Genomic DNA, 144,179 nt, shown 5'->3' on the forward strand with positions numbered 1-144,179 from the left:
CGTAGTCAGGGTAGAGTTTAAAAGTAAAGGAAATACCCTTAGACTTTAATTGCTTTTTCAAGGCCTGCATGTGTATGTGTGTGTAACACTGCAGGGAAGAAACATCTGTGTACTGAGTCAATGATCTAATTACTTTTGGCCATCTTTCCGTTGTGTGAAAAGTAACAATTAGGTTCTATATGAAATGATTTGTGGCATTGGTGGTTTGTCTTAAAAGTAAAAAGTTTAAGGAAAACATGTTTATTTCCAGTTGGATGGTGATAAAGAAACAGTATACCATGCACTGTTATGGCTTGCTAATCCAGATTGTATCAAATGATGTATCTAACCCAAAAATAGAAAGAAAGAGTAAATGAAAATCTCTGAGTAGTCTACAACATATTCCCTACTTGACTAAGTCCTTCTTGGCGGACATTAAAAGCATGATTGGATGGAATATTTGAGGTTCAAAGCAATTTCCCTTGTAAATAACAAGTTCACCATGTGGGAACCACAGATGTTTGCAAATGGAGCAGGGAGTCAGGACAGTTCATTTATTATCCATATATCTACAGAGTATTTTTAAATGAGTACATCTGAGGTATGCCCCCTTTTCAAGTTAGTCAACCTAATCTTAGGAAATGTGTTTACTAGAGGAGATATGGTGAGTAAAATGGCGGAATGTCTTCCAAAACATTGGTCTAATTTCAGAGAACAGAAAGTGATGTTAATACAGTTTCCTTTTCAGGGATGAAGCTAAATGATTCCTCGAGTTTTATACTATTGACATTGAGACATGTTAGCAAGTTCCCAGCTATACTAAGTGCTTTTGTAAGTATACAGTGCAGATGGATACCAATGATTATAGTCATTAGTGGTTCATTGAGTATGTAAAAGGTATTGTATTCCCATCCTTTTTATTTAGGAAAGTCCTTTCCTTTATAAAACATAACTTCGATATGCCTTTCAGTTCTCTGTGATAGGAATCTTAAATCAGTAGAAAACGTAGATGTGCTTAGCCAAGATGAAAAGAAATGCAATGTTCCTGCCAATCACTTGACCATAATCGTGTCCCCTCGACCAAAGCAAAACCGTTTGGTCACATGATACAACTATTAATATTCTCCACACACACCATGAATTAAATATATTTTAGCAGATGAAGATCCTTTAGTCCAATGTTTCCCAAACTCGGTCCCGGGGACCCCAATTGGTGCACATTTTGGTTTTTGCCCTAAAACTACAGCGGATTCAAATGATCAAAGCTTGATGTTTAGTTGATTATTTGAATCAGCTGTGTAGTGCTAGGGAAAAAAACTAAACGTGCACCCCTTTGGGTCCCGAGGACCAAGTCTGAGAAACCCTGTAGTGCAATACCAGAATATACAACATCTGCAAAATATGTAAATGGCCTACTGTTATAAGAGGGAAAAAGAATCATCAAGCCAAATACTGTTTCATTTTATTTAATAAGCTCGTCATAAATTATCGCACATAAAATATTATTTTCAATAGTTACAAAGTGGACAGCAACTTCTGGTTAGCGGCTCAAAAAACAAGAGGGGGGGAAGTTCAGGGGTTTCAGTTTAATCTTGACAACACAGGGTTTGAACAGCAGGGGGAGGGGGCAGGGTCTTCAAACACTTGACTAGCATCCTGTTAAGCAAAGGGTAGCCAATCACCCGACTAGCAGCAGCAAACACAATGGTGAAAGATGCGGCTCCAAACCACACAGTGAAAACAAAGAGGGGATGCTGTACTCGTGTGTTTGAAAATAAGAGAAAACGGGACAAGGATGGGGAGGATGTATGATAAACTATGATACCACAACGTGCGGGGGCGTGTCGGAGAAGAGTCAACTTAATAAGATGAAGTAGCAGCCTCTCCTTGCTTTCCCTTGGGGAGAGATGCTACGTGGAGCTACGAAAGCGGCTGAGAGACGATAGGGGGAAGGGTTCAAGCCATCAAGATAGTTGAAGCAGCAGCCTGTTCAGAGCGCACAACTTGCTCCGTGAGTCCAAAACGGCAATTCCTTCACTTCAACTCCGGAAGTCATCTTCACTTTGGTCCTTCCACCAGCCTCCCCCTCTCATAGGCCGTGGTTTACCAGAGAGCTAGGGGTTCAGTGGGGTGGTGGCGTTGTCCATCGGTGGTCCTACTACCTCACTACAGTCAGTCTGAGGGAGATTTCGGTTTGTCATGTGCCACATTTAAGGGGCCTTCTGCTCAATGTGTTCTACTTGGACATCTGTTGCTGGATGTGGAGCAGGAACTCGTAGTAGGAGAGGGCCGACTCCGACCGGTCCTCTACCAAGTGCTGGAAAAAGCTGGTCTTCGCTGTAGCATCGTCCCTATAGGGAGAAGTAATGAAATGGATGAGCATGTGAAATAGGAATGAGAGCATAGTCTGAATAAATGTAGTCTATTGAAATTCCTTTGATGCTCTAAAAGCTTCTTTGAATTTGTAAGACTTCCTTTCGTGAACAAAACAATTCTCAAAACGGCCTCTTTGCGTTCATAAGACTTCCTTTTGGTGTGAAGAACTGTCCTATGGTACTTAGACATGGGTAGGAAACAGATCCTCACAGCAGCCTGTCATAGTGCAACAACACACCGGCATGACATTAGAATGAACTAAAACAACGCTCACTATAGAGGGCCTCCATCTTAGCCGTCCATCAACGACCCTCACAGTGGCTGCACGTTCACATTGAACATACAGGACCTTTTTTACCACATGAGAAAACTGATGGTTTGCTACATAACATGGACCAAGGCGCTTCATTTGCAACGCACACACCGATTAATCAGACCAGGGGCACTTGACTTACTTCACGACGTGAAGAGTTGAGCTGAAGGTTCTCGAGTCCTGTAGCCAGGCGAGGAGTGCACGCAGTCGTTCAGACAGAGGGGTTTCCAGCTCAGGAATTTGGGTCTGGTATTCATAAAAGAGAAGCGGGAAAAAAAAGAGCCACATCATTGTTTTTACTACTGCTGCACCCTCAAGAAAGACAGACTCCAGAGACCTAGTGGTTGGTTTCAATGCCAGATCTTCACGTCTCGTGTGTGTGTGTGTGTGTGTGTGTGGGGTTTAGTGAAATAGGTACGTGTGGTTTGGAATGTGAAGTTTGTACGTGGTTGGTTGTTGCAACACCCCTGTTGTGTGATGACACATTATTTGAGGTAGCCACGGCCATTCGTCAAAAAGTAGAACCAAACATAAACAAATGATTGAATAGTTAATGACTCCTTAGCTGAACTAACTGAGTACAGTACTCACTCGTTGTGAAGCACCAGCTGGAGATAAAACACTGAGTTATACACAGCGGTAGATGTGTCACATTGTGTCTAATAAAGGTCTGTGCCTCACTAACCATGTTAGGGGGTATAGAAGCATGGTTTGGGCATCCCAACACGTCCCGAATGAACATATCATTACAGCATTTCCCAATCCACAAGTAAAAGACCTGGAGAAGAGAACAAAGGCAGCCAAAGTAGTGCACATTAGAACAGTAACAAGGATCTTTCTTCACAAATACAAGATTCTTTCCTCCAGTCCCTTCTCTTACGTAATCACTGATCTATGCATGATTGGATATGTGAAAGTGGAGTTACTACCAGTACTGCCTTCACCTATCCAACCTCGTCAGATCTGTTATTATCATGGAAGAACGGATGGAGGAGTGCATTGCTAAAGTCTTCAAACAGAGACGAGGTACATTTTACAGGGACTTTGGTCATATGAGTGAGAGCACAGCAGGACTTACGCTGCCACAGTCCATGAGGAACGCTCCTTCTCTGGTCAGCTTCTCAGCCGTGAGGTGCAGCAGATGAGGCTGGGGCACTATGCAGTCGTTCAGATGGAGCGCCCCCTGTGGACAGAAAGGGTAATGCATTATCCGTAATTCGTATACTGGTGACCATCCCAGCTAAACAAAACCAATGTTTCCAGCTGTGAACCAGTCTAAGGCTGCAAATACATAACAAATCAGTATCAGTCCACCATTATAGAATCACTGTATCTAAGAACTGAACCAATAACTGTTTTCACTCATTTGCTATATGCAGGATGGGAAATGAACACCTGCCACCCGCGGGTCAATTTTGGCACTGGCAGGTAAGAATGACTATTTCACCAGCCACGTTGGCCAGAACATTTGAGAAAAGTATTTTTTCAATGCAAAGCCCAAATGTAGAAGTTGGTCGAATTGACCTGAAAAGGCTAATGAAGTGTGACTTTGTCCTTGTGCTTCTTGGCTAGTTACATAGATTTGTTCAGACGCTAGTTTGCTTTTCAATATTAGTTTGAGTTTGCTGCAACTGTCTGCTGCTAGCGGAGAGCAGAGATTCTCCTCTCTGACATACACGGAGTGTCTCCTTACCATGTTAACGGCCCGCCCCTTAGAGGTAACTGAAAAAAAAAGTACACCTAATGACTAAAATATTTGCGGGTACATAGTGCTTGTTTGAGCATGAAACGCTCCAACAAAAACTTTTATTAATGAACTTAGTCGTTTCTTATCATTAAAACACCTATCAAAAAGGGGACCATCGCCCTCTCCCAGAAGTTTGGTTGCTTGTAAAACTTGTACATTTAGATAAGCAAAAGTGTGATTGCTCCGCACTCCAAAAGACGTCGCATAAGGCTTACTTCAAATGTTTTCTTCATTATTTTCACTGCAGCAGGTATAGTTTACGCAGACGTTTTGGCTTGGCAGCCTTCTTCAGTGTGTAGGTCTTGTGCTCAGTGTGCTCCTAAATTTCAACTTATGTGCTCCTTGTAAAAAAAATGTCAGCGTAGAGGCCTGAACTCTAATAATAAATTAGCCGTATCACAGCATTTTTGTGGCAGGTTAGGCACTTTGTTGATTCTTGATGTTCAGTTGTAAAACTGTTCATACAATTGTATCTAAATTATTACACCACATTAACAACATCCCTACCACATTACTTCTAATTAGTAATACATTTCTTGTTTTAGAAACATTACAAAGCACGCACATCCATTATTTGTGATTTTTCGTGTAATAGTGGCGTAAAATAAACTACCGGTCAAAAGTTTTAGAACACCTACTCATTCAAGGGTTTTTCTTTAGTTTTACAATATTGTAGAATAATAGTAAAGACATCAAAACTATGAAATAACACATATGGATGGAATCATGTAGTAACCAAAAAAAAAGTGTTAAACAAATCAGAATATAGTTTATATTTGAGATTCAAATAGCAACCCTTTGCCTTGACAGCTTTTCACCCTCTTGGCATTCTCTCAACCAGCTTCACCTGGAATGCTTTTCCAACAGTCTTGAAGGAGTTCCTACATATGCTGAGCACTTGTTGGCTGCTTTTCCATCACTCTGCGGTCCGACTCATCCCAAACCATCTCAATTTGGTTGAGGTCAGGGGATTGTGGAGGCCAGGTCATCTGACGCAGCACTCCATCACTCTCCTTCTTGGTAAAATATCCCTTACACAGTGTGGACGTGTGTTAGGTCATTGTCCTGTTGAAAAACAAATGATAGTCCCACTAAGCCAAAACCAGATGGGATGGCGTATCGCTGCAGAATCCTGTGGTAGCCATGCTGGTTATGTATGCCTTGAATTCTAAATAAATCAGACAATGTCACCAGCAAAGTAACACCACCTCCTCCATGCTTTACGGTGGGAACCACACATGCGGAGATCATCCGTTCACCCACACCGCGTCTCACAAAGACACGGCGGTGGGAACCAAAAATCTCAGATTTGGACTCATCAGACCAAAAAGGACAAATTTCCACAGGTCTAATGTCCATTGCTCGTGATTCTTGGCCCAAGCAAGTTTCTTCTTATTATTATTATTATTATTGGTGTCCTTTAGTAGTGGTTTCTTTGCAGCAATTCGACCATGAAGGCCTAATTCACGCAGTCTTGAGATGTGTCTGTTACTTTAACTCATTAGCATTTATTTGGGCTGCAATTTCTGAGGCTAGTAACTAATGATCGTATCCTCTGCAGCAGAGGTAACTCTGGGTTTTCCTTTCCTGTGGTGGTCCTCATGACAGCCAGTTGCATCATAGCGCCTGATGGTTTTTGCGACTGGACATGAAGAAACTTTCAAAGTTCTTGAAATGTTCCGTATCGACGGACCTTCATGTCTTAAAGTAATGATAAGACTGTTGTTTCTCTTTGCTGATTTGAGCTGTTCTTGCTATAATATGGACTTGGGTATTTTACCAAATAGCCCTACACAACTGATTGGCTGAAACGCATTAAGGTAAGAAATTCCACAAATTAACAAGGCACACCTGTTAATTGAAATGCATTCCAGGTGACTACCTCATGAAGCTGGTTGAGAGAATGCCAAGAGTGTGCAGCTGTCATCAAGGCACAGGGTGGCTACTTTGAAGAATCTCAAACATAAAATATATTTTGATATGTTTAACACTTTTTTGGTTACTACATGATTCCATGTGTTATTTCATAGTTTTGATGTCTTCACTATTATTCTACAATGAAAATAGAAAATAGTCAAAATAAAGAAAAACCCTTGAATGAGTAAGTGTTCTAAAACTTTTAACCGGTAGTGTATTTTGGCTGGTAAAAAAAAAAAATCTGAGTGGCTGGTAGGTTTTTACCCAATCTACCTGCCAAAGTTGCTGGTGGACAAAAAAGTTAATTTCCCACCTGTGTAGATCATAACACCAGAGGTCAGTGGAGAGCTGATTTTGGATCAGTTGTTAAAAGCAGAGTGTCGGTGTGATCTCTCACCTGGTCTGACATGGTGTCCAGGCGGTAGAGGTCAGGGTGGACCGTGCGCATGATCTGCTGCAGCGGCTGGCTCTTGAACTCACACATGGCGAAGACACGCTCGTCTAGCTTGGTGCTGGTCCCTGTGCGCAGTGCTTTCTGTTCGGTGGAGAGGAAGAGGAAAGAGGAGGAGAAGAGGGAACAGACTCATGAGAAGGGGTGGCATTGACAGCTTCCTTCTAACTTAACTAGTGACTGAGATAAACAGTACATACAAAAGCTCCTCTGGCCAAAAGGGCTAGGTATGTGTAAAGGCCGGCTCAACCCAGAATCGTCCCAAAGCGCAATTTCAACTGTCCAAAACTGAAGATGAAGCATCCCAAATGAAATTAGGCCCACTTGTAAAAAAATAAAAATGCATTTTAAAAAAATGATACAAAATAAATGAATATTCCAACATGGTGCTACTCTAGGACCTAGGTCATTCACAGTGATTTGAAAGACTAATATGTGGACTACTGAAATAGATCAACTCAGCCACAAATTCGCATTCAAATACTAGCCTCTAAAAAAAAAAAGCTAACATTTGAATAATATTCAAATCTATTTTGCATACATTTACATAATAACATCAACTGGACTTTTTCCCCCAAAAAAATTGTGACAGCCTTATCCTAAAATTGATTAAATAGTTTTTTCCCCCTCATCAATTTAAACACAATAATGAGAAAGCAAAAAAACAGGTTTAGACATTTTTGCAAACGTATTACAAATAAAAAATGGAAATTACATTATAATAAGTATTCAGACCCTTTACTCAAAACTTTGTTGAAGCCCCTTTGGCAGCGAATACAGCCTCAAGTCTTCTTGGGTACGACGCAACAAGCTTGGCATACCTGTATTTGGGGCGTTTTACCTACTCTTCTCTGCAGATCCTCTCAAGATGTCAGGTTGGATGGGGAGCATCGCTGCACAGCTATTTTCAGGTCTCTATAGAGGTTGTTCGATCAGGTTCAAGTCCGAGCTCTGGCTGGGCCACTCAAGGACATTCAGAGACTTGTCCCAAACCACTCCTGCATTGTCTTGGCTGTGTGCTTAGGATCATTGTCTTGTTGGAAGGTGAACCTTCACCCCAGTGAGGTCCTGAGCGCTCTGGAGCAGGTATTCATCAAAGATCTCTCTGTACACTACTTTGCTCCGTTCATCTTTCCCCTCAATCCTGACTAGTCTCCCAGTCCCTTCCGCTGAAAAACATCTCCACAGCATGCCGCTGCCAGCACCATGCTTCACCGTAGGGATGGTGGCAGGTTTCCTCCAGAAGTGATGCTTGGCATTCAGGCCTAAGAGTTCAATCTTGGATTCATCAGACCAGAGAATCTTGTTTCTCATGATCTGAGAGTCTTTAGGTGCCTTTTGGCAAACTCCAAGAGGGCTGTCATGCATCTTCTACTGAGGAGTCGCTTCCATCTGCCCACTTTATCATAAAAGGCCGGATTGGGGGACTGCTGCAAAGATGGTTGTCTTTCTGGAAGGTTCTCCCATCTCCAGAGGAATTCTGGAGCTCTGTCAGAGTGACCATCGGGTTCGTGGTCACCTCCCTAACCAAGACCCTTCTCCCCCGATCGCTCAGTTTGGCCAGCTCTAGGAAGAGTCTTGGTTGTTCCAAACTTCTTCCATTTAAGAATGATGGAGGCCTCTGTGTTCTTGAGGACCTTCAATGCTGCAGAAATGTTTTGGTACCCTTCCCCAGACCTGTGCCTCGACACCATCCTGTCTCGGAGCTCTACGGACAATTCCTTCCACCTCATGGCTTAGTTTTTGCACTGACATGCACTGTCAACTGTGGGACCTTTATAGACAGGTGTGTGCCTTTCCAAATCATGTCCAATCAATTGAATTTACCACAGGCTGACTTCAATCCAGTTGTAGAAACATCAAGGATAATCAAAGGAAACAGGATGCACCTGAGCTCAATTTTGAGTCTCATAGCGAAGGGTCTGAATACTTATGTACATAAGGTATGTTTTTTATTTTTAATGAATTGTACTGTAAATATAGGCTAAAACGCCAGTCATGTTTGACAAATACAATGTAAGATAATTAACATTAATGGCTCAAGGCTTGACTGTCGACACGGTTCGTTCAGATCAAATGGTCAAAAGACATATCACCCACCTTGCAATCTGAGCGGAGGCAGTCCGCAATTTTTTAAACATTTAACCATACACTTAATAGTTTAAAATGTAATAACTTATTTTTTTCCCGAACTTATTTATTGAATAAATTATTTTAGGGTGTGACCAAATAATGGGCTGGTGCCACCAACTGAAAAAGTCAGTGGCACCAGGGGAGCCCTGTAATGTAAATAAACAATAGTTTACCAACATGTTAAGCTAAACGTTTTGATCTGTTGCATCAGCCTCATTGGTTAAATTATTTTTGGGGGTTTGTATGAATTTTGGATCTATCGTCCAGACAATTTTTTATTGTCCCCGGGACGACCTTAGATGCATGTGTTGGGGCATATGTACACAAACCCGAGACGTGTTTATGTGTACAGTCCTGTCTGCAGACTGTTTGTGTGTGTAGTGCACAGACTGACCTGTTTGAGTAGTGCCAGCACGTAGAGGGGGAAGAGACACAGGGCTGCAGGGGCGATGAGACCAGACTGCTGGATATTAGATACGGTGTTCTTGTATGCACTCAGAGAATCCACCACCGCATTCACCAGGGCATCCCGGGCATCCGACAGGCTTGACGATATCGACCGGTCAATGGCTGTTCATAGAAATTGAAAAATCAGGTCCCATGAACAAATACTGTGAGAGAGTGTGAGAGTGAGAGTGAGTGAGAGAGAGAGAGAGAGAGATAGATACACACACACACCCATGTTGGCTAGGAGGCAGGTGATGGCCTGAACATCAGCCCCGGCATATACATCACTAAGCTGGCTCACCACTGGCAGACACAGAGTATGGACCCGGATCCGCCTCTTCCCTAGGAGGACGTAGAGAGGGTCACAGAAATAATTAGAGAAGGGCGTACACTCAGTCTTTGTTAGATGATACTAAAATAACTGTTTAGAAACAAATTATTAATTTTGTTAAAAGTAAAAAAGTGGAATGACTTCCCCACGAGCATTTAAAATATTTGACTAAAATTATTTCCACAACGAATTAAAATGTGAGAAGGTTGAAGAGATTAAACTGTGTGCGCACGAATGTGTGTACCTTTGCTGGAGGTGTACAGCAGCGCAGACTGGAAGCAGGCCAGCGAGGTGTCGGCCAGGCTCTCCTCTATAGACATCTGCACGGCGAAGCCCGAGTCTGGGTTGATGTTGGCCAGGGACAGCAGGTCCGTCGAGCGCACAAAGAAGTTCCCGTGGAACGTGTGGATGGACAAGCCTGTCAACCAAGGAGAGAGGAGACCGACATACTTAGTAATGATAACCCCTAAATAGATATGGAAATGGTCAATAAATGTATACTGTTCATTTTGGCGAGTGACAACATTAACTTTCAGAAAGAAAATAAACCCGCTAAAAGACAATACACACATTTTTTTTTATTATCTAGAAGTAGTTTACTGTTGCAAAATCGTAACAACTACATACTTGTTTACATCTTTGAGACCTACCTTTGGTGCATCGTATCCTCATAACGGCCTCAAAGCCGATCTTCCTGGTGAGGTAGCGCTCCAGATCCTTCTGGAACTTGTCCAGCTGGGCCGGGTTGTGAACGTGGTGCAACGAGGGGTAGTAGAAGATACTGCCCGCTGAGAACTTAGACATACAGGCTGGACCGAGGAGAGGGACAGAGGATGCTGTGGTCAGCCTGATGTTTAATGTTTACTCTAAGGACGGCTATATTCTATTTTATCATGAGATTTTGTAGGGTTTTTTTCAGCTAAAGAATGAGCGGTCACGTCTTACCTAGTGAGGCCAGGTCAGAGTACTGGGAGCTGAGGAGGAACAGGTCCACTCCTATCTGTTGGCCAGAACAGTCCAGGGCCAGCTTCTTGTAGAAGTCTGTGGCTGGGCCCAGGTGTTGGACCCCCTGTCACAACATAACATGCACAATAGACTTCTTAGACAACTGGAACCTTACATCACAGAACCATACTCAGGCATTTGGCTGTAACAGCAGAGGGCGCACTCCCCTATCCACATCGACGGGACAGCAGTGGAAAAGGTAGAAAGCTTCAAGTTCCTCGACGTACACATCACGGACAAACTGAAATGATCCACCCACGCAGACAGCGTGGTGAAGAAGGCGCAACATCGCCTCCTCAACCTCAGGAGGCTGAAGAAATTTGGCTTGTCACCTAAAACCCTCAAACTTTACAGATGCACAATTGAGAGCATCCTGTCGGGCTGTATCACCGCCTGGTACGGCAAATGCACCTCCCTCAACCGCAAGTCTCTCCAGAGGCATCACCGGGGGCAACCTACCTACCCTCCAGGACACCTACAGCACCTGATATCACAGGAAGGCCAAAAAGATAATCTAGGACAACAACCACCTGAGCCACTGCCTGTTCACCCACTATCATCCAGAAGGCGAGGTCAGTACAGGTGCATCAAAGCTGGGACCGAGAGACTGAAAAACAGCTTCTATCCCAAGACCATCAGACTGTTAAACAGCCACCACTAACACAGAGAGGCTGCTGCCTACATACAGACTCGATTCATTGGACACTTTAATAAATGGATCACTAGTCACTAATAATATTTACAAATCTTACAGTATATACATTTGAGATGAGTAATGTATTTTATACCATCTATTGCATCTTGCCTATGCCGCTCGGTCATCCATATATTTATATGTACATATTCCTATTCCATCCCTTTAGATGTGTGTATTAGGTAGTTGTTGTGGAATTGTTAGATTACTTGTTAGATATTACTGCACGGTCGGAACTAGAAGCACAAGCATTTCATTACACTCGCATTAACATCTGCTAACCATGTGTATGTGACCAATAACATTTGATTTAATTTGATTTTGTTTGTACACTACCAGTCAAAAGTTTGCACACACCTACTGATTCAAGGGTTTTTCTTTATTTTTACTATTTTCTATATTGTAGAATAATAGTGACGACAATGAATAAAACATATGAAAAACAAATGATAGTGCCACTAAGCACAAACCAGATGGGATGGCGTATCGCTGCAGAATGCTGTGGTAGCCATGCTGTGGTAGCCATATTTCTTGAATTCTTAATAAATCACAGACAGTGTTACCAGCAAAGCACCCCCACACCATCACACCTCCTCTTCCATGCTTCACGGTGGGAACCAAACATGCGGAGATCATCTGTTCACCTACTCGGCGTCTCACAAAGACACGGCGGTTGGAACCAAAAATCTCCAATTTGGACTCATCAGACCAAGGACAGATTTCCACCAGTCTATTGTCCATTGCTCATGTTTCTTGGCCCAAGCAAGTCTCTTCCTCTTATTGATGTGCTTTAGAATTGGTTTCTTTGCAGCAATTCGACCATGAAGGCCTGATTGACGCAGTCTCCTCTTTACAGTTGATGTTGAGAGGAGTCTTACTTTAACTCAGTGAAGCATTTATTTGGGCTGCAATCTGAGGCTGATAACTCTAATGAACGTATCCTCTGAGGCAGAGGTCTTCCTTTCCTGTGGCAGTCCTCATGACAACCAGTTTCATCATAGCGCTAAATTCTTGGGATTGACTGACCTTCATGTCTTAAAGTATTGATGGACTGTCGTTTCTCTTTGCTTATTTGAGCGTCCTTCACATAATTTGGACTTGGTCTTTTACCGAATAGGGCTAAGAGAAACGACAGTCCATGATTACTTTAAGACATGAAGGTCAGTCAATCCGGAAAATGTCAAGAAAGTTTTCAAGTGCAGTCGCAAAAACCATCAAGCACTATGATGAAACTGGCTCATGAGGACCACCACAGGAAAGGAAAAACCACCGTCAGTGATTTATTTAGAATTTAAGGCACACTTAACCAGCATGGCTACCACAGCATTCTGCAGCGATACACCATCCAATCTGGTTTGCGCTTAGTGGAACTATAATTCGTTTTTCAACAGGACAATCACCCAACACACCAACAGGCTGTGTAAGGGCTATTTGACCAAGAAGGAGAGTGATGAGTGCTGCATCAGATGACCCGGTTTCCACAATCACCTGACCTCAAACCAATTGAGATGGTCTGGGATGAGTTGGACCACAGAGTGAAGGAAAAGCAGCCAACAAGTGCTCAGAATGTGGGAACTCCTTCAAGGCTGTTAGAAAAGCATTCCAGGTGAAGCTGGTTGAGGAATGCCAAGCGTGAGCAAACCTGTCATCAAGGCAAAGGGTGGCTACTTTGAAGATTCTCAAATATATTTTGATTTGTTGAATACTTTTTTGGTTACTACGTGATTCCATACATGTTATTTCATAGTTTTGATGTCTTCACTATTATTCTACAATGTAGAAAATAGTCAAAATAAAGAAAAACCCTTGAATGAGTAGTGTCCAAACTTTTGACTGGTACTGTGTTTGTGTGTGTCATGCCTGTGTGTGTGTGTGACTCATCACTCATACCTTGGTGCTGGACCTCTGGTTGGGGTCCTCCCGGGACTGCAACAGGCCGGCGCCCAGCGTGGGTAGCTGGGTTTGGAACACGGAGACGCGGCCCCCCGTGGGGGACATGAGTTTGTAGGCAGCCTGCAGCGCCGGTCCCAGGGCACTGTGGGTCTCCCTGGTCTGGCTAAACATGCTGTGTAGGGAGGTCAACAGTACCCTCACCAGCTGGGGGGGGGGGGGGGAGAAAGGAGAGAGAAAGAGAGCAGTCACATTTTTTAAAATAATCACACAAAAAAAGCCATACAATCAAAAAACACTACCACACATGGTCAAAAAACACACAAAGACTCTCACCCTCACATGCCAGTCAAGAAAACAAGCCTGTGATGACACTGGTAAACACAAATAGTTGCAGACATTCTCAGTCAAATAAAAACCTTTACCGCTCTGCTTTCCTTCAGGTTCACCAGCAGACTGTCGTGGGTTGGAATGAAGATATCTACAAAAACAGAACCAAGACGGAATCATTTAATGTATCACAGCTCCAATTCAATTTCTGGGATATTTAATTTGGAGAAATACCACAACAACAACAAAAAAGTTATTATTTCAACCATTAGTAAATAAGTGACAGGTCAGTTTGAGGGAGGGGGGATGCAGTCAGTCTGCAGTCGTCAACACTACACTGTTGCCTTGCCAAGAGTTGTTTAGCAAGATAACAACATGTTGGCTAGAGCACAAACCGATTGACATTTCTAGGGAGTGGACCTGAAGACGGATGAGGGGAGCTGACTGAAAGAACACACACACCGTCGATGTCGGAGACCACCAGCATCTGGGGCTGTGAGAGGCTCTCGTTGAGGTTGTAGAAGTGGATGGTGCTGTTGAAGGTGATGAAGCCAACTCGGGTGCGCGTGTCCCCGGGCATCCTGAAACACAGAACCCCCAGAGAGTCACCCTAGCCTCCAGCGTATAACAGAACTGGACAATGGAAATGGCAGAATCTCTCTTGGCTTTGACAATGCCAGTGTGTGTGTGTGTGTGTGTGTGTGTACTGGAATTCTGGTGAACTCATTTCCACGTCAAAAAGTGTGATTATGGATTTGGCATTATGGCGTTGACGTAACAGATCTTCCAGACATCGAAACCAGCAGGGAACAGTTGTCAGAGCTAGTTTTGTTAGGTTAAGACAAAGAACAATTGAATTTCCTGGGAAAAACTGTAATGACAGTCCTGCTCAAGTATTCCATGTCTCTTTTCCTGGCGAGAAAAACTATATATACACACAGTTGAAGTCGGATGTTTACATACACCTTAGCCAAATACATTTAAACTCAGTTTCACAATTCCTGACATTTAATCCTAGTAAAAATGTCCTGTCTTAGGTCAGTTAGGATCACCACTTTATTTTAAGAAAGTGAAATGTCAGAATAATAGTAGAGAGAATTATTTATTTCAGCTTTTATTTCGTTCATCGCATTCCCAGTGGGTCAGAAGTTTACATACACTCAATTAGTATTTGGTAGGACTGCCTTTAAATTGGGTCAAACGTGTTGGGTAGCCTTCCACAAGCTTCCCACAATAAGTTGGGCGAATTTTGACCCATTCCTCCTGACAGAGCTGGTGTAACTGAGTCAGGTTTGTAGGCCTCCTTGCACACACACGCTTTTTCAGTTCTGCCCACAAATTTTCTATAGGATTGAGGTCAGGGCTTTGTGATGGCCACTCCAATACCTTGACTTTGTTGTCCTTAAGCCATTTTGCCACAACTTTGGAAGAATGCTTGGGTTCATTGTCTATTTGGAAGACCCATTTGTGACCAAGCTTTAACTTCCTGACTGATGTCTTGAGATGTTGCTTCAATATATCCACATAATTTTATTTTATTTATTTTGCTCCTTTGCACCATATTATTTATATTTTAACTTTTAACTTTCTTCAAACTACAAATCTACCATTCCAGTGTTTTTTCTTGCCATACTTTATTTACTTTGCCACCATGGCATTTTTTTGCCTTTACCTCCATTATCTCACATCATTTGCTCACATTGTATATAGTCTTATTTTTTTCTACTGCATCATTGATTGTATGTTGTTTTACTCCATGTGTAACTCTGTGTTTTTGTATGTTGTCGAACTGCTTTGCTTTATCTTGGCCAGGTCGCAATTGTAAATGAGAACTTGTTCTCAACTTGCCTACCTGGTTAAATAAAGGTGAAATAAATAAAAATAAATAAATAAAAATAATTTTCCGACCTCATGATGCCATCTATTTTGTGAAGTGCACCAGTCCCTCCTGCAGCAAAGCACCCCCACAACATGATGCTGCCACCCCTGTGCTTTACGGTTGGGATGGTGTCCTTCGGCTTGCAAGCCTCCCCTTTTTCCTCCAAACATAACGATGGTCATTATGGCCTAACAGTTCTATTTTTGTTTCATCAGACCAGAGGACATTTCTCCAAAAAGTATGATCTTTGTCCCCATGTGCAGTTGCAAATCGTAGTCTGGCTTTTTTATGGTGGTTTTGGAGCAGTGGCTTCTTCCTTGCTGAGCGTCCTTTCAGGTTATGTTGATATAGGAGTCGTTTTACTGTGGATATAGATACTTTGTACCGGTTTCCTCCAGCATCTTTACAAGGTCCTTTGCTGTTGTTCTGGGATTGATTTGCACTTTACGCACCAAAGTACGTTAATCTCTAGGAGACAGAACGCGTCTCCTTCCTGAGCGGTATGACGGCTGCGTGGTCCCATGGTGTTTACACTTGCGTACTATTGTTTGTACAGATGAACGTGGTACCTTCAGGCTTTTGGAAATTGCTCCCAATGATGAACCAGACTTGTGAAGGTCTACAATGTTTTTTTTTTTCTGAGATCTTGGCTGATTTCTTTTGATTTTCCCATGACGTCAAGCAAAGAGGCACTGAGTTTGAAGGTAGGCCTTGAAAAACATCCACAGGTACACCTCCAACTGACTCAAATGATGTGAATTAGCCGATCAGAAGCTTCTAAAGCCATGACATCCTTTTTTCTGGAATTTTCCAAGCTGTTTAAAGGCACAGTCAACTTAGAATTAATACAACTTACTTACACTAAGTGAAATAATCTGTCTGTAAACAATTGTTGGAAAAATGACTTGTGACACAAAGTAGATGTCCTAACCGACTTGCCAAAACTATAGTTTAACAAGAAATTTATGGCGGTTAAAAAACGAGTTTTAATGACGCCAACCTAAGTGTATGTAAATTTCCGACTTCATGTATATGTCTTTCTTTACTTCATAGTTGAAGCGTATCAACTTCAAACAGGCTACTCCTTGTGGAACTGTTACAGATTATCCCTCTGGGTTGCCCAAATCCTATTGGTCCCCATATTTATTTTATTTTTAATTCACCTTCATTTAACCAGGTAGGCCAGTTGAGAACAAGTTCTCATTTACAACTGCGACCTGGCCAAGATAAAGCAAAGCAGTGCGACAAAAACAACAAGAATAACAAACAAACGTAGTCAATAATACAATAGAAAAAATTAAATACAATTTGAAAAATCTATGTATATTGTGTGCAAATGTTGAAGAGTAGGGAGGTAGGCAATAAATAGGCAAAATAATTACAGTTTAGCATTAACACTGGAGTGACAGATGTGCAAGTAGAGATACTGGGGTGCAAAAGAGCAACAGGGTAAGAAATAATATGGGGATGAGGTAGTTGGGTGTGCTATTTGCAGATTGGCTGTGTACAGGTACAGTGGTAGGTAAGCTGCTCTGACAGCTGATGCTTAAAATTAGAGAGGGAGATATAAGTCTCCAGCTTCAGTGATTTTTGAAATTCGTTCCAGTCATTGGCAGCAGAGAACTGGAAGGACAGGCGGCCAAAGAAAGTGTTGGCTTTGGGGGTGACCAGTGAAATATACCTGCTGGAGCGCATGCTACGGGTGGGAGTTGTTATGGTGACCAGTGAACTGAGATAAGGCGGGGCTTTACTTAGCAAAGACTTATAGATGACCTGGAGCCAGTGGGTTTGGCAACGAATATGTAGCAAGGGCCAGCCAACGAGAGCATACAGGTCGCAGTACATTGGGCTTTGGTGACAAAACGGATGGCACTGTGATAGACTACATCCAATTTGCTGAGAAGAGTGGAGGCTATTTTGTAAATGACATCGCCGAAGTCAAGGATCGGTAGGATAGTAAGTTTTACGAGGGTGTGTTTGGCAGCATGAGTGAAAGAGGCTTTGTTGCGAAATAGGAAGCCAATTCTAGATTTAATTTTGGATTGGAGATGCTTAATGTGAGTCGAAGGAGAGTTTACAGTCTAACCAGACACCTAGGCATTTGTAGTTGTCCATCAGAACCGTCCAGAGTAGTGATGCTAGTCGGGAGGGAGGGTGCGGGCAGCAATCGGTTGAAGAGCATGCACTTAGTTTTACTAGCATTTAAGAGCAGTTGGAGGCCACGGAAGGAGTGTTGTATGGTGTTGAAGCTCGTCTGGAGGTTTGTTAGCACAGTGTCCAAAGGTCCAGATGTATACAGAATGGTGTCATCTGCGTAGAGGTGGATCAGAAAACTACCAGCAGCAAGAGCGACATCATTGATATATACAGAGAAAAGAGTCAGCCCAAGAATTGAACCCTGTGGCACCGCCATAGAGACTGCCAGAGGTCCGGACAACAGGCCCTCCGATTTGACACCCTGAACTCTATCAGAGAAGTAGTTGGTGAACCAGGCGAGGCAGTCATTTGAGAAGGCAAGGCTATTGACTCTGCCGATAAGAATGCGGTGATTGACAGTCAAAAGCCTTGGCCAGGTCGATGAAGACGGCTGCACAGTACTGTCTTCTATCTATGGCGGTTATGATATCGTTTAGGACCTTGAGCGTGGCCGAGGTGCACCCAGATTGCATAGTGGAGAAGGTACGGTGGGATTCGAAATGGTTGGTGATCTGTTTGTTAACTTGGCTTTCGAAGATTTTAGAAAAGGCAGGGCAGGATGGATATAGGTCTATAACGGTTTGGGTCTAGAGTGTCTCCCCTTTGAAGAGGGGGATGACCGCGGCAGCTTTCCAATCTTTGGGGATCTCAGACGATACGAAAGAGGTTGAACAGGCTAGTAACAGGGGTTGTAACAATTTTGGCAGATACTTTTAGAAAGAGAGGGTCCAGATTGTCTAGCCCAGCTGATTTGTAGGGATCCAGATTTTGCAGCTCTTTCAGAACATCAGCTGTCTGGATTTGGATGAAGGAGAAGCGGGGGGGCTTGGGCAAGTTGCTGAAGGGGGTGCTGAGATGTTGGCCGGGGTAGGGGTAGCCAGGTGGAAAGCATGGCCAGCCATAGAAAAATGCTTATTGAAATGATCGATTATCGTAGATTATTGGTGGTGACATTGTTTCCTATCCTCAGTTCAATGGGCAACTGGGAGGAGGTGCTCTTATTCTCCATGGACTTTACAGTGTCCCAAAACCTTTTGGAATTAGTGCTACAGGAAGCAAATTTCTGTTTGAAAAAGCTAGCCTTGGCTTTCCTAACTGACTGTGTACATTTTTTGAATGCGGCATGCTTATTTAAGATGGTGAGGAAAGCACTTTTGAAGAGCAATTAGGCATCCTCTACTGACGGGATGATGTCAATATCCTTCCAGGATACCCGGGCCAGGTCGATTAGAAAGGCCTGCTCGCTGAAGTGTTTAAGGGAGCGTTTGACAGTGATGAGGGGTGGTCGTTTCACTGCGGACCCATTACGCAATGAGACAGTGATCGCTGAGATCCTGGTTGAAGACAGCAGAGGTGTATTAAGAGGGGAAGTTGGTCAGGATGATATCTAAGAGCATGCCCATGGTTACAGATTTAGGGTTGTACCTGGTAGGTTCCTTGATCATTTGTGTGAGATTGAGGGCATTTAGCTTAGATTGTAGGATGGCCGGGGTGTTAAGCATGTCCCAGTTTAGGTCACCTAACAGTACGAACTCTGAAGATAGATGGGGGGCAATCAATTCACATATGGTGTCCAGGGCACAGCTGGGGGCTGAAGGGGTATTTTATATGTATGCATGCTGATGGACTTAACTGCTAAAATAGAATGCACCAGAGAGATTCATTTCAATATTCCTCCAGTTCTTGCGCACTTGCAAGCAGGCCAATGCAAGCACGCCTTTGTCAGAGGGCGTGCCATATTTTACATTTCCCTTTTTTTTCTCTCCCCTCTCTCTTTGAAATGGAGCCTAAACTACAAAAAGAGAGACTTATTTTGAGAACTAAAAGGTTGCCAAATACTATGTATGGACTCTATGGCAAAGCGACTCACTTGTCCAGGTTTTCCAGTAGGGTGTGACAGAAGACGTTTAGGTAGCCTCCCTCCACCGCGTTGTGAGACACATCCAGCACAAACAGGTACACTGCAGGCTGAGGGGGACGCAGCTGGGGAGAACACATGCTTTACTTCAAACATTCAACCAGTTAACATCTGCAGTCTGACGTGTGTCTGATGGAGACCTGCATGCAGGTGGACTGAGGGCAAACTGCTTCTGGATGGATGAATACTAACCATGTAATCTGAAGAGGCTATGAACTCCACAGTGGAGTTCTGTACCTCTGGCCTCTTGTGGGGCTCTCCATATGAGCGGGTCACTGGGTTATACATGAACTCATCAGGAACTGAGGAGGACAATATTTACATTCAGTTGATTTAGCAGATGTTATTGAACATCAGCATTTGGACATTGCTGCCCTTGTACACATATTGAATAGAGGGATCCGTACCATCGTTGACCCTGTAACAGAGATTGCATTTCCATCTCCTCTGGTCCAGGAAGGAGACGAAGGGGTTAATGTAGGTGCGACAGGAGCGACATCTCACTATGGTGTTGGACGTGATCACTGGGAGTTGCTATGGATAGAGAGAGATTCTGTGATGAAGATGACTTTTTGTTCATCTGTGGTTTGTTACAAAGTTATATCTGAAAATGTGGTCTAAACTCTATATTTGATCTAACCTGCATCTGCAATTTGCATCTGTAAGAGTGGAATCCTTTCTGTAAACAACTCCTTATGTCAATACCGACTGGCTTTTTGTACTTTTACCACTTTGCACTTCGACTGAACCTAAAACAACGTATTTTTGCACCTCCTTGTCCTCCATCTCAACCTGCATTGCCTCCTGCTGTTCTGTTTCTGTACTCAGTTTAACTTAATATGACAGGGTTATATTTAGGGGGCATTGTATAGATCAACACTGAAAATCAGTCAATATAAAAAGCCACTGACAAGTTTTGTTCTAGGATATTCACTCAATTCCACAACATTTGTTCTGTGCTATGTTCCAATGTAGCAAATTGCCCTTCCAAGTTCATAGCTCCATGAAATGTCAGTTCCTTACACCTATCCAATCCTCTCAGATCTACACCAGGAGTTAGGGGCCAGGGGATGTTTGTGGGCAGGTCCCTGGTTGTGTTCAGGTTGGGTGTCTTACTGTGAGGTCTCTGAAGGGGTGCAGGAGCAGGCCTAGGGGAAGCCGGGCTTTATTCAGCAGGGCCTGGGTCTGGGGGATGTTGGTCAGGGTACACCTGAACGTGCTGTGGAGGCGAGAGAGAAGAGCGTTTAGCACTGCCTTGCCAGGCATGAGCTAATATGTTTCATTGAGTTAGCGGAGACTATGGATGAACAATGCAGTGTGGAGATGGAGAAGTACGTTTGAAATCAACAATGTTTCCAATATGTGTTTTGCTTGATCCTATCAATAAGCTTGGGAGACCTGTCATTTAAAGTGTTTCAGTTTATGCTGCATTTTGTCAGTGAGTTTTGTGCTCAGATAGCAGCATATTCTCAAACCCACAAACTCTCCCTCCCTCTTACTCCGGGCTGCAGTTGGCCTTCTTTAGGTCAGCGCTGAGGTTGGGTTCTGGGGCGTCCAGGGGCCGGTGGGGCAGCAAGTTCCTTTCCTGCAGCAGGTTGACCGGCCGCAGCGCCTCCACCTCCAGCTCTGGTACACCGCTCAGCCCCCCAAGGGCCGCAGACAGCTGGGACATGTTAGGGAAGGGCTGCACGGACAAATGGGATGCAGTTAGTCACACAGTAAAATGAGATAGGTAGATCATTACCACAAGGGTCAGGTTTGGAACAGAGATGAACATGATAGAAAGGAACAGATGAGAAATGTATTGACCAGTGGTGTAAAAAGTACTCAATTATCATACTTAAAGAAAAGTAAAGACACACGACTAGAAAATTACTCAAGTAAAAGTGACCCAGTAAAATACTACTTGAGTAAAAGTCTAAAAATATTTGGTCTTAAATATGAACCAGACGACACAAATTTCTTAAGATTATTTAAAAAATATATATATTTAGGAATGTAGTGAAGAAAAAGAAAAAGTTGGCTAAAATATAAATAGTAAAGTAAAGTACAGATACTCCAAAACACTACTTAAGTAGTACGTTAAAGCATTTTTACTTAAATAATTTACACCACTGGTATTGACTTAGTAGGCTAACTCCTTTTCATGTATTTCATGAGGGACCATATTAGAATGAGGAATATATCGTATTTTTATCATTTTAGTCATACACAACCAGGTGGGTTGCACCAGAACATCTTACCTGTGGCAAATGCTGATAGCCAGTTTGGTTGTACCTGCCGTGTGAGGGGGAGGAGTCTGTCCTGGAGACCGGCCTCTGCTGATAGACTGGCTGTTTGGGCATGTCGGCAGACGGAGGATTGGAGAACTCTGGAAATAAAGAGAGAAACTTTAAAGTTGCATGTACCAATGGATAGCTGCCCGTTGAGCGCATTTGGGACTGTGGTTGAGTGGAGATATGTGGTGGAAGAAATGTTCAATTGGATGACGGATCTACCATCAAGATGGGTTGGGTCAAATTTTTCAAATGCCTCCGCAATGCAGAGTACATGTAGCGTTGGATGTTAAGAGCTGAGTAAAGTATGTACCTGGGTAGCTGCCACCTTCCAGGGAGTCGTAGCTGTTGGGCACCGGCGACGCACTGCCGGTGGTGGTTGAAGAACTATCCCCGCCTGAGAAAGGAGGGAGGTGAAGAGCGAAACAGTTGTGAGAAGCTGTTGTCTTTCAACGGTTTAGTACAACTCTGCAGGGCCTTGGACATGCTGGCGGGAGAAGAATAACACATGAAAGCTGCTGAAATGGGAAAAATAGGTGAAGCCACAGACAGACAACCCAACTCAGTGGCCTTGTGGGTAGTGTGTCCACACTGAGATTAGGCTGGGGATCCAACTCCCAGTCATACCAAAAACTGTAAAAATGGGACTCAATGAGTCTTTGCATGGCACTTAGCATTAAGGAGATAGATTGTGGGTAAGGTCCTGTGATAGACTAGCCTCCTGTCAAGGGGTGTACTTGTACATGAAGTTTACTTACGCTTCAGAAACAGGAAATAGGCTCCTACTCCTATGAGCCATTCTGGCTCGTACAAGCCAAGGCTACTTACTTATAGAGAAACAGACAGCAGTTACCATCATCTCCCTAGGCCATGCACATAGAGCCTTTCCTTCCATCTCTTGAGTAATTGGGTAGAAAGGCTATGGGGCACTACGAGATGGTGCATTTAAGTCTCAGCCACACGCACATCGGAGTTGATTAATCAAATTGGGCCAAATGGAGGGCTGTGACAGTGAACCAAGATAGCACTGCCTGCACAGGCCAAGAGCTCATTGGATGAGCTCCAATTATCCCAGGCAGCTAAATCTGACTGCAACCCCACTGGATTAAGTGATCTGGATATTAGTGAAACTGGCTGGCTGGGGACACAAGGATGATATGACTGACATGCCCTTGTTCTCGTAAAAATTCATGTCATAATAACACAAAACAGCAAAAAGGTAGGCATAAACAAATGTTGGCCAAGCAACAGAGAGAGACAGAATGATAAGTGACCTGATCAAACAAGACAAACATCTGCGACTTGAAAATGACAATGAAAATGGTGGAATGATAGAGAGCGTTTTGAGTGTAAGATGGGGAGGAGGAGCACACCTTTAGCAGGAGGTGCTAGCGAAAGCTAGTGCTGACATGCCTAGGCCTCTACCCTTCTCCCGGCGGAGACCAGTGCCTGCTGGCCGGCAGCAACAAGGGACCTGCTATATTTAAAAAGCTGTTAACCTCTAGCCAATTACACAAAACCCAAGGGTGGGACCCACCAGCACCCCATGGACACTCATCAACACCTTCTCATTGAAACACTGCATGTACAGTGCATGCTGATAACCAAAATTGGAAATGTAGTATAATAACATCGTTATCAGCATAGCATAACTATGTTAGGTGCTAAGATTAGAGGTTCCAAACAAAGTGTAGGCTAGTGACTGGCCCAGATAGGGAGATACAGAAAAGTATGTTTTTTCCCTTATCTAAATGCAAAACCAATCATTCAAAATTAATAGTTTTTCAGGAGGATGCAATTCTGAAATTGCAATGGGAAGAAAAATGCGCTTCTTAATTCAGAAACCAGTTGGATCAGTGCCTGTAACTGAAATGCAATCGTTCTTAAATGGTTAGTGGGCGAGAGCTGAGAGGACATGATTGGACAGCACAAGAAGGAGTGCGTAGCCTGCATGTCAAGAAGACTAAACAGACCCTAAAACAACAAAGTTTCTCTGAAACACTACACCCTACTCACATGATTTAACTGATGAGTCGAATTAAGCTTAATCAAGGCTTATCCTAACTTGATCAAGAAGAGGTTAACTGATCAGCTTCACCTTTCTGACTGACATGCTTCACTGTGGTTTCAGTTAGTTACAATGAGCTCTCATCACTAACATCCAATATCTATTGGGAACACTGAGTGATAATGCTGGGAGAAGATGTGGCATAGCTGTTGAATGTGTGGAGGCCGTCAGGTGGGCAGTAGAGGGGGGCAGAGAAGCTGCTAGAGATGGGCGGAGGTGGCTTTGAGACATGAGTATGAATGCAAAGTGCTTGGGGTTGAAAGGAAAGTAAGTGCTGCATGGGTTGATGTGAGGGTCAGGTTAGTTGATGGTTATTGGAGTTGGGTTGGGAATAAAAGCTATAAGCAGACCTGCTTCCTCATCCTCATCATCATCCTCATCGGAGCTGGATGACGAGGGGGCAACGTTGGCGGCGGCATTGGCAGAGCTAGCGCCACTATTGGCTACATATCCGTAGTGCATGCCTGTGGGGGGGTGGGAGAGGGTACAAACAGAACAACCATCAACTATGTGGAGGTGAGGAGGGGGCGAGGACAGAACCAAAGGACTGAGTCCAGGAAATCTGTGTCTGTGTGGTGAGCACATTGGTGAGGATGGTTGCGATTCTCCTGCAAAAACGTCCCTACTCACTAGCTTCTACCACACAAACCAGGTTTTCATACAACCTTTTTATGCGAGTGAAGTACAAGTAAAAACAAGTGTCACGACAGGCCTGATGGAAACAGCAAATTTGGCAGTAAACTTTCCAAACGTCCACAAAACGGGATCTTTTTGTGTCAGTATAATTAATAATGCGAGAAATGGAAACGCTTATGAACAAATATTGATACAACCATCATATCAGATTTAAACCTTGAGTCATGTGGTAGTGGGAGGACAACACAACTCTGGAAAACATGTAGTTTAATAGGCTACAGATAAAAAAAAAAATGAACTTCACAGGGTGGTGAAAGTGCACCGTGACAGGCTTGATGTTCCTTTCCAATACATATCGAGGGTCTTATTCTGGTGACATAATGATCGATGCTTGGCTGCCGTTTGACAAATGGCTCTTTTGTCCAGAATAATCTCATCATGTAGGCTATACCAACACTATCTTCCAGCTGTTGGCTTGAGCACACAATACCAGAGTAGGCACGCTCACTATAGAATAAAAAACAACAACAATGATTTCAAAGTTGAACTATACACAAAGACAACTTTTAACAATTTCCACTGAACATTTTACCAAAACTAATTTAGTGGAATAATTGTGCAGAACTACTGTAAAATCTCCCTCAGGTTTTAATGCGACCATGTTTTCCAAAAACTCTGATAAATATCTGCTCCGAATTAAGATTCAAAACACATTTGCAGAAAGAATGGGGTGGTATTAAACTACAGTAACTGAAGAAGATTTACGCCCGGTAACGGAATTACAGTAACAAAATTCCATCATGGGTACCTGATCTGTACTATACAAAAATGTATAATTATGGATATGAATGTCATTCTCCTGAAGTTTCAGCACTGCGCAGCACGGTAGAGCACAGCAGAGTACAGTGTAGTACAATACAGCAAAGCAGAATACAGTACGATATAATGTACTGTACTTTTCTTTACTGTATGTATTGCACTATCCAAACATACAGTACCAGTCAAAAGTTTGGACACACCTACTGATTCAAGGCTTTTTATAAATTTTTACTATTTTCTACATTGTAGAAAAATACTGATGAAATAACACATTGGGAATCATGTAGTAACCAAAAGTGTTAAACAAATCAAACTATATTTGATATTCTTCAAAGTAGCCACCCTTTGCCTTGATGACAGCTTTGAACACTACTGGCATTCTCTCAACCAGCTTCATGAGGTAGTCAGTCACCTGGAATGCATTTCAATTAACAGGTGTGCCTTGTTAAAAGTTAATTTGTGGAATTTCTTTCCATCTTAATGCGTTTGAGCCAGTTGTGTTGTGACAAGGTAGGGGTGGAATACAGAAGATAGCCCTTTTTGGTAAAAGACCAAGTCCATAATATGGCAAGAACAGCTCAAATAAGCAAAGAGAAATGACAGTCCATCATTAATTTAAGATATGAAGGTCCGGCAATATGGAACATTTCAATAACTTTGAATGCTTCTTCAAGTGCAGTCGCAAAAACCATCAAGGGCTATGATGAAACTAGCTCTCATGAGGACCGCCACAGGAAAAAAGTCCCAGAGTTATCTCTGCTGTAGAGGATAAGTTAATTATTAGTTACCAGCCTCAGAAATTGCAGAACAGATAAATGCTTCACAGAGTTCAAGTAAGACACATCAACATCAACTGTTCAGCGGAGACTGCATGAATCAGGCCTTCATGGTCTAATTGCTGCAAAGAAACCACTACTTAAGGACGCCGATAAGAAGAGACTTGCTTGGGCCAAGAAAAAAGAGCAGCGGACATTAGACCGGTGGAAATCTGTTCTTTGGTCTGATGAGTCCAAATCTGAGATTTTTGGTTCCAACCTCTGTGTCTTTGTGAGACGTAGAGTTGGTGAACGGATGATCTCTGCATGTGTGGTTCCCACCGTGAAGCATGGAGGAGGTGTGATGGTGCTTTGCTGGTGACACTGTGATTTATTTAGAATTCAAGGCACACTTAACCAGCATGGCTACCACAGCATTCTGCAGCGATACGCCATCCCATCTGGTTTGTGCTAAGTGGCACTATCATTTGTTTTTCCAACAGGACAATGACCCAAAACAACTCCAGGCTGTGTAAGGGCTGAAGGAGAGTGATGGTACCCCATCAGATGACCTGGCCTCCACAATCACCCGACCTCAACTCACTTTGAGGACAATACAGTGCCACTGACACGGACCGCTACCAAAACATGCAGGCTCTCCTTCACCACGGCCAACGTGAGTAAAACATTTAAACGTGTTAACCCTCGCAAGACTGCCGGCACAGACAGCATATCTAGCCGCGTCCTCAGTGTTTATGGACATAATTCAATCAATCCCTTTCCCAGTCTGCTGTTCCCACATGCTTCAAGAGGGCCACCATTGTTCCTGTTCCCAAGAAAGCTAAGGTAACTGAGCTAAATGACTATTGCACTGTAGCACTCACTTCCGTCCACATGAAGTGCTTTGAGAGACTATTCAAGGATCATATCACCTCCACCCTACCTGACACCCTAGACCCACTCCAATTTGCTTACTGCCCCAATAGGTCCACAAACGATGCAAACGCAATCACACTGCCCTAACCCAAGAGGAATACCTATGTAAAAATGCTGTTCATCGATTACAGCTCAGCATTTAACACCATAGTACCCTCCAAACTCGTCATTAAGCTCAACCCTGCCCTGTGCAACTGGGTCCTGGACTTTCTGACGGGCCACCCCCAGGTGGTGAGGGTAGGAAACAACATCTCCACCCTGCTGATCCTCAACACTGGGGCCCCACAAGGGTGCGTTCTCAGCCCTCTCCTGTACTCCCTGTTCACCCATGACTGCGTGGCCATGCACGCCTCCAACTCAATCATCAAGTTTGCAGATGACACTAAAGTGTTAGGCTTGATTACCATCAATGACGAGACGGCCTACAGGGAGGAGGTGAGGGCCCTCGGAGTGTGGTGTCAGGAAAATAACCTCACACTCCACGTCAACAAAACAAAGGAGATGATCGTGGACTTCAGGAAACAGCAGAGGGAGCACCCCCCTATCCACATCGACGAGACAGTGGAGAAGGTGGAAAGTTAAGTTCCTCAGCGTACACATCACAGACAAACTGAAATGGTCACCCGTGGTGAAGAAGGCGCAACAGCACCTCTTCAACCTCAGGAGGCTGAAGAAATTTGGCTTGTCACCAAAAACTTTTACAGATGCACAATCGAGAACATCCTGTCGGGCTGTATCACCGCCTAGTATGGCAACTGCACCGCCCACAACCGTAAGGCTCTCCAGAAGGTAGTGAGGTCTGCACAACGCATCACCGGGGGCAAACTACCTGCCCTCCAGGACACCTACACCACCCGATGTCACAGGAAGGCCAAAAAGATCATCAAGGACAACAACCACCCGAGACACTGCCTGTTCACCCCACTATCATCCAGAAGGCGAGGTCAGTACAGGTGCATCAAAGCTGGGACCGAGAGACTGAAAAACAGCTTCTATCTCAAGGCCATCAGACTGTTAAACAGCCATCACTAATATTGAGTGGCTGCTGCCAACATACTGACTCAAATCTATAGCTACTTTAATAATTAAAAATTGGATGTAATAAATGCATCACTAGTCACTTTCAACAATGCCACTTTATATAATGTTTACATACCCTTCATTACTCATCTCATATGTATATACTAGAGGTCGACCGATTATGATTTTTCAACGCCGATACCGATTATTGGAGGACCAAAAAACCCCGATATCGATTAAATCGGACGATTCTTTTTAAAAGTTATTTGTGATAATGACAATTACAACAATACTGAATGAACACTTATTTTAACTTAATATAATACATAAATACTATCAATTTAGCCTCAAATAAATAATGAAACATGTTCAATTTGGTTTAAATAATGCAAAAACAAAGTGTTGGAGAAGAAAGTAAAAGTGCAATATGTGCCATGTAAAAAAGCTAACGTTTAAGTTCCTTGCTCAGAACATGAGAAGATATGAAAGCTGGTGGTTCCTTTTAACATGAGTCTTCAATATTCCCAGGTAAGATGTTTTAGGTTGTAGTTATTATAGGAATTATAGGACTATTTCTCTCTATATGATTTGAATTTCATATACCTTTGACTATTGGATGTTCTTATAGGCACTTTAGTATTGCCAGTGTAACAGTATAGCTTCCGTCCCTCTCCTCGCTCCTACCTGGGCTCGAACCAGGAACACATCGACAACAGCCACCCTCGAAGCAGCGTTACCCATGCAGAGCAAGGGGAACAACTACTCCAAGTCTCAGAGCGAGTGACGTTTGAAACTCTATTAGCGCGCACCCAGCTAACTAGCTAGCCATTTCACATCGGTTACACCAGCCTAATCTTGGGAGTTGATAGGCTTGAAGTCATAAACAGCGCAATGCTTGAAGAATTGGTAAGGGCTGCTGGCAAAACGCATGAAAGTGCTGTTTGAATGAATGCTTACGAGCCTGCTGGTGCCTACCACCGCTCAGTCAGACTGCTCTATCAAATATCAAATCATAGACTTAATTATAATATAATAAACACACAGAAATACAAGCCTTAGGTCATTAATATGGTCGAATCCAGAAACTATCATCTCGAAAACAAAACTTTTATTTTTTCAGTGAAATACGGAACCGTTCCGTATTTTATCTAAACGGGTGGCATCCCTAAGTCTAAATATTCCTGTTACATTGCACAACCTTCAAGGTTATGTCATAATTACGTAAAATTCTGGCAAATTAGTTCGCAACGAGCCAGGCGGCCCAAACTGTTGCATATACCCTGACTCTGCGTGCAATGAACGCAAGAGAACTGACACAATTTCACCTGGTTAATATTGCCTGCTAACCTGGATTTCTTTTAGCTAAATATGCAGGTTTAAAATTATTGATTATTTCTGGCTGGGTTCTCTCCTAACATAATCTAATGTTTTGCTTTTGCTGTAAAGCCTTTTTGAAAATCGGACAACGTGGTTCGATTCAGGAGAGGTGTATCTATAAAACGGTGTAAAATAGTCATATGTTTGAGAAATTGAAGTTATAGCATTTATGAGGTTTTGCATTTCGTGCGACGCGATTCCACTGGCTGTTGATTAGGGTGGGACGCAAGCGTCCCACTGGCCCAGACAGGTTAACTGACTTGCCTAGTTTAAAAATATTTTTACAAATAAATAAAAAAATCTGCAAATCGGTGGCCAAAAATACCGATTACCGATTGTTATGAAAACTTGAAATCGGCCCTAATTAATCGGCCATTCCGATTAATCGGTCGACCTCTAGTATATACTGTACTCTATACCATCTACTGCATCTTGCCTATGCTGTTCGGCCATCGCTCATCCATATATTGATATGTACATATTCTTATTTATTCCTTTACACTTGTGTGTATAAGATAGTTGTTGTGAAATTGTTAAGATTACTTGTTAGCTATTACTGCACGGTCGGAACTAGAAGCACAAGAATTTCGCTACACTCGCATTAACATCTGCTAACCATGTGTATGTGACCAATAAAATTGTATTTGATTTGACCCAATTGAGACGGTTTGGGATGAGTTGGACCTAGGGCTGTTGCTGTCACCATATTACCGCCACACCGGCGGTCACGAGTCATGAAGGCAGTCAAATTCCACATGACTGTTTCGTCACTAATTAGGCTTTTCCAAGCTCTGATGCTGCTGCTGGTCATTAGTAGCCTACCAAACTTGCTAACTGTCTGGCACTCAGCACTCTATTGTCACTAATCACTGACGTCAATGCAAATATATTCGAAAATCTAATCGAACACTTAATAAGAGCACATGAGCTCATGATGCGCAACATTTCTATAGGCTATGCAATTGCGGGAGAAAACAGTGTGATGGCCACTAATAAAAAGACAAGGATCGCATCAGCATTCTATAGGCTAGGTCTACTATATTAAATTCTCAACTTCCCTAATATTAAGCACATTGCTTATATTTACAACAGCAGTATAGCCAACCTGGTTGGCATGAAAATAAACCACGGGGAAAAGCGTCTTCCATTCGCTATTGCTAAGCGTCTTCCATTCGCTATTGCATAGATTAAAATGTATTTTTCCCGCTGCCCAGGTGCATGATAATTGACACAGGTGCATGATAATGGTCCAATCTAAATCAAATTTCACACATTATTTAGTATATGTAAAGATTAAAATCAAGAATAGTCTGATGGGTGACAATATTAGCCTATCACTTATCAGTTGTGAATGATGCCCGTCATAAGAAATGCCTTTTTTTTGCTACTTTTTCTAATCATAGTCGCACACCTCATGTAGCCTAGCCCATAAGCCTATATATTTTAATAAAGGTTTGGATCATAACTAAAGTGGCCAAATAACTTCTTTAAGTTAAATGCATTAATCCACTTTACAAGGGATGTAGAGCCTAACTGGCATAAAAAAATCAGCGTGTTGACTTTCAAGTTTGAGGAAGATATTTTTATGGGGGAAATTATACCTTTATAATAAATTGCATTTGCGGTTACTTTTGATAACTGTGTTTTCCACTATTGGAACATTCGCATTTATAGCCTACTTCTATTTGCACATTGCTGCACTTATAATGTGGAGAAATAGCCAAATAGTTTATCAACATTTTAAGCTAAACGTTCTGATCTGTTGCGTCAGCCATAATGCATAAAAAAAGTTTGGGGATGCTAGTGGATGTATTAGTTTGGGATCTATCGCATCCCATAACTGTCCCAGACTGTTTGGAATATTTATCTCTCGCACAGAATAGGTCGACTTTGTACTATGGGGGATAGTAGATTGACATAGGCTAGTGCTTTTGCTGTTCGTTAGGCCTACTCATCTTGTTGGCTGACGAAAAGTAAATGTGGACAGTTCTTCCAATATCTTCAATATGCACCTCGGAATTGGATAAGGACGTGCGATGTGTCTGTCTTCACTTGTAGCCTGTGAGAAAGACCTGATCACGTGACGGAGAGCCATGTGCGTGAGAGGCGCTTCGGATTGCACAGCACACTCAGGGAGAAGGGCACAACACAGCACTCCGGGCCGCAAAAGGCATGGATTGTTTTAGGGTGCATTACAGACACAAAGGGGATGCCGCTGTGAAATTCGAGGCATTATCAAGTGCTTGTCAAATTGTGAATGAGAGACTATTGGAGTGTGTACAGCCTGCGCAAAAAAACAAAAACAAATTGGAGCTCATGCCTTTCAAGCTATTTTTTTCACCATACAGCCTTACAACGTATTAAAATTCGAAACTTACAGCCCTGCTAAATGAATTAGTGTAGTGTACAGCCATTTGACATATCCATATCAGGACAACTGATGGTATGCTATTATTTTCTTCTGAAATTGACTACATTTTCTTCATATCATGCATCTTTAGACCGGTCTAAAATAAATAATGGATTTATTGTGAAGGTGTAGGCTATATTACATGGATTTATTAGACATTTTAAAATGGCTTGTAGGCTATGTGTGGAAGCCAGGAAATGCTAAACGTGTTTATGTTAATTAACGGTCTACTACCATGAGACCGACAGTTATTTGCTTAACAATCACCGGCTGACGAAATTTCGTGACCACCACAGCTCTAGTTGGACCGCAAAGTGAAGGAAAAGCAGCCAACAAGTGCTCAGCATTTGGGAACTCCTTCAAAAAGCATTCATCATGAAGCTGGTTGAGAGAATGCCAAGCGTGTGCACAGCTGTCATCAAGGCAAAGGGTGGCTACTTTGAAGAATCTCAAATATAAAAATATATTCTGATTTGTTTAACACTTTTTTTTTACTACATGATTCATAGTTTTGATGTCTTCACTATTATTCTATAATGTAGAAAATAGTAAAAATAAAAACCCTTGAATGAGTAGGTGTCCAAACTTTTGACTGGTACTGTACGTCTATGATAGGTTCAGATTTGGTCCAGTACTGTCCGTCCGTGGACGTTAACATCAAAGCCTGGGTGGACTGACCAAATTGCAACTACTTTTCGACGTCCAGTGTCGGTCAGTCGATGCTCAGTGGGTGAGGATGCTGGTTAAAGTAAATGGAAAAAGAGTGTTCTCATGGCTAGGTGTCAGTAAGAGCTGAGAGAGGTGACATTAACTGGAGAGCGAGAGATAGAGGGAGGGGTTGTCCAGACTCAGACTGTTTTAACACTCTTGCTTTGACCACCAGACAACATAAAGACAAAGAAAACAGTTATGAGCTGAACATAACAGTATGGCAGTGGAAGGGAGGCCAGTAGCAGGTGACCCAACTGTGGTTTGTGACTATTATGATTTCTCACTGTAGCCAATTCAATTGCAGTAATTCCGTTACTGATTTCTATGGTATCTTCGTTACCAATTTCGTAACAGAACTACGAGTTTTAATCACTTAATAATGCATAAACAATGGGTAAAATAACTAATTGGTAGGTCTAATATTACTTGTTACTTCTGTGACCTTTTATCATCATCCCTCCTTATGGGGGACAAAATTGAAAATATCTTAAAATTTGTGGGTTTTTGGTAATGGAATTTAGATGGCACAAGGCAATATTTCTTAAACTTACAGATGGCAAACAATTTCTCCAAAACGAAATATAATTGCTGATATTAGTTAGCAGGGGTGTTTACATCAACAGTATGTTTTGATGCATTTCTGATACCTTTTACATATTTTTATCCAGATATCAAAGCTTTTGCTTATGCCCAATTTTTAAGATGGAAAATGGTTGAAAAATGAATCTATGCCTTCACTTCCGCAAAACATACTCTTAACTTTCATTTGACACCCAATTTGTTATGCACCTATTAACTTAAGATGTTGGTGCTCATCGGTTATTTTCGATGGAAATGCCCCTCTTCAATTCACTTAGTTAGACTAGGCCTAGAAAAAAAGTTTGAAAGAGGAAAAACAGATCCCTTCATCAATCATTTAATCAAGGTGAGGACGGAGAACCACACAAATGTAACGATGCAGGATCCAATAAAACTTGCATTAAAATGGCCGACATGGGCCTGCCATTGATGACGTCAATGCTGATGACCTATACAGATACTATAGAAAGATCCAGGCTAATTCAATAGGTTAAAAGCCTCTCTTCTCTCTCCATTTACCTTGCTGATGCCTTGGGGAGGAATGAACTGAAGTGGAGGGGATTCCTAAAGGTGGTATATCGCTGTCAGCACCCCCGGTGTTGTGTGTGACTCCTCCTCCATAGTGGTCATGTGTCATGGGTGCCTGGTGACTTTGGTCATAGTGCTGGAGGACTGGGGCTTGGACTGGGGAGAAGAAACCAATTAAGGCAGAGGCAAATATATCAAATACACAAATTGACAAGAAAAGTGGATTGACAAGTGTCTCAAAACGTATTCTGTACGGACATTCTCAACAGTGCCGAGGAGTTGACTGTACCTGCATTACCCTGGCCGTTGACTGTGGCTGGTTGGCCGGGTGGAGCCATGCTATACCCAGGGGGAACTGCTGCAGTAGATGCTGGGTGACTGGTGTCATTTCCTGGGGCATACTGGTGGAGGGGAGCGCCCATCAGGTTGGGAACAGCTGCTGGGCCGGTGGGAGTCTGGGAGGAACGCAATGTACCGTACTGGCTGCTTCCTGGAACAGAGGGGTACGAGACAATGGGATACAGGGGAGCACCCGGGCTGGTGGGGGGTGCCAAAACCAAGTTTGGCTGCTGGGGGTGGCGTTGCGCTTGGGAGGTAGGGTACTGCTGCTGTCCATAGTAGGCCCCAAGCTGTGCGTAGGGGGCTGGTTGTTGGAATGAAGGTGCATGTTGGGGGTTTTGAGGGGCAGTGGAGGTGGGAAGGGTGGTGGGGGTGCCATAGGGTAGAGAGGGAGGGTGGGAGCCTTGGGCTGCTCCATATGCAGAGGGGGCTACAGTAGGTGCAGCAGTGGGCTGCAGCGGCTGCTGGTGGCAGTAAGCACTGTGATCATTGTTCGTGATGGGAGCTTTTGGGGGGGCAGGGGCACAGTGTCCTGGAATGGTAGGGTAGCCCTGCTGTTGAGGCCCGGCTCCATAGTACCCAGTCAAAGGATATGTGGATGGGTAAGTCTGTCCTCCTGGACCTGGAGAGAATGAGAGTTGGTGTTAGAACAATGGGGTTTGGCGTAAATTAAACATTGATGCAGATTATTGACAAGGAGGATAGATGATTATCATAAATAGTGTGATCAACTATTATCAAAAGTATTACCTAGATATATATACACTAGCTAACGTTACATAATAAATATTCTATAGAAATGATCAAACCTGTCAAAGTCATCTAAGCAGCAACCCAAGAGTAAAATACTTTAGATTTGACTGGCCAGCTGCCGGTGTAATGATGACGCTCTAACGTTACTAGCTAGTGACAGATTTAAAATGCCCAAGTAAGCTATCTAGCTACAGTAGCTAACTAGCCAAAGATTCCTCCCGCCATGGACCCCGTGATGGATCCTGGCTGCATTATTGAAATAAACAAAGAATACTAAATCAATTTGTGAACATAACAAATATTACCACAAATAAACTTGGTTGTTCAAGATAGCTGGTTAGTATGGCAAACTTGAATGGATACTGGCTAACGTTAGCTAGGTAGAAATTCTCGATTTCTCTTTTAACAAACTGAATTGTCGGTTTTAGTAATAACGTCATAATTTAAGCAACTGACGTTAGCTAGCTAAGCTAATTACCAAAGCAACAAATATCCTAGCAACAGCCTTTAACACAGTCACATTAGTTAGCTAGTTATTTCAACCACTGGCTAGTTGAACTAGCGGCCGTAATCTCCACGGCCTGTTTTACCATTCTGACAGGGTGGTGCTGCTCCACCATTCGGCGTTGAATTCAAGCTGTGACCGAGAGAGGTTTTCAGGCTCGTAAAACCCGGCGCAGACATCTCTTGGTTCCACTGTCCTTTATCAACAGAAAGGCACAGGGTGACAAAGACACATGAAAGGCTGTCACCAAGGGCAGTACTATTCCCATTAGCTAGGTGTTCGTCTGGCGTTTTTTATGAACCCCCTGCCGTAGCTACCCCCTACTCGGCTTGCTGTCTAGCTATGATGAGGTTCATCCCAATTGAGGCGATTTTGGGCGCGTTCGTAAATTGTCTCCAGTGTGTCAAAGAGTACGTAAATTCAGTGCGCTGTTAAATTGTCTGTTCGTATTTTCAGAGCGCACACTGGACGTTCTACGGAGAATTAGGATTGATCCGAGAGTTCTGACCTCACAACGGCAATAACGCACTCACGCTAGCTGGCTAAAGTTGTCTAGCTTGCTAGCTACTTACAGACACAAATGAGAGAACACCTCACTGACCATTTTAATCGCCCAAGCAGAGTTGGTTAAACTGTTTTCAAATCAAGGTTTTATTTGTCACATACACGTGTTTAGCAGATGTTATTGCGGGTGTAGCGAAATGCTTGTGTTTCTAGCTCTAACCGTGGAGTAATATCTAACACGTAATATCTAACAATTTCACATCAATACACACAAATATAAAGTAATGGAATTAAGAACATATAAATATTTAGATGAGCAATGTCAGAACGGCATAGACTAAGATACAGTAGAATAGGATAGAATACAGTATATACATATGAGATAAGTAATGCAAAATATGTAAACATTATTAAAGTGACTAGTGTTCCATTATTAAAGTGGCCAGTGATTTCCATTTTATGTATATAGGACAGCAGCCTCTAACGTGCTAGTGATGGCTATTTAACAGTCGGATGGCCTTGAGATGATAGATTTTTTTTCAGTCTCTGTCCCAGCTTTGCTGCTGACCTCACCTACTGGATGATAGCGGGGTGAACAGGCAGTGGCTCGGGTGGTTGTTGTCCTTGATTATCTTTTTGGTCCTGTGGCATGGAGTGCTGTAGGTGTCCTGGGGGACAGGTAGTTTGCCCCCGGTGATCAGTTGGGAAGGCCGCACCACCCTCTGGAGAGCCCTGCGATTGTGGGCGTTGGTACCAGGCGGTGATACCAGGCGGTGAAACAGCCTGACAGGATGCTCTCATTTGTGCATCTGTAAAAGTTTTAGGGTTTTAGGTGCCAAGCCACATTTCTTCAGCCTCCCGGGTTGAAGAGGCGGTGTTGCGCCTTCTTCACCACACGGTCTGTGCGGGTGGACCATTTGAGCTTGTCAGTGATGTGTATGCAGAGGAACTTGAAGCTTTCTACCTTCTCCACTGCGGTCCCGTCGATGTGGATAGGGGGGTGCTCCCTCTGCTGTTTCCTGAAGTCCACGATCATCGCCTTTGTTTTGTTGACTTTGAGAGGTTATTTTCCTGGCATCACACTCCCAGGTTATATAGAGCGTTAGTGACTGTAACTGTGCTGCTGGCAACAATTTTTGCCAACATTTACTGACACCGGCCATATTCAACAGGTGTTGCGCGTTCATAAATTCAGCAGTTATTCTGTGCTCTTGAACACTGAAATCAGAGTAGATAGCCAGAAGGAATTTACAAACGCACCGTGTGAAGCTGCTGTTTCTGTCACTAGCTACAGCTGGCATAACGGCGCCACCTTGTTAGTAGGCAGATGTGCAAGAGATATAGGGTGCTTTTGTAAATTCACTCTGGCTATCTACTCCTATTTCAGAGCGCTCTCGTCTGAGTGTACCAGAGCGCAGAATAACATGAATTTACGAACGCGCAACAGCCGTTGAATATGACGGGTGTCAATAAATCTTGGCAAAAAAACTTTATTAAATTGTTGCCAGCAGCACATTTACAGTCACCAACGCTCTAGATAACATGAAAACAGTCTAACCAGCTCTGCTAGTGCGAGTGAAATGGTCAGAGTGAGGTGTTCTCTCATTTGTCTGGAAGTAGCTAGCAAGCTAGCCAACATTGGCCTGTTAGCTTGGGTGCTTGACTTTCGGATTAACCCTACTCCCTGGCCTGAACATCCAGTGTACACTCTGAAAGCTCAGAGCGAAACCTCTGAATTTACAAACGCCCAGAGCGCACTCTGGTACTCCAGGTTGAATTTACAAACACACCCATAGATGAGATGGATCAGTGTTGAATAATCACGAGTATCTTTATAGCTAAATCAGTACCTATTTTTTATGTTCTAAATATTGAATATGTAATCTCTAAATATAGGTTTTTATTGAACAATATACAAGGTCATGATATTGGGGACATGCATGAAGCCTTTTATCATGTCACATGTAATATGTTAGTGCATTTTTTACCTCAGCCATTCAAGACCCATTCAAGGCAAGCTCATAAAATAACTGCGATGTTGAGGATTCCTTTAATTAAAATAGTCATTAGCCGTTTGTCACCACAACCACATTAGAGTCTGTTGAACCAGGATTGTCAAAACCATGAGGGTAAAGTTTCAGGTAAGGTCGCCGCTTAGCACTGTTGAACGTTTTAAAACATCACAAAGCATCCTGGGGGATCCTGGGCCACCCATCTGTGCACTCCTCTCTCTGTGTAGGTGTGGCAGAGGGCTCTTCTCCCTGGCCCTTGGTCTGGCAGGTGGGGCAGCAGGCGGTGTGGCCCCCCTGTCTGCAGGCAGAGCAGGAAAGGACTAGCTGGCAGCAGAAGTGGGTGGAGCACAGCTGGTACTGGTCCCATGGAGAGCCGCAGTATCTGCACTCTGCAGACAAAGAAGAGGAAGGGGAGAGGAATGTTGATGAATAGGTCTCTCGTTCTAACAGGAAGGAACTTTTTCTTTGGGTTGGCACATAAACTAGACTACTTCTTACATAAAAAAAGCACTGTGATAATCGGAAAGTGCTAAGGGCAATTCACAGTTTATACAGACCAGAGATGATGTCACTGTTGGAGGAGATGGCATAGCGCTCGTCAAACACAAACAGTTTGCCGCAATAGAAGCCCTCAGGGAATTGTTCCACGTACTTATGAACGCCACCTTTCAGTTGATAAACATCCTTACACACATCCTGGAAGTAGGAGAGAAACATACTTTTAAACATTTGTTTAGGTTGAGCTTTTGGGTTGGATGAAGCATGTTTGTCATGTTTCAATGAGACACTGTCACTGAAAGGTAAGCTTACTTTTGAGCGGAGATAGGCTGAGCCGTGCTCACAGCGAATGCCGCCGGTACAGTACATCAGGACCTTCTTGTCTCGAAAGAGGTCAAGGTCCTGGTCAACATTATCGGGGAAGTAACTGAATTTTCAGATGTTGGGGGCCAAACATTGGCTGAACTGCCCCTGAAAGCAAAAACAAATTTGGTACATTAAACTGCCATTATTATTACTCTATATGATAAATACAAATATACCTACAGAACACAGTGGACATATGCAGTCAAATCCAATACTTACAATTTTACTCTCATAGAAGTTCCGGCAGTTCAGCAGTATTGATCATTGCAAGAGTCACCTTTAGACAAAAGAGCTTCCACTTCTTTGTGGAATTCTTCAGGTTCCAGGTGAGCACCTAAGTGTAAAAAACAGAGGCTTAACTCAGGACCATATTCAACCATTACCAGTTACTGGTTCCATTACGTCAAATAACATATCCAACGCAGACATACGCGAGACACATGTTATAGGCCTACCTGCTAGTCTGTAGGAGAGGGCATCTGGGTCCACTCCCATTGGCACTATTTCTTTGTAGACTCCAACTCGAAGGTTAGAGAAACACTTTGCGCCCCCCATCACTGGTCTAAGGAGACATTGAAAACAATTGTGAATGGATCACAGAGAAACATTTGTAAACCTTACCCCAAGCCTTTTTCTGTTGTCAATGACTCCAGCCAAGCAGTACCGGAGCGCCAAGTCTGGGACCAAAAGGCTCTTGAACAGCTTCTACCCCCAAGGCATAAGACTGCGAAACAGTTAATCAAATGGCTACCCGGACTATTAGCATTGACCCGCTTATTTTTTATTTTTTTTGCACTGGCTCTATGCACACTCACTGGACTCTTCCCACACATACTACACTGACACTCCAACACACGCATATTGACGCCACACACACACTTTCACATATGCTGCTGCTACCCTGTTTATTATCCATCCTGATTGCAGAGTCACTTTTACCCCTACCTACTTATTACCTTGTACCGCTGCACATTGACTTAGCACCGGTACTCCTTGTATATAGCCTCGTTATTGTTATTGTATTACTATTTCCTTTTTTAAAAAATGTTCTTACTTTTTAACTCTGCATTGTTGGGAAAGGGCTCGCAAGTAAGCATTGCATGGTAAGGTCTACACGTTTTATTCAGCGCATGTGACAAATAGTTTTATTTGAAGTTGTTTTTACCTTAGTCTTCTTTTTCCATTATCTTGAAGATGGGATAGGAGCACATTGCCTTGATGTACAAGTCCGTCGCCACTTTTGTGCCTCCAACTGTTCCATTTATCCCGTTGCCACCCTCACCTGCAGAAATGGTATGATAACTAAATGGAGTACTGAATTATAAGGAAAGGAAAATCATCATATTTTTATATGCCAGGATTTTGTCATTCCATTACCTTGCCAGTTAACTGGAGTTTTTCACAAAGGGCCTTCTGCCAAGCACAGATGAGCGGTGGATCTGCCAGAGGACAGTAGCAGTAGAGCAGAATAACCTCACCTGGGCCACTTTACAGGTTACAAGAAATAGAGCATCAAAATGTATGTATTTCAGAGCATTATAAGATCCACTGTAATGATTCAACACTGAAAGAGCCCACGAGGAAGCCCTACTTGTGTAGTTGGTCACCGGTGATGTGACTGTCAGGTAGCCAGGAGAAGATGTCAACTAGCTCTTTCTCTGTTGATTGTTGTTGTGAAGCGGCTTCTTTTTCATTCTGGCTCAGTAAAATCTCAAATGTGGACTTGGTAAGCTTCTGAATGTCAGTGTCATGAGTCCTTGCCACATGTTTGTGGATAGAAGGAGGTTCCTTAAAGGTCTGGCCACAGCAATTCCAAACTGTTGTTGGAGATTCTGCCTCAGGACATGAAGCTATTTTGGATGCCACGAATGTACCAAATGTCTGCAAGATATGTTTTCATTATGGCATACTAAGAAAATAAACGGAATGGACATAGCTAGCTAATAAGATAGCTAACGTTACGTTTGTTACACTCACCCTCCTCTTACAGAATGAGTAATACCTTCGTAAAGTTGCAGAAAGTTGGGGTTTCTCTTGTTTAAAACCATGGGGTGCAATGGTGTCAACATCTATGTTAATTAACTATCGCAAGCCATAACATCATCAGTTGTCATGTCAAAGGTTTTCTAAAACAAGAACCTAACCAGCTAACGTTAGACTTCTTCTAGACTCAAGTCAAGACCGCATTTTTTCCCGGTTTACTAGGAAACGTTAGCCAGCCTACGTAGCTACACCAGTGGATAGCTAGCTACCCCATTTTACTTTAACTATGTCAGTAATTAAATCATTTAACAAAGCAAAACAAATGTCCATAGAAACACAGTTTACCAACAAAAATGTAGCTGAAAAGTAACAGTTGCTAGCTAGACCACACCGGCGATGAGAAACAAGTGACAAAACACAATAATGTCGGAAGACAAATGAAGTACACAACCAAGTACGTCCGGTCAACCTCCGTTCCGGATGGGCTTCACTTGAATCTGACCGCTATTGAAAAACTCAAAAGCTTGATAACTAATCTCATTATCTCGAAAAATACTGTTACCATAATCAATAAGAAGCAGCATACTAATCCAACGGTGTCAATAATAAAATGTCAAGAAGACGGCACAGTGACGGAGATGATGGTAAGTGGTCGTTAGCTAGCTAATTCGAGGCCAGAGTACGTTAGTTAGCTTAACGTTCGCTGAAGCCAGCGTGAGTTGATGCTGCTCGCTCTGCAGTCAATGTGCAGCATGCTACGTTAGCTAGCTACCTTGCGTACTAGTTAAATCACCATAGTCAGTTCAATTAACTAACGTGAGAAGTTATTTGACTATCGGTTCATACATCAATGTGAAACACCAAACCAAGTATTTTGCAAGTCACATTGGCAGTTTTCCAACACCCCATGATTAGCTAGCCTGATGGGTTAACATAGCCCTTGCTTTTAGCCGGTTAGCTAGAAATTGTCTAGCTAGTTAGCAACCTAACTACCCGTCGTCCACCATCGTATGCAGCCCTAGCCTACCAGCGGCAAGTAGTAGTCTAGCGGTTAAGCCAATAACCTAGAGGTCTCTGGTTCGAATCCCCGTGTTGATTAGGTGAAACATGTGCCCTTGAGCGACACACTTAAACCTAATTGTTTCAGGGTCGCCGTCAATAATGGTTGATCTCTGGCCGAGGCTGTCTCAGGGAGAGTGGAATATGCAAAAAAGACATTTCAATTTGAAATGGGACAAATGTTAGCACCCACCTAATTATTTATTATATATTTGTCCTTCAAATAATTGATATATTGACTTGTTAACCACTGTGATAAAGTGATAATCAGCTGTTGAATCAATAAGAGGTTTCCCAGCCCCTGTTTCAGAACAAAGCTGAGGGATGGGGCTGGAGAAAAGTAACCACTCTCAAATTCATAGATATAGCTATGGATACAAGGACCATCCATGATATCAGCATTTATTTGTTTTTCATCTAGTTTGTTTACAAACATTGGAGTAAAACAAACTTGTATTTTGGGTTTTGATGGGGTATGCAGTTGAACTAAGCTCATGAGGCATTTATAGGTTATATTAGTCAAGAATCAATGGGTACATATCATTAATTTATAAGTCCAAAAATTGATGTTGCAACTGCAGATGGCCCCTTCTAACTAAATGTTGTTTTTGGGGCACATTTCAGACCTTGGGTGTGCTTGCAACTAGTGATGTCAAAAAGTTGTCTTGCTATCAGGCTTGTGGCCTCTGCCATTTACCTCACAATGGATCTGCAAAATAATGATTTGTGAAATTAACTAGTAGCCAGTTACACTACTGTAAGATAATGGTTTTAAAGAGAAAATAATTTCACGTGTCAGTGAGTTAGCACAAAAGGTTCAATTGAAGGAAGGGTCCGTCTCAGACTACCTGTTCCATCTCACCGTCATCCATCATGTATGTGTGCATCTCATTCTAGGTGGCCAGTCTCACAAAAGAAGGAGAACTTCTGAGCCCGTTGAGATTGAGGATCGCCTGGAATCACTGATATGTCGAGTGGGAGAAAAGGTAATAGGGCTTTGCAGTAAGTGTGGGTATGTTTTCTGGATGATGTGTGCATTTTGTCACTCACTATACTGTTGTCTGATTTGACCCCTGAAATCACCAGATATGCTGTTTTCCAATTTCTTAATTCATTTGCAGAGTACCTCTTCCCTGGAAAGCAACTTGGAAGGTCTCGCAGGTGTATTGGAAGCGGATCTCCCCAATTACAAAAACAAAATCCTGCGCATCTTGTGTGCTGTGTAAGCTATTCCAAGTTATTGTAATACATTTGAAATACTTTTAGTGCAGTCATAGGTACAGTACAGAACGGTTCCACATTCTAATTGTGTGTCTTGTTTTGACAGGGCTCGACTTCTACCCGAGAAGCTGACCGTGTACACAACACTAGTGGGCCTTCTCAATGCCAGGAACTACAACTTTGGCGGGGAGTTTGTGGAGGCCATGATCAGACAACTTAAAGAGACCTTGAAGGCCAACCTGTACACCGACGCTCTTTACCTGGTAAGTGTTTGGTGCCATAAAATAATTGGTCCACAGATTCACCAGGCAAATTTAGCAAGGGTCTCTCAAAAACAATTACAGATGCATTTCAATAATGTTTGACACACTCTTCTCTCCAGGTGCGCTTCCTCTGTGACCTGGTGAACTGCCACGTGATCGCTGCCCCCTCCATGGTGGCCATGTTTGAGAACTTTGTTAGCGTCACTCAGGAGGAGGACGTTCCGCAGGTAACGTGTTATTGATACATTTTAAAGCCATGAATTGTATGCAAGTTCACTCAATGGCCAGTTTATTTGGTACGGTCATCTACTACTGGGTGGTACCCCCTTTTACCTCTACAACAGCCCGGGCATGTAAATGTTGCTCAGTTGGTATCAAGGGACCTAACGTGTGCCAGGAAAACATTCCCCACACCATTACACCACCGCCACCATCCTGTACCGTTGACACCAGGCAGGATGGGGCCATGAACTCCTGCTGCTTACGCCAAATCCTGACTCTGCCATCAGCATGACCCAACAGGAAGCGGGATTCGTCGCACCAGGCAATGTCTTTCCACTCCTCAATTGTCCAGTGTTGGTGATTGTGTGCCCACAAATTGTGCGTTCCGAGATGCCTTTCTGAACACCACAGTTTTACTGCACCTGTTAGCTTGCACGATACTTGCCATTCTTCTTTGACCTCATCAACAAGCTTTTTTTGCCCACAGGACTGCCGCTGACTAGATGTTTTTTGTTTGTCGCACCGTTGGAGATACTGGAACCGGTGCACCTGGTACTGACGAGTATTCAGACCCCTTGACTTTTTTCACATTTTGTTACGCTACAGCTTTATTTTAAAATTGATTAAATTGTTTTTTTCCCCCCCTCAATCTACACATAATACCCCATAATGACAAAGCAAAAACAAGTTTGTAGAAATTCTTGCTACTTAAGTAAATGTGATATAATTTTATTTTTTTAAGTATTCAGACCTTTTACTCAGTACTTTGTTGAAGCACCTTTGGCAGCGATTACAGCATCGAGTCTTCTTGGGTATAACGCTACAAGCTTGGCGTACCTGTATTTCTGCAGATTCTCTCAAGCTCTGTCAGGTTGGACAGGGAGCATTGCTGCACAGCTATTTTCAGGTCTTTCCAGAGATGTTAGATTGGGTTCAAGTCCGGGATCTGCCTGGGCCCTTCAAGGCCTTTCAGAGACTTGTTGCGAAGCCACTCCTGCGTTGTGTGCTTAGGTCCTGAGCGTTCTGGAGCAGGTTTTTATCAAGGATCTCTCTATACCTTGCTCTGTTCATCTTTTCCTCAATCCTGACTAGTCTCCCAGTCCCTGCCGCTGAAAAACATCCCCACTGCATGATGCTGCCACTACCATGCTTCACCGTAGGGATGGTGCCAGGTTTCCTTCAGACGTGACGCTTGGCATTCAGGCTGAAGAGTTCAATCTTTTATTTAACTAAGCAAGTCAGTTAAGAACACATTCTTATTTACAATGACGGCCAACCAAAAGGCCTCCTGCGGGGATGTGGGTTGGGATAAAAATAAAAAGAATCACAAGAGACAACACAATTTCTACATAAAGAGAGACCAAAGGCAGCAACACATGACAACACAGCATGGTAGCAACAGAACATGACAACTACATGGTAGCAACACAACATGGCAGCTGCAGGCTCAGAAAACAGCAGAAAGGGCAAGAAGATAGAGACAACAATACATCACGCAAAGCAGCCACAACTGTCAGTAAGAGTGTTCATGATTGAGTCTTTGAATGAAGAGAGATAACTGAGGTGTGTAACCTTTTATTTAACTAGGCAATTCAGTTAAGAACAAATTCTTATTTACAATGATGGCCTACCTAACAGTGAGTTAACTGCCTTGTTCAGAACAACAGATTTTTATTTTACCTTGTCAGCTAGGGGATTCGATCCAGCAACCTTTCGGTTACTGGCCCAACGCTCTAACCACTAGGCTACCTGCCGCACCAATAAAAAAACATATTGCTTTCATCAGACCAGAGAATCTTGTTTCTCATGGTCTGAGAGTCATTAGGTGCCTTTTGGCAAACTTCAAGCAGGCTGTCGTGTGCCTTTTACTGAGGAGTCGCTTCTGTCTGCCAAACTCTACCATAAAGACCTGATTGGTGGAGTGCTGCAGAGATGGCTGTCGTTCTGGAAGGTTCTCCCATTACAACAGAGGAACTCTAGAGCTCTGTCAGAGTGACCATTGGGTTCTTGGTCACCTCCCTGACCAAGGCCCTTCTCCCTAGATTGCTCAGTTTGGCTAGGCCGCCAGCTCTAGGAAGAGTCTTGGTTATGCCAAACTTATTCCATTTAAGAATGATGGAGGCCACTGTGTTCTTGGGGACCTTCAATGCTGCAAAAAATGTTTTGATACCCTTCCCCAGATCTGTGCTTCGACACAATCCTGTCTCAGAGCTCTACGGACAATTCCTTCGACCTCATGGCTTGGTCTTTGCTCTGACATGCACTGTCAGCTGTGGTACCTTATATAGACAGGTGTGTGCGCCTTTCCAAATCATGTCCAATCAATTGAATTTACCACAGGTGGACTCCAATCAAGTTGTAGAAACATCTCAAGGATGATCAATGGAAACAGGATGCACCTGAGATCAATTTCGAGTCTCATTACAAAGGGTCTGAATACTTATGTAAATAAGCTTTTTCAGTTTTTTATTTTTTAATAAATTATAAAAATAAATAAAAATGAACCTGTTTTCCCTTTGTCATTATAGGGTGTTGGTGCAGATTGATGAGGAAAACATGAATTTAATCAATTTTAAAATAAGGCTGTAACATAACAAAATGTGGAAAAAGTCAAGGGGTCTGTAGGACGCTCGTTATGCCCATTCTAACGTTCAATCGAACAGTAACTGGATGCCTGTCTGCTTTATATAGCAAGCCACAGCCACATGACTCGCTGTCTGTAGGAGCGAACCATTTCATGAACGTGTTGGTGTACCTAATAAACTGGCCACGGAGGGTGTGTGTATATATTCAGTTTAGTTTGACTATTGGTGCATTTTGACTGTTTTCTCTCTTCCCAGGTGCGTTCGGACTGGTTTGTCTATGCTGTTCTCTCCAGTCTCCCCTGGGTTGGGAAGGAGCTTGATGAGAAGAAGGACGTAGAGATGGACCGGCTCCTCAACCAGATTGACGGTTATCTCAAGTACACTTTCTTTCTGTCTTCCACTATAGTTTGGTATTTACATGTCTTTACATTTGAGTCATTTAGCAGATGCTCTTATCTAGAGAGACTTCCAGTAGTGTCTTTCTGGCTCTTTTGTTGAGAAACTGTGCATGACGTAATGCAATTTAAATTCATGAGTATTTTGAGGGTGATGCCTTTGTCAACTGCACTAAATAGTGATGAGACGATCGTGGTGACGCCTATCTACTGTTTTTCAGGAGACGACTGAAGACTCATGTCCCCATGCTTCAGGTTTGGACGGCAGAGAAGCCACACCCACAAGAGGAGGTAAGTTGTTTTTATTTATTGTGTTTTTATTTGTCTGGCCAAGTATTTATTCAGTGTTTTTTTTAAGATCCTATTCTGGATTTTCTGTTTCTTACTTTTGAACACTGCATTGTTGAGGAAGAGCTTCTAAGTAAGCATTTTGCTGTACCACTTACACCTGTTCTATCCTGTGCAAGCAGGCAAATACACTTTGATTTGAAGTAGGAGATACCAGTGTTGATAAGTGTTATATTCCATCACCACCTCTCTCTCCCTCAGTACCTGGACTGCCTGTACGCTCAGATCCAGAAGCTAAAGAAGGACCGCTGGCAGGAGCGCCACATCTTGCGGCCGTACATTGCCTTTGACAGCGTGCTGTGTGAGGCCCTGCAGCACAACCTGCCACCTTTCACCCCACCAGCCCACATGCCCGACTGCCAGTACCCCATGCCCCGCGTTATCTTTCGCATGTTCGACTACACCGATGCCCCCGAGGTACCCTGTACCATTCCCTCTCTCAGACCAGTCAGGAGTACAGAGAAAGAGGAACGTTTGGGAATGGGGTTGCCTTTTGGGTTGCTCTGAACTAGCCTTTCTTCCTCTCCCTGACCACAGGGCCCTGTCATGCCAGGCAGCCACTCTGTGGAGAGGTTTGTTATTGAGGATAACCTTCACAACATCATCAAGTCCCACTGGAAAGAGAGGAAGACCTGGTGAGCTGTTGTACATTCTAATGGACTTCTTAATGTGTCCTCTTGTTGTTCGAGTTAGTCATTTGTGATTGAGGAAATGTGAGAGAACATTTTTTTTATATATATATTTCTATTTTTTATTTTTTATTTATATATATGTATCAGTGCTGCGCAGTTGCTGAGCTATCCAGGGAAAAACAAGATCCCACTCAACTATCACATTGTGGAGGTAAGTCCATTACTGCTTCATACCAAGGAGTTTTATCAATTGGAGAACAGGAACTTAGTTCACTTCCATTCCTCTGTCTTCTGTCAGGTGATCTTTGGAGAGCTCTTCCAGCTGCCCTGTCCCCCCCACATCGACGTCATGTACACCACGCTGCTCATTGAGCTCTGCAAGCTGCAGCCAGGCTCCCTGCCCCAAGTTGTATCCTTCACCCCGCTAGTGGGACACAATATTTGGCTACTTCAGGAATGCATTTTTCTTCTCTGCCCAAAAATTGAGTACGGGGAAACTAAGGTACACAAAATACCACGGGGAAAATTCAGAAATACGTTTTTCAGAGATCCTACTTTTTTAAACCAATAATTCATAATTGTTTTTTGTCAGGCTTGGATACTTGTTTTACGTCACATAAATAGTGATAGTTAACCCCTTAACCGCCTCCTCCCAGTTGGCCCAAGCCACAGAGATGATGTACGTGAGGTTGGATACCATGAACACTATTTGCATAGACCGACTACTCAACTGGTTCTCCCACCATTTGAGCAACTTTCAGTTCCGATGGAGCTGGGACGACTGGTAAGATCAGCTGTCTTCCTCAACTGAATTATTTGATGTAGTTGGAATCACTCCTTATTATGGTTACGGCAATGCTCATCTGTTCACGTTCATCTCCAAAGGGTGGACTGTTTGGCCCTGGATGCAGACAAGCCCAAGCCCAAGTTTGTCAAGGAGGTTCTGGAGAAATGCATGAGGTATTTCATTCAGATCCACTACTGCTGTTGCACCCAGCTTGTTTTAGATCATACATAGGGATGGATATGTATAGAGATGGCTCTCCTTAGTCTGTCTCTAGAAAGTGACCAATGAGCTTCTGCTCTTCACCTCCAGGCTCTCCTATCATCAGCGGATAGTGGACATCGTCCCTCCCACTTTCTCAGGACTCATCCCAGCCGACCCCATCTTCTTTTACAAATACCAAGATGAGGCCAACAGTAAGTACACCGCCTCTCCAAAGGTTTAATTTCTGTAAGATGCTGTCTGTTGGTTTAGCATAGCCTGGGGACTAAGATGACTCTAATGTGCTTGTCTTTGTGAGCCTGGTTTATTGAAAAGTATTGCTCTGCCATTTGGTTTTCTGTTGTATTATAGATGTTGCCTTTTGAGTGTCAACCTCAAAGAAGCCACAGGGGTACCACTGCACATTTGTGTTGTTATCCCAGTGAACTAAATACGGTGTGCACTGTCTTCCTTTTCTGTTTAACTCTTTGACGCATGACTACACCTCTGCCTTTGTCCAGGTGCGCTGCCAGGCTATGCGGTGGCCATAGCGGTGGGCAACGCCATCAAGAACCGGGCCTCCAATGAGGAGATCCTCACCGTGCTCAAAGACGTGCCGAACCCCAACCAGGAAGATGACGACGGTCAGTTAGCCCCCAAACCCACTCATCTTCCATGTTCCTATTGGGATATGTTCTACTCATTCTCACTCACTCCTCCTTTGTCTGTTTCCAGATGAGGGTGAGGGCTTCAACCCCCTGAAGATAGAGGTGTTCCTGCAGACCCTCCTCCATCTGGCTGCCAAGTCCTTCAGCCACTCCTTCAGTGCCCTGGCCAAGTGAGTGTGCCTGTTATTCCAACCCACACTTTCCATTCCTGTGCCCTCCTCTGCTGTGTGCCACAGAAAAGGGTGGCATTGTTCAGTCTTGAGGCTTAGTGTAGCATTGCTATGCTACTAGGCAGTTGAATGAACACACGTGCTTTGTCTGTGTGTACAACACCTAAAGTGTCCTGTTTCTGTCACCCAGGTTCCATGAGATCCTGAAGGCCCTGACGGACTGTGACGAGGGCAAGCTGCATATCCTCCGGGTGGTCTACGAGGTCTGGAAGAACCACCCACAGGTTAGAACCGGCCCATTCACCTACACTAGAGCACTCATTTCCCCAGAGTTAGAAGAAATGTGTTTATTTTTTACAACCAAATCTCATTTTAAAAACAAAATGTAAATGGCATGTTATTGAAGAGTCCAGACACCTTATTTGTCATTTCACGTTTTAGAGAAACTTACCCCAAACAGCAAATCGCTTCCTCATCCTCGTTGTGTAGTATGTGGGCCATGAGAAAACCTGAACAAAGGCTCCAAAAACACATCAAATACATAATTTTAGAAACGGCAAAGCTCTCAGTATAGTGATGCGAGTCTTTAGATGTTGTACACATGAAATTATGTCCTTCTGAACTTTATCCGCAACGCTATATTCCATTTTGTTGCGGCTCGAGCAAACACCTCTCCGTCCATTTTACAGGTAACTGCCAAAATAAAGGAAACACTTGAGTAAATGAGGGATACAAAGTATATTGAAAGCATGGGGTGCTTCCACACAGGAAGTTCCAAACACGTGTAGAAGGAGCATTGAAGCTGTTCTGGTGGCTCGTGGTGGCCCAACACCCTATTTTTTTATTTCATCTTTATTTAACCAGGTAGGCCAGTTGAGAATAAGTTCTCATTTACAACTGCGACCTGACCAAGATAAAGAAAGCAGTGCAACAAAAACAACAACACAGAGTTACACATGGGATAAACAAACATACAGTCAATAACACAATAGAACAATCTGTGTACAGTGTGTGCAAATGAAGTAAGGAGGTAAGGCAATAAATAGGCCAATAGTGGTGAAGTAATTACAATTTAGCAATTTTCACTGGAGTTATATATGTGCAGATGAGGATGTGCAAGTAGAAATACTTGTGTGCAAAAGAGCAGAAAACAAATATGTGGATGAGGTAGGTAGTTGGTTGGATGGGCTGTGTACAGCTGCAGCGATCGGTAAGCTGCTCTGACAGCTGATGCTTAAAGTTAGTGAGGGAGATATAAGTCTCCAACTTCAGTGATTTTTGCAATTTGTTCCAGTCATAGGCAGCAGAGAACTGAAAGGAAAGGCGGCCAAAGGAGGTGTTGGCTAGTGAAATATACCTGCTGGAGCGCGTGCTAGGGGTGGGTGTTGCTATGGTGACCAGTGAGCTGAGATAAGGCGGAGCTTTACCTAGCAAAGACTTATAGATGACCTGGAGCCAGTCGGTTTGGCGACGAATATGTAGCGATATCCAGCCAACGAGAGCATACAGGTTGCAGTGATGGGTATTATATGGGGCTTTGGTGACAAAACGGATGGCACTGTGATAGACTACATCCAGTTTGCTGAGTAGAGTGTTGGAGGCTATTTTGTAAATGACATCGCCGAAGTCAAGGATCGGTAGGATGGTATGTTTGGCAGCATGATTGAAGGAGGTTTTGTTGCGAAGTAGGAAGCCGATTCTAGATTTAACTTTGGATTGGAGATGCTTAATGTGGGTCTGGAAGGAGAGTTTACAGTCTAGCCAGACACCTAGGTATTTATAGTTGTCCACATATTCTAAGTCAGAACCGTCCAGAGTGGTGATGCTAGTTGGGCGGGTGGGTGCGGGCAGTGAACGGTTGAAAAGCATGCATTTTTAGTTTTACTAGCATTTACGAGCAGTTGGAGGCCATGGAAGGAGAGTTGTATGGCATTGAAGCTTGTTTGGAGGTTTGTTAACAGTGTCCAAAGAAGGGCCAGATGTATACAGAAAGGTGTCATCTGCGTAGAGGTGGATCAAAGAATCACTCGCAGCAAGAGCAACGTCATTTATATATACAGAGAAAAGAGTCGGCCCGAGAATTGAACCCTTTGGCACCCCCATAGAGACTGCCAGAGGTCCGGACAACAGGCCCTCCGATTAAGACACCATGTTGGTGTTTCCTTTATTTTGGCAGTTACCTGTTGCAGCAGGCTCCACGGAAAATGGAACCGCTCAAGACGGCTCGAGGTGCGCAAAAGGGAATATAACATTTAGGATTAAGTTCAGAATGACACAATTTCATGTGTACAACATCTAAAGACCTGCATCACTATACTGAGAGCTTTGCCGTTTCTAAAATTGTGTTTTGGGGGAGGTTTAAGTGTTTTCAGGGCCCCCATACTAAACAACAAGGACGAGGGAGTGATTTGCTGTTTGGGGCAGTGGTGTAAATTACTTAAGTAAAAATACTTTTAAATACTACTTAAGTAGTGTTTTTGTGTATCTGTACTTTACTATTTATATTTGACAACTTTTACTTCACTACATGCCTAAAGAAAATTATGTACTTTTTACTCCATACATTTTCCCTGACACCTAAAAGTACTCGCTACATTTTGAATGCTTAGCAGGACAGAAAATTGTCCAATTTGCACACTTATCAAGAGAACATCCATGGTCATCCCGACTACCTCTGATCTGGCGGACTCACTAAACACAAATGCTTTGTTTTTAAATGACTTTGGAGTGTGACCCTGGCTATCTGTAAATAAATAAAAAACAATACATTTTTGCCTTCTAGTTTGCTTAAAAACGTCTTAAGGATTGGACCCTTTTTGTCAATTTTCGCCTAAAATGACATACCGTAATTTCCAGACTATTGAGCGCACCTGAATATAAGCCGCACCCACTGAATTTAAAAAAAAATATTATTTTGAACATAAATAAGCCGCACATGTCTATAAGCCGCAGGTGCCTACCGGTGCATTGAAACAAATGAACTTTACACGGGCTTTAACGAAACACGGCTTGTAACAAAAATTAATAGGCTTTAATGAAACACGGCTTGTAACAAAAATAAATAGGCTTTAACGAAACATGGCTTGCAACAAAAAATAAAAAATTAGCAGTAAGCTTTAGTTGTCTTTTTGCACTGAGTCAATTCCTCACGCTGCTGTTTCCAACGTCTTATCATTGAGTCATTAAGACCAAGCTCCCGTGCAGCAGCTCTATTTCCTTTTCCAACAGCCAGATCAATCGCCTTCAACTTGAAAGCTGCATCATATGCATTTCTCCGTGTCTTTGCCATGATGAGGGTGACAAAATGACTACCGTAATCAGAATGATGGGAAGTTTGAGAGCGCTCAATTTAATCTAAATAGTAAACAAAAAAGTTGTTTGACCTTAACCCATTCGGCAATTTCATTGGTCTAATGAAAGCTTCATGCCGCCAAAAAACTGAGCACGTCACAGAATGTGTTTTGTTTGGAGAAAAAAAAATTGAAAGCGGGAAAAATCCATATATTAGCCGCGTCATTGTTTAAGCCGCGAGGTTCAAAGCGTGGGAAAAAAGTTGCGGCTTATAGTCCGGAAATTACGGTACCCAAATCTAACTGCCTGTAGCTCAGGACCTGAAGCAAGGATATGCATGTTCTTGATACCATTTGAAAGGAAACACTTTGAAGTAAATGTGATATTAATGTAGGAGAATAACACATTAGATCTGGTAAAAGATAATGCAAAGAAAAAAACATGCGTTCTTTTTTTGTACCATCTCTGAAATGCAAGAGAAATGCCTTAATGTATTATTCCAGCCCAGGCACAAATTAGATTTAGCCACTAGATGGCAGCAGTGTATGTGCAAAGTTGTCTCAAGACTGCCCAAATGTGCCTAATTGGTTTATTAATACATTTCCAAGTTCATAATTGTGCACTCTCCTCAAACAATAGCATGGTATTATTTCACTGTAATGCAGTTAGATTAACAAGAATTTAAGTTTTCTACCGATATCAGATATGTTTATGTCCTGGGATTTTTTGTTTGTTACTTATAACCTCATGCTAATCACATTAGCTTACGTTAGCTCAACCGTCCCGAGGGGGGGGGGCTATATTAACTTTTGACATAAGTATATTTAAAACCAAATACTTTTACTCATAGTATTTTACTGGGTGACTTTTACTTGAGTCATTTGCTGGTTTGGGGTAAGCGTCTCAAACGTTAATGTCACAAAACATGCCATTTACATAACAAATTGAGATTTGGTTGTAAAAAAACAAGTTCTCCTTTAATATAATGTTGTGAATTGTGCCCTGACCATAGGTTGTATGGAGAAAGGTGAGAGTCTTTGGTGTAACTCAGTGTGGTTGACCTGTCTGTCTGTGCAGATGGTCTCTGTGCTGGTGGACAAGTTGATCCGTACACAGATTGTGGATTGTGCAGCCGTAGCCAACTGGCTCTTCTCCCCTAGCATGGCTCATGAGTTTACCAGGTGGGCCTTAAACCCTCTGCGTGTGCACACGCACACGTTTGCTGTGTCTTCCCTGGCTGTAAATTAAATAATGTGAATATCGATCAAGTAGTTTTCTCAGTTATACTAATACAGTTTAACTGTTTTGAAATTAATTAACTCATGGATAATCCATGCGTGGCCTTGTGTCGGGCAGGTTTTACGTGTGGGAGATTCTGCACTCCACCATCCGTAAGATGAACAAACACGTCCAGAAGATTCAGAAAGAGCTGGAGGAGGCCAAGGATAAGCTGGAGAGACAACAGCATAAGAAGGTAGGCAGCAGGTGGGTGTCCTAGCAACCACTGCTGTAAGCAGAGCTTCTTATAGACTCTTTAAAGCCAATAATTAACCAACAATATGGCTCTGAATAGTGTACTGATTATGCCAGTAATTTTTTATAAGGTTTGCACAAAGCAGAATGTTCCCTTCTTGATTATGTAGTGACCCTTTTTTAATGGTGCCCTAGTTTTGCTGTCTAAACCTGCGTCACACGTGATCTTATCAAACCAACTAAGTGAATTTGGCCTTGAATGGACACACTGTCCCTTTCAAACATTTTTATCAGTTTCCTGATAAGTCATCAGTACATGTCAGCATTATTACCATATTAAAGGAACTAGAGGAGCCTAACATACAAAAAACAAGCAAATAGGACTCTCGTGTCTCTCTCCATCTCTCAGCAGAAGGACAGTGGAGACGAGGAAGACATGGAGAAGAACAGTGAGGATGAGGACGGTCAGCTGGAGGAGCAGATCGAGCGTCTGCAGGAAAAGGTGGAGTCGGCCCAGAGTGAGCAGAAGAACCTCTTCCTGGTCATCTTCCAGGTATTGGTCTGGATGGACAATAAAGCTTTGTGAATTTGAATAGACTGTCAGCAACATGGTTGCCTGTATTGTTTTCAACTGTTCAGTCCTTTCAGTGATGACGTTCTGTATGATTACAGACCAATTTCAACCTTAAGTTCTACCATTATTTTTTCTCTCACTTCTATTTCCTCTCCTGTCCCCGTAGCGCTTCATCATGATGCTGACGGAGCACCTGGTGCGCTGCGAGACAGGCAGTGTGGACTTCAGCACACCCTGGTACAAGAATTGCATCGAGAGGCTGCAGCAAATCTTCCTCATGGTAGCTACTACTCCTCCTTCAGTCAATTATTTTCCATGTAATTCAAGTTCAACTGATGTTCATTAAGGTCTTTGTTTTCCCCTTCTGCAGCACCATGTGACAATCCAGCAGTACATGGGGACACTGGAGAACCTACTGTTCACCGCCGAGCTCGACCACCACATCCTAGCTGTGTACCAGCAGTTCTGTGCCCTGCAGCTCTGAGCCCGTACACACCATACTACACACATAGCCAGCTCTTGCATCAAGATTTCCTCGTTAGACCTTTTTTGTTATTTCGACTTTGTGTGGTGAGTGCCGTTCAAGGTATTAACTGTAAAATTACCATATTTTTTAAGTTCTTTCTTTTGGGTCCTTCTTTCGTTTTCTTTTTTTCCCCCTCCATTTTGTTGTTCATTTTTTTACCACATATTAGTCATAGTCTTATAGAGTACCACAGTATGAGTCATAATACCCATAAAACCTGTCTACTTTGATGCTAGTTAGCATTTTCAAATCTGAATGTAAATAGAGCCATATGTATTGATAAGTCACCTTGTCCGAGAGATGTACATGGTTATCAAAACGTCACAACAGGGTCAGCCTACATGAAACACAGCCTTTATTTTAAGTGTTTCTAAAATTCCCTATGGGAAAAATGAATGGTGGATAAACGTTTAGAACCATTTCCCTGTTTGACCGCTAGGTTTTATGGGTATTATGACACCTCCACTGTGGGGCTCTATTAAAGTGGATCTTTTAAAAACCTGAGGTTGCAAATGGGCAAAAAGCAGTAGGCGAGCCTGAATCCAGAGTGCTCTTTTTTTTATGTATTTAATGTGAATGGAAATTGGGAAACAGTTAAAACTGTACTCTTCTGTTGGCCACTGTGTAACGTTTACATTTCCTGCCCTTATCCCTTTCCTCTTAGCCACCTCTTCAAGGAAGGAAAACAATGACTGACATGGAATTCAATAAAGTGGTTGATATAATAACTTATTTTTTTTTTGTATATTTACAGTAGTTTAAAACGGCACTTAAAACACAATGTATAAAAGAGTGGAACAGACATGTGGCAATTTATGTATCTGGATTTTTTTAATGAACTAGTCTACCTTTTTGTTTACACCCCAAAATCATACATGTCCACCAACATCAGTTTAATTCCATTGAAATTCTAGTCAATTCAGGTTTTGGATTTCTTTTCCATGTGAAATATGTCCACTTTTACAGAGCAGAAATGACTTCAACTCTGCTCTGCCTCAGGACAAAGGTGCTATTTGGTGCATACCTGTATTAAAAAGGAAAGCCCAGTTCACCACCACCATAAAATGGAATCATTCACTTCAGATGATTGCTGTTACATTCTAAATGCCTTCCTTACCATTGCCTTACAATAGTAATCAGACATTTATAGGGTATTTCTACTAGTCTCGGAAACCCAGACCTAGGAGCAAGAGCACCAGGTGTTGTGCTTCCCATTTCCAATTTGTCCTCTGTCCCAGCTGACGCCAGAACTTCTTCAGACGTGTAAGCTGGAGCATTGATACATTGTGAGGCAACCCGCCTGTCTAGATACTATGTACTATAAAGTTAAATTATCTATATTATTTTATATAAAGGAATGTATTGGTAAGTCAATACTCTTAGCCTCCTGTGAGAGTTGGCGTGCTTCCGAAACGATGCCAGTGAGGTGGTCATCTCAACAGCAGTTCAGTTAACCACTGGCCTGTTCCTCCTTTTGGTCAGAGTCTTGTGTGTTGGAGTCTGGCGGGTTGTCAGAGTCTGGCTTGTTACGGTTTGGCATGCTGTCACAGGTTGTCAGAGTTGGCTTTTTCCCACTAGCCTGTGCCTCAGCGTCCAGTCTCCTGTACTCCGTGTGGAAGAAGATAACAAAGCAGCAGGTAAAGGCACTGCACAGACCTGCCATCACCAGCATGGGCACTGTGGAGAGAAACACACAAAGAGTCAATGATGCGCTAAGCCTATTGCCACCAGCAACTAATCACAGTGTGTGTGTTCTAGAGAGAATCACACCGCTAGAGCCACAGGAAAGCCCCATATCAATGACATCAAGGCCTGGGAGGATTTCATTATGCCATAAATAGAATTGAGAGCAGCAACGTAACATCCATCGTCACTGTGTTTTGGCCTTAATGTCTAAAAAGTGGATCTGCTTCCTTTACCAGAGGCATCATGCACGTCATTTCTTTTTGGGAGGGGAAGTAATAGCAACATTCTATGTCACAAACTAGCTTGTGGGGGCACCTGTCCCCTCAATTTCAAGGCATGATGCATCTGCTACTAACATTTTTAGCTGTGGCAAAGCATGTGTGGTTTAGAACACAGTTTCAGTTTCAGCCACAATTTTGGTCCACCATGTGTGTTATTTGCATACAAATGCAAAGTCTAAACTGCTAACAAAACAACTAATAGCTGTAATTACCTGCAGAATTTGAATGGTGGGCAACCAATTGTACCTCAATTAGCATAGAATGAATGTATCCCACTGATACACATGGCAGTTCTTGACTTACCCCTCCAACTCAAGGCCGCATCTCCTCCTGCAGAACAGGTAGAGAAGGGCGAGTCGGCCATTGGTTTGGTCAACCCCTGAAGAAGCAGTATATAGATAACTGACTGGATCTGTCTGGGGAAAAAAACAAGCACATGCTTATTATTAACATAAGCCTGTATTTACTGTCTTGATCTTTAGTGTGTGTTGTCCTTGTATGAACCAGTATCAGACAGTACCCTGATATGAAGATGAGGCCAGCTGAGGTGGCCTCTCCAACCGGGTAGGAGCACTCCACTGACAACTCCATGGCAACCGGGTAAATGGAGAAGCCGAAAAAGCCAAAGAGCGAACAAACAACGGCCAAGGCTATTCTCTGATTCCGCATCTGAGATACCTGGTAGGGGGAAATGCACAGGGATGAGACGGTGTTGTCTACACCATGCATACACAGAACTGCAAATATATCCTATTTTCTTCCACCTTAGAAGAGAACCGTTTCATCATCACAGCACTTCATGAAATACAAGACTGATAACCCTGACCTTTGACCTGTACTCACCACTGAAAAGGCAATGCAGGCCAGCGCTGAAAGGCTCATGTTAACCTTGGTGGCCTCTATAAACTTCTTGGTTTTGTCGACGTACAGTCCCAGGAAACCAGCCCCGATAATACCGAACACAATGAAGAGACCCCCGCACAGTCCTGCAAAGTCCTAACACAACACACATTGAGGTTATGTTTCACATTGTTTCATTCCTTATTTTGGTGAGATGGTGAAAATATTGTTCAGAAAACAGAATCATGGGCCATTATCTTTCATTCATTCTTTTGCAATGAAAAAACAAATTTTGTTGGTAATTTGGGATCATAAGTGGGTGCTTACATTAGGGTACCCTCGGACACACATGATCTGCTCCAACAGTGTAGAGAAGCAGGTGAATACAGCGATCCCCGAGCCAAAGCACAGCAGGAGAATCATGTAAGCCTTGTTCCTCAGCAACTACAAAGGAACAGGAAGCAAACGGGGGGTTTCAGATACTCCTTTCATACGATTGCAGTCATGGATCATTCAATGCAAGATGTAGGCCACTACCCCTCTTAGATGAAGTATGATTAAACTGAATCTATGTATAATGAGGAGTGAATGTTGAAATGTTGAGGGGTAACCAAAGATATTATCAAGTAGTACAGTATTGTCATTTTGTGTGCGTATGATTACTACTCACCAGCTTGATTCCCTCCAGGAAGGGCTCCGAGTTAGAGCTTTCTGCACTGGCTGAGGGGGGCGTTGGGGGGGCACTATCACGGATCCCAACTGTTGCTAGGAAACAGATGATGGCTGCTGGTACAGCATATATGAACAGCTGGGATATCAATGGATGAGGAAAAGGTTTGTAATAGATTATAGGCAATTTAAAGTCAAAGACAATTTATCTTTATAAGGTGCTAGCTAAACTTTGTCCTTTTTCTTAACTCACCAATGAAGGGATGTTGTTGGTTTTCCCCACAATCATAGGGGACAAGATGCTAGCAACAAGAATCCCAAGGGGATTTGCTGAAAGAAAATGAAAAAAAAGCCACCGAAGAATATATTAAAATAGGCTGGCATGGTATTGTCCTGTATTTGAAGCTAACACTACCAGACATCTGATATTCTCTTCCTACTTTCAGGAATCTTGGTTCCTGTAACTGAAAAATCTAAAAAATACTCAAGAGGAGCAACTGACAATACTAAACCAGCGGAGGCTGGTGGGATAAGCTATAGGAGGACCGGCTCATTGTAATGGCTGGAATGGAATTGAAGGAACAGAGTCATACATGTGGTTTCCATGTCTGATGTGTTTGATACCGTTCCATTTCAGTCTTTACACTGAGCCCATCCTCCTATAGCTCCTCCCACCAGCCTCCACTGTACTAAACATACATGGAAAGTGGTAACTCAACCAATAATGTTGACTTGACACGTGATTTTAACAGAGTAACTTGTACAGGACAGCAACCATAGCTCACTCACACATGAAGGCTATCATATTGGCAGTGGCCCGCTGGTGCTCTGGGAACCAGAGCGCTGCCAGCTTGGTGGGGGTGAAAATTACCAGGGGCTGAGCCAGGGCACACAGGGTCTGGCCCCCCATCACCACGGGGAATTTGGCCGCACTGACAAGGCTCCCCAGGACGCCCACGAAACGTAGCACAGCTCCCAACATGTTGAGCCACGAACCCAGCACCAACTACAGGGGAAAACAGTCATGGGAGGGAACAGAATGCATGATTTAAGTTCACGTTGACTTTGTATATGTTTTTCCTCAATTGGAAGAAAGGACAAAACACAAATAAACTATACACTTGTGTGGATGTTCGTTTACGTTATCTTATGATACATTTCTCTTAACATTTATTTTACCGTTTGTTCTCCTATCATGTTTTATCTCCTCTGTGCAGGTACAAACTTGTACAACCGCTTAAAATCTAAGTGCCATCTGCACATTGGCGGCTTCCTCGATCACTGACAGCACACATGCTTACTTTCTTACTATCTGAGATTTTTCAAACATTTACACTTCACTGAATTTCCCACGTACACCTCTTTCATGGAGATCTTGAATGCAACAATTTTTCATTTCAAGTACTGGATATAAACTTCTCACAGTAGACAGATTCTGTTTTCAGAAACAGACATGTGTACACAGGCTTGTAAACAAAGACAAAGGCAGGTTTAACGGTCTGTTTTATTTATTTGACCTTAAATTTATCCACAAAGTCCCATTGTGGTCAGGAGACCTCTTTTACAAGGGAGACTTGTATGGGGTCTACCTTGACCGACCTGTACATACTGTGATTCGGAGCCCTAAGGTGTCCAGCATCCAGGTGGTCCCAAAGCTGAGAGGTATTGCCACCACCATATAGATGATGGACAGCCAGTTGATCTGGTCCAGGGTGACACCCATGAACTGGGCTGACTGGTCCGCCACTGGAGCAAAGGTCAGCCATAACTGAGGATACAAGCACAGGCACAAACACATTTGATTATATACAATAAATGGGTTATTACATTATCTAACCTACATCTTTATTTAGTGCTACTTGTACACACATATCTGTTCTTCATTTCCTCAAATGTACTATCTGCCCAAAGTTACAAGTAAAGAGCATGCTGTCGTGCTGCACCACAGCCTGGTACAGCAATCCATCGCCGCTGACCGCAAGGCTCTAGAGGGTGGTGATGTCATGACTGTCCTGTGAGGATCCAAATAGGTCAGCTCGGCAATGGATAATTTCAACCAGACCCTCTCTCACTCACAGAGGGGGGAGGAGGGAGCTGGTGGGGGGGGGGGGGGGGGGGGTTTGACACCTCACGCCCTGTTGTAAATTAAAGGAGAGGAGATCCAGAGAACATCCCTCTCCAAATTCACACAGGAATGTTCCTATGTCTACACAGACAGTTTTCCCACCGAAACTAACACGCTCTAAAGCGAATACTGGAACAATTTCTAACATAGAATGTGGGGAATGGTCAGAGGCGATCTAAAGAATAATAATGCCCTATGGGTTGTTCTTTTGTGATGTCATTAAACATTTTATAAAGGAAATACTGTAACTTGCAAAGTATATACACTATATGTACTAAGTCTCCCCCCTTAATGCTGTGTATGAAATATGTGGATAAAGGATTGGTAAATAAATTAACATTCAGACCAGAGAGGCGTGTAGCTGCAGCTCACGTCCAAAGTGGTTTGTACTCTGAAATCTCAACACGAGGTAGAGACGAGAAGCTCACCTCCCAGACAATCACTGGTACGGCTGACCAGCTGTCCTAAGTAAACTATCTAGAAAAGCGAATTTAAGTGGGACCACACTACTACTCTTCTTAAATCACCGTAGCACGCTACTCTCATCCCCCAATGAGAACCATCAACATGGCAGGCTAGCCTATCGTCAAAGGAGCATCGTCGAGAGTGAACAACAGTAGAAGAGATGGGTCCAGACCCTTTTGGACAAATCAGAGCCATGAGCATGCCGCGGAAAGGCACAACCAAACCCTTTCCAAGAAGGCTTGGTTCTGACATAGATACACGGCAAACGGAGACATTTACACATTATTTCTTACTCCAAACGGGCAGCGGTTCGTGTGCAAAGCATATGAATACTGCGAGAGTAGTTCTAAATGTACCAAAGTATTATGTCTCTGTTCCTCTCTGTCTCGCCGAGCACCATTGGGTGTACACTGATGCGTTCGCCTGAGCGTACAACCCTCTGTAGAGCCTTGCGGTCAGCGGCGGTGGAGTTGTGGTGCAGCCTGACAGTATGCTCTCCACACTGTAACTTTGGGCAGATAGTACGTCACTGGGGCCAAGCTTCCTGCCATCCAGGACCGATATACTAGGCGGTGTCAGAGGAAGGCCCAAAAAATTGCCCAACTCTAGTCACCCAAGTCATAGACTGTTTTCTTGCTACCACACGGAAAGCGGTACCGGAGCACCAAGTCTAGGTCCAAAAGGCTCCTTTTACCCCCAAGCCAAAAGACTGCTGAACAATTAATCAAATGGCCACCCGGCCTATTTACATTGACACCCCCCCTTCATTGACATACCTTTCAATATCTCACCTTGAGGTATGTCAATAATTTTGACCCCTACCTATTGGAGAGAAAAAGTATTACTTGTTTAACAAAATCTCTTTCTCTGACCAATAGTATAAAATAATTTCCCCATTTTTGGAGCATACAATATAGCTCAGTATATTTAATTATTTATACAGTCATTTTTATCCATCTTTATCAAGGGTGTCAATGATTTTGGACCCCACTGTATGTGATCATGTGATTAAAAGATACATCACTGAGCAGGAAGTAAATCACAACCTTGCCTTGTGGAACGCCAAGTCACGTGAAAACAAGATATGACTCACAAGACATTAGCACATGACCCAGCTTATGCCGATCTAATCAAATCAGAGGCTACTATGAAGCGTTTACATAGGCCTATTTATATTGGCATTCACTGGTCAAAATGAACATAGAGAATTCCTATACTAAGAAGTGAGACCAACCATCCCAGCCGAATGAACAGTTAAAGGCCTATACAACCACAGCAGGTTAACCATACAGTTTCCTTCAAAGATGAACCTTTTTTACTTTAAAAAGGACCAAATAAAACTCTCCTGAATTTCAACTTTAATAACTGAGATTTTCTGGGGCAAACCAAAGCGTCCCATTGTGTGATTGTGTGACAGTACACAATACACAGTGCCTTGACAAGAGGCATAACCAATTGGATGGAAGTGAGCTGTTCGCAGACACTGCAACAACAAAGGGACTCCGTACAATTCGATTTTTTATTGACATTCAAGAAAATCTCATTTATACAGCCGAGATGAAGGAGTAGGTCAGCTGGCATGGGCACACAATGCCATCACTGTCTGCTGCATATGTGAGCACAGCATTCCACTGTAGGTTTCCACCTTTGTCGTTAAATAGAACCTCTATGAATGGATGTAGAATTCGAAGTGTCCTCAATGCAAATACTGTATACAGATGGTAGTACATACATGTATCGTGTAATTACAGTGTGAATATTACTTACAACGGTTAAAGGATTATTTTAGATTTTAACTTCCAATGAGGAACATGTTCTGTAATGATGTGTGGAAACAACTCTGTTGACATGACAGATAATAAGATGGAATGTTGATTTGGGGTGTATGGTGTGTATGGTTTTGGGGGGTATTTGCCCTAAGGCACACTTGCCCTAAGGCACACATCCCCTATTAAATCAATAGCCCCAGGGCTAAATCAATAGCCCCATTAGCTACATTCTCTGACATATTAGGGTGCACCAGACAGTATGTCAGATAGCTGTAGAAGTCTGAACCAAATGCATTTTGACTCAATGAGTGATATGCTGAAGGAGTTCTCATGTTGCATGAAATTTCATAGTGTTTACTGTATTTCATTGTGGCTATTGTATTTCATAGTGAAGGTGAACACACATTTTGGATGCGTGTGTCTGCAGCAGTATGTTTGGCACAAAAATGTGGCTACTCTTTCAGGGTTAACTAGGCATCACATATCAAAAGTGGCAGTAAGGCATCACATAATATACCATATTATATCAGGATCACAAACGATAGAAAGTAACCTGTAGGTTACAATACATGTCACTAGCCAAGTTTTTCTCAGGACATGTTCGCTGTCAACAGTTGAGAAACCCAACATGTCACGTGCTTTTCCAAGTGCTATAGAGATTGTTACATTGTTGGAACATTGTAGCAATCAGAGGCACAAACCTTGTTTCCAGCCAACCTTTTTATGCAAGTGAAGTACATGTCTGATAAAAAATAATGTCCCGACAGGCCTAATGGAAACAGCAAATTTGTGAGTCAACTTTCAAATGTCGACAAAACAAAATACCCTAGACAAAATGGGACCTTTTTGTGTCAGTAAAATTAATTATGCAACAAATGGCGGTGGAAACGCATGTATGCACAAATATTGATATAATAACCATCATATTAAAGTAAAATTGGAGTCACGCGATGTCATGTGCGGTCCTCCCACTACGACTTGGGAAAGCATGCAGTCTTATTAGGCTAAATAAGTTACGATGAACTTCACAGGGTGGTGGTGAAAGTGCACAATGATGAGTTTGATGCTCCTTGTCATAGCAACGTTGGCCAGCAAAGCTAATGCGTAGAAACACATAATTTGGTCTAATGCCTCAATCACAGCGTCATTGCATTTCGGTACACCAGACGTACATTCATTTGCCTTGCAGTTATTGGGCAAAATGTTATGCAGCATCATCTGGATATGTGTGCAACAAAAGTTCAGCATTTACCTTCTGCTACCATTTCTCTCAAGCCGTCTACACATAGTTTGACACAGTTTGATAAATCCAACGTATGCACCACACAGAACGCACTGCCGCAAGGTAAATGCAGTGTTCCATTGGAAATGAATGTTCTTCTGGTGTACAAAAATGCAATGACACTGTCGCTGTGGTTGAGGCGTAACTGTTGTCTCGCTCCAGCTGTTGACATTGACTCTGAACCGGTACCCAATGTATATAGCCCCGCTATTATTATTTACTGCTGCTCCTTAATTATTTGTTTTTCTTATCTCTTACTTTTTTGTAGGTATTTTCTTAAAACTGCATTGTTGGTTAAGGGCTTGTAAGTAAGCATTTCACTGCAAGGTATTCGAATACCTGTTGTATTCACCGCATGTGACAAATAAAATTTGATTTGATTTGATGTGCAGGCCGTCAAATCAAAGGCACTCCTTCAATATAAAGTTGTTTTTGACAAAAATTAAAACGTGTCAGTTTGTCACTTTCACAAGGTTGGAGTAATACCATGTTCAGCTACACAATATATTGTCTAGAACCTATGTTGTGCCTTTAGATTTCGAGAAAATTAACAACTAAGGAAGAACTGTTGACTTCTTTCATTAACTTTCCAAACCCCAAACCTCGGCCAGGTCTGTTTGGTCTGTTTCGAAAGCGTTCCCGGAAGTCTCTCGATGTTGCGCCTCTCGGTTTAGAAACTCTGTGGAGCAAAGTATTTCAATGAAACGTATTTCAACTAAAAGTTTTAATGCCAAAATAATATGTATTTAAGTATTTCTTTTTTATTGGGGAAAGTAACAAAGGTCGTTTTTAAAATAAATACTTTAAGGAAGATGTTTTAATATATTTTATTTTTATGTATAGCTCACATAATATAATTTAAAAGTATGTATTAATGTGACTATAATAGAATAAACGTGGCAAAATAAATGTAGACATTATTACATGTATTTCTATAGCTTTCAAAATATGTTTAACGATTGGGAGGGAGTGACAAGCTGGAGGCACGGTGGCTTCAAAACAGCGCTCCTGACAGTCAACTAGTGTATACATAAAGCATTGGTCTCACGGACTGCTTTTTATCAGCAACAAGTCAGTTTGGTGGCAACAACAATGGTGGGGAAATTTGCATATTTTCTTTATGCGGATTTGGGGAAATTTCCATATCTTCTTTATGCGGAATTGAGAATATTCGCATGAAAACCTGTTGCCAATTGGATGGAAACCTAGCTACAGAGATGTTACATTGCTACAAAAAGTTTTTTTTAAATCACATTATTCATTACTTGACAGATAACAGCCAACTTCATATGGGAGACAGCAAATGACCAGTAGGCTACTTACCATAGAGTTCGAGCAATTTAGCAAGCACAGCACGAACAAAATGAACCATCTCCTCTTGTATACTTTGAATACAATACGTTTTTCGAGTATTGGATTGGGTTTACTCGGAACGACAACACACACCCGGAATTCATCCGGGAGATTATCTTCATTTTCCATGAGTAGTATCCAGCCATGTACAATAGACTTAAAAAAAAATGTTAGAAATCTCAAACGATCATATTGTTAAAGGGTCATGTTAATTTAAAACATACAAACATACATTGTCTTGTCCTTCCGAGAAAGAAACCCAACCGGCCGGTCTGAGACAGTCAACAAATCCGCCCCATATTTCGGTGAGGACAATATAGAGACTGTGTAGTCAGTCAAGAATCTGCTCCCTTTTTCTCGCCCTATTGAGTCCTAGTGCTAGACGAGTTCAATGCTCATTCGGTTTAGGAGCGCTACGGGGATGTGCAAGTTTTTGTTCTAGCCCAGCACTAACACACCTAATTCTTCAATTATTATAAACTACACAATTCATGTTCATGCTGAATTTGAGGAGTTACCATCAGATAAAGGATATGAGATCACATATGGATTATTTATGTCAATGTCAGTGGAGGCTGCTGAGGGGAGGACGGTTCATTATAATGTCTGGAACAGAGCAAATGCAATGGCATCAAACATATAGAAACCATGTGTTTGATACTATTCCACTCCAGCCATTACCACAAGCCTGTCCTCCCCAATTAAGGTGCCACCAACCTCCTGTGGTCAATGTGTAGGGCAGGCCACTCGAAGTGGCTTGTCAGGGTTACACAATTGATTACTTGAGACTTTTCATGTTGGTGCTCGCTCACTCATGTGAAGGATGTGTGGAGGTCTACCTGTGAACTGTGCACCCAAAATTCAGTGATGCAACATTTTCTCCAGTCAAATATAATGAAAAAGCAAGTCTTGAGCCATTGATTAGGTTTGACCTGGAGTTTGACCTACAGGTGTAGGATCTTAATTCAACCAGTATTTTCGTAACAGAATCATGCTGCAGCGACATGATTTGAACGTTTAGTCCATAATGTTGCTTGATCTGTGGTTAGGCTATTAACTGGACAAAATTAGGCTACATGAAAAGTGAAATTATGTTATTATAAGAGTGTGTTACTACGTCTTATTGAGTGAATTTATGTGCTCTATATATACAAAAGCATGTGGATACCCTTTCAAATGAGTGGATTCGGAAAGTTCAGCCACACCTGTTGCTGACAGGTGTATCAAATCGAGCACACAGTCATGCAATCTCCATAGACAAACATTGGCAGTAGAATGGCCTTACTAAAGAGCTCAGTGACTTTCAACGTGGCACCGTCATAGAATGCCACCTTTCCAACAAGTCAATTCCTCACATTTTTGCCCTGCTAAGCTGCCCCAGTCAACTTTAAGTGCTGTTATTGTGAAGTGGAAACATCTAGGAGCAACAACGGCTCAGCCACAAAGTGGTAGGCCACACAAGCTCAAAGAATGGGACCGCAGAGTGTTGACCTAGCGTGTAGCACCTACAAATTAATCGGAGACAAAAATCTGGCAGTCCGACAGACGAATCTGGGTTTGGCGCATGGCAGGAGAATGCTACCTCCCCAATGCATAGTGCCAACTGTAATGTTTGGTGGAGGAGGAACAATGGTCTGGGGCTGTTTTTCATGGTTTGGGCTAGGCCCCTTAGTTCCAGTGAAGGGAAATCTTAACCCTACAGCATACAATTACATTCTAGATGATTCTGTACTTCCAACTTTGTAGCAGTTTGCGGAAGTTGATTTCAGTTTGGGGAAGTTGATTTCCTGTTTCAGCATGACAATGCCCCCATGCACAAAGCGAGGTCCATACAGAAATTGTTTGTTGAGATCGGTGTGGAAGAACTTGACTGGCCTGCACAGAGCCCTGACCTCAACTCCATCGAACACATTTGGGATGAATTGGAACGCCGACTGCGAGTCAGGCCTAATTGCCCAACATCAGTGCCCGACATCACTAATGCTCTTGTGGCTGAATGGAAGCAAGTCCCCTGCAGAAATGTTCCAACATCTAGTGGAAAGCATTGGAGGCTGTTATAGCAGCAAAGGGGAACCAACTCCACATTAATGACCATGATTTTGGAGTGAGATATTCGATGAGCAGGTGTCCACATACTTTTGGTCATGTAGTGTAAATCACGACATTCATCTGCATTTCCTGCTGCACAGGACAATTCTCAGCAACAACAGAGTGATCAAATGCTTTGTGAAATTCAATCCACTGAACACATCTCAAACATATTGGAAGTGTGATCTTGTAAGAAAGACCTCAGGGCGATTTATAAGCACCCTACTACACAGTAATAATAACAAATCCCAACGTCAAAAATATTGCTATTTTTGTCAGTATCATTCTACGTTAGTGTACATTTTAGCACATAAGCACTTTGACTTTTGAGATTCTACTGTAGCCTATAAGCAATGTGCTACATCTCAGGCATCAAATGTAGGTTGACTGTAATGGCATTACAGAAATCTAACATTAGGCCTACAGCAAAGAAACTTATTCTGACAAGATTCTCCTCATGTCTTGCCCAAAAACCAACATTTATTTCGTTGTGATTTTCATTGTGATTCCCCAATTTTCTAAACCATTATATCTGAGTATTTTTTTTAATGAGAGTTTCCCTCAGAATTTCGCGGAATTCTAAAACATATCAAAATGTATCACAATAATTGCTTATTCGAAATGAATTGGGAGCTCGATACAATGTTACCTATTCGTCTACTCTCATTCAACCCTCCTCCCCCTCGACTAACCCTCCTCCCCCTCGACTAATCAGCGCATGCTCAGCAAAGCTCCAAGAGGTGTTTCGGCCTGTTTCGGGATTGGCCGGACATTTTCGCCTCTTTGTTTTACTGATAGTGGATTTAAATCGGATTCAACCCAATGTCCAGCGGACTGTACTGTTCCTAAACAGGTTAGTTCTTTTGACCTGAAGGATTTTAGGCGTATTAATGCATTAATGCGTCTATTGGTGATTTATGACTACGATTTGTATTGTTCTTATTCATTTTTGTCTGTGTCTTTTCCGCTTGGTGGTATGGGCATGCTATACGTGTTGTTTTATGTGCCTATGTGGTAGTGTATGGCGGCGCCGGGCCCTGCAGTTAGACACCGGGATCCTTTTCAAGGAAAAGTGCATTAGAAGGGAGGGTGTGGATAGCAGTGAAGCACTCTTTTTGTTCAATACGACGGGAGCTCTCGTAGACGCTCACATGTCTCCCATAATATTTGTGTTGTTTGGAGCGACAAACCAATCTTTCCCATTGCCTGGAATGTTCTTGAAAAACCATGGTCCACCATTAACCCGTTCGGGGTTCGAAAGTTAGGTGTTAATGCACGAGGGTGTAGTTGTAGCCACCTGATTAAATCTAGACAAAAGAGAGTTAATGTTTTTTAGGGGCTATTTCGCCCCCATCTAACTGTATGGAACTGTGACATTGTGGGATTTTGGTGAATGGTCGAGCCAACAAGTCTCTCTCTCTTTTGGTAGCTAGATTGATGTTTTGTAATAACGGACAGCAATATGTCAATTGCTCTGAGGGACAAGCCACAATAGCCGTGTCTATAACAAGCTAAACTTAGGTGGGTTTTCCTAGCTTCAGCCTGTATAGGGATTCAATGTTTTTTTACTGTTGTATAATAACACAAGGTAGATCACAAAGGCAGGCAGGCACAAACATCCTCAACTTTCATTGTATAATTAACTACTTAGCATATTACTAGCCAATATTCTCTATGTTACTTAACCTGTAAATCATAAATCTATCTCAACATGAACAGCTTCTTCATTCCTGGTTGACATAGGTTATGCAAATGTGGTAATCAGGGAAGAATTGCAGAGAGCCATTCATTGGCTTCAGTGAGGGAAAAAAGTATTTGATCCCCTGCTGATTTTGTACGTTTGCCCACTGACAAAAGAATGATCAGTCTATAATTTTAATGGTAGGTTTATTTGAACAGTGAGAGACAGAATAACAACAAAAAAATCCAGAAAAACACATGTCAAAAATGTTATAAATTGATTTGCATTTTAATGAGGGAAATAAGTATTTGACCCCCTCTCAAGGTGTCTCCCAGGTGTCTTTTATACAGGTAACGAGCTGAGATTAGGAGCACACTCTTAAAGGGAGTGCTCCTAATCTCAGTTTGTTACCTGTATAAAAGACACCTGTCCACAGAAGCAATCAATCAATCAGATTCCAAACTCTCCACCATGGCCAAGACCAACGAGCTCTCCAAGGATGTCAGGGACAAGATTGTAGACCTACACCAGGCTGGAATGGGCTACAAGACCATCGCCAAGCAGCTTGGTGAGAAGGTGACAACAGTTGGTGCGATAATTCGCAAATGGAAGAAACACAAAAGAACTGTCAATCTCCCTCGGCCTGGGGCTCCATGCAAGATCTCACCTTGTGGAGTTGCAATGATCATGAGGTCGGTGAGGAAACAGCCCAGAACTACACGGGAGGATCTTGTCAATGATCTCAAGGCAGCTGGGACCATAGTCACCAAGAAAACAATTGGTAACACACTACGCCATGAAGGACTGAAATCCTGCAGTGCCCGCAAGGTCCCCCTGCTCAAGAAAGCACATATACATGCCCGTCTGAAGTTTGCCAATGAACATCTGAATGATTCAGAGGACAACTGGGTGAAAGTGTTGTGGTCAGATGAGACCAAAATGGAGCTCTTTGGCATCAACTCAACTCACCGTGTTTGGAGGAGGAGGAATGCTGCCTATGACCCCAAGAATACCATCCCCACCGTCAAACATGGAGGTGGAAACATTTTGCTTTGGGGGTGTTTTTCTGCTAAGGGGACAGGACAACTTCACCGCATCAAAGGGACGATGGACGGGGTCATGTACTGTCAAATCTTGGGTGAGAACCTCCTTCCCTCAGCCAGGGCATTGAAAATGGGTCGTGGATGGGTATTCCAGCATGACAATGACCCAAAACACACGGCCAAGGCAATAAAGGAGTGGCTCAAGAAGAAGCACATTAAGGTCTTGGAGTGGCCTAACCAGTCTCCAGACCTTAATCCCATAGAAAATATGTGGAGGGAGCTGAAGGTTCGAGTTGCCAAACATCAGCCTCGAAAACTTAATGACTTGAAGAAGATCTGCAAAAAGGAGTGGGACAAAATCCCTCCTGAGATGTGTGCAAACCTGTAGGCCAACTACAAGAAACGTCTGACCTCTGTGATTGCCAACAAGGGTTTTGCCACCAAGTACTAAGTCATGTTTTGCAGAGGGGTCAAATACTTATTTCCCTCATTAAAATGCAAATCATTTTATAACATTTTTGACATGCGTTTTTCTGGATTTTTTTGTTGTTATTCTGTCTCTCACTGTTCAAATTAACCTACCATTACAATTATAGACTGATCATTTCTTTGTCAGTGGGCAAACGTACAAAATCAGCAGGGGATCAAATACTTTTTTCCCTCACTGTATGTTGAGTGTTGTTGATCAGGATCTCTAGTCCACTCAATCAATGAGACAGTATCATTAGAGCAATAAAGAAAGCTGTATTTCCCTTCATAACAGCCTTTGTTATGATCAGGCTTTTCTAACAAATCCACTCACACTTTACAAAGAAACACAGTAGCCATACAAAAATTCCACATGAAGGTGTTGATTGCCCCTCGACGGTGGTGTAAATACTGGCCATTAGGCTACAGCTTTGTGTCGTTCTCTCTGTCCATGATGCTATGGCTAGTATGTCCAGCAGTGTATAGAATAGTCCATGTGTAAAGTTGCTCTTATACCCGTGTAACGCTGTAATTAGCCTACTATTACATCAACCTCGTTGTTACATTGTAGTTATTACATTGTAATGAGGTTGAGGGGTTTTGGTCATTATACAAGGGTCTACCACCTAAATACATTTTACGGAAATGCCAAATTCCAAATAATTTAGGGAATCCACCAACATTTTGGGATTAGGGTCCGTTCCATAAAGTTCCATTCCATACCACATTCTTTGTCAAGGTGTCTTAATTGTTAATGAGAATCCCAATCAATGACCAGCAGAGCAAAACAACAGATGAACCATAAACCAGACATCACCCCCTTGAACCATATCTCACTACATCCCTTCTTGAAATTATGTCAGCAAGAAAAAAGTAACACACAATGTTGTTATAGACCTGGTGAATGACAAGGCCTATTCATTTTGGGAATAAAACCAGACCTGTGTTGGCCTGTCACTTTTTTTTTCTACACTCGTGAGGGGATTAGGATTACACCCGTAGAGGGGATTAGGATTACACCCGTAGAGGGAAGTAGGTCCTAACTGTAACAGTTTACTTCCCTGACTGTTGCTGTTGTGTGTCAACATTAGGGCCGGGACGATACCAGTATCACGATACTTGTTAGTATCGTAGCAAGGAAACAAAACACAAAGCAGATTTAACTTCTTTATGAAAACAGCCCTAATGTTGGAAACAAACATCATTATGTTTTCAGCCAGAGTCACATTTATTTATTTTCCAAGTTAAAGCACACAATATTTTACATCCAGCAGGTTTTTAAAAGACTGAAGGGTTAGGTCTGCTTTGCGTTTTCATTTTGCAATGGAAAAAATATTGCGATACTGGTATTGTCACAGCCTAAGAAACATATAAAAAAACTAGTTCACACAACAGGTTATGTAAGTAAATTCAGTGGTTTGACACACACACGTGGTTTGACATACAGCGCCTTTGGAAAGTATTCAGACCCTTAGATTTTTTCCACATTTTGTTAGATTACAGCCTTATTCTAAAACTGGTTGAATTGTTTTTTTGCTCATCAATCTACACACAATACCCCATAATGACAAAGCAAAACATTTACATTTTAAATTTTTTTGCTAATTTATTGGGGAAAAAATGGAAATACCAGCATTCAGACCCTTTACTCAGTACTTTGTTGAAGCACCTTTGACAGCGATTACAGCCTCGAGTCTTGGATATGACACTACAGGCTTGGCACACCTGTATTTGTGGAGTTTCTCCCATTCTTCTCTGCAGATCCTCTCAAGCTCTGTCAGGTTGGATGGGGAGCGTTGCTGCACAGATATTTTCAGGTCTCTTCAGAGATGTTAGATTGGGTTCAAGTCTGGGCTCTGGCTGGGCCACTCAAGGACATTCAGAGACTTGTCACAAAACCACTCCTGCATTGTCTTGGCTGTGTGCTTAGGATCGTTGTCCTGTTGGAAGGTGAACCTTCTCCCCAGTCTGAAGTCCTGAGTGCTCTGGAGCAGGTTTTCATCAAGGATTTCTCAGTACTTTGCTCCGTTCATCTTTGCCTCAATCCTGACTAGTTTACCAGTCCCTGCTGCTGAAAAACATTCCCACTGCATGATGCTGCCACCAACATGCTTCACCGTAGGGATGGTGCCAGGTTTCCTCCAGAAGTGACGCTTGGCATTCAGGCCAAAGAGTTCAATCTTGGTTTCATCAGACCAGGGAATCTTGTTTCTCATGGTCTGAGAGTCTTTAGGTGCCTTTCGGAAAACTCCAAGGGGCTGTCATGTGCCTTTTACTGAGGAGTGGCTTCCGTCTGGCCACTCTACCAAACAGGCCTGATTGGTGGAGTGGTGTAGAGATGGTTGTCCTTCTGGAATGTTCTCCCATCTCCACAGAGAAACTCTGGAGCACTGTCAGAGTGACCATTGGGTTCTTGGTCACCTCCCTGACCAAGGCCCTTCTTCCCGACTGCTCAGTTTGGCCTGGCGGCCAGCTCTAGGAAGAGTCTTGGTGGTTCTAAACTTCTTCCATTTAAGAATGATGGCCACTGTGTTCTTGGGGACCTTCATTGCTGCATAAATGTTTTGGTACCCTTCCCCAAATCTGTGCCTCGACACAATCCTGTCTTGGAGCTCTACGGACAATTCCTTCGACCTCATGGCTTGGTCAAAGGAACAACTACTGATTTTAGATCCACTGGCTGTTACTAAGTTTGACAGAGGGGCCTATAGCCTGTTAGGCCATATTCCATGGCTTGGGGAAACACTATCATTCATAGATTTAGCTACATCTCTGAATTCTAGCTTACTGATGGGCACTGGACTGAATCCAGATACATTTGTCAATTCAGCCAATTTGAGATGGGTAATGTGAAGTCTGTGTGAAGCAATTAAAGTAACCCAATCCCAAATCAACCACTAGACCCTACGTCCTGTGGTCTTCTGGAATACATGTTCAGTGTGTCACTTTAACTTGTTACCACACTATTGCCATGTTATTCCCACTTTAGTCTGTGTTGCAATGTAAAGTTCTCCCTTAATTTCAGTAAAAGTAACAGACAAATACGATTTTTTTGAGAAACATCTGTGACAAACGTGTGGGGCAACTGCTAGTCTACCAAATACAGACTCTGTCACGTCCTGACCAGTATAAGGGGTTATTTGTTATTGTAGTTTGGTCAGGACGTGGCAGGGGTGTGTTTGTTTAGAGTGTTTCAGGGTTTGTTGGGCTATGTTCTTATTTAAGAGGGGTGTTTATTTAGAGTGTTTCGGGGTTTGTTGGGTTATGTTCCTGTTAGTCTATTTCTATGTTAGTTCTAGTATGTCTATTTCTATGTGGTGTTTGTTGGGTTGACCATCAATTGGAAGCAGCTGCTCCTAGTTGCTTCTAATTGAAGGTCCTATTTAAGAGGGGTGTTTTTTCTATGGGATTTTGTGGGTAGTTGTTTCGTGTATAGCTGTATGCCTTACAGGACTGTTTGTTGTCGTTGTTTTTTTTTGTATACGTGTGTTTTGTTTTGGTTTTCCTTCTTTCTGCCAAATAAAAAGATGAGTATACAGACTCCCGCTGCATTTTGGTCCACTTCATACGACGTTCGTGACAGACTCAATGACGATTCAACTGTGTGTTAGTTTTCAGACGGGCTAAAATGTTCAAATTGGATGTTTCGGCTGTGTTCATGAACCGAATAGGTTGGGACTTGCTTATATAGTGCCAGTTCCAATTTCTAATGGTGTAATGTCTGTATTGAAGGTTCCGTTTTAAGATGTGTTAGGACTGCACAAAGTCATTAGTGTTTACATACAACACATTTCTTTGTTTCCTGCTCTCGAGAAGGATATATAGAAACTTCAAATGGCTGCTTTCTACTCTCTTTCTCTCTCTCATTGTTCTAATTGCTTCAAACTCTTTATCCACAGTCAAGCACCCTGTGTCATCACACTGGTCCTTGCACTACTTCACCCATTTAGGGTGAAGTGACCTAAAGGGAACTCTCAGGTGCCAGACTCTATAGCAAGTTATTACTTTACTAGTGGGTCAGTGGTGTCATTCACCTGGGGGTCAGTAGAGAGGGCACTTGGACCTAAGGAGGCTGACTGACACTCTGACAGGTTGAATTCAGCGGGATCATGCCTGGCATGTACTTTACTAATTAAAACGAAGGCCATGGCAGCCCCAAACACAACTGTTTTATACTAGAAGTCACAAAAATAACTATTTTTGATCTACACACCTGGGATCTAACCCAGGTGTGTAGTGACGTCTTTAGAACTGCGATGCAGTGCCTTAGACCTCTGCGCCACTCGGGAGGCCCCCAAAGTTCTCTTAAACAAAGTTTTTAGCTGATGGTCTGTGCTACTGAGTTAATGAAAGAAAACAACATGGCTTGTTTGTTCCTTATCCCTTCCCCCGTCTCACTCCTGTTGCAGTAGTCTGATCAAATCAAATCAAATTGTATTGGTCACATACACATGGTTAGCAGATGTTAATGCATGTGTAGCGAAGTGCTTGTGCTTCTAGTTCTGACCATGCAGTAATATCTAACAAGTAATCTAACAATTTCACAACAACTACCTTATACACACAAGTGTAAAGGAATGAATAAGAATATATACATATAAATATATGGATGAGCGATGGCCGAACGGCATAGGCAAGATGCAGTAGATGGTATAGAGTACAGTATATACATATGCGATGAGTAATGTAGGGTATGTAAAAATTATATAAAGTGGCATTGTTTAAAGTGACTAGTGATACATTTATTACACCCAATTTTTAATTATTAAAGTGGCTAGAGATTTGAGTCAGTATGTTGGCAGCATCCACTCAAAGTTGGTGATGGCTGTTTAACAGTCTGATGGCCTTGAGATAGAAGCTATTTTTCAGTCTCTCGGTCCCAGCTTTGATGCACCTGTATTGACCTCGCCTTCTGGATGATAGCGGGGTGAACAGGCAGTGGCTCGGGTGGTTGTTGTCCTTGATGATCTTTTTGGCCTTCCTGTGACATTGGGTGGTGTAGGTGTCCTGGAGGGCAGGTAGTTTGCCCGCGGTGATGCGTTGTGCAGAGCTCACTACCCTCTGGAGAGCCTTCTGGGCGGAGCAGCTGCCGTACCAGGCGGTGATACAGCCCGACAGGATGCTCTTGATTCTGCATCTGTAAAAGTTTGTGAGTGTTTTTGGGGACAAGCCAAATTTCTTCAGTCTCCTGAGGTTGAAGAGGTGCTGTTGCGCCTTCTTCACCACGCTGTCTGTGTGGGTGGACCATTTCAGTTTGTCCATGATGTGTACGCCGAGGAACTTAAAACGTTCCACTTTCTCCACTACTGTCCTGTTGGATGTAGATAGGGGGGTGCTCCCTCTGCTGTTTCCTGAAGTCCACGATCATTTCCTTTGTTTTGTTGACGTTGAGTGTGATGTTATTTTCCTGACACCACACTCCGAGGGCCCTCACCTCCTCCCTGTAGGCCGTCTCGCCGTTGTTGGTAATCAAGCCTACCACTGTAGTGTCGTCTGCAAACTTGATGATTGAGTTGGAGGCGTGCATGGCCACGCAGTCATGGGTGAACAGGGAGTACAGGAGAGGGCTGAGAACGCACCCTTGTGGGGCAGTGGGGTGGAGATGTTGTTTCCTACCCTCACCACCTGGGGGCGGCCCGTCAGAAAGTCCAGGACCCAGTAGCACAGGGCGGTGTCAAGCCCCAGGGTCTTTAGCTTAATGACGAGTTTGGAGGGTACTATGGTGTTAAATGCTGAGCTGTAATCGATGAACAGCATTCTTACACAGGTATTCCTCTTGTCCAGATGGGTTAGGGCAGAGTGCAGTGTGATTGCGTCGTCTGTGGACCTATTGGGGTGGTAAGTAAATTGGAGTGGGTCTAGGGTGTCAGGTAGGGTGGAGGTGATATGATCATTGACTAGTCTCTCAAAGCACTTCATGATGACGGAAGTGAGTGCTACGTGGCGATAGTCGTTTAGCTCAGTTACCTTATCTTTCTTGGAACAGGAACAATGGTGGCCCTCTTGAAGCATGTGGGAACAGCAGACTGGGATAGGGATTTATTGAATATGTCCGTAAACACACCAGCCAGCTAGTCTGCGCATGCTCTGAGGACGCGGCTAGGGAAGCTGTCTGAGCTGGCAGCCTTGTGAGGGTTAACACGTTTAAATGTTTTACTCACTTCGGCTGCGGTGAAGGAGAGCCCGTAGGTTTTGGTAGCGGCCCGTGTCAGTGGCACTGTATTGTATTTAAAGTGAGCAAAGAAGTTGTTTTAGTTTGTCTGGGAGCAAGACATCAGTGTCCGCGACGGAGCTGGTTTTCTTTTTGTAATCCGTGATTGACTGTAGACCCTGCCACATACGTCTCGTGTCTGAGTTGTTGAATTGCGACTCTACTTTGTCTCCATACTGACGCTTAGCTTGTTTGATTGCCTTGCGGAGGGAATAGCTACACTTTGTATTCGATCATGTTTCCGGTCACCTTGCCATGATTAATAGCGGTGGTTTGCGCTTTCAGTTTTGCGCAAATGCTGCCATCAATCCCTTCCCTTCTTACCTGAGAGATGTTTGTTTCTGTTGGCGCGATGCGTGAAGTAACCGGGTGGCTGTACCGACTCTGATAACGTATCCCGAGTGAGCAATATTTCCATGAAACTGAGAATATTACGTTCTCTGATGTCTCTCTGGAAGGCAACCCTTGCTCGAATTTCGTCTACCTTGTTGTCAAGAGACTGGACATTGGCGAGTAGTATACTCGTGAGCGATGTGCCCGTCTACGGAGCTTGACCAGAAGACCGCTCCGTCTGCCCGTTTTGCGGCGCCGTTGTTTTTAGGTTGCCTCCTGGGATCCGATCCATTGTCCTGGGTGGTGGACCAAACAGAGGATCCGCTTCGGGAAAGTCGTATTCCTGGTCGTAATGTTGGTAAGTTGACGTTGCTCTTATATCCAATAGTTCCTCACGGCTGTATGTAATAAGACTTAAGATTTCCTGGGGTAACAGTGTAAGAAATAATACATAAAAAACAAAATACTGCATAGTTTCCTAAGAACGCGAAGCAAGGCGACCATCTCTGTCGGCGCCATCATCATGATGATGATGATGATAGGGTTTCTTCTCCTTGATAATGTCTGTGTTCTATGCGCTGCCCGAGATGGGGTCCATTTTTTCAAACTACAGCAATCACTGTCCATTGCCTTAACCCATACATAAACTGATCAGGGAATCAGCTAGGGCCTAAATGCACTACATAAAAGGCCTTCTGGCATCCCATCACATTAGTGCAGCTTGCTTCACTTTTGATCACTTGTATTGTCTGTCTGTCCCTACTGGCACCAACTCTCATTCACGAGTCAGTCAGGACTTTCAGAGTATTTAGAAGGGTAGAATAAACAGTGTGTGTGTGTGCGCGCGCGCTCGAATGCACGTGTGTGTGGTGTGTGTGTTTTTGAAGTGAATCCAATGCATCCTGGCTCCCTCCGTTGAAACAGGCCTCAGTGTCCGACTCTCAGGCTGGCACCCAGTCTACACTGGACCCAAACACTCCACTGCCCACAGGCTGCCAACAGGGGCTCTTTGTGATGCCAAAGTGTGTGCGTGTCTGTTTCTGTGTGTATGCCATCATCAGCATTGACACACAACCCATCAATGACTAGATGTGTGTGCACGTGTGTTTGTGTAGACCTATAGGCTTAGCCTTTATTTATTTCTGAGAAATACATCTCTAGTATTGTGTGTGTGTGTGTGTGTGTGTGTGTGTGTGTGTGTGTGTGTGTCATTCCGCATGAGCATGGTCTGCACCAGGCAAGACTTTATGGGGTTCCTATTAACTTAGATATGACACATGATCCACCCTGTCGGCTCTCCTCAGGGTCAAGTCAGGGCACTTTGATTGAACTCTTCAAGTTCTTGTGCCCTGAAATGAACTCTCTCTAGGCTAAATCCATTAGAATTCAATAACTTTTTGACAGCACCCCTTTTGATTTTAAATGAAACCTTCCATACATATTTGTCCATAGTAGAAGTGGTCAAAAAGAAATGTTTTGGACCCGAAAGAACAAAACATTCACGAGATAGAGGTGCTCAAAGTTGACCCGTTTTGCATACCCCACCCTATCATGAGACATCCATGTCTTCATCACTGGAAGAGATAAACAGTTGAGATTGGTATCATTTGAAAGATGACAAACAGAGTTGTCAAACTATTGTATCATTTCTGGGATTTAAAATAAAATACAATCCATACTTTTTTAAAACCTTTTAACATCAATTATTTAAAAACGGTAGGGATGACCAGGGATGTTCTTTGTGTGTGAATTAGACCATTTTATTCTCCTGTTAAGCATTCAAAATATAATGAGTACTTATTGGTGTCAGGGATAATGTATGGAGTAAAAAGTACATTTTCTTTAAGAATATAGTGATGTGTCAGGGAAAATGTATGGAGTAAAAAGTACTTAATTCTCTTTAGGAATGTAGTTAAGTAAAGTAAAAGTTTGTCAAAAATATAAATAGTAAAGTACAGATACCCCCAAAAACAACATAAGTAGTACTTTCAAGTATTTTTACTTAAGTACTTTACATCACTGCAGACATGACCATTTTCGATGGGGGGTGGACCGGCGGTCATCTTTGTGGTAGTAATTAGAAGGTAAAATTTCTATTAAATCTACATTTCAATGGTGTACCAGTCAAATTGCAGTGGTCTGAAGGGAAATGTCTATTCTATTCATTCTATTTCTATGATTGACATGACACCCACCTGTATTCAAGAACATGTTGTCTCTAAACTGATGGTTGGCACAACACAAAAACCTCAAATGATGTGAAATAGGGTCTAAGCTACAGCACAGTTTACGTGTTTTTAGATAATTGTCGTTAAAGATGTAAAATGGTCAATATTTATAATATTTTTTTTAAATGTGCAAGAAATAATACAATTGTTTGACCACACACTAAATGATATCAAACTCAACATTTATCTTTTCCAGTGATGACATGGATGTCTCATGGTAGGGTGGGGTATGCAAAACGGGTCAACTTGAGCACCTCTATCTCATGAATGTTTTGGCATTCAGGTCCAAAAAGTCACTTTCTGACCACTTCTTCCATGGGCAAACGTATATGAAAAGTTTAGTTTAAATTCAAAGTGATGCTGTCAAAAAGTTATTGATTTCAAATGGATTCCCCCCTCCATCCACAACTGCTAGCCTATTTCTGTTAGCAGGCAGTGTGGTCTAGTCCTCTAAGGCTAGGCTAACTCTATGTAAAACCGCTCACCCAGTTTCAAATTAGTTTTCTATTTGATTTATTTATTCTATCATTGTATCATATAGGCTATTCTAAGAGACAACATTTGACTTTAGCAACACACATTCATTGAATTTTCAGAGGATACAAAACAGCCTTTTGTTTGAAAATTCTATTGTAAATAGAAGGCTGATTCGAGCTACAAGTTGCGGTGTGCTGTGCAGTTATGGTTTTACTCAATACTGCAATATGTGGATGTTCTCATCTTATAGATCAGGAACATTTATGTGACTATAATGTCTATAATGTAGTAGGCCTATAATGTGTGCATTCTAAATGTCCAATAATGCTATACCTTTCCCTCACTATAACAGATCTGACATGCTGTAACTCGACTGATCCTAGTATTCCTATAAGTCAGCCGTCTTTCATGCTGCGGAACCTTTGAGGCTCTTTGACACCAGACACAGATCTACAAAAACAAAGATCCTCATGTTGTAGCCAAGCAAAACAAGATATAAATGCTCCTTTACACTCCTGTCTCAGAATAAAGTAGACTGCTGTGACTTTTATCACAGTCTGTGTAAAGTACAGTGGTGTTTTGTCATAAAATATTAATGTTCTCAGATTCATGATCTGGAGAGAAAAAACTAAAGAATCCATTATCTTACTATGACTATCTTGACGTTTTACTGTTATCCAACCAGAGATGGTTGGTCCTGTGTGGCTCAGTCATTAGAGCATGGCTCTTGCAACACCAAGCGTCATGGGTTCGATTCCCACTGCGGGCACCCATACGGAAAATGTATGCACACATGACAGTTGCTTTGGATAAAAGCATCTGCTAAATGACTATTATTAGATGGTATATAGTGTTGTAACAGACTTTGACGCAACCAGGAAATGCCCAAATTTAATCCATTGCAGATAAAGGACAAAAACACAAAGGAATCACTCAGGATGTTCACGCTGTGTTTTAAAGACGTGCGGTTTTGCCTCAAGATCCAATGACGTGACTTCCTGAGAGGAACCGCTTACAGAGTTTGTTTGTTTTATGCATTAGCACCTTAGATACAGCGTAAACATTCTGAATCAACCTGCAGTGTTTTCTTCTGAATCTGCAATTGAAAAGCTGTGGCGTGCTTGAAACACCATAGCACATCCGTCATGAGTCATCTCTACCACACTCGTTTCTGGATAAGGGATAAAGAGGACCCATTGAAGCATCAATTACATTGCCTGTGTATTGAGGACGGCATTAGTTATAGGCCCAGTTCACTCAGAGCAGTTTGGACAAGCATTCACTCTAGATTGGCTAGATTGACTTGTCAATGGTGGGTCAATGTGATGTTCTCTGACACCCAGTGTCGTGTTGAATGACTGTCCCTCCATCAGGAACCTGCAGGTGTTACGGTTCAACCAAACCTTCAGTAACTTCATTTATACATGGGAAGTTCATAGGATCATGTCAATTTGGGTGTCAAATAAAAGCTAAGAGTCTTTATTTTTGGAGAAATTAAGGCATATATACATTTTTCAGTCATTTTCCATCCATTAGGAAAAAGAAAAGGCTTTGATTTCTTGTCAAACAGATGGAAAAAGGAGTCTTAGAAAACGTCGACCAGAATAAGTCTTAAAATGTATCAGAAATGCATCAAAAGACAATAAAGACCCCTGTCAAATAATATCAACAAGAAAGATAAATTGTTTACCTTCTGTAAATTCAAGAATTGTTGCCTTGTAATTATGTTACAAGTAAAGGTAGACCTACCAATTAGTTTGTGTTTTTAAAGATATCAAGTTTGTTTATGAATTATTAAGTGCCACCTCTCCCAGCTCTTACTGACACCTACCACCTACCCTCTTTCCATTTACTGTAACCAGCAGCCTTACCCACTGAGCACCGACCGACAATGGACATCCGTGGATGTTGAAAAGTAGTTGAAATTTGGTCAGTCCGCCCAGGCCGGACCAATCATAGACGTCGATGTTTCACAAGTTTGGACAGTACAGGACACTACACTTACAGTAGATCACAATAGAGAACAGTACAGAACAGTAAAGGAAAGTAGAGTACATTATAGTACTGTACAGTATAGTTCAGTAGAGTACACTAGAGAAGAGTACAGTATAATGTACTGAACTCTACTGTGCTGTGTTGTCCAGTGCTGTACTGTGCTGTGCTCTACTTTGATGTCCAAACTTGTGAAACGTAGACATCTATGATTGGTTCAGATTGTTTCAAATGTGGTCTTTTTTGGGGGCGGAGTCCATTACAATAAATGCCAGTGTTTAGAATAATACCTAAATATGCAAAATAAGGATATTCCATATTACTACGTTTGTTTACCTATTCGGGATACATCACCATGAAGAGAATGACATTCATATCCAGAATTATGCATTTGTGTACAGTACAGATCAGGGACGTGATGTAATACCGTTACCGTAATTCCGTTACCGGGTGTAAATCCACTTCACCTACTGTAGATCAATAACCAAAATATTTTTTTTGTAAACTCAAGGTGTCATTCTTTCAGCAGATGTTTTTGAATCTTAATTGGGAGCAGATATTTAACAGAGTTTCTGGAAAACGTGGTCACATAAAAAACGGAGGGAGATTTTACAGTAATTCTGTTACAAAACTTTGCATTTTCACAGTTCTTCCTGTAAATGTGTTTTTGTGAAAGTCCTTGTGCATAGAATTGTATGGTTTGTTAAACTTTGTTTGGCGTACGTTTTAAAGTGAAAAGTCTGAGTCAAAGCGTAATTCCGGTACCGTGGAATTTCCCTTATCATCTTATTCATTGATGAAGCACTCTCGTTCGGTTGTCTCTGTAAGAGGCTTGGACCGGAGTCGAACAGGTCTTGAGAAAAATGTCATTGAAAGCAAGTAGTAAATACAACCCAGTAGTAAACAACACACAGGGTTACAACACTGGGTCATTTTGATACGGCAGGAGGTAAACACGTCCTGGGTCATTTTGATACGGCAGGAGGTAAACACGTCCTGGGTCATTTTGATACGGTAGGAGGTAAACACGTCCTGGGTCATTTTGATACGGCAGGAGGTAAACACGTTCTGGGTCATTTTGATACGGCAGGTGGTAAACACGTCCTGGGTCATTTTGATACGGCAGGAGGTAAACACGTCCTGGGTCATTTTGATACGGCAGGAGGTAAACACGTCCTGGGTCATTTTGATACGGCAGGAGGTAAACACGTCCTGGGTCATTTTGATACGGCAGGTGGTAAACACGTCCTGGGTCATTTTGATACGGCAGGAGGTAAACACGTCCTGGGTCATTTTGATACGGCAGGAGGTAAACACGTCCTGGGTCATTTTGATACTGCAGGTGGTAAACACGTCCTGGGTCATTTTGATACGGCAGGAGGTAAACACGTCCTGGGTCATTTTGATACGGCAGGAGGTAAACACGTCCTGGGTCATTTTGATACGGCAGGAGGTAAACACGTCCTGGGTCATTTTGATACGGCAGGTGGTAAACACGTCCTGGGTCATTTTGATACGGCAGGAGGTAAACGTGTCCTGGGTCATTTTGATACGGCAGGAGGTAAACACGTCCTGGGTCATTTTGATACTGCAGGTGGTAAACACGTCCTGGGTCATTTTGATACGGCAGGAGGTAAACACGTCCTGGGTCATTTTGATACGGCAGGAGGTAAACACGTCCTGGGTCATTTTGATACGGCAGGAGGTAAATACGTCCTGGGTCATTTTGATACGGCAGGAGGTAAATACGTCCTGGGTCATTTTGATACGGCAGGTGGTAAACACGTCCTGGGTCATTTTGATACGGCAGGTGGTAAATACGTCCTGGGTCATTTTGATACGGCAGGTGGTAAATACGTCCTGGGTCATTTTGATACGGCAGGTGGTAAATACGTCCTGGGTCATTTTGATACGGCAGGAGGTAAACACGTCCTGGGCTCATTTTGATACGGCAGGAGGTAAACACGTCCTGGGTCATTTTGATACGGCAGGAGGTAAACACGTCCTGGGTCATTTTGATACGGCAGGTGGTAAACACGTCCTGGGTCATTTTGATACGGCCGGAGGTAAACACGTCCTGGGTAATTTTGATACGGCAGGAGGTAAACACGTTCTGGGTCATTTTGATACGGCAGGTGGTAAACACGTCCTGGGTCATTTTGATACGGCAGGTGGTAAACACGTCCTGGGTCATTTTGATACGGCAGGAGGTAAACACGTCCTGGGTAATTTTGATACGGCAGGAGGGTAACACGTCCTGGGTCATTTTGATACGGCAGGTGGTAAACACGTCCTGGGTCATTTTGATACGGCAGGAGGTAAACACGTCCTGGGTCATTTTGATACGGCAGGAGGTAAACACGTCCTGGGTCATTTTGATACGGCAGGAGGGAAGCACGTCCTGGGTCATTTTGATACGGCAGGAGGTAAACACGTCGTGGGTCATTTTGATACGGCAGGAGGTAAACACGTCCTGTCAATGCACTTGCAATTGCTCTGCAACTGAATGCACTTGTTCAACCCTGACAGTCTGGCAACTGTTACAGCAACTGTGTTACATGGTTTGGTACGCAGCCCAGGTGATAGAGAACCCCTAATAGATGCTCAGCAGCCTTCCTTCACTCACCTCAATGGAGTAAGTGGACTAATGTCATGGTCTGGTGAGCAGACAAAAGCACACAGGCAGACTTGTATTGTCCCAGACTGAGTAAAAGAGAATTCACATTTAAGATCAATAGGCTAGAAAAAGCGGTGGGAGTCCATCTCATGCCAAGTCAAAGAGGTTTTTGGAGCTCACAACTCAAAGCGTTCTGGCTCAGAATGGGGAGTGAATCTCTAGGCCTTTGTCTAATAGAGTGGCGTTCTGGCTCAGAATGGATAGTGAATCTCTAGGCCTCTGTCTAATAGAGTGGCGTTCTGGCTCAGAATGGATAGTGAATCTCTAGGCCTCTGTCTAATAGAGTGGCGTTCTGGCTCAGAATGGGGAGTGAACCTCTAGGCCTTTGTCTAATAGAGTGGCGTTCTGGCTCAGAATGGGGAGTGAACCTCTAGGCCTTTGTCTAATAGAGTGGCGTTCTGGCTCAGAATGGGGAGTGAACCTCTAGGCCTCTGTCTAATAGAGTGGCGTTCTGGCTCAGAATGGGGAGTGAACCTCTAGGCCTCTGTCTAATAGAGTGGCGTTCTGGCTCAGAATGGGGAGTGAACCTCTAGGCCTCTGTCTAATAGAGTGGCGTTCTGGCTCAGAATGGGGAGTGAACCTCTAGGCCTTTGTCTAATAGAGTGGCGTTCTGGCTCAGAATGGGGAGTGAACCTCTAGGCCTCTGTCTAATAGAGTGGCGTTCTGGCTCAGAATGGGGAGTGAACCTCTAGGCCTCTGTCTAATAGAGTGGCGTTCTGGCTCAGAATGGGGAGTGAACCTCTAGGCCTTTGTCTAATAGAGTGGCGTTCTGGCTCAGAATGGGGAGTGAACCTCTAGGCCTCTGTCTAATAGAGTGGCGTTCTGGCTCAGAATGGGGAGTGAACCTCTAGGCCTTTGTCTAATAGAGTGGCGTTCTGGCTCAGAATGGGGAGTGAACCTCTAGGCCTCTGTCTAATAGAGTGGCGTTCTGGCTCAGAATGGGGAGTGAATCTCTAGGCCTCTGTCTAATAGAGTGGCGTTCTGGCTCAGAATGGGGAGTGAACCTCTAGGCCTCTGTCTAATAGAGTGGCGTTCTGGCTCAGAATGGGGAGTGAACCTCTAGGCCTCTGTCTAATAGAGTGGCGTTCTGGCTCAGAATGGGGAGTGAACCTCTAGGCCTCTGTCTAATAGAGTGGCGTTCTGGCTCAGAATGGGGAGTGAACCTCTAGGCCTCTGTCTAATAGAGTGGCGTTCTGGCTCAGAATGGGGAGTGAATCTCTAGGCCTCTGTCTAATAGAGTGGCGTTCTGGCTCAGAATGGGGAGTGAACCTCTAGGCCTCTGTCTAATAGAGTGGCGTTCTGGCTCAGAATGGGGAGTGAATCTCTAGGCCTCTGTCTAATAGAGTGGCGTTCTGGCTCAGAATGGGGAGTGAATCTCTAGGCCTCTGTCTAATAGAGTGGCGTTCTGGCTCAGAATGGGGAGTGAATCTCTACTAGGCCTCTGTCTAATAGAGTGGCGTTCTGGCTCAGAATGGGGAGTGAATCTCTAGGCCTCTGTCTAATAGAGTGACTAAGTACTGCTATACGTCAGTCCTCGTGTCATGTGGGGACACCACTTTTTCTCCTGGAAATATTAGGTCCAATATTTATTTTTAGGCTTTACTGGATCTGAAGTTACTTTAAATATGGTTCTTATTTTGTTAAATGAATTCAGGGACGTCTCCACTCCATACAATGGTCGCATTGTATAAATGTTGTTTCAATAGTCTGAGCACTTTCCCAGGTTCATTTCAGGTCTGTAGAGCAGTGTCCCAAGAAATGGTGGGTCATAGCCAACTCTTAAGTGGTTGCAGTTCAAGATAAGCCTGATATCAGGCAGATAAATTCTGTACTCCAATATTTGTCTGGTCTCAGTTTAGTTCATGATTGGGATAAGGCTAGAATGAGCCTCTCTAACTCCTGTCCTGGAGAGCTGCTGGGTGACTACATGCTTTTGTTCCAGTCGGTATTCCAACACTGCTCTCCAGGATAGGAGTTGGAGGACCCTGGGCTAGAAACACTGTTTTATCCCATGGTACAAGGGACTTTGGGGGAACCACCACTGCTGTAGAACACAAAGAATTCTAACCGTGTTGTTGTCTTTCTGTGTTCTCTCCTAGCCACATGAAAGGGCATCCATGATGCGGAGCTAACACCACCTCGTGTCTGCAGGAAGAGACGTGGCTGCCAAATCATCCCCAGTCAACACATGGCGGCATTAGGGGTAAGCCAAGACAATCACCCACCATGAATGGAGTTTCATGTCTCTGCCTCACTCTGCCGCTGTCTGTCTGACTGACTGCTTGTCTGCCTGTCTCTGTCTGTCTGTCTGTCTGTCTGTCTGTCTGTCTGTCTGTCTCTGTCTGTCTGTCTCGACAGTGCCTTCAGTAAGTGTTCACACCCCTTGACTTTTTCCATGTTTTGTTGTTACAGTCTGAATTTAAAATAGATTGAGATTTTCTGTCGCTGGCCTACAAACAATAACCCATAATATCAAAGTAGAATTATGTTTTTAGACATTTTTACAAATAAATAAAAAATGAAAAGCTGAAATGTCTTTAGTCAATAAGTATTCAACTCCTTTGTTATGGCAAGTCTAAATAAGTTCAGGAGTAAAAATTAGCTTAACAAGTCACATAATATTACATGGACTCACTCTGTGTGCAATAATAGTGTTTAACATGATTTTTTAATGACTACCTCATCTCTGTACCCCACACATACAGTTGTCTGTAAGGTCCCTCAGTCGAGCACTGAATTTCAAACCCACATTCAACCACAAAGGACAGGGACGATTTCCAGTGTCTCGCAAAGAAGGGCCCCTATTGGTAGATGGGTAAAAATGTAAAAAGCAGATATTGAATAATCATTTGAGCATGGTGAAGTTATTAATTACACTTTGGATGGTGTATCAATACACCCAGTTACAACAAAGATACAGCCGTACTTTCTAACTCAGTTTCCGGAGAGGAAGGAAACCGCTCAGGGATTTCACCATGAGTCCAATGTTGACCTTAAAACAGTTACAGAGTTTAATGGCTGTGATACAATGTTGTTGATCCAACCTCAGTTGTTACTCCACAATGCTAAGCTAAATGACAGAGTGAAAAGTTGGAAGCCTGTATAGAATTGAAATATTCCAAAACATGCATCCTGTTTGCAATAAGACAGATGTGCAAAAGCATGGTGGTGGCTGCATCATGTTATGGGTTTGCTTATCATCGGAAAGGACTAGGGAGTTTTTTTTGTATTAAACGAAAACCGAATAGAGCTAAGCTCAGGCAAAATCCTAGAGGAAAACCTGGTTAAGTCTGCTTTCCAACAGACACTAGGAGACAAATTCACCTTTCAACAGGACAATAACCTTAAACACAAGGCCAAATATACACTGGAGTTGCTTACCAAGACTACATTGATGTTCCTGAGTGGCCTAGTTCCAGTTTTGACTTAAATCGGCATGAAAGTCTATGGCAAGACTTGAAAATGGCTGTCTGGCAATGATTAACAACCATTCTGACAGAGCTTGAAGAATTAGAAAAAGAATAATGTGTAAATGTTGCACAATCCTGGTGTGGAAAGCTCTTAGAGACTTACCCAGAAAGACTCACAGCTGTAATCGTTGTCAAAGGTGATGTTATTGACTCACGGGTGTGAATACTTATGTAAATTAGATATTTCTGTATTTAGTTTTCAGTACATTTGCAAAGCTTTCTGAAAACATGTTTTCACTTTGTCATTATGGGGTATTGTGTGTAGATGGGTGTGAACACACAATTTAGTCTGTAACACCACAAAATGGGGATTAAGTCAAGGGGTATGAATACTTTCTGAAGGCACTGTGTACAAAGCAGTACTCTGCATGACCTTGAAACAAATGAGTTGGACAGTTGACAGGTCTTTATCTTTTAGTCTTTTGTCAAAACTGAATTGGGAGGTTACCCTTAGAATGTTCAAAATAAACAAAACAGAACAACTTGAGTTTGGACTCAGCATGTTTTTTTGTCCTTCTTCTCCCCAGAACCCTGAGACGCTAACCAGGAAGATCAAGTTGTGGGACATCAACGCCCACATCACTTGTCGCCTGTGTGAGGGGTACCTGATAGATGCCACTACTGTCACGGAGTGCTTACACACTTGTGAGTACCTGCCGATGGCACTCGAGCGTCAGCTAAATGACGTAAATGTCAATACACAGTCTTCAGATAGTAACACTGCTCTTGTATCTTTATGAGGGCTTCATGCATAAGGTTTCATACAAGAATATACATTTTCGTTGTTACAATAAAGTGTAATTATCACAACAATCAAGCAAACCTCCCCCACAAAGTAGTTGTAGTAATGATAGAGATGTATTTGCGTGAATGTCAGTGGCAACGCGAGTAATGTAGTAGGTCAGTCATGCCCTAGAGGGAGCCATTGTACCACACGTGGAAAGTCTTAATTTACCAAATGTCAATGTAGAGTGTACAGTGGATAGCTTTAATCATAATCCTCTGGTGAAAATGACTTTCTCCCCCCCCCCCCCCAGACATGAAGCAACGAGACTCACATTGCTCTCTCTCCAAAAAGCTTCACTTTTTTAGAACCTAAAAAGATAGGAGACACCCATAATGCTGATTATGGAAGAGCGTGTCTCTCTGCGTGTCTTCCAGTCTGCAGAAGCTGTCTAGTGAAGTACCTTGAGGAGAACAACACCTGTCCCACGTGCAGGATTGTCATTCACCAGAGCCATCCACTGCAGTACATCGGGTGAGTGAGCAGCCTGGACATTAAACCACCTTCCCCTTACCCGCTCAGTGTTGGGTTTCATCAGTGTGCGGCACAGAGACCCACCACTAGGGGGCAGCAGCACTGTCCAATGAACAATGTAGTGTCAAAGGAGAGGGGAGTGGAGGGGGAACACACAACAACAGAATACATGCATATTTACACACACACACACACACACACACACACACACACACACACACACACACACACACACACACACACACACTAAAGCGACTGTTGTCCAGTGTTGGGGCAGTAGGTTCTGATTAGTATTGTGGCCACTGGGATGTTCGCCAACTTACATGTCTACCTGCTATTTAGTCAGAAGGCATATGCCCCTATTTTAATGGAAAGGCCTATCTCGGAGTAGTTGTTTGTTTAAAATAAAAAGCTCATGAATGCCAAACATTTAAACAGGTGAAAGATACATCAGTGCATTATTTTTTTTTAACACAAATCATGGAACAGGTTCAAACTAGGTGTGAGAGGCAGAGATCAAAACAACTGCTACTATTACTGGTGCTGAGAGGATGAAAACACAAGCAATCTAACCATATTTCATGCAAATACTTTTGGGCTTATGATGAACTGATACATTTTACATTTACGTCATTTAGCAGACGCTCTTATCCAGAGCGACTTACAAATTGGTGCATTCACCTTATGATATCCAGTGGAACAACCACTTTACAATAGCACATCTTTAAAAAAAAGATGTGCTATTGGGGGGTAGAAGGATTGGGTTGGGGGGTAGAAGGATTACTTTATCCTATCCCAGGTATTCCTTAAAGAGGTGGGGTTTCAGGTGTCTCCGGAAGGTGGTGATTGACTCCGCTGTCCTGGCGTCGTGAGGGAGCTTGTTCCACCATTGGGGTGCCAGAGCAGCGAACTGTTTTGACTGGGCTGAGCGGGAACTGTGCTTCCGCAGAGGTAGGGGGGCAAGCAGGCCAGAGGTGGATGAACTCAGTGCCCTTGTTTGGGTGTAGGGACTGATCAGAGCCTGAAGGTACGGAGGTGCCGTTCCCCTCACAGCTCCGTAGGCAAGCACCATGGTCTTGTAGCAGATGCGAGCTTAAACTGGAAGCCAGTGGAGTGTGCGGAGGAGCGGGGTGACGTGAGAGAACTTGGGAAGGTTGAACACCAGATGGGCTGCGGCGTTCTGGATGAGTTGTAGGGGTTTAATGGCACAGGCAGGGAGCCCAGCCAACAGCGAGTTGCAGTAATCCAGACGGGAGATGACAAGTGCCTGGATTAGGACCTGCGCCGCTACCTGTGTAAGGCAGGGTCGTACTCTGCGAATGTTGTAGAGCATGAACCTACAGGATCGGGTCACCGCCTTGATGTTAGCGGAGAACGACAGGGTGTTGTCCAGGGTCACGCCAAGGCTCTTAGCACTCTGGGAGAAGGACACAATGGAGTTGTCAAGCGTGATGGCGAGATCATGGAACGGGCAGTCCTTCCCCGGGAGGAAGAGCAGCTCCGTCTTGCCAAGGTTCAGCTTGAGGTGGTGATCCGTCATCCACACTGATATGTCTGCCAGACATGCAGAGATGCGATTCGCCACCTGGTTATCAGAAGGGGGAAAGGAGAAGACTAATTGTGTGTCGTCTGCGTAGCAATGATAGGAGAGACCATGTGAGGATATGACAGAGCCAAGTGACTTGGTGTATAGTGAGAATAGGAGAGGGCCTAGAACTGAGCCCTGGAGGACACCAGTGGTGAGAGCACGTGGTGCGGAGACAGATTATCGCCACGCCACCTGGTAGGAGCGACCTGTCAGGTAGGACGCAATCCAAGAGTGAGCCGCGCCAGAGATGCCCAACTCGGAGAGGGTGGAGAGGAGGATCTGATGGTTTACAATATCAAACGCAGCAGATAGGTCTAGAAGGATGAGAGCAGAGGAGAGAGAGTTAGCTTTAGCAGTGCGGAGAGCCTCCGTGACACAGAGAAGAGCAGTCTCAGTTGAATGACCAGTCTTGAAACCTGACTGATTTGGATCAAGAAGGTCATTCTGAGAGAGATAGCAAGAGAGCTGGCTAAGGACGGCACGCTCAAGAGTTTTGGAGAGAAAAGAAAGAAGGGATACTGGTCTGTAGTTGTTGACATCAAGCGGGCATGTTGTTGGGCGGCCCGCCGTCACAAGTCGCAAGATTTCATCTGGAGAGAGAGGGGAGAAAGAGGTCAAAGCATAGGGTAGGGCAATGTGAGCAGGACCAGCGGTGTCGTTTGACTTAACAAACGAGGATTGGATGTCGTCAACCTTCTTTTCAAAATGGTTGACGAAGTCATCCGCAGAGAGGGAGAAGGGGGGGAGGGGGAGGAGGATGGCTTTAGCAGCAGAAACAGAGGAAGAAAATATAGAGAGGAGGGAGTGAAAAGATGCCAGGTCCGCAGGGAGGCTAGTTTTCCTCCATTTCCGCTCGGCTGCCCGGAGCCTTGATACAGTTGAACTACGCTAATATATATGTGTGTGTGTGTGTGTGTGTGTGTGTGTATGTATATGTATATGTATATATGTGTGTATGTGTGTGTATATATATATATATAAAAAAGTTTGGACACATATATATATATAAAGGTTTGGCACACCTGTTAATTGAAATGCATTCCAGGTGACTACCTCATGAAGCTGGTTGAGAGAATGCCAAGAGTGTGCAAAGCTGTCATCAAGGCGAAGGGTGGCTACTTTGAAGAATCTCAAATATAAAATATATTTTCATTTGTTTAACACTTTTTTGGTTACTACATGATTCCATATGTGTTATTTCATAGTTTAGATGTCTTCACTATTATTCTACAATGTAGAAAATAGTAAAAATAAGGAAAAACCCTTGAATGAGTAGGTGTGTCCAAACTTCTTTTTTTCGAACAGTCAAAAGTTTGGACACACCTACTCATTCAAGGGTTTTTCCTTATTTTTACTATTTTCTACATTGTAGAATAATGTATATAACGTTCCTGATAAGTCATATTCTCCCAAAAATGAGGGGTATGTGTCATCATCGAGCATTAGGAAATCTTGCTCATTGCATATTTAAGCGAACGCTAATTGAGGCTCCATCCACCCCCACGCCCCTGTGCATTCAAGGGCTCTGTCAAAAAGTTGTCGCACCTTGATGTGTTCGGGCGAGGCAAAGTTTGGCTACCGCCGTGGTAAGGGGTCGGCTCTCGCCGGCCCCGGGGAGAGAATCAGCTAGTTGTGGTCCTGAGCAGCAGATAGATGGAGTGACCTTCACTCCAGACGGCAGGAACACCACATATATTTCCAGGGTCCTCGTGACTTCACGACACACCCCACTGGGTCCTGCTAGTCACAATGCTTTTCAGCTGTTGAAATAGAGTATGGTCACTGCTGTGCTGGGCCGTGGTTGAGGCGCTGTGTTTAGCTGTCACTCTTGCTGTTTAATGGTAGAGGTTGTTTACACATCAAGCATGTGCTGCTGACATTTAGGAGGTGTGTATGATCAGCATTTATGTATATCATCTTTTTACAAATCGAATGATCTTATCTGTCTTGTCAACGTCAGTTACAGTATAGTGAAAGCTTCCCGAACAAGACAGAGTAAGCAGGGTATAACATATCTTAAACTGTCAGTATAAATTGTTAGATTTCTAATTTCTAGATTTCATATCTCTTTTCCTCTAGCCATGACCGAACAATGCAAGACATTGTCTACAAGTTGGTGCCGGGGTTACAAGAGGGTAATTATCTCATATTGGTTTATCTTCTTCCTATTCTCTGCCCATACACATCTCTCAACCCTGTTTCCTTACAATCTGTTTTTACAGTGAGATTGAGGCGGAGTTACTGAATAACTAACACCCCAAAGCACATAGCCCTGGAATATCTATCAAGGATTTGACATGTGCATTCATTGATGTATCTGAGGGACTGTAATGAGAAAAATACTGCTCCATATCAGACTTAAAGAATCCCTAGTGACAGGCACCTTCAGCCAAACCAAGGCCTTAATTCTCCCTTGTGTCTTTCTCTTTCATTCCTTACTCTCCCCTCCTGCAGCGGAGATAAAAAAACAAAGAGACTTCTATCAGAAGCTGGGAATGGAAGTGCCCGGGGACATCAAAGGAGAGCTGTGCAGCATGAAACATCTAGATCCTCAACGCAATGGTACGGCCCAGCTCGCCTTGCCGGAACCCAGGCACACACATCTCATCATATCCGCCCTCTATTTTCCTCCACTTAGTATCACCTTGTTCCTTGATTCAGCCCAACCCAATCAGTGTGAGAAAGTGGCGGTGGCTGTAATGCACGGCCGCATTCCATCCCAGCCCGACACTGAGGGTTTTTGTAAACGCGTGCCCAGAGGGTCGTCACAGAGCAGACCTAATCACTTGCTTAATAACCTTTCTGATTTCTTGTAATTAACGCTCAAATGGAAGTAGAACTGCTCTCGTGCTACCCCCCGCTGTCGCTGTAGGTTGGGCTGAGCCATGGCTAACACACTTACATTGACAGAATCCTGGCAGAAATGAAACCCTTGTCTGCACTCACTGCCCAGCAAAACAGAGATAGTGCGGAGCTCGTGGGCTAATGACAGGCGGCAGCTCCTGCTCCCAGATTTCCTGAGAGCCAAACCCCGAAGCGGGGAGTGACATGAGCGTGCTAATGGATGCATCTATAATGGCACCTTCACTTCAAGGGCTCAAAAAGGCTTTCACTGTCATATTTATGTTCTGTCTATTTCTCTCGCTGTTGTGTTCTCTTTCTCTTGCTTGCTATCTCTTGTTTCCTCTTTCTTTCTTTCTTTCTCTCTCTCTCGCTCTCTCGCTTTCTCTTTCTCTTTTACATGCCGACTCTTTAAAACAATATCCTCCGTGAAGACAAATGTGTTTTTTAGATGGTCAACAAGTTATGTAAAAGCTAATTCACTGAGAAAAATACATTCTCTGTGACATGTAGTACTCAGATTAGCCCACCAGTTTCTCTGTGACATGTAGTACTCAGATTAGCCCACTAGTTTCTCTGTGATTTGTAGTACTCAGATTAGCCCACCAGTTTCTCTGTGACATGTAGTACTCAGATTAGCCCACTAGTTTCTCTGTGATTTGTAGTACTCAGATTAGCCCACCAGTTTCTCTGTGACATGTAGTACTCAGATTAGCCCACCAGTTTCTCTGTGACATGTAGTACTCAGATTAGCCCACTAGTTTCTCTGTGATTTGTAGTACTCAGATTAGCCCAACAGTTTCTCTGTGACATGTAGTACTCAGATTAGCCCACCAGTTTCTCTGTGACATGTAGTACTCATATTAGCCCACCAGTTCCTCTGTCACATGTAGTACTCAGATTAACCCACCCGTTTCTCTGTGATATGTCGTACTCAGATTAGCCCACTAGTTTCTCTGTGACATGTAGTACTCAGATTAGCCCACAAGTTTCTCTGTGACATCTAGTACTCAGATTAGCCCACTAGTTTCTCTATGACTTGTAGTACTCAGATTAGCCCACCAGTTTCTCTGTGATTTGTAGTACTCAGATTAGCCCACCAGTTTCTCTGTGACATGTAGTACTCATATTAGCCCACCAGTTTCTCTGTCACATGTAGTACTCATGTTAGCCCGCTAGTTTCTTGTCTTTAAAACTCAATAATATCAGTGTTTACAATCAGAGCACTGTCCAATCGCCTTATTCCTAGAATTATTCCCAAAATGGAAACAATGTCCACCTTATACTTAGTGTCATTGAGTTATTTTCAGATTGGCTGAAGGTGAATCGTATCCAATTTTCCCTCACTTGAACGGCAATCACTCTGTTTACACTTGAGATTATCTCAAGCCTTACCGCCAATCCCCTTTGGGATGGGCTGTGAAGAGCAAAGGGAGAACAATAGAAGATGGTCCCCAGTCCCATCGCCAATCAGAGAGAGGGATAAATGGCTGTCCACAAACAAGGGGCTACCTAATCAACTGAGCTCAGATAACGTCCCTCGATTTGCCTTCACGGAATTGACTCAATTGACCCCGATTGGGAGATTGTCATGGCCCTTTTCTACCAAGATGTTTTCCATCACAGTGACCCAAATCGCTGGAGCCAACAATAATATGGTTTATTGAACAAGAGCTGGCCTCACCGCTCTAAGACTATGTTCCCCAGTTTAGCTACCCCGGTGTGTGGAGAAGGTTCTCTCCTCCTCTTGTCACGATTGTCGTAAGGATTGGACCAAGGCGCAGCGGGAAAATGTATACTCATCTTCTTTTTTTTATTTGAAGAAGGAAAAACAAAATAAACACGTATACAAAACAAACGACTCCAAACAGTCCCGTCAGGTGCAACAAACACTAAACCAGGAAATAACTACCCACAAACCCCCATAGAACAAACACCCTTATAAATAGGACCTTCAATCAGAGGCAACGAGAAGCAGCTGCCTCCAATTGAAGGTCAACCCAATAAACACCACATTGAAATAGACCAACTAGAAATAACATAGAAATACACTAACATAGAACATAATCCAAACAACCCCGAAACACCCTAAACAAACACCCCCTGCCACACCCTGACCAAACTACAAAAAAACAGCCCCTTTACTGGTCAGGACGTGACACCTCTTGCCAGTGACCATCATCCCTTACTCTCTAATAACCTTTCTCCAGCTCCAACTCTCCATCTCTTTCCATCTTTTTTTAGGAGAGGGTCAAATGGTTCCCTGAGGCCCATTTAAACCAAAGAAAGGTCTGATGTTAGCCCCCCTCCCCTGGCACAATGGCAAATTAGTGAATGAATGAATCGGTTTGCCTTGATTAATAGGTGTCCTGTATTGGAGGGATATGCTTCGACGGTGGACAAGTCAAGTACACTGCTTGACACTTTGGGCCACGTAATTGCCTAATAAATCTGCTTCTGCATGAACGGAGACTACAGTTGAATACAGGCCATTTAGTTAATTAGAAAGAAGCATGCCTTGTTTCCTGGCATCAAATGAGCATTGCTTGTGTTTAGCCAACAAAGAGAGCAGGCATGAAAGTCAATTATGTCCAGTCCACTAGATTAAAGGTTACACAGATTCTGAGTGTCGGTCACTCGTAATTGTCTGTGGTAATTCTATATAAAGCAATGGCTTTATGAATTTACATTTGTTAATTTGTTGAAACATCCAAATTACAAATTTAGTAGAAACCAAAGAACTTTGGCTTAATCTCTATGACCACTAACTGTAACTTACCTCATTGGTTGACAACAGGTGAGGTGAAAACAGAGGACACAGACAAAAAGGAAACGGCGGAGGAGAAACCGGAGGAGGATAACGATTATCACCGCAGCGACGAGCAGGTAGGTGCCCTTCCGCCACACGCCCCCTTCATTTCCTGCAGGACAGGAAGGAGTCATCTCCAAGCTCATCTTCCATTTCCTATGTCTGGGTGGCATGAAATTACGAGCCTCGTAACGTAAAGTGTAATCTAATCAACATTCCCCTGGGTAATAGGTTACCTCTTTTGTAATTATCAGTTCACAACATGCTAGGCCTATGGTTGTTTTGAGTTGTAAATCTACAAGTAGACAACCCAGCATGACACACATACAGCTAACCCATTCAAAATGGGGGACGGTTTTACATGAATTCCATCTTGATGTCATTTGTATTCAGGTAACTTCTCAGCCCTGTGGATGATATCAATAATGCAGAGAGAGCTTTTATTGTCGCTGCATGTCGCCGTCGTATCCACAAACAGTCATTTCAATAAAGGAGCCGCCGCACACTCATCACGACTGTATAGCTTTAGGAGATTGGCTGTTTACCATTTAGCCATTGTCCCTACAGAGAAAGGAGCAACATGTCAGTTTTTGAAAATATGCCCGTCCACACCCAGCCAAGCGGCACGTTGTCTACGCTTGGCTGGGAGATTGCACCAGGGGTCAAAGGTCCCACTCTTTTGGTATTCAGCAGAGGAATGGAGTGTGGAAAGAATAGCTAATAGGGCAGCTGTAGCTAGGCTCTGTGGATAGAATACAGGGAGGGGTGAACTGTTGTCAAGTGTCAGGTGAGACACAGGAGAGATGGAGAGGGTGACATGGAGACAGTTGAGGGGAGGATGTGAAAAAGAGATAAAAGAAAACAAATATTTGGAGGATAGATAGGTCTATAAGTCACCGTGGATGAGAGAGTCTGCTATGAAGTTGTGGAGGAGAGGAAAAAGACGGCGTGAGTGAAAAAGAGAGGATGGAAGGAAGGAGGTGAAGAGAGGAATGAGAGACAGGAGATTAGGTTAATGGAGAGTGAAAGAGAGGACAGAGAGGAGGGAGGTCATACAGAAAGGGTTGATAACAGAAAAGAGAACAGAAGGAAAGAGGATGGAGAGGACGATAGCTACATTTTCTTTTAAGTGAGGTTTTACAACAGCAACTCAACCCTAGTTGGTAGTAGTAATAACAGCAGGAGAGGGCCATGCATGGCTGGGTTTTGGACTTCTCCCGCCATGTCTGCTGGCTGACCTTCTAAAGGTTGACCTTGGGGTGCGAAGGGAAGCCAAGGCAGGCTAATGAGAGCAGCACAATACTGAAACTGAAAGGAAGAAGAACCACGAAAGAAAAATGAATCAGAGCAATGTCTGCTTACGGCCGAGGCACAAAAGATTGAATTTGCACATCCAGGATTTCCAGACAATAGAGAGAGTGTATTTGGTGTCAGTTCTTTTCAAGTGAAATGAGCTCCCAATAAAAAAATATACAAGGACTCTGATCGGTTATGTGATCAAAAAATTGTTTTTTAGAAAAGTCATAATGACTGACACCATTCTATCTAACTCCAGGATGGTGATTTTGGGATGCTGAATATGGACATAACTATTGACTGAAATGTAAAATATTTAACAATCTCTAGTCATTGGATCTATCAAGTCATTTCATGTTTTCTCCTTAAACATTTGATGTCTGCTGTTCATTACACAGCTCAAAAGAAGAGAGAAAAGGTGTGCTCTGCTGCTCCAAAGACCTTCCTTTACTCAATACGCTAGGCTATTGCATCAGTCATATCTGTGAATTTGCTGCGAGTCATACCAGCTTGGCAGTTCTCTAATGATTCCACTAATGTAATGGCCCCGAAGACTGCAGCTGAACGTCCATTAACTCTGTCTCTCACTCTCTCAATGCGAAGCCTTTATTTGGATTTGGATTATAACGTTTCCTTCATTGCTTGTTCCATTGAAAACCAGCCATTTACACTTTACAGCGATTTTGACACTTTGACACTTTACACACTGACACTTTACTTTGCAAGTTGAGATGATTTTCATGTTAAAGCATAACTCTGGAGAGCCTTGTTTTTTTCTGGATCTCTTGATGTTTAAGGAGGGAGAAAGATGGTGGCGTTAATACTCTGTTTCTATTACTCCATCCCTGGGTCCCAAGAAATCACCTGAAAATGGCACGAGAAAGCCACTTTACCAGGGCACTTTGTCTGTGCCTGTGTGGCAATCTGAGGAAGAGGCCTGTTGCTGGTAATGCAACATGACTCCTTCAGGTACAGCCTTGCCAAGCCACCTGCGGCTCATCTTTGTTTTGCCATGCTCCAAAAGTGTGCCACTCTCCATCTCCTGGCGTACTGAGACAATGACATGGCACAGAGTCACCATGAACAATACCTATTCCATTTTGATGGCAAGTCTCATGTGGAATGGTATTTTAAACGTAGGATGGAAAGTGGTTGATGCATTGTATTTTCAGCACAGGATAGTTCAGATAAGTCATCTGGTCTGCCTTCATGACTGTACTGTGAAGCCTGAAAGGAAAATTCAAGTTCCACCTCAGTCATTTTGTAGTTTGTCTTCCCTCCCGCAGGTCAGCATCTGTTTGGAGTGCAACAGCAGCAAGCTCCGCGACCTGAAGCGCAAGTGGATCCGCTGCTCGGCGCAAGCCACAGTCCTTCACCTCAAGAAATTCATCGCCAAAAAGCTTAACTTGACATCGTTTAATGAGGTACGTCTAACACACTTTAGAGCAAGGGGGGAGGGGATTGTTCCTGGTTTACCTGCTGATACTGATCTGGACTCTGTAACACCTGTTCAGTGATAAAGGACCTATTTTTAAGGAGGCCCCAAGATGTAGTTTTGACTCTTTAAGCCCTTCCCATGCACTTTACCTGAAAGGTGATCACTTTTAACAAGGCATTCTTTGTCTTCTGAAGGCAGTGAATCTGTATGCACCATCACATACACTATCAAAGCCTCTCTGCTGTCATTATTTTTCACAAAGCGTTTACCATCCACCATATGTTCTGGGGAAAATAAGCTCTTGTAATATAATTTGCTTTCTGTCATGTCGTTGTGAGTTGGCTGTCATAACTGTATGGGGGAGATCCTGGGTGTTCAATTAGCCTTTTCTCTCTGGTATCTGTCTGTCATGAAGATGTGTGTGAGTGTGTGTGGGTGGTCTTCACTGCATACGCTTCCATCACCAACGTCCGTAGCGCAATACAGCTGTCAGCTGCTCTATTGTTGTCTATTGAATATTAAGAGTCATTGTTCATACAAAATCTATTTTCAACGGCAAACACACAGCGGAAGTGTGCGTCAACAGCCCCCGCTGTGTCAAAGCACAGCGCATCACTTTCCCATGGGTTATATTGGTATAGCTGTAAGATAATTGTGGCATCCATCTTGATATTTCAGCAGCCCACATGAGCTGAATGCGTTGCGTCATTCACACCATGTGTCTTATAATTTTTGAACTTGTTGCCATGCCATGTCTCCCAGCCCCCAAACACATCTTTGGATATTGTGTCCATTCTTTCATATTATGATAATATCAATAATTGAATCACTACTCGAATACATGTTGTCTATTATTTCTGTATGTCTTGACGTGGCAAGACAGTTTTAAACTGGCACCAAGGCAAAAACAGCAAGGAAAAAACATTGTTTCTCTGTTAGAAGGAACATCCAGCACAATTGGCCCAGCGTCATCCGGGTTAGGGAGGGTTTGGCCGGCAGGGATGTCTTTGTCCCATCGCACACCAGCGACTCCTGTGGCGGGCTGGGCGCAGTGCACGCTGACATGGTTGCCAGGTGTACGGTGTTTCCTCCGACACATTGGTGTGGCTGGCTTCCAGGTTAAATGGGCATTGTGTCAAGAAGCAGTGCGGCTTGGTTTGGTTGTGTTTTGGAGGACGCATGGCTCTCGACCTTCGCCTCTCCCGAGTCCGTACGGGAGTTGCAGCGATGAGACAAGACTGTAACTACCAATTGGATACCTCGAAATTGGGGAGAAAAAGGGGGAAAAAACGGAAAAAAGAAGGAACAGCCAGCTACCAGTAGGTGCTGCTATGGCAGTGCTGCTTCACACTGGCTTCCTCTCCTCTCTCCCTTTCCCCTTAGCCCTCAGCGTCTGTGTTAGCGAGAGTATTGATTGGCCGAATGCAGATGCGGCCAGCCGCCTCACAGAATATCAATCTTTAATCCATGGAGGAGGAGTGGATTGGCGAGGCGGCGTTTGATTCGTGTTGTCTACAAATACGCTTTTTGTACTTTTCCAAAAGCCCTCCATGCGCAAGGTGCTACGGTCCCACCGTCAAATACACGGTGCCATCTTTCTTTCCTCTCCAAGAAACGGAGATGGTTTGACGCTGAGTGAAAGTGAGAGGAAAAAGGATAGCTGTGGTGTTTGGAGGGTTCGTTTTAGAATTCCACGGCAATGGGACACAAGCCTGATTCAGAAGGACAACATATGAAATGTTATCAAAGCAGAGCATGTTTCTGGTCGTGCGGTTGTTGTCACAGCATTAAACACCCCTAGCTAAAGAGGTATTTATTCTCTGCATTTCCTTCCAGTAAAATGGTAATAAATGTGGCATTCTTATATCTCCCATTCACAGCTGGACATTTTATGCAATGAGGAAATCTTGGGGAAGGACCACACTTTGAAATTTGTTGTCGTGACGAGATGGAGATTTAAGGTAATACTTTCTTATATAAGAGAATGGGGTAAAATAAGTCTCCTGACATTTTAATATTGCTTTTCAGGTTCTGTTGAATGTATGTACTCTGCATAGATCATCCACAGATATGCATGCTGAAAAGCTGTGCAGACAGGTAGTGATGGGACATTTGATACCGGAGCACCGGTGCTCCGATTCCGTTTTCAAAGCACTACTGATCCGACACAATGTACCGATGCCCGTTTCAAAGTAACATTATCACATGATCAATGGCATCCGAAGCTTCGTTTGATCACGTGGTTTTTCAAACCGTGTGTTGCAAAATGTCACAGATTTTGCCGTGGTTCCAGTGCTATCTTCGATTCCAAGTTGCTTTAAAACACAGACCTCTACTGGACACCGTACTTAGGCCTACAATGTAGTTAGGATATTCTTCTTGTCGTGTCACCTGAAAAGTAGCTCAGCATGTAGAGTCACCAGAACACTCACAGATGACAGGGAATGGGGTCGAACCCCAGCGAAGACATATTATTTAGATTTTTTTTTATGTGAGACCACACTTTTTGCACATTGTTGTTCAAACAATTTGTTTTATTTAGTGTAGAATAAGCTTCTGTCTATAGCATCCGAAATAATACCATAGATTCACAATTTTTGACAGCATAAAAAGGGATTCACAGCAAAAAAGGGACGCATGATGGGTGGTGCGAACCTGTAATGGTAGCTGATTGTACACTCTTTGAAAAAATTGTTGCAAAATGGTTCTTCAGCTGTCCCCATAGGATAACCCTTCTTGGTTTCCAGTAGAACCCCAAAAGGGTTCTCCTATGGGGACAGCAGAAGATCCATTTTAGTTTTTTTCTAAAAGTGTAGGGTATTAACACCCACGACTAACCGCTGCACCATGGAGATTTGATTGATATTGTGGAAAAGACTTCCATATGAACGTCACATGCTGCTTTTTATTGCTGACCAGGTGATGTCACTAATGTGCATCGTGTTAATAGCTCCGAGTCATTAACCGTTTTCCGGCACAATTTGGTGAAAGCCCCAAAGACAGAGAAAGCCTCGCTTTACCCATCACTATATACAGGGTCTCAGTTAAGAAAACCGTTTGTTCTCCAAAAACTATTTTGAGACCCTTTCTCTCACGATTTGCTATGATGACATAAAATCCCAAGATAAATGGAAATGTATGTTACGATCCAAGCTGGTCATTTTAAATCCAGATGACGTATAATAGAGGCTAAAGATAAGGATAGAAACAAAGTAGTAGCCTATCCATTTGTTTAGAAGTACATTTTGCCAGCTGCATGGTTTTCAGTCAGTCTTTATCTGTCATTTGTTTTGTTTGTATTCCAGAAATCCCCCCTCCTGCTGCATTACAGGCCCAAAATGGATTTGCTGTAGTCGGACAGAACGGTTGTTTTGGCCCAGTGGCCCAGGACTGTGCTACGTACTATTTATGCAGAGACGATCAACCCCAACACCAACACACCAGAGCAAAAGTACACACAAGCCAGCAAACAAAGAACCCCAGCACAGATACTGCACCACTGGCGGTTTGGATCAAAAACAACCTTTTTTTGTCCACTATACGTCCTAGATATGTGAAAAATTAGAGAGAAAAGCATATATTTATACTTTTGTACAGGTGAGAGACATGGAACCAAGACACTACTGGTGCTCTGTTTACACATGACCAAGATGTCGGGTGATCGTTCTACCGTCTTTTTTGTTTTCTACAGACTTCACTCCTCGGACCCTCATTAACTGATAAAAAGGGGAGGACGAGGATTTTTAACCATTCGTTTTCTTTTTCAGGTTAAAGTCAGATGAGTCTTGGGAGCACAGAAAGTATATAAAGTTACACGATAAGACTGTTTCTAAGCTGTTTATTGAGTTGTTGAATTGTCCTCTGATTTTTTTTATTTGATTTTTAATTTGCTTCGGGGTTTGCTGAACGTTGATTGTGAATAGGCAAAAACAAGTGTGTAGTAATTTATGTTCTATATAACAATATTGTACATAAAATGTCATTATGAGAGAGATTGAAAGGAGTAGGAGAGAGACTTTAGACTGTTAGGAAGACTTCCAGAAGTGCTATATTGTTGGGCTACTTGAATGTAGCATTGGAGGATACGTTAGAGTTTTAATGCAGAGAAGACTTCTTGTCAGTATATAGAAGGGCATCCGATAGTTGTCTGAGAGAGAAACAAAACAAATATATCAAATCTTCTGCCGTGTAAAAAAAGAAAAGGGTCTGAAATGACGTTGCATTGCCGTATGAGCAATATATGAATTTGAGACGTCTACAAAAGCAGCCAGCTTCTGATAGCATTTGCGTCCTACTCCTTAGTAGAATGTATTCCACTGGGTGATCTTTATGTACAGTGCAGTAACGCATCACTTCTTCTATCCTTATCTCATCGCTACCTTTAGTGCCAAAGGCTTGGAAAACCCCTTGACTTCCCCTTGTATTTCCACGTGGTGAGCTATATGAAAGTCGCTGAGATATCATCTATTTCACAGCAGTATGTGACCTGAGATAGAGAGCTGTTTGGAACAGATATTCAAATATAAAATTGAGATGTTATTAATATCACAAGAGCTTCAAGTTTCTTCATTATGTTAAAGAAGCACACTCAGATATTGAAGAGTAATACTCTTTTGAGCATATGAAATAAATTAGTTTTTTTGATATGATATTATCAAAATCTACTTTTTGACCTTTGGGAGGTGGCTCTAATTTTAGTGCTTATTTGAGTGTATCTAATGAGAGTTGGGGGAGAAAGTACTGCAGAGCTTAATGGCTTAACTGTGTATTATGGGAACCAAGGCACGGAGGGACCGGAACAGTCTTAATTCATAGTCATGGCCACCTTTTTTGTCAGTGCAACTGAAATATCCTTTCCTTGAACTGGACCCTAAAATAACATTTCAGACCTCACATAGCATTACCTCACTGCACTGTCAATAATTGTTCGTTTCCCTCCTTGTATTTATGCAAGGAAAGCTGTCGGTCTTGTACACAGTCCAAATAAGTTTCTACAGGTGCATACTATATAAAAAATACTTTCATACAGGTCTCTACGAAAACCAGCTTAACCAAAATGTATTTGTATTTGGTTAACAGTCCCCCCATCAGTAAATGCATAAATATATTGATATAAGTATGTTTTTTTATCATTTCCATACTTTGACTATACACAGGTCACCTTGGTATTTGTTGTGATGTCTTATAGTGTGAAATATTTTTGGTATGCATATGGCAACACAATATGCATAAGTTCTGTTTGACTCATTTCTTGTTGTTTTTATCACTACCTTCTGCCTTTGACCTTAGCTTACCCCATCCAAGAGCCAAATCATGTATTAATCATGTATTATTTGTCATTATTGACCCCTTGTCTCTAGTGTGAATGTCAAATGAATTTTGTGTTACAGGCCCCATACATGTACATTAGCTTTGTTTGAACAGCATATAAGCCAGTACGCCCTCAAAATAGCCATGGAATCATTACGTATTGCAAAAAAAGCTATCAGAGAAAAATTATGTAGTAACTATTTCGCAGCAGTACCTATGGCTTCTTAAAGGAACATTCCACCCCAATATTGTCGTTTGGTATTTGTTTCATTAGTCCATTGTTGATATAGTCCCAAAAATGTTTTGCTTGTCGGCACTCAAGTTTTCAAGATAAGTAACTTAAAAATGACATAAATCATCCCCGTTTGCCGCATTTTGCATAGTTTTTGGGTTGAGTTTTCCTTTTAAGAACTGGTATAATTGGAACAAAGGCATGTTACATGGTGTTGTTATGAGACTCAGATCTTCTTTTCTCAACTTGTTTTGTATGCATGTGAGTACTGTTCAGGAACCCTGTGATATGATCTCTGGGACAGAATGGGGGCGGTGAGGGGGTCTTGTTTTGGGGGCTTTGCCACGGTGAAGACTGGTGCTTGCGTTTCTTTTCTCTCTTCTTGGAGCTGAGTATGGTGCTAACGTCTTTTCTCTAACTCAATCTTGTGCAGATCAGCTTCAGAGGGTTAAAAGGAGTGCTGTGGATTCCGAGTGCTGATAGTAGTTCAGTCACTCACTAGTCGGGCTTCGTGACGACCTGCCTACGTGCCGGAGCCCCGTCTTTTCTTGTCACAACTGTCTCTCTCGCTCTCTCTGTGCAGAGGAAAAAGGTGCTGGCTTTTTCTTGTTGATTTGCTTGTTTGCTTTTCCCCACGGTCCAGGCTTGCTCTGGAAACGGACCAGAGAGAATGGTCAATAAAGTTGTGGACCGTGAAGGAGTGTTATTGAAAATAAAGAAAAGCTGGGGTAGCTATAAAACCAAATGATTCAGCTTCAGAGAGAGAGAGAGAGTGTATTTATTTTGGGGTATTTTCATGCGAGCCACAGTAACCTCAGTTAAAAGCATGGGGATCCCAGTCCTAGCTGTAGTCGTTCATTCTGCTCTATGTAATTGGTACAGAAAGCTCATTCCACAGTTGGTTTTCTTTATCACTCACTACACTTTTATGACTTCTAGCAGTTTTTAGGCATTGGTCGGGTGCATTCAGTGCCAAGAAAGTCGGCAGAGGAATTGTTGTTTGAATGTTTCCAAAGTTAACTCATACCCAGGAGACCTTAATAGTATGCCTGAGAGGTGTGTGGAGTAGCGTGGGGGCAGGTTCCACCTCCGAAGCAGTGGATTGGATCGATCTTCACGCTTTTATCAGCCCAACATTGAGACATCAGTGCTGCTTCACTTGACAGCCAGGCTAAGAGGCTTACAGGCTTCCCCACAGTGTTCACTGCAGACCGGGGTTTGCATCCAGACTGAACCGTTGCCAGTGTGGAAACCACGGCCTCAACTCATAAACTCCTGTTTTCTAATTTGACCTCTTGTTATCTCCGAGTTATCCACACTGCGGTAGGGGCGAGCTATAAGCAACTGATAAATAGTCTAAAGGCCTTAACTTGACTACCAGCGAATTGAGTTGTCATAATGCCACTTATGAAGACCAGAACTAGACATGCTACTTGAGGAGGCTTTTAACCTAGGTTTTTTAAAGAGCAATTAAGTCTTAACAGAAGATGTATTTTTATTTTTAAGTGGCAGTCATTTTAGACCGGATACCCTGGATAGACGTCAAAGTATTCCAGGTGGTCTCAAAATGGCCGTGTTTGTTCCAGTAATAACAGTCTTCACTCTGAGTGTGATGGCTCTTTTTTACTCTGGCCCCCTGAGCTCTCCTGTAAAGCTCTGTAATCACCCAGGCGACCCGTACGTGTGACCGGGGTCACTCAGACGGCTAGTCTGGATGAAACACTCAAAAAATACAGATTGTCTGGCCAGGGTGGCACCGCACCACTGCACTAACTCAGAAAGGCAGCTTGGCTCTTGACGGTGCTATGCCTAAGTGGAGTGAATCACAGTCTCACGGGTGGTGCCAATTGAGGGGCAACTGTCTGGAATGGGCTTTCACTTCAACATGAGATTTCCATTTCAATTGTCCATTTCAAAGGTGTCAAATTATCACCTGCAACTAGGACCCTAGACTGAGAAAGAGGAACGGGATGTGGTCTGGATGTCAAAGTGAGTTAATTAGCCAGATAAATGTTGGTTCAATATAGACTAACTAGTTACAGTCATATTTTCCCTCAACGCGTAGGGAAGCTAGCCCACAGTTACCAACCTTCACCGTGGCAGGCCCTCATGAGCCATAAATGTGGTCGTCATTGATATAAATCTGTCCGAATTTTGTATTATTATTATTATTTATTTGTACTGTAAAGTTATGACTCTTACAGTAGCTTATTTGTTTTTGAAAAATGTCAAGAGATTTGATATCCTTCCCCGTGTTCATGATTTACCTTTTTGTTTGTTTAAAACATACAAGACTCATGCATAATATTGTACGGCTTAAATGATGAATTTGTAACTGTCCTCCCTCTTTTGTATTATTCTAAGTGATCACCTCTGTGCAATGCTCTCTGTAAACGACCAACACAAGCTGTGCTCCTTTTTGGGTCAAGGTCCGGTAAAAGAAAAACAAATGTAAATCTGGCAATGTGGTTATATACGCAATATACGTTTCTCAGATGGTTCCAGGCTTCAGTGTAAAAACCCAATTTAACTTTGTTTTGTTTTGCTTTCCAGTCAATTCCTCAGGTCACAAAAATGCCTTCCTGGTCTTGGGGGTGACCAGGAATCTCAGACTACACTAATGCACCCGGATATGAAATGGCTGGATTTAGTTTTGGTCTTGTTTCTCTTGTTTTGCCATTGTCTCTGTGACAGAAATTTCCACAGTTGTTTTTCTGGGTTAAACACAGGCACTTATTCAGGTGTCTTTTTTGCTTGTCCTCTTTTTTGAATTATGATTCTTTATTGCACATGTAATAAACTGGTTTCCATTGCTACATTAAAGGAGTTTTGGGTAGAGAACTGGGCTGGAATTTCTTACACACAATATTAAGGACGCTTTTTGTTGAAAACTAGTGTGTATTTCATCAATAAATGCCTTTAAAAGTGTCTGTAACGCCGTGGTGTCTTTGCTCTGTCTGATCTCTAAGAGATTGCTCACAGGGATGTCCATCCATCCAAATACCAATACTACGGTTTTAGAGATCTGTACTAAATGCTGACACCAATATCACTCACACCCAAGACTTGGAAATCCTAAAGTCTGCAGACATGTCTTTCCAGTGTGGACTTGGTTAATGATCCAATAACATTGTTAAGCCCCGTCTCATTTCACATCTGCCCATTTTATCTGAACATACTGGAACCGCTGGGATCTAATGAACCGTTGAAGAAAACAAAGCACTTCATTGCAAATGGAAGTGTTAGTATTCTAAGGATGGCTTATGTGTTTCCCCATTGGTAAGGGATGCTTTGGGGAGTTTTTCCTTACTTGACTGCTAATGACTACTTTAAAATAATTAAACGGAACAGAACAAATGTATACGAATATCTTACACAATATCCATTTCACCGTTATTATGTGAAGGAGATGCTGTCTTGCCTCATGCGCAATCATGTTAGAATGCTATCGTAAACACAGTATCTGTGTGCAGTTAGTATTCTCACATCTCTGTATGGCCCTGTCATATGGTCATGCAATTGTTCACCACCAACAGTAACTGGTTGCCATAAGCAACTTCCTCAATCAGCCTATCCTCATACCCTTCTTCACAACTTATGGAATGTATTGTGTATGACTCAATGTATAATATATACACTTATGTCCAAACCCAATATAAAAAATAGCACATCGGTAAAGGAAGCTTTCAGTTCTATATGGTGGTGACAGAAGAGATGTGCAAAACAATGTGCTGGATGTAAATCTGTGTTCAGTGTCAGTCCTGGTGAACTCTGGGTAAAAACACCAAGGGGAGTTGTGGATCATCTTCAGTGCCCCGGGCGTACGTCTCCCTGCGGGAATGGCTGTCAACACTCACACCAACCGGCAGCAACACTTCATACACCTCTGGACTGGCGGGAAGAAACACAGTTTATCAGAGTCTCATACACCTCTCATACATTTCAGTAAACATATCTACTATTCCCTCCGAGACCATCTCGTGCTGCAGGTTATCCCTGTATTTCTGTGTTTCTTACCTGAGGCTACGGCGATGGGTTCTGGTCTCCACTCTCACAGATTGCCAATACAATCGAATTCCAAGCTGTCAGTAGGTGTTTCTTTTGACATTCAGAGGTTGACTGTAACTTGGGTTACATGTTTAACATGCTGTTCTCTGCAATTACTGTATCAAAATCAAATCAAATATTATTTGTCACATGCGCTGAATACAACAACGGGTGTAGACCTTACCGTGAAATGCTTACTTATAAGCCCTTAACCAACAATGCCGTTTTAAGAAAATAGAGTTAAGAAAATATTCACAAAATAAACTGAACTTTAAAATAAAAAAATATTTAAAAAACAATAATGAGGCTATTTACAGAGGGTACAGGTGCCGACTCAATGTGTGGGGGTACAGGCTAGTCGAGGTAATTTGTACATGTAGGTAGGGGTGAAGTGACTATGCATAGATAATAAACAGCGAGTAGCAGCAGTGGAAGAACAAAGGGGGGGGGGGGGTCAATGCAAATAGGGTGGTCATTTGATTAATTGTTCAGCAGACTTATTGCTTGGGGGTAGAAGCTGTTAAAGAGCATTTTGGACCTAGACTTGGTGCTCCGGTACCGCCATGCGGTAGCAGAGAGAACAGTCTATGACTTGGGTAACTGAAGTCTTTGACAATTTTTTGGGCCTTCCTATGTCACCGCCTAGTATATAGATCCTGGATGGCAGGAAGCTTCTCTTCCCATTGGTGTGATTGCTACCTCTGAGGGTTCAAAGCTTGAGGTAGTCACCTCATACAAGTACTTAGGAGTATGGCTAGACGGTGCACTGTCCTTCTCTCAGCACATATCAAAGCTGCAGGCTAAAGTTCAATCTAGACTTGGTTTCCTCTATCGTAATCGCGCCTCTTTCACCCCAGTTGCCAAACTAACCCTGATTCAGATGACCATCCTACCCATGCTAGATTACGGAGACATATTCTATAGATCGGCAGGTAAGGGTGCTCTCAAGCGGCAAGATGTTCTTTACCATTCGGCCATCAGATTTGCCACCAATGCTCCTTATAGGACACATCACTGCACTCTATAATCCTCTGTAAACTGGTCATCTCTGTATACCCATCACAAGACCCACTGGTTGATGCTTATTTTTAAAACCCTCTTAGGCCTCACTCCCCCCTATCTACTGCAGCCCTCATCCTCCACATACAACATCCGTTCTGCCAGTCACATTGTGTTAAAGGTCCCCAAAGCACACACATCCCTGGGTCGCTCCTCTTTTCAGTTCGCTGCAGCTAGCGATTGGAACGAGCTGCAACAAACACTCAAACTGGACAGTTTTATCTCAATCTTTTCATTCAAAGACTCAATCATGGACACTCTTACTGACAGTTGTGGCTGCTTTGTGTGATGTATTGTTGTCTCTACCTTCTTACCCTTTGTGCTGTTGTCTGTGCCCAATAATGTTTGTACCATGTTTTGTGCTGCTACCATGTTGTGTTGCTACCATGCTGTGTCATGTGTTGCTGCCTTAATATGTTGTTGTCTTCGGGCTCTCTTTATGTAGATTTGTGTTGTCTCTCTTGCTGTGATGTGTGTTTTATCCTATATTTATATTGTATTTATTTTGTATTTTTAATCCCAGGCGCCCTTCCCCGCAGGAGGCCTTTTGCCTTTTGGTAGGCCGTCATTGTATATAAGAATTTGTTCTTAACTGACTTGCCTAGTTAAATAAAGGTTAAATAAAATTTAAATATAAAAGCTTGGCCACAGTAATGTACTCCGCAGTAATGTACTGGGCCGTACGCACTACCCTCTGTAGTTCCTTACGGTTGGATGCTTAGCAGCTGGCATACCAGGCGCTGATGCAACCGGTCAGGATGCTCTCGATGGTGCAGCTCTAGATCTGGGGACCCATGCCAAAACTTTTCAGTCTCCTGAGGGGGAAAAGGCATTGCCGTGCCCTCTTCACAACTTTCTTGGTGTGTTTGGATGATGATAGTTTGTTGGTGATATGAACACCAAGGAACTTGAAACTCTCAATCCGCTCCACTACAGCCCCGTCGATGTGAATGGGGGTGTTTGGCCCTCCTTTTCCTGTAGTCCACGATCACCTTCTTTGCACCACACTGCCAGGTCTCTGACCTCCTCCCTATATGCTGTCTCATCATTGTCAGTGATCAGATCTACCACCATTGTGTTGTCAGCAAACTTAATGATGGTGTTGGAGTTGAGCTTGGCCACGCAGTCGTGGGTGAACAGGGAGTGCAGGAGGGGACTAAGCACGCAACGCTGAGGGGATCCCATGTTGAGGATCAGAGTGGCAGAAGTGTTGTTGCCCACCCTTACCACCTGGGGGTGGCCCGTCAGGAAGTATAGGATCCAGTTGCAGAGGGAGGTGTTTAGTCCCTGGGTCCTTAGCTTAGTGATGAGCTTTGTGGACACTATGGTGTTGAATGCTGAGCTGTAGTCAATGAACAGCATTCTCACGTAGGTGTTCCTTTTGTCCAGGTGGGAAAGGGCAGTTTGAAGTGCGATTGAGCTTCCGTCATCTGTGGATCTGCTGGGTCATTATGCGAATTGGAGGGGGTCTAAGATTTCCGGGATGATGGTGTTGATGTGAGCCATGACCAGCTTATCAAAGCACGTCATGGTTACCAACGTGAGTGCTACAGGACGGTAGTCATTTAGGCAGGTTACCTTCGCTCTCTTGGGCACAGGGACTATGGTGGTCTGATTGAAACATGTAGGTATTACAGACTCGGTCAGGGAGAGGTTGAAAATGTCCATGCATGCTCTGAGTACACGTCCTGGTAATCCATCTAGCCCCACGACTTTGTGAATGTTGACCTGTTTAAAGGCCAATAGAACGGATGTTAGAAGTGTGTTACCCACTCGCCGACTAATTCTCACAAGGCACCCTCATCTGCGCCCCCTGTATTTTCTTATTTTCTTCATGCGAATGATGGGATTTGGGCCTTGTCCGGGAGCAAACTTATATCCTTCACGTCAGAATCATTAAAGACAAAATCTTTGTCCAGTTCGAGGTGAGTAATCGCTGTTCGTTCATAAGAGAGTATAATGTACAAAATAAGTTAGAAACAATGTGAAAAAACACACAAAGTAGCACAATTGGTTAGGAGCCCGTAAAACGTCAGCGATCCCCTCCTGCACAATTCTCTACTGTAATTACTGTTAAAAGCACATACAGTGCATTTGGAAAGTATTCAGATGCCTTGAATTTCTCCACATTGTTACATTACTGCCTTATTATAAAATGTATTAAATACATTTTTTCCTCATCAATCTAAACACACTACCCAGAATGACAAAGTGAAAACAGGTTTTTAGAAATTTGTGCAAATTTATATATAAAAAAATTATAAAAATACATATTTACATAAGTATTTAGACCCGACTCGAAATTGAGCTTGGGTGCATCCTGTTTCCATTGATCATCCTTGAGATGTTTCTACAACTTGGATTGGAGTCCACCTGTGGTAAATTCAATTGATGATTGGACATGATTTGGCAAGGCACACACCTGTCTATATAAGGTCCCAAAGCTGACACTTGCATGTCAGAGCAAAAACCAAGCCATGAGGTCAAAGGAATTGTCCATTGAGCTCGGAGACAGGGTTGTGTTGAGGCACAGATTTGGAGAAGGTTCCCAAAACATTTCTGCAGCATTGAAGGTCCCCAAGAACACAGTGGCCTCCATCCTTCTTCAATGGAAGAAGTTTGGAACCACCAAGACTCTTCCTAGAGCTGGCCACCCGGCCAAACTAAGCAATAGGGGGAGAAGGGCCTTGGTCAGGGAGGTGACCAAGAACCCGATGGTCACTCTGACAGAGCTCCAGAGTTCCTCTGTGGAGATGGGAGAACTTTCAGAAGAACAGCCATCTCTGCAGCACTCCCCCAATCAGGCTGTCACGGGTGTCGTAGGGTGTAGACCAAAATGCAGCGGGAAAATGTATACTCATCTTATTTGTGAAGAAGGAAAAACACAAACAACGTATACAAAAACAAAACGAACTAGACAGTTTCGTCAGGCATACAGCAAAAACAAGAAACAATCTCCCACAATTCCCAAAACAAACACACTCCTAAATATAGGACCTTCAATCAGAGGCAACGATAGACAGCTGCCTCCAATTGAAGGCCCCAATCCCCATACCTAAACATAGAAATACAATACCCTAGCACAGACATAGAACTAACAACATAGAACTAACCAAAAAACCCCGGACGAATAAATCAAATACCCCTCTACATGAACACATACTCAAACACACCCTGAACCACATAAAACAAATACCCCCTGCCACGTCCTGACCAAACTAATAAGAACAAATAACCCCTTTACTGGTCAGGACGTGACACAGGCCTTTATGGTAGAGTAGCCAGACGGAAGCCACTCCCCAGGAAAAGGCACATGACAGCCCGCTTGGAGTTTTCCAAAAGGCACCTAAAGACTCTCAGACCATAAGAAACAAGATTCTCTGGTCTGATGAATCCAAGATTGAACTCTTTGGCTGAATGCCTAGCGTCACGTCTGGAGGAAACCTGGCACCATCCCTACGGTGAAGCATGGTGGTGGCAGCGTCATACCGTGGGGATATTTTTCAGAGGCAGGAACTGGGAAACTGGTCAGGGTCGAGGGATATATGAATGGAGCAAAGTACAGCGAGATCCTTGATGAAAACCTGCTCCAGAGCGCTCAAGACCTCAGACTGGGGCTAAGGTTCACCTTCCAACAGGACAACGACCCTAAGCACACAGCCAAGACAACACAGGAGTGGCTTCGTGACAAGTCTCTGAAAGCCCTTGAGTGGCCCAGCCAGAGCCTGGACTTGAACCTGATCGAACATCTCTGGAGAGACCTGAAAATAGCTGTGCAGCAATGCTCCCCATCCAACCTGACAGCTTCAGAGGATCTGCAGAGAAGAATGCGAAAAACTCCCCAAATACAGGTGTGCCAAGCTTGTAGCGTCATACCCAATAAGACTCGTGACTGTGATCTCTGTCAAAGGTGCTTCAACAAAGTGCTGAGTGAAGGGTCTGAATACTTATGTAAATGTGATATTTCAGTTATTTTTACTTTATAAATGTCCTAATATTTCTAAAAAACAGTTTTTTGCTTTGTCTATATGGGGTATTGTGTGTAGATTGATGAGGATTTTCTTTTTTTTTTATAACAAAATGTGGAAAAAGTCTAGAGGTCTGAATACTTTCTGAATGTACTGTAACTATAGCTTATATACTGAACAACAATATGTGGACACCAACTCGTCGATCATCTCATTCAAAAATCATGGGCATTAATATGGAGTTGGTCCCCACTTTGCTGCTATAACAGCCTCCACTCTTCTAGGAAGGCTTTCCGCTAGATGTTGGAATATTGCTGCAGGGACTTGCATCCATTCAGCCACAAGAGCATTAGTGAGGTCAGGCAATGATGTTGGGCAATTAGGCCTGGCTCGCATCGGCATTCTAATTCATCCCAAAGGTGTTCAATGGAGTTAAGGTCAGGGCTCTGTGCAGGCCAGTCAAGTTCTTCTGCACCGATCTCGAAAAAACATTTATGTATGGACCTCGCTTTGTGCAAGGGGCATTGTCATGCTGAAACAGAAAAGGTCCTTCCCCAAACTGTTGCCACAAAGTTGGAAACACAGAATTGTCTAGAATATATTTGTATGCTGTAGTGTTAAGATTTCCCTTCACTAGAACTAGGGGGCCTAGCCCAAACTAGAGTTATCCGTCGGATTGCCAGATGGTGAAGCGTGATTGATCACTCCAGATAACGCGTTTCCACTGCTGCAGAGTCCAATGGCGGCGAGCTTTACACCACTCCAGCCGATGCTGGTCATTGCGCATGGTGATCTTAGGTTCGTGTGTGGCTGCTAAGCCGTGGAAACCCATTTAATGAAGCTCCCGATGAATAGTCATTGTGCTGACGTTGCTTCCAGAGGCAGTTTGGAACTTTGTAGTGTGTGTTGCAACCGAGGACAGACAATTGTTATGCTCTTCAGCACTCATCGGTCACTTTCTGTGAGCTTGTGTGGCCTACCACGCGTTTCCACTTCACAATAACAGGACTTACAGTTGACCGGAGCAGCTCTAGCAGATGAGTATAGGATGCATGCTTTCATGCCATTATAGATAGTCACATAACTATTCAGATAACTTCCACACAGGCACTAAATAGCATCATACTATAATGTGGACCAACATCTGCATTATAATTATTTAGTTCTAGTGTTTTGAAGTTACGATGGGCTGTATATGATAAATGAGCAACCACTGGGCATGCCTGAATCCACGAGCTTCATTTTCCTAAGGGAGGAGAACCATTCCATCTCACACCAACAACGTCGGCCATTTCCTTTGAACTCCATAATTTCCTCAGAGCTAGCCCTTTTTGGGTGTCAAGACATCAATGCAATGAATCAGCTTTTTTGTTTCTTCTATTGATTCTGTGACCTTAACAACTCTTTATCGATCCACCTGTCAGTGACCCTATCTTCTGACCTGTACTTCCACACTTTGGTTTTAAAGCAATTTAACACTGTTGCACCATTCTAGAAGACTGTGGCTACTTCTGCTGCCTGCAACAGTAGAGACGATGGCTCCAAAGCAATTTATTTGACAGCCCAGGACCGAATTGCACGAGAAGCCAAAGCTGCCAACCCAGACAATAAAATGCTCAATTTTGTCTACTGCGATAAGGATTTAGTGTACTTTATATAGTGATGTCAAAGAGCATCAACCATGATGGAGGCTATTTATATGACATCAGACAACATCAAATCCTCGGACTGTAGAGTTTTGATCAGAGAGTTGCCAACATCTCTTTGATCTAAAGAATGGAAAAGGATAGTAATAGGAGTGTAAATGTTGCAGAACTATGTATTTGGATCTATGTCTTTTGGTGTTGATGACGATGTAATGTTTGTTGTAATGTTGATGATCTGCCAGAGGTGTCTCCCGGTATGGAGATAGATTAGATGGTAATGTTGACAGATATCACAGATGACAGTCATTCTTCTGCATCTGTAATCACATCCGTCAATGTAAATTCGATCCAAGCTGACATGTGTCTGATTGTCCCTGTGACTGAATATCAAACCCTACCATCATTTTGGGCTCTAGCCAGTTTTATTGTTAGACTACATGTCTATTTAAGATGGAGGTGATCTCTATGATCCAGAACTGCAACACCACCTATATTTAACTTCAATGTGCTACATGTCAGTCCCCCTTATATCTTCAGCCATCCCTTCATTTCATTTCCAACTTTTTGGCTGCACTCCAATGAGACTTTGGCACTCGCCGATCTCTAATGCAGACAGAGCAAAAAGGCCGGACATAGTCCTTAAATTGTCTATCTGTTTTGATAGAGAAAACGATAATGCGGAAAAAAATCCTTGAGAATTATCTCAGGTGGTACTTTCAGCTGACCCATTTTTCTTTTCTGTTTAGAGCTTTGTGGCTGGTGGCATATCGATTTAAGATTTTGATCAAAAGGTTTTCTTGGAAAGCAATCAAGGCTATTTTCTCCTCCATTGTACGGGGGCAAGCAGTAGTAACAACCCAAGATGGACTTGTGTGGAAAACCAAAAAAACATGTACCTACCTCTATGGGGGTAATCTTTGTCTTGCTGTGATATCATACTGAATGCCTTGCTTTCTTAAATAAACAAGAGACTATAACGAGAAGCATTGATTTGCTTTCAAAGAAGTTAGCATCAACAACACATTAAAATAACCGAAGGCTCGATTGTAATAGAATTTATCCAACCAGGTGTGTAACAAAATGAGGCAGCCATCCATGGGAATTCCCAAAAGGATGAGGCTCAACGCCTCAGATTATTGCATGTACGTGCTGTGTCAATGGAGACATGTCTAGTATACCTTTCACTGGAAATGGACCACTCATGGTATCACTAATCAACATGGCTAATGTTCCTCTAATAACACAAAGATTGCCTTGCTATCTTTGTGTCCTTAGAGGAACAAGCTCACCATTTAATATCTGTTGCACCGTTTAATATCTTTATTAGAAAATACTTCTGCAGGTTAAAACACAGTTGAGCAAGGTGACTGGCATTTTTCAGTTTGGCTGAAATGTCAGACCTAATTGTGGAAGCCCTCTGCATGCTTTAGCCCAATAAATGACATACGCTTATAAACCACTGTTGGAAAAAGTCACAAGCTAAAGGAATTTTCAAAAGCAATGATTACCCCTGAGCACTCAGGTACATTTCCACAGTGAGACCCATCTTTGCCTCATTGCCTCGTTGTGCTAGGGCTCCTGGGGGTTTATTATTTTGAAGGTACGCAGCTGCTCTTTCATAAGCAGTCTCTAGATAAACTCAGCAAAGGGGAAAAGGGCAGCATTCACACACAACAGAAATGGTAATTAGCAGACGTTTCATACAGCAGCCATGGGAGATGCGATTGGCTGCCATTCAGTATTTATTTTGATGGTTGATATCTCACAGATAGCTATGGGAACCGATACCTTCTGATTTGGGTGTTTAGCAGGGCCGTAAGCAGGCCCTGCAAATGCTATTTGGAGAACAGCAAACACAAGCAAAAATGACCCGAGCCATTATAACCTTTCCTGCTGTAGGTTCATACACCTCAGTCCGTTTAGTTCCTTCTCCCAGTGAACCAGAGTCTGGCCCTATTGGAGTGCCCATTGCTGTTCCATGTTGCTGAGGTGGAGAGTTTAAACGGAATCAATAAACCCAGCAACTTTGTGATGCACTTGCATACCATACCCTAAATACTCTGGATTTTTCGAATCTATGTGTGTTTTCATTCACATGCTTTCAGAGCATAGGCATATGACAAATGAACTGTCAGATCTGTTTGAATAGAGTACTTTTAGCTTGCCAGTGTAGTTGCATAGCAACCATGGGAAATGTGTTGACCTGTTTACCCTCTTGGTATCACAAGGCTAACACTAACTAATGCCAACTCTCCCTATTCCGTGGCTAAGTATAACAAAACTGTGCCATGCAATGTACAGAAATGTGGACATATTCTAACCCAAGCATGCAGATTCTGTAGATTCTAATCACCAGTTGCATTGTGTGTGGGAGGAATCATAATTTAGACCATTTCCAACATGACAGTGAAGACAAGTCGACATGAAACTATTAAGTTTACCGTCTCAGAAAAACAGTGGAGCAACCTGACAAGCATTAGGCTACGTGTGATCCACACACCTTTGGAAGTGCTGCTTGTCTGGTGTGCAAATCCAGCTCAGCTCACATGCACAGCTCACAGGGTCTCCAGAACAACATCAAAGTTTCAGCGTTCTTCAACAAAATAATTTTGATGCCTGTGTTTGTATGCCATGTGTCCGATGGCAGCCAGACAGGCTCCCCAGGTTTCAAAGTCGACAGAATAGACTTGGTGAACAGATAGGAACACGTTCCACCTTGACCTCTAGGTGTAAGTGTAACATATTACTGTAATTATGTTATCTTCTCATCTGGGAACACATCACTGCTATGTATCCTTGCCCTGTATTCAAGGGATGCATCACACAGTAATATACAAACATAGTCATACAGTGAAAATATTCCACAGTGAGGAAGGGAGTTTACGCTTTTCATTTATTTTCTAGAAATGGTATGAATTAACAGTCCAATTAAATATTGACTGGATTTGTTTGAATGAAAGTGTTTATCTAAATATAAATTAAATTATGCATAATTTATTATCTTAATATGTTTGATAAACAGCCAGTAAGCTGGCCCCAGTAAATCCGTTGACAATCAGTGCTCCAATAACTGAGTTTAAGAGGAAGAAGTATCCATAAAATGTGCATTTATCAACACATTTATAAGGCAGACTTGAGGGTGTTAGCATGTTGCCACTGTCACTTTATCTTTTTACCCATAGGTTAATTTAAATGATGAACTCAATAATAACAATCATTAAAACATGCACTTAGCCTCCCTTCAAAGAAGGAAAATGAAAGTCTTTGATTTCTCAACAGCCTAAAGAAAGGGGAGTGCTTGCAAACCTCATAAGTATTTCAATATGTAGCTCATTTACATTTAAATAAAACCACCAGCGACACTCTTTGAAATTGATGTATGTTTGTTTATAGAATGCATTTCGACTAAATTGGTAAAAGGATATTTATTGACCCGTGACTTGTACATGGACAGCGTGTAGTAACTCCTCTAAGGCAACAGTTGAAATGTACACAAGTGCTACCCGGAAAAAGATGGGGGATGATCATGCTCGTTCAATTTCAGTCATGGGGAGGGTTTAGTATTTTTTCATTTAGTCCAGGGGAGGGTCATGTAATTTGTAATTGATTAAATGTTTTTGAATTAGTTGCTTATTATAGTATCTCGATGCGTGCCCAAGGCTGCCTTTGTTTCCTGATTCTCTGCTGGGCGCACAATATCAAGTGCGCCTACTGTGGTCCCAGTCAAATGATCCATAGCCTATACAATAGGCCTAGGCTATACGAAGAGCATGCTTGGAGAAGCCTTGGAAAAGTTATATTTCTAAGAGAAATGTACTTCCTTGCCGAGTTGCTCCCTAACCAATGGTTGTGTGCTGTGTACAGTGGCACTTCAGGAGGCGAGTCAAAGGCTTCTAACAAAAATGCATTTTTATTAGTAAAAAAAAAGAAGCAATATCTCCCTGCCTGTGCCATTAAACCCCTACAACTCATCCAGAATGCCGCAGCCCGTCTGGTGTTCAACCTTCCCAAGTTCTCTCACGTCACCCCGCTCCTCCGCTCTCTCCACTGGCTTCCAGTTGAAGCTCGCATCCGCTACAAGTCCATGGTGCTTGCCTACGGAGCTGTGAGGGGAACGGCACCTCCGTACCTTCAGGCTCTGATCAGGCCCTACACCCAAACAAGGGCACTGCGTTCATCCACCTCTGGCCTGCTCGCCTCCCTACCTCTGAGGAAGCACAGTTCCCGCTCAGCCCAGTCAAAACTGTTCGCTGCTCTGGCACCCCAATGGTGGAACAAGCTCCCTCACGACGCCAGGACAGCGGAGTCAATCACCACCTTCCGGAGACACCTGAAACCCCACCTCTTTAAGGAATACCTGGGATAGGATAAAGCAATCCTTCTAACCCCCCCAAAAAAAGATTTAGATGCACTATTGTAAAGTGGTTGTTCCACTGGATATCATAAGGTGAATGCACCGATTTGTAAGTCGCTCTGGATAAGAGCGTCTGCTAAATGACTTAAATGTAAATGTAAATGTAAATATCTGTGCGCGCGCACTAGGCCTGCAGATGTACTGTTCCGTTTGAGAGGGAGAGCGCGAAGATGAGAAGGAGGACCGGAGGTAAGCTTGCTACTGGTACAATTGATTTACATAAAAACAATATGTTTCGTTGCCCATAATGGAGCTATTTATCAGAGTTAGTGACCTCACAATAAGCCATATTGGAGTAATTTACATAACTTACATTACTATGAAGCGGCAGCCACAAAAGATGGACAGCGCATGGGTGCTGAAAGTAGACTAATTCGAGAAGACCTAATTCATTTGAACAGTCTTCATTCATTTGAACTTTAGGCTACTAACAACAAGACGGCTTTGTGTTGGAGCCTATTTCTTCCTATTCAAGAAATATGAGATAGGCAGGCCTACATGTTTGACAGACAAAATGATAGTCTACTATCCATAGATTTGTCAGCCATTTCCTTCAGTCACCATGCACTCCTTAAATATCGCAGTGTCAGTGAAGGGCTTGGAGTGTGAAGTTAAAACCAGGGCTTGAATTGAAATGTATGTGCGGGTATTGTGGCTTTTGTTAAAGAACATGGCTAAAAGTATAGGGCTACCCTTTGTTAGCTTAAGATTTTGATTCTTTATGCTAGAAACAAGCTGTAAAATGCCGGGGAAAGACGTGACTCCAATGCATATGGGATATCTTCGGTTTGCATCTATGACATTGAGGCTGAGCTACAACCTTCTATAGCTGAGGAGAGAAAAATGTTCTTTGCTTGAGAAGTAGGCTAATATGGTATTCTGTCACTATCAATTGACGTTCAACATTTCAACAGGCTTTTAAACAACATACTAACTCTAAATCAGTCAGGAGCAAGCCAGCTAAGAAGGAACGGAAATGAATTATTTCGGATATATTACTATTATTTAAAGGCTATAGCCTGTCATTTAAGGAATACATTGTAAAGTGTTTGTGACACGCTACAGGCTGGTACATTTCAACAACGCATCAACAACAGCACTTCAACAACATGACTATACATTTCGCATTTAGGCTGTATACAATTTGTATTAAAAAATGAAATATGTCTTATTAGGCTGGACAGTGCCTTTCAGTTCACTTCTAGAAACATGAGTTTGGCCAGTCTATGGTTTGAGGATCATGAGGTGAGCTATGCCTCGATTGAAAATTAGAAATTTGCCCTCTCATATTCCCATGATCTAATCACAGTCAAATAGAATAAATTAGAAAATCATAGTTTCCCAAATGAAAAAAAGTTACAAGTGCATATATGATGATATTCAGCCGCTGTGTTAAAACAAATGTATTTTTCTCTAAATCATTGATGATCAGATACTTCAGTTGTAACTGGTTCTGTTGCGCAAGTTTTGTTGTTGCAGTTGATAGACAACTTTAGCACCGCTCCAAACATACAATCCTCTTGTTTAATAATAGTCTGTATAGAAATCAAAACATCTCCGGTGCTACAGCAAGTGCTCATTCGTTGTCATGCTCTGTTGTGGTATTAAAAAATATTCTGCCAAAAAATTGCCGTTTATAAAAGTTTTTTTTTTTCTCGGACCGCAAATAAGATGATTCATTCATGCAGTGATTTTATATAATGGAGATCTTTTCTCCCGTACCCTTGTCCATGGTGATCTGCGAATCCACAAACTTCTGGCTACTTTGGCATGTAATGCTTACAAAATGAAGAACAGTTTCTAAAACTGCATAGCTACGGCTGTGGTCAGTCCAAGGAGTGAGTAAACGGTAGCCATGTGTATTATATTATTTTGGGTATAGGGGAGGGTCACTATTTTTTTCAAGCGTTCAGGGAGGGTCTGGTAAAAATATATTTTACTGAAGGGAAGGCCATCCATTTTCATTTCAGAGAGGTAGGATTTTCTCCAGGCATCCCTCATTATAAATAACGTACAGTCCCTAAATAGAAAGATATGCTAACATAACGCTGAATTAAGGTATTTCTAATGGTTTTCTTCACGACTACCCTTTTACATTAAGAACTAACACAGAGCGAGCTGAACAGAAGAGGAATATCGAGCTCCAGAAAGGTCATTATTTAATAAATCATCCTCTGAATCATTTCTCAGCAGAAAAAGCCATCAGCACAGAGCTCTATTGGAATTTGCAGTTCTCTCTTTCTTCTTCTCTACCAAATGTTGAATAGCTCATTATAGTTGCTTTACATTAGGTGTTTTACCTTTTGTTGAAAGACAAATTTGGGCAAAAACAAAACCAGAGTTACAAAGGCAAAATGCATGAACATTTTCATAAGTACATACAGTATTAGGGTAGTAAAATCAAAGTAGTGAAATAATGATTTGAGTAGAGCTCCAAGTCTCCAAATGAAAAGACTCCAATCCCACCCTGTTAGAATCACATACTTGCCACCATGGTACAAAAACAACATCATTCATTATCTCACAATATCAAGTGAGTAAGGGAGTTAGGCTACTGAAGTCTAGTGCATCTGGTAGGGAGTTAGGCTACTGAAGTCTAGTGCATCTGGTATCTTCAATAAGTTGTTGACGTTGCATCACCTCTTTCCATAGCCAATCAGTGTCAAGAAAAACACTCCGCTTTTGCTACTTCAGGTTTGATCATCACAGTGCCTCGTATTCCAAACGAACCACACCCCTCCTTCAGTGATTCTGGAGGTTCCATTACCTTGAAACACATTACCTTTACTGGAAGGGCTGCGGCTTTCAATGCTGTCCGTAGAGTTGCTTCATATGCATCCATACTTGGATGTATTCTCAGATTTCCTCTGTATACGTTCTTGCTGTGAGATATAAGGCGGTCTGCATCATGCTAATGCTTTGATCTGCGGGTTCTTCCTCCTGCAGCCAAGGCATACTTCCAAGTTATAATGTGTGCACACGTGGATATCACTGATTTCAAATTGGAGAGAGGAAAAGCTAACGTCTTATGGCAAACTATATGTTCACTTCTCAGCTAGAGCTGAAGTAGTACTGTTAACCAGTATAACACAGCCTATCTTGGAGTTAGACGGTAGAATTACCGTACATCATGATGATTTGTCATGAGCTAAGTGGAGTGTGGGTGGATTATTTCTTTGGTGTTTTTACACTGCAGGTGTGAGAGTGAAATATGGATTTAAGTGAGAATATGTAAAATTCCTCTCCTACAATTTTTTTTTGGTGGCATCTTTAGATTTCCATTTCTTCACATGCATTGCATGCGCCCCAACTGGCTTCTTACGTATTTCTATAAAATGCACAAAATGTTACGAGTCCTATCTTCAAAATTGACTTTCTCATTCAGCATGTGAATAGCACTAGGATGACCTATTTTACATACTTAATCCTCTTCGTTCACTGGGCTGAGGATAAGTCCAATATTGACAAGTGGAATGACTAACCTGTCTGGCAATGTCATATTGATTGAGTGGCAGAATGCATGCTTTCATCACCTGGTAGACAGAAGTCCCAAATGGGTAGATATATTTAGAGAAAGGTTACTGCTGGAGATAAATGAGCTGTGAAAAATGACTATTGTCCAGTGATTTTCGGTAGAACTCATTGCTTTCTGTCCTTTTTTTAGATGAGGAATACAACCTAGTTTGTATTCCACAGCTTCAGTATAGCTCATCACCTTTACCCTTTCACACAGACACCGTACCCCCCGCCCACACGTGACAACACACTCTGAGACATGGTAATGGCGGTAGCCTCCAATTGATCTGGAATGAGGCTTTATAATTGCACTTTCTTTTCATGCGGGGTGTTTGGATTACTCCGCCTCCAGCAGACTCCCACGTGTGGAAGCCTCACTCACTCGGCTGTCAGTAAACTTTCCACCACATCAAAAGGCTCCCTCTCTGCTTAGTCCACATACACCACCGGAGACCGAGACATAATTATTACTGTCATATTGTTGCATATTATTAATAATATTGGTGCAAAACGCCTCAGTGCCTTTGGCAAGTTGAAATGACTGTGCAAACAACCTCTAACTTTGAAGTTAGTCAGGATATAGATGTCGTTTTAAAATATGTCTATATCAGGTGCTATAATCATACACATCAAGTGCTATTTATATATTTATATGTATATATTTGCATGAAAACATTTAATGGTATACATTTACTCAATTGTTTCGAGGGTTGTTGGTGGTTTGATCACATGCACATCTTACAGAGTGTGGCTTTAATTTAAAACAAACATGTCATGTTCACTATTCTTCCTACAAGGCAGCACCTGTACCCACAGCTTTTCATGTCCAAGGTCCTGTACCCCCAGCTTTTAACAAGATCTTGGTTTCATAATCAACAACAGGTAAGCCCATCAGCAGCCCACCAACCCAATCAAGCCCAGGAATCAAAAACATTTGGCACAGAATTGGATCATGTTGGATCATGGCGGCTTTCGAAGACCCCCAGCCTAGACTGCTTTAGCGGCCAGATGGTACCATCAGCTGTGGCCTCCTCAGAACTGAATATTAATGCCCATGTCTCCACTCAGCTCCCTTTGTCGTCTAATACGTCCTTGGATTCCCATCAACCTGTGCCAGCTGGACCAAAGGGAGTATCGCCGTGACGATGCATGGTGCATTGTCCACCCATGGCTTCAAAAGACCTGGGCTTCTCCTTTATTGGACTCTCTTCTTAAAACGGAATGGAACACCTTGGACTGGAACTGCGGTTCAAGATGGCATCGGATGAGAAGGGATCTCGGCGTGCCCCAACGTACTTTTCCTTGATCTCGGCTTGTTCTGTAGCTTATGTCGTTGTGGCCAATTAAAAGCCCACGTACAGTATGCCTGATATGGAAGCAAAGAAAACCTTGCCTTGAGTTTTTCATTTGACCTTTTTGGATGATAAATATCCAGCCCGACTGAAGTGTTTTGATACCGATCCCTTGTAATATACAGTTTCTGTGGTTGTTAACATTAAGTATGTATATTTATAATAACCGGTCCTTATGTGGATATCACAAAGTGCTTATATGTTGTTTATAAGGTATATATACCCAAGTGTTACTGAGCGTGAGAAAGCAGAAGAATTAAATGAACTTAGAATTTGAATTAAGCACAGTATTGAAAAGGCAGGCTCTCTGGCTTTCTAATGAGGTATTTGGGAAGAAGGGATGAAAGCTTATTTGAGTTAGAGAGCGGAACTCTTCCCTGATGTCAGCCCCCTGGGTGGCACGGATGAATAGCATCACTTATGACAGCCACTATTCTGTCAATGGCTCCTCATTCATCCTGACTGCTCATGAAAATGTCAAGTGCCGTATTAAACCACACTGATTGTAATTGGTATATGTTCCAGTCCAGATGAAGACACTTCAGTTACTACGAAGGCACTGCAGTTTGCAAGCTACACCAACTGTACACAGTCGATCAATTATTTACAAAAAATATTAAGTTGTTGTTAATATATGTAAATTATCATTTGTAAGGAATGTGATTAGTCATTCAAGATGCACTTCAGGATTTTGGCAATTAAGCCCTTTATCTACTTCCCAAGACTGGGATGAACTCGTGGATACCATTTTTATGTTTCTGCATGCAGTTTGAAGGAAGTTGCTGACTAGCAACTTCCTTCTGGTTAGCATTGGCTCACAAAACTACCTCTAACTTCCTTCATACTGGATGCAGATAAATATAAATGGGTATCCATAAGTTCATCTGACTATGGGTAAGTAGATAAAGAACCAAAACACTGAAGTACAGGGCATTCGGAAAGTTTTCAGACCCCTTAACTTTTCCAACATTTTGTTACGTTACAGCCTTATTCTGAAATGGATTAAATACATTTTGTTCCACATCAATATACACACAATACCCCACAATATCCCATTGAAATGTTTGCTAATGTATAAGAAATACAAAACTGAAATACCTTATTCACATAAGCATTTAGACCCTTTGCTATGAGACTTGAAATTGAGCTCAGGTGCATCCTGTTTCCATTGATCATCCTTGAGATGTTTCTACAACTTGGATTGGACTCCACCTGTGGTAAATTCAATTGATTGGACATGATTTGGAAAGGCACACACCTGTCTATATAAGGTCCCACAGTTGACAGTGCATGTCAGAGCAAAAGCCAAGCTATGAGGTCGAAGGAATTGTCCGTAGAGCTCTGAGACAGGATTGTGTCGAGGCACAGATCTGGGGAAGGGTGCCAAAAAATGTGCGCAGCATTGAAGGTCCCCAAGAACACAGTGACCTCCATCATACTTAAATGGAAGAAGTTTGGAACCAACCACCAAGACTCTTCCTAGAGCTGGCCGCCTGACCAAACTGAGCATTCAGGGAAGAAGGGCCTTGGTCAGGGAGGTGACTAAGAACCCGATGGTCACTCTGACAGACCTCTAGAGTTCCTCTGTGGAGATAGGAGAACCTTCCAGAAGGACAACCATCTTTGCAGGACTCCACCAATCAGGCTTTTATGGTAGAGTGGCCAGACGGAAGCCACTCCTCAGTAAAAGACATGACAGCTCGCTTGGAGTTTGCCAAAAGGAACCTAAAGGACTCTCAGACCATGAGAAACAAGATTCTCTGGTCTGATGAAACCAAGATTGAACTTGGCTGAATGCCAAGCGTCACATGTGGAGGAAACCAGGCACCGCTCATCACCTGGCCAATACCATCCCTACGGTGAAGCATGGTGGTGGCAGCAGCATCATGCTGTGGGGATGTTTTTCAGCGGCAGGGACTGGGAAACTAGTTAGGATTGAGGGAAATATGAATGGAGCGAAGTACAGAGAGATCCTTGATGAAAACCTGCTCCAGAGCGCTAAGGACCTCAGACTGGGGTGAAGTTTCACCTTCCAACATGACAACAACCCTAAGCACACAGCCAAGACAACACAGGAGTGGTTTTGGAAAAAGTCTCTGAATGTCCTTGAGTGGCCCAGCCAGAGCATGGACTTGAACCTGATCGAACATCTTTGGAGAGACCTGAAAATAGCTGTGCAGTGACACTCCCCATCCAACCTGACAGAGCTTGAGAAGATCTGCAGAGAAGAATGGGAGAAACTCTCCAAATACATGTTTGCCAAGCTTGTAGCGTCACACCCAAGAATATTCAAGACTGTAACCACTGCCAAAGGGACTTAGTTAAGGGTCTAAATACTTATGTAAATGTTATATTTCAGTTTTTTATTTGTTATAAATTAGCAAAAATGTAAAAACAACTGTTTTTGCTTTGTCATTATGGGGTATTGTGTGTAGAATAAGGCTGGAATGTAACAAAATGTGGAAAAAGTGAAGGGGTCTGAATACTTTACGAACGCACTTTATCCCTTTATGGAAAGTAAGGTCAAAGGTGATTGAGTTATTCAGTCCTTCAGCATCTTCCACTGTCTTCCTCCACTTCTCCAGTGAATTGTTAGTACGGCACTCCCTCACAGGTACATGTGAGGTGGTGTCCTGAACATCAATAGATCAACATCAAGGAGATAGAAATATTCAAAGCGATTAAAATGTTTTCAATTTACATATTCAGGCATAAAATATGCAAACTTATGCATGCTAAATTCACACCTGCAGGTACAATTCCATGCCCCAAATAATCAGTGAAATAGTCCGGATCTTACAGTTAAAAAAAGGATATATATATATATATATATATATATATATCATTTAGAATGTCATGCCAAATACATCAAAATACTTGATCCATTTTTGTGCTCTATAACATGGGAGTTATTTTTAAGAATTTGCAGATAGGTAATTACTGAGTCTTTCAGAACATTGTGTGCATGCTTTGCATCTGTTGTTATTTAGCTCAAATCAAGAACATGTAAAAACAAAGGTAAAGATTAATAAGTCTACTTCTTGAGAATACCAAATCACTACTACGTATGTTTGAAAGGCTTCACAACAGTCCATATGGATAATCATTTACAGTTCATTTCTTTGTTTTCTTTGTACATTTATAATTTCAATTAGACACATCAACTTGAGTATTTTTCATAGTCTACATAACATTACTTCAGCACAGAAGTGAATGTAAAAAAGGTGTCTGAGTTAAAGAAGACATGACAGTCCTTCTGACTGTGTGCCGTCTACCCATATTACACAGTAGCTGGTAGCTGGGTGGCCCCTGCTCTGTGTCCAGACCTGAGGAGCAAGTATCAGGAGGGTTAATGACACCATGATATGAATAAATACAAGTGAACTCTGTTTGTCACAGGGGTACAGTATCTGTTGCAGACCCATTTCCTGTAGTCCCCGCGCTGTAATTAGCACAGACTCTGGGTGATGATCTTATCGGTCTGGCTCTCGGGTTGTGTGTAATAAAGACATCCAGGGTCGGTCTTTGTCGGTCTTTCCCTTATCGTCGCCAGCCACTAATTAGGCCCCACAGGTAAAGGGGATTATGGGTATTAGAGTCACCCGGTAGTCTGAAAATACCCAGGATTTCAATCGAGCTCTGGCCTCGATGTGACCTTTAGAGACTGGTTGCTTTGGTTAGAGAGCAGCTGGATACGATACATATACCATTCCTGGGTACCGGTTATCACACAGGGAGAATGTTATACATGGTGGTAAACCGACGGGTACATACCTCTCATTATCTCTTCTCACACTAGCTAATGAGTCTGACCTCTGTTGCTCCAAACAATGTGCAGACACACTCCATTGGTTTCACATTAGCACGGGCACAAGACGAGGTGTTCCCACGATGGGATGCTGAATGGAAAACAAACGGGTTCTGTAAATGTACAGTAGACAGAAGCTAACCCAGCTAACCCAGCTACAGGCAAAGCAGCTGTCACGCCCTGGCCATAGAGAGGGTTTTATTCTCTATTTTGGTTAGGCCAGGGTGTGACTAGGGTGGGTATTCTATGTCCTTTTTTCTATGTTTTTGTATTTCTTTGTTTTGGCCTGGTATGGCTCTCAATCAGGGACAGCTGTACATCGTTGTCGCTGATTGGGAGCCATACTTAGGTAGCCTGTTTTCCTTTGGGTTTTGTGGGTGGTTTATTTCTGTTTAGTTATCTTACCTGACAGAACTGTTTGGCTGTCGTCTTTGTTTATTTGTAAAGTGTTCAATTTTTCCATTAAATTACAAAGATGAGCACTAACCACGCTGCGCCTTGGTCTACTCCATTCAACAGTCGTTACAGAAGCAGCATGTTGATGCACTTTGACGTGTTTGGATACCCATAGATATCAACCTTGAAAGTAGCTTAAAGGTTGGTAGCTTTCCCTTCAGATCTTGAACAATGAATATTGATAATCTGAAAGACTGAGGTATAATCTCTCCACCTGTCATAAGCGTCGTTCAGGACAGACCAAGGCGCAGCGGGTATAGTGCTCATTCTTACTTTTTATTTTAAGAGACCACTTAAACAAAGAAAAAAACAAACGACAGCAAACAGTTCCGTAAGGTTCACAGACTATAACAGAAAATAAACACCCACAAAACCCAAAGGAAAACAGGCTGCCTAAGTATGGCTTCCAATCAGAGACAACGAAAAACACCTGCCTCTGATTGGAAACCACACTCGGCCAAACCTGGAAAACGGAACATAGAAAATGAAAACTAGAACCAAAATCCCCTAGACCAAAAACCCCAAAACACACAAAACAAACAACCCCTACCACGCCCTGACCATACTACAATGACAAAAGACCCCTTTACTGGTCAGGACGTGACACCACCTAATCAGATGACCAGCAACGGCAATACAAGAACCCAAAGCATGATTTTTTTTAAGTTTATTAAAATGAGCACATTATTCACGTTTTGTGTCTGAATTGACACGGCTTTGTGTTATCAAAGCGGGGCAATAAATCATCTAGATACAACTTCACTGTGAGAGTCATTAATGTCTCTTTGGCATATGTTTCTTTAGGTATACTATCACCAGATCACATGGGTATAAGAGACTTTACTTTCTCCCTTTGGGCCCAGTTCCTAAAGTTACAAATTACCTAAAGGTTTGTGCAGCGAAGAAGACATTCTGGGCAACAATTTGGCACATTATATCCCCGCCTCACTCCCTGACATTATAATCAGTTAGGAGACGATTGGACCCATGGGAGCAGTTTCCATATCATTTACTACACAGCAGTCTTAACAAAAAATGATATTCAGCTGTTTTTGGTTCATTTTGGTATTGGGCAAATGTCTTGCCCACGTCTAACCTGTTGGTTGTCAAGGATACGATCTACAGACTGGTGTCAAACAGTCACACAGTATATCCTGTTTATGTCTTGGGTGATACAGGATGGAGGAAACCCACTCGTTCTTATACCTTTTCCTATTTCCTCCTCCCACTCTCCTCTTGGCTGGGGTGAAAGAGTTTGTTTAATTAAAGTGCTAAGTCTTTGTTCAGTTTGTCTGTAGTTTCAAACTGAGATAGAGTATATCATGTAGCTTTTAATGTGAAGAGCGTTGCTCTTTAAGATCACATGATGTTCTAGTACAGCATGTAATTTACTGTGTGTCTGAATCCTTACATTCTTTCCTGTTATTATACTATACCTAATCAAGAAGGGAACATTCTGCTTTGTGCAAACCTTAGAAAAAATTACTGGCACAATCAGTACACTATTCACAGCCATATTGTTGGTTAATTATTGGCTTTAAAGAGCCTATAAGAAGCTCTGCTTACAGCAGTGGTTGCTAGGACACCCACCTGCTGCCTACCTTCTTATGCTCTTTCTGAATCTTCTGGACGTGCTTGCTCATCTTACGGGATGGTGGAGTGCAGAATCTCCCACATGTAAAACCTGAGAGAACTCCTGATATCTCCAAGTATCATTTTAGTTTTAATCTGTTGTTCTCTATTACTGTCTTTTTGCTAGCTAGAGCCATCTACTTTAAGTGCTACCTGTCTTCCCTGTCGCCTACTTAGTGTCTGAACTGCTGACTGCTCATAACTTGCAGATAATTGTTGACACATCAACCCGGATTAAGGGGCAGGGCAATTTGTGACTAATGTTGTTTTCGTAATCAGTGGCTATATTGGAGGGGGAGTGGTATCTCCTCTCCTAGGCAATTAGCAATTAGTGTTAGTACTTCAGTCTCCCCTGTTTTGTCAGCGGCACTCTCGTCGCCGAAAAAAAGACGGTTCTGCCGAGTTGTTCTGAGGAGTTATTCGAGGAAGGAAATAGAGAAAAGCTCCTCTCTCTTTCTCTCGCTCTCTCATATCTTACCTAGTTATTTTCAGATCTCATTTAGCTCTATTGTAACTTTGGCAACTGCAGTGAGCTCCAAAAGTATTGGGACAGTGACACACTTGTTGTTGTTTTGGGTCTGTACTCCAGCACTTTGTATTTGAAATGATACAATGACTGAGGTTAAAGTGCAGACTGTCAGCTTTAATTTGAGGGTATTTTCATCCATATTGGGTGAACCGCCGGGTGAGCTGAATATGGATAATCCTGAATAAATTGTAATGGTGAGAGGCTAGCATGTCTTGGGGGGCATGATGCTTTTTCACTCATCACTATTCATTCAGGATTATCTGTAATTGTGGTAGCATCTACATTAATGTGGAAGTGTTTAGAAACATATTCTATTTCTATTTACAAAAGTGACTCCAAAATGACACAGTACATTATTTCCCATTAATTTCTATTGGGCACAAAATAATCTGAAACAAAGCCAAAACAAACAGCAAATGCATCCAACACGTTTGTTGATGTAATCATTGTATTCTATGAATATGGGACCAAATACTAAGCATTTCAAATCCAAAGTGCTGGAGTACAGAGTAAAAATAAGAGATGTCACTGTATGTGTGTGCTTTCTATACCTGTTGGCTCCTCTCCCTGTAGGCTTTACAGACGCTCCCCACTCCTTGGCTGCAACCCTTCTATTTTAGTGTACCCTGCCTAGACAACCCATGTGGAATTCCTGGTCTCTGGCAGCGTTTGGAACTTCCGATCTGCAGGCAAGAACGTTGAGTTCATCTCAGCCTATGCTGTCCTTCAGTCCCTGAACTTTTTGGCCCTGAAGGAGACATGGATTCACCCCAGAGAACACTGCTACTCCAGCTGCTCCCTCTTCATCTATGTGTTCTCTCATAGTCAGAGAGCATCTGGTCGTCGCGGTGGTGGCACAGGGCTGAGAATTTCTCCTAAGTGGCGTTTTTCTCTCTTCTCCCTCACTCACCTGTCCATCTCCTCATTTGAATTCCATGCTGTCTTTGTCACTTGTCCACTCAAACGTAAACATTTTCTCATCTATCGCCCACCAGGTGTCCTTGGAGAGTTCCTCAAAGAGCATAACACCTTGATTAGCTAATTTCCTGACGATGGCTCACTGCTCTTCGTACCTGGCGTCTTCAACCTCCTGACGTCTGCCATCGATTAATTTATTTCCAACTTCCCCTTCTTGCCTCTTTTGACCTAACCCTTTCCCAGTCCCCTCCCACTCACAAGGCAGGCAATATGCTTGACCTCATCTTTACTAGAGGCTGTTTGCCTACTAATCTCACGGCCACTCCACTACCCAGATGATCATGCGATGTCACAATCTTCCCCCTCTCTCTCTCCCACTACTCTCTCCTCTTCTATCCTATCATCTCTCCCTAAATCCTTCTCCCACCTGTATCCTGATTCTGCCTCTTCGACCCTAGTCTCCTCCCTGTCCACATCCTATGACTAGCACTGTCCCCTTTCCTCCCGGCTGGCTTGGCCCTCCCCCCCTGCTCCGTGGCTGAAGTGACTCATTGTGAGTTTACAGAACAGGGCAGAAAATAAAGGAAAGCTCCTCGGGAAGTTATCATCCTTCCACTCCCTCCTCTCTACCTTATCTTCTGTATCCACTGCTAAAGTAACTTTCTTTCACTTTAAATGTCAAGCTTTTGACTCTAACCCCAGGAAACGATTTTCCACCTTCTCCTCCCTCCTTAATCCTCCAGCCCTTCACCCTCCCTCCTCTCTCTCTGCGGGCGACATTGTCAACCACTTTGAATTTTTTTTTTATGACAGGTTCAGCCTATTGAGTCCACTGGTCCCGCTCACACGGAACTACCCTATGCCTTTACTTCTTTATGTCCTCTCTCTTCAGATGAAATCCTGCAACTAGCGAGGTCCAGCCGCCCGACAACCTGCCTGCTCGACCCATTCCCTCCTACCTTCACTAGGGCATCTCTGGAGACCCTCTCCCATTCCTCACTTCCCTCATCAACTCATCCCTGACCACTTCTACAATGTTGATACCTGGTTAGCGTTGAGGATGACATCACCAGTGGCTGTAGCAACACACACAGACTCCTGGTCTGGTAAGTCCTGGATACCAACAACTGTCCCACTGCCATCCTCTGGAAGGTAGCGCTCAGCTGTCAATGACACCTCATTCATCACCTGAACATGATAGGGAGAGGAATAGTTGAATTCAGTGTGTTAGTGATGGGCTGGTACAAAAACCTTTACCCGGTGGGTCTCCAGGACCATGATTGAAGAACACTGCTATGTGTAAAGTACCTGGCCAGCTCGTGGGTCCAACTCGGTGACGGAGTATTCTGAAACGATGAGCTCTTTACCTGTGTCCGTCCGAACAGAGAAACATTGCGGCGTGCCCGGGCCCTGCAGCTCCAAGCAACGAAGGCTCTTCAGCAACCTCAAGTTCCGCATCACACCCTATTTAGCTAGCTACCTAAACACAGATGCCGACAAGGTGTATTGGGTTGTCACTAGTTGCCATAGCGTCATAAACCCTGCCTAGTACTACATTTTATCTTCTTATGTGATTGTAAACCTAACCTTAACTAGGGATGTGGCAGTCACAACATTTTGTCAGCCGGTTATTGTCATGCAAAAGACTGATGGTCTCACGGTAATTGACCGTCAATTATTAACATAAACACGTTTAGCATTTCCAGGCCTTCATGCATACAAGCCTCTGATGCGCGCCTTTGAAACATCTACATTTGCAAAAGTCTAATAATTGAATATACACCATCACAATGAATCCATTATTTATTTTAGGCAGGTCTAAAGAAACATTATGATATGAAAAGAATGTATTTCAGAAGAGCAGAATATGAGTTGGCCTGCTGTATGTTACCTGGCTATGCGCCCTGCCGTAGGCTTGTTCATTTAGCAGACAAGATGCCATTATTTTAAATGATATGATTTTATCATAAGAAGTATATACAGGAACTTTGGAAAGTATTCAGACCCCTTGACTTTTTCCACATTTTGTTATGTTACAGCTTTATTATAAAATGGATTACATCGTTTTTTCCCCCCTTATCAATCTACACACAATACCCCATAATGATAAAGCAAAAATGAAGTATTCAGACCCTTTACTCAGTACTTTGTTAAAGCACCTTTGGCAGTGATTACAGCCTTGATTCTTCTTGGGTATGATGCTCCAAGCTTGGCAAGGACATTCAGAGACTTGTCCTGAAGCCACTCCTGTCTTGGCTGTGTGCTTAGGTTCGTTGTCCTGTTGGATGGTGAACCTTCACCCCAGTCTGAGGTCCTGAGCGCTCTGGAGCTTAGCTGAATAAAATCGAAAGGATATCTTTCCCATTCCAGAGCGAGCGCGCGCATATGAAGGGGCTGTGTCGCGCGTAAAGTGATCATTTAAAACCGGTTCTATCTGCTAGATTTAGAGTTATTTGGCCACTTTAGTTGCGAATAATACAAACAGAATGAATTAGAAATCAAAAGATACAGTATATGGGCTGCATGATGTGACTATAGGCTAATGATGATTTGAGAAAGTTGCATAAAAAGCTTGCACTCTATTCCTCGTTTCAGGCTGCACACGCTGTTCTCTCATCAAGTGATCATATTTTCACCCATGAGAATATTCATTTAATCTTGTCTTTACTAATATCTCCAATTTGTTTTAGATTTAGAATGGCACATTATCAAATGGGCAGGAACAGGGGCAAGAGAAAAAATACATCTGTATGCACTGGAATAGCAAATGGAGGCCACTTTCCCCCTGGTTCATTTCACTCATGTTGGGTAGGCTATACGGGTTATTTTGCTGCGGTACAGGTGATATTCCGCCCAAACTCTGTATGCCATGGACTCACCAACCCTGTTGCTACAGCCACGCAGTGCTTCATTTGGGAAATCTGTTCTGGAACATGGATAGTCACATGTTTTCACAAGGAAACATATTTCATGAATCTGTTGACAGACCCGGTCTCTGCGCACTGGAGAAAGGAATAAAGAAGAGATGGGGAGGAGATGGAATGCACAGTGGTGAGATATTGTGTAAATAAAGGTAATGTGTCAGCCTATTAATTATGATAATCAAATTCATTATAATTGTAGGCGAACTCCAAATTTGTTTTAATTTAGGCTAGACCAATTATGTACCAAAGATATCTTAAATCAGTATTTAAAAAAAAAGTTTTTCTGCCGTGTGTAATAAGCTGTAGGCTATGTATTGTATAACGGCGCAATCATTATTTTGATTCAGTGTTTTTTTTAGGGGGGGGGGGCATTGGCTCATATACAGGCTTATGCGTATGTTTCAGCTCTAATACTGTATGCCTATGGGTAGTTTGAATTGAATCAACACCTTAGAAAACGCTGTCCATTTCGTTGTTAGGCTGCGAAAGAACATGCACAATGACCATATTTTACACTGTTTCAACCTGTTGAACTTTCTTGAAATGGATCAATTACTGTGAGGTGAGTTTTAAAAGTACATACTGTTTTTAAGTGTTTGATGTGATTTTTTTCTCCCGATTGCATTTACATTGATGTCAGAGTGGTTAGGGGGACTGTGGAGTCCTGAGTACCAGGCCATTAGCAACTTGACAGTCATTAGCCAGTTGGGTACAGCTAACACATATTCAGAGTGCATAAGAGGAGATTACCGTGACTCAACAGTCACAGTCCATATTGACTCATGACTGCCTGTGTGGTGGTAATGGGGTCACTGCAAAAGCCCTAATCTTTACGCTAACCTTAACCACACTGCTAACCTTATGCCGAACCAACATTTTTGTTTTCAGGAATTTTTACTATATTGCCAATTTTGACTGTGTGGCTGTGCTATCTAGTGGAAAATGGAGTATTGGTTAGCATCTGTACTAGCAAGCTAGCTGATATGGTAAGGTAGCAAGGTATGTGTGTGGAGTAACAAATCAAATTTTATTTGTCACATGCGCCGAATGCAACAAGTGTAGACCTTACTGTGAAATGCACACTTACAAGCCCTTAACCAACAATGCAGTCCAAGAAATAAAAAAAAGTATATACAGGGTGTAGAGGTACCGAGTTACTGTGCGGGGGTACAGGTTGGGTAGGGGTAAAGTGACTATGCATAGACAATAAACAGCGAGTAGCAGCAGTGTAAAAACTAAGGGGGGAGTCAATGTAAATAGTCCGGGTGGCCATTTTATTAATTGTTCAGCAGTCTTATGGCTTGAGGTTAGAAGCTGTTAATTAAGGAGCCTTTTGGTCTTAGACTTGATGCTTCGGTACTGGATGCCGTGCGGTAGCAGAGAAAACAGTATGACTTGGGTGACTGGAGTCTCTGACAATTTTATGGGCTGACACTGCCTAGTATATAGGTCCTGGATGTCAGGAAGCTTGGTCCCAGTGATGTACTGGGCTGACGCACTACCCTCTGTTGCGCCTTACGGTCAGAGGCAGAGCAGTTGCCATACCAGGTGGTGATACAACCGGTCAGGATGCTCTCGATGGTGCAGCTGTAGAACTTTGAGGCCCTGGGGACCCATGCCAAATCTTTTCAGTGTCTTGAGGGGGAAAAGGTTTTGTCGTGCTCTCTTCACGACTGTCTTGGTGTGCTTGGACCATGAGAGTTCGTTGTCTTGCTCACATTGAGATAGAGGTTGCTGTCCTCTGACCTCGTCCCTATAGGCTGTCTCATCGTTGTCGGCGATCACGCCTACCACTGTTGTGTTCGTCAGCAAACTTAATGGTGTTGGAGTCGTGCTTGGCAACGCAGTCGTGGGTGAACAGGGAGTACAGGAGGGGACTAAGCACACACCCCTGAGGGAACCCAGTGTTGAGGATCAGTGTGGCAGATGTGTTGTTGCCCACCCTTACCACCTGGGGGAGGCCTGTCAGGAAGTCCAGGATTCAGTTGCAGAGGGAGGTGTTTAGTCCCAGGGTCCTTAGCTTAGTGATGAGCTTTATGGGTACTATGGTGTTGAACGCTGAGCTGTAGTCAATGAACAGCATTCTCACATAGGTGTTCCTTTTGTCCAGGTGGGAAAGGGCAGTGTGGAGTGCGAGTGAGATTGCGTCATCTGTGGATTTGTTGGTGCAGTATGGGATTTGGAGTGGGTCTAGGGGTTCCGGCATGATGGTGTTGATGTGAGCCATGACCAGCTTTTCAAAGCACTTGATGGCTACCGACATGAGTTCTACGGGGCGAGTCATGTTATTCAATATAAAATGTATAATTTTATCCTCAATAAAAAGGTACATGTGACACAAGTAACCTACATTTGCGTAACTTCAATAATATTTCCAAAAGCTTTGATACTGCATCAACTACACATACTGAATCCCATGTAGAGTGTTCAAACAACCTGGCATGTGTACCAACACAGAATGTAGAAGTTGAAGGTAATGCTAACTGGCAAAAGGTAGGTCCCATTTGTCAGCAGACAGCTCACCTCTGTCCTGAGAAACGCTAAGGGACCTAGCCTGCTAAATTATTGTTTTCATATGCTATGGGGTTATTTTCACATTACTAGCGGCCATCTCCATCCCTTGAGATAGTTCCAATGCTCTCTTGAAAGTCAGTGTGGCTTCCCCCAGCAACCGGCGCTGTATGCTGTCCTCATTAATGCCACAGACTAATCTGTCACGGAGCATGTCCTCTAACATAGCCCCAAACTCACAATGTTCAGAGAGTTCACGTAATTCAGCAACAAAGTTAGCAACAGACTGACCTGTTTTCCGAAAATGGCAGTTAAACTTGAACCTCTGGACAATCACTGAAGGCTTTGGATTGTGGTGAGTCTGCACGAGAGCAACTAAATCCCCAAAAGGAATTTCTCCCGGTCTCCGTGGTGTAGCCAAATTCCTCATTAGCTTGTAGGTTTTAGCCCCACACACACTCAAGAGAATAGAGCGCTGTTTAGCCTCATCTATGATTCCATTTGCCAAGAAAAAGTGTCCCAACCTTTCCACATATTCCGTCCAGTCTTCGTTCTCTTCCACAAACTCAGTGATAGTCCCAAACATTGCCATTATAACGCCAACTTGTCCTTGATCCTCGTTAGCGATTTGCACTTGCTGCTGATTGTCCCCGTCGGCGTTTCCGTCCAGTGGCACCTGCTCTCCGTCGCTCATTAAGCTAGCTAGCTAACTCGCCCTGTACAAGTTGATAAAGTTTTATCCTCGTCGCCAAAAAGGTGTAGTAACTTGACAAGGAATGCCCACACGCATTTCGATATTACTTTCCTTTACTTTCAACCCAAACCTAAAGGTGTATTGCCAGGTACAAATATAACAGAACTATATAGCCCACTCAGCCGGTGGTAGAATCACATTGCACAGAACTCACTCTTGGTGATGACATCATCAAAGGGGAAAGGTCAAGGTTAATGCCAATAATAACCATGTCATTATTTATATAGTGTCCACACTATAACAATACAGTACATAGTTTATAGCTTTCTCATGTAAAAAATGCACCCAGCCACCCCATTACATGTTGCTGGAAGAAGTAGGAATCCCTCGGGTGTAGATTTACATTTATTAATGATCTGGGCTGGTGATAACATCTCTCTCTACCAAATCTCATTGGCTTGCTTTTCAACATTGTTGAATTGAGATGCAGACTGAGATGCAGACTGAGATGCAGACTGAGATGCAGACTGTGCTTACTGAGTGAAAGGTCATAACATTATGATAATCTTACTCAATTCACAACTAATCATAATGCTATGTCCTTTGCAGATTGTCAAACTTTCTAATTAAAGCTGCTTGCTAATAGTGGCTGCAAGCAAGCTTTTCCATACTCATTGCATTCCACTGGTGTTGAAATAGCATTAGAGTAAATCGAATACTTTCATCAGAGCCAATATCATTGGAAGTGCAGCACAGAGGATAGTTCAACTCATTGTATACATGTTCAGCTAAATCCTCCGTTTAATGAGTGTTCCCTGAGGCTCTAATGCTCCACAGACGCAAGCAAACAAATGTTGTATTAAGTGCGTTTCTGATACACTGTTGGTATTTCAGACAAATGGAGAATAAATTACTATCTTATTTTTGATCTGCAGAAAACACATTTGCATCACATTTCTGCTGTTTAGCGTGATAAAGAATGTGCATTGTTATGGGCATTGGCACATCATTTATTCCGAAGTTTAATAGCTGAGTTGATATGGTTTTTACTCTTTCCTACAACATTCACTTAGCAAAAGAGTTGTTATTCAAAGCTAATGTCTAGCAGTGGGATGAAAACAGAAAGGATTGTCAACAGTATTTATATTGCAAACTTGTCTAAGAGGCTATACGCCTCTTAAAAATGTGCAATTAATTTGATACCAATAGAGACAGAGGAGACTGAAATAAAAGGCTGTTTAGTTGTTTACTGGAGTATTTTCTTGAAGCTGTTGTGGTAGTTGTTCGAGTGAGAAAATGACGAAGACTCAGTAAGTTGGACATTTGAAAAAGGCCGCTCCCTCGATTAAAGCGATTTAGTCAATCATGCTCACAAAACTCACACTGTGGACATGGGGAAAGAGATTGGCTGTAGTGTATAAGTTTTGTCTAAACAACATCGAATGTTTCTAAACCATCATCACCACCACCATCATCATCATCATCATCACCATGATCATCCTCATCGTCATGTTGCAACCATACAGCATGAGAAACGATTTTTAAAATTGTTCAAATCATTTCCTTTTGATAACACCATATTACGCCATATGACACTCTGCAACCCCTCGCATTGGAACTAGTGAAAGCGATCACCAATTTCATCAACATTTCACCAGAATTACAAGAAGTCACTCAAGAGACATGCCCTTTGGTTGCGCAAGCATAATGACTTGTGTTAATTCTAGTATAAAAAATGTGAGTTGTTGGGGAGAAGACAGTAACTTGACTCCTGATCACACAGTCAGGCTCCAGCATCTTGTTATTGAAGGTAAGAGACTAATGTTGTTGCTTTGTGGTTTGGTGCTTACTGTCTGATATGATAGGGAGGATTAGAGCATGGTCCTGGAAGGCTGTTCAGACAACACAACTGAACACTACCTACAGAATCTACCTGTAATTTAGTAAAGTAATCTACATTCTCCTACGTCTCAGTCTTGGATATTTACTTTACATCTGTTATTGTATACACTGTATGATAAGTTGTGTTTTTTAAAATCTTTTACAATCTAGTTTTCAAGAGACTGTCACCATGGCGACGATGTTGACCGTCCTTATCCTACTCAGCATTGCCTTTGCATGTGAGAGAGACACCTTCACACTACTAATTCACCCCTACTGTTAGTTGTTCTGCACTCCTCACCATTTCTATCCCTGTTGAGATTTGGAGTGTAGAGATATGTAGAGATGTGTTTTGTAGTGTCTGTTGACCATTTTACCGTTCTAAATATTCCATTGCAAAGACTTTTTCTATTCTAAAAGTTTCATTCTAAGGATTATTTTTCAATTTGAAAGATTCCATTCTCCTCCTTAACCCAATGCAGGATACATGCTGTAAACAGGTCAATGGAATTCAACCAAAACAGTGAAAATGCCATGGAAACGCCTCCCACGCATCCGCGTGAGGGATAGATCCAGAATCTCCTCATTATCGCCCATCAAAATGAACCTACATTTACAGTGCATTCAGAAAGTGTTCAGAGCCCATTACTTTTTTCACATTTTGTTAAGTTACAGCCTTATTCTAAAATGGATAAAATGTTTTTTTTTTTTCGCTCATCAAACTACACACAATACTCAATAATGACAAAGCAAAAACTGTTTTTTACATGTTTTTTTTCAAATGTGTATATATATATATATATAAAACTGAAATATCACATTTACTTAAGCATTCAGACCCTTTACTCAGTACTTTGTTGAAGCACCTCTGGCAGTGATTACAGCCTCAAATTTTCTTGGGTATGACGCTACAAACTTGGCACACCTGTATTTGGGGAGTTTCTCCCATTCTTCTCTGCAGATCCTCTCAAGCTCTGTCAGGTTGGATGGGGAGCGTTGCTGCACAGCTATTTTCAGGTCTCTCCAGAGATGTTCGATCGGGTTCAAGTCCAGGCTCTTGATGGGCCACTCAAGGATATTTAGATACTTGTCCCAATGCCACTCCTGCATTGTCTTGGCTGTGTGCTTAGGGTTGTTCTCCTGTTGGAAGGTCAACCTTTGCCCCAGTCTGAGATCCTGAGCACTCTGAAGCAGGTTTTCATCAAGGATCTCTCTGTACTTTGGTCCGTTCATCTTTCCCTTGATCCTGACTGGTCTCCCATTCCCTGCCGCTGAAAAACAACCTGACAGCATGATACTGCCATCACCATGCTTCAACGTAGGGATGGTGCCAGGTTTCCTCCTGACGTGACTCTTGGCATTCAGGCCAAAGAGCTCAATCTTGTTTTCATCAGATCAGAAAGTCTTTAGGTGCCATTTGGCAAACTCCAAGTGGGCTGTCATGCCTTTTACTGAGCAGTGGCTTCCGTCTGGCCACTTTACCATAAATGCCTGATTGGTGGAGTGCTGCAGAGATGGTTGTTCTTCTGGAAGGTTCTCCCATCTCCACAGAGGAACTCTGTAGCTCTGTTAGAGTGACCATCAGGTTCTTGATCACCTTCCTAACCAAGGCCCTTCTCCCCCAATTGCTCAGTTTGGCCGGGCGGCCAGCTCTAGGAAGAGTCCTGGTGGTTCCAGACTTCTTCCATTTAACAATGATGGCCATTGTGTTCTTGGGGACCTTCAATGCTGCAGAAATGTTTTGGTTCCCTTCTCCAGATCTGTGCCTCGACACAATCCTGTCTCAGAGCTCTACGAACAATTCCTTCGACCTATATGGCTTGTTTTTTTCTCTGACATGCACTGTCAACTGTGGGACCTTATATAGACAGTTGTATGCCTTTCCAAATCATGTCCAATCAATTGAATATACTATAGTTGGACTCCAAGTTGTAGAACCATCTCAAGGATGATCGATGGAAACAGGATGCACCTGAGCTCAATTTCGAGTCTCATAACAAAGGGACTGAATACTTATGTAAATAAGGTATTTCTGTTTGTATTTGCTGAAGAATATAAAAACCTTTTTTCACTTTGTCATTATGGGGTATTGTGTGTAGATTGCTGAGGATTTGTATTTATTTAATACATTTTAGAATATGGCTGTAACGTAACAAAATGTGGAAAAGGTCAAGGGGTCTGAGTACTTTCCGAAGCCACTGTACATAGTATTTCACACTATGTTAGGGTAAAAATCTGAGTATAATGCTTGTATAGATGTCAACCCCAATGCATGTTCATGTCATCGTCACCAATCAACTGTATTACAATTAAAAACGTCTTCACCTACAACCACCAGTTTCTATATGGTAGTTATGTTACCAGCTTATATGAACAGGAAAAGGACACCTAAATATTATGCAGCACCTTGTGGGCCTGTTCTAACATAGAAATGAGGGATTTGATGAATATCCACTTTTTTAATAGATTCGCTTTTTGAATGGGTGCCAATGACGATGTTTCTTTTATCTCCAACTGTCTGCGTTCCATTGACCTCTTTAACGCATGTATGGTAAATCTTGAGTCGATTGTTTGGTGGTTCCCCAAAAAACATTGACATGTTGAATAAGAACACTCAGAATGATACATTGCAACAGTCACTCTTTAGCTCACACTTATTACCAGAATGTGTCTCTAGACCTGTCCTTCTCAGGTAACAGGACCCTGGAACCACCATCATCTGGAACCGAGGAGCCGTCCTTCTCAGGTGACAGGACCCTGGAACCACCATCATCTGGAACCGAGGAGCCGTCCTTCTCAGGTAACAGGACCCTGGAACCACCATCATCTGGAACCGAGGAGCCGTCCTTCTCAGGTGACAGGACCCTGGAACCACCATCATCTGGAACCGAGGAGCCGTCCTTCTCAGGTAACAGGACCCTGGAACCACCATCATCTGGAACCGAGGAGCCGTCCTTCTCAGGTAACAGGACCCTGGAACCACCATCATCTGGAACCGAGGAGCCGTCCTTCTCAGGTGACAGGACCCTGGAACCACCATCATCTGGAACCGAGGAGCCGTCCTTCTCAGGTGACAGGACCCTGGAACCACCATCATCTGGAACCGAGGAGCCGTCCTTCTCAGGTGACAGGACCCTGGAACCACCATCATCTGGAACCGAGGAGCCGTCCTTCTCAGGTGACAGGACCCTGGAACCACCATCATCTTGAACCGAGGAGCCGTCCTCCGGAGTGTGAGAAGATCATGAACAGCAACGGGAGAGTTGATAATATTGATTACCATGATGTTGACCAGGGTATATATTTTTAAATGGATATTACAGTGCCATTTCGGACACAGCCTGAGGGAAAAGCACAGCAATTGTTTGTCAGATTTAATTATCATAATTGTTAACTTTTCTGCTATACTGTCTTGTAACTTTCCATAACTATGTAGACAGTAAGGCCTTACATGCTGTAATGTGTCTTTCATTGAAGCTTTCCTATCCTCTGTGCTGACTGTCATTAGCAGACCTGGGCTCAAACATACTATCTGAAATCTTCCAAATACTTTGAGTGTTTTATTTAGCCTGTCTGAAGTGCTGGATGGGCAGTGTTTGCAGTTTTGGGACAATTGTATTGGTCCATTATACCATGCAGGCTCATTCAAGCACAGATTAAGTATTTGGAATGATTTCAAATAGTATTTTAACCAGGTCTGGACATAAGAAAATGTTACATAACATATAAATGTAGGATCCTGTTTTTGTTCTTTTATCCCTCTCTACTTTACACAGGGCAGGAGGCCTTCCAGGCTTCTGGTCTAGCAGATGTTAGGAGGA

General features: G+C 42.8%; 6 protein-coding genes and 1 pseudogene across 13 annotated transcripts in view; 3 read left to right on the forward strand and 4 right to left on the reverse strand.

The window, feature by feature from the left end:
• Positions 1–1,429: 1,429 nt before the first annotated feature.
• On the reverse strand, positions 1,430–35,871 carry LOC115171390 (protein transport protein Sec24B). Of its 2 annotated transcripts, XM_029728158.1 has the most exons (24): positions 35,404–35,871; positions 34,011–34,682; positions 33,713–33,877; positions 24,301–24,414; positions 22,196–22,279; positions 21,850–21,977; positions 21,106–21,290; positions 20,723–20,825; positions 20,014–20,140; positions 19,799–19,908; positions 19,559–19,671; positions 14,076–14,194; positions 13,709–13,764; positions 13,284–13,490; positions 10,640–10,763; positions 10,345–10,503; positions 9,939–10,112; positions 9,595–9,705; positions 9,311–9,486; positions 6,730–6,867; positions 3,747–3,851; positions 3,354–3,446; positions 2,811–2,914; positions 1,430–2,330 (listed from the first exon to the last, which is right to left on the reverse strand). In XM_029728158.1, exons 1-24 carry the CDS (start codon positions 35,495–35,497, stop codon positions 2,216–2,218), a joined length of 3,576 nt encoding a protein of 1,191 aa, XP_029584018.1. In that variant the 5' UTR covers positions 35,498–35,871; the 3' UTR covers positions 1,430–2,215. The 2 variants fall into 2 exon arrangements, with proteins under 2 accessions (XP_029584018.1, XP_029584027.1); XM_029728167.1 differs by lacking the exon at positions 24,301–24,414 and having other exon boundaries at positions 35,404–35,870.
• Positions 35,872–37,853: 1,982 nt separating this feature from the next.
• Positions 37,854–41,068, reverse strand: LOC115171436 (thiosulfate sulfurtransferase/rhodanese-like domain-containing protein 2; annotated as a pseudogene).
• An 83-nt stretch (positions 41,069–41,151) lies between these two features.
• LOC115171400 (nuclear cap-binding protein subunit 1) lies at positions 41,152–55,822 on the forward strand. Of its 4 annotated transcripts, none has more exons than XM_029728181.1 (23): positions 41,152–41,325; positions 42,638–42,726; positions 42,862–42,962; positions 43,068–43,224; positions 43,344–43,451; positions 46,287–46,408; positions 46,648–46,717; positions 46,976–47,191; positions 47,312–47,409; positions 47,554–47,617; positions 47,705–47,815; positions 48,063–48,190; positions 48,292–48,366; positions 48,503–48,606; positions 48,913–49,035; positions 49,127–49,229; positions 49,420–49,513; positions 53,598–53,701; positions 53,877–53,994; positions 54,403–54,546; positions 54,734–54,847; positions 54,938–55,137; positions 55,758–55,821. In XM_029728181.1, the coding sequence occupies exons 1-22, from the start codon at positions 41,292–41,294 to the stop codon at positions 55,049–55,051; spliced, it is 2,391 nt and encodes a 796-aa protein (XP_029584041.1). In that variant the 5' UTR covers positions 41,152–41,291; the 3' UTR covers positions 55,052–55,137; positions 55,758–55,821. The 4 variants fall into 4 exon arrangements, with proteins under 4 accessions (XP_029584041.1, XP_029584058.1, XP_029584068.1 ...); XM_029728198.1 differs by having other exon boundaries at positions 41,192–41,325; positions 53,877–54,005; positions 55,758–55,822; XM_029728208.1 differs by having other exon boundaries at positions 41,192–41,325; positions 53,877–54,005; positions 54,406–54,546; positions 55,758–55,822.
• Positions 55,823–55,905: 83 nt separating this feature from the next.
• LOC115171418 (solute carrier family 49 member A3) lies at positions 55,906–65,881 on the reverse strand. Of its 4 annotated transcripts, none has more exons than XM_029728227.1 (10): positions 65,534–65,881; positions 60,179–60,337; positions 59,441–59,575; positions 58,823–58,899; positions 58,571–58,708; positions 58,228–58,344; positions 57,904–58,056; positions 57,581–57,738; positions 57,364–57,476; positions 55,906–56,770 (listed from the first exon to the last, which is right to left on the reverse strand). In XM_029728227.1, exons 1-10 carry the CDS (start codon positions 65,580–65,582, stop codon positions 56,544–56,546), a joined length of 1,326 nt encoding a protein of 441 aa, XP_029584087.1. In that variant the 5' UTR covers positions 65,583–65,881; the 3' UTR covers positions 55,906–56,543. The 4 variants fall into 4 exon arrangements, 3 of the variants coding, with proteins under 3 accessions (XP_029584087.1, XP_029584079.1, XP_029584096.1); XM_029728219.1 differs by having other exon boundaries at positions 59,359–59,575; XM_029728236.1 differs by having other exon boundaries at positions 65,796–65,872.
• A 2,492-nt stretch (positions 65,882–68,373) lies between these two features.
• On the forward strand, positions 68,374–107,933 carry LOC115171445 (polycomb group RING finger protein 3). The gene is made up of 10 exons (XM_029728262.1): positions 68,374–68,504; positions 86,861–86,964; positions 88,759–88,876; positions 89,393–89,489; positions 93,157–93,212; positions 93,532–93,639; positions 96,716–96,804; positions 99,310–99,447; positions 101,342–101,422; positions 102,767–107,933. Exons 2-10 carry the CDS (start codon positions 86,950–86,952, stop codon positions 102,812–102,814), a joined length of 750 nt encoding a protein of 249 aa, XP_029584122.1. The 5' UTR covers positions 68,374–68,504; positions 86,861–86,949; the 3' UTR covers positions 102,815–107,933.
• Positions 107,934–133,161: 25,228 nt separating this feature from the next.
• Positions 133,162–133,827, reverse strand: LOC115164780 (elongator complex protein 1-like). Its single transcript, XM_029717572.1, has 2 exons — positions 133,657–133,827; positions 133,162–133,536 (listed from the first exon to the last, which is right to left on the reverse strand). The coding sequence occupies exons 1-2, from the start codon at positions 133,804–133,806 to the stop codon at positions 133,378–133,380; spliced, it is 309 nt and encodes a 102-aa protein (XP_029573432.1). The 5' UTR covers positions 133,807–133,827; the 3' UTR covers positions 133,162–133,377.
• Positions 133,828–140,212: 6,385 nt separating this feature from the next.
• LOC115171453 (zonadhesin) overlaps positions 140,213–144,179 on the forward strand; it is a 5,078-nt gene continuing 1,111 nt past the window's right edge. Inside the window, exons 1-3 of the mRNA XM_029728272.1 lie at positions 140,213–140,287; positions 140,530–140,597; positions 143,036–144,179. The exon at positions 143,036–144,179 is cut by the window's right edge and continues 1,111 nt beyond it. Coding sequence (XP_029584132.1) covers positions 140,549–140,597; positions 143,036–143,568 — 582 coding nt within the window. The 5' untranslated portion in view covers positions 140,213–140,287; positions 140,530–140,548 and the 3' untranslated portion in view covers positions 143,569–144,179. The remainder of the gene's footprint in view (positions 140,288–140,529; positions 140,598–143,035) is intronic.

The sequence above is a fragment of the Salmo trutta genome, chromosome 3 (assembly GCF_901001165.1).
Source record: "Salmo trutta chromosome 3, fSalTru1.1, whole genome shotgun sequence".
Taxonomy (NCBI): domain Eukaryota; kingdom Metazoa; phylum Chordata; class Actinopteri; order Salmoniformes; family Salmonidae; genus Salmo; species Salmo trutta.

Bases quoted from the DNA above. Each gene is read 5' to 3' on its own strand.
- LOC115171445 (XM_029728262.1), top strand. The intron at 93,213-93,531 runs GTAATTATCTCA...CCCCTCCTGCAG, and splicing joins GGTGCCGGGGTTACAAGAGG to CGGAGATAAAAAAACAAAGA. The intron at 101,423-102,766 runs GTAATACTTTCT...TTTGTATTCCAG, and splicing joins TGACGAGATGGAGATTTAAG to AAATCCCCCCTCCTGCTGCA.
- LOC115171400 (XM_029728181.1), top strand. From the start codon at position 41,292: ATGTCAAGAAGACGGCACAGTGACGGAGATGATG. The intron at 46,409-46,647 runs GTACACTTTCTT...ACTGTTTTTCAG, and splicing joins CAGATTGACGGTTATCTCAA to GAGACGACTGAAGACTCATG. The intron at 46,718-46,975 runs GTAAGTTGTTTT...TCTCTCCCTCAG, and splicing joins AGCCACACCCACAAGAGGAG to TACCTGGACTGCCTGTACGC.
- LOC115171390 (XM_029728158.1), bottom strand. From the start codon at position 35,497: ATGTCTGCGCCGGGTTTTACGAGCCTGAAAACCTCTCTCGGTCACAGC. The intron at 9,706-9,938 runs GTACACACATTC...ACGTCCTCCTAG, and splicing joins GCTGTACACCTCCAGCAAAG to GGAAGAGGCGGATCCGGGTC. The intron at 2,331-2,810 runs GTAAGTCAAGTG...TTCTCCCTATAG, and splicing joins TCAACTCTTCACGTCGTGAA to GGACGATGCTACAGCGAAGA.
- LOC115171418 (XM_029728219.1), bottom strand. From the start codon at position 65,692: ATGGAAAATGAAGATAATCTCCCGGATGAATTCCGGGTGTGTGTTGTC. The intron at 60,338-65,533 runs GTAAGTAGCCTA...TTGTATCCTCAG, and splicing joins TAAATTGCTCGAACTCTATG to TTATGGCTGACCTTTGCTCC. The intron at 57,739-57,903 runs GTGAGTACAGGT...TCCCCCTACCAG, and splicing joins CCTGCATTGCCTTTTCAGTG to GTATCTCAGATGCGGAATCA.
- LOC115164780 (XM_029717572.1), bottom strand. From the start codon at position 133,806: ATGCGGAACTTGAGGTTGCTGAAGAGCCTTCGTTGCTTGGAGCTGCAG. The intron at 133,537-133,656 runs GTACTTTACACA...TATCATGTTCAG, and splicing joins TGGACCCACGAGCTGGCCAG to GTGATGAATGAGGTGTCATT.